Source organism: Xenopus laevis, chromosome 5L (genome assembly GCF_017654675.1).
Source record: "Xenopus laevis strain J_2021 chromosome 5L, Xenopus_laevis_v10.1, whole genome shotgun sequence".
Classification (NCBI taxonomy): Eukaryota; Metazoa; Chordata; class Amphibia; order Anura; family Pipidae; genus Xenopus; species Xenopus laevis.
Genome location: NC_054379.1, coordinates 31,239,417 through 31,383,595, shown reverse-complemented (window position 1 = coordinate 31,383,595; position 144,179 = coordinate 31,239,417). Strand labels below are relative to the sequence as shown.

At 39.7% G+C, this 144,179-nt stretch overlaps 2 protein-coding genes and 1 long non-coding RNA gene across 7 annotated transcripts in view; 1 reads left to right on the top strand and 2 right to left on the bottom strand.

Annotated features, from left to right (window-relative positions):
- The window catches only part of vps54.L (VPS54 GARP complex subunit L homeolog), a 46,942-nt gene extending 5,398 nt beyond the window's left edge, over positions 1-41,544 (bottom strand). The window contains exons 1-17 of one of the 2 annotated variants that reach the window (XM_018262826.2): positions 41,313-41,544; positions 28,176-28,329; positions 26,195-26,436; positions 24,739-24,814; positions 23,204-23,241; positions 21,332-21,463; positions 18,544-18,929; positions 17,758-17,884; positions 16,516-16,623; positions 16,164-16,219; positions 11,862-11,958; positions 9,908-10,254; positions 8,770-8,899; positions 7,801-7,982; positions 6,124-6,236; positions 3,522-3,585; positions 3,330-3,435 (exon numbers count right to left, since the gene is read on the bottom strand). In XM_018262826.2, the coding sequence (XP_018118315.1) occupies positions 3,330-3,435; positions 3,522-3,585; positions 6,124-6,236; positions 7,801-7,982; positions 8,770-8,899; positions 9,908-10,254; positions 11,862-11,958; positions 16,164-16,219; positions 16,516-16,623; positions 17,758-17,884; positions 18,544-18,929; positions 21,332-21,463; positions 23,204-23,241; positions 24,739-24,814; positions 26,195-26,436; positions 28,176-28,320 (2,349 nt within the window). In that variant the 5' untranslated portion in view covers positions 28,321-28,329; positions 41,313-41,544. Of the gene's footprint in view, positions 1-3,329; positions 3,436-3,521; positions 3,586-6,123; positions 6,237-7,800; positions 7,983-8,769; positions 8,900-9,907; positions 10,255-11,861; positions 11,959-16,163; positions 16,220-16,515; positions 16,624-17,757; positions 17,885-18,543; positions 18,930-21,331; positions 21,464-23,203; positions 23,242-24,738; positions 24,815-26,194; positions 26,437-28,175; positions 28,333-41,312 lie in introns of both variants that reach the window. The other variant, XM_018262825.2, reaches the window with a different exon arrangement.
- Positions 41,545-60,379: 18,835 nt separating this feature from the next.
- On the bottom strand, positions 60,380-99,020 carry peli1.L (pellino E3 ubiquitin protein ligase 1 L homeolog). 4 transcript variants are annotated; one of them, XR_005961196.1, is made up of 8 exons: positions 98,704-99,019; positions 71,802-71,945; positions 69,163-69,292; positions 66,138-66,239; positions 63,735-63,932; positions 63,448-63,636; positions 60,623-61,261; positions 60,380-60,576 (listed from the first exon to the last, which is right to left on the bottom strand). XR_005961196.1 is itself a non-coding variant. In XM_018262821.2 (7 exons), the coding sequence occupies exons 2-7, from the start codon at positions 71,870-71,872 to the stop codon at positions 60,695-60,697; spliced, it is 1,257 nt and encodes a 418-aa protein (XP_018118310.1). In that variant the 5' UTR covers positions 71,873-71,945; positions 98,704-99,019; the 3' UTR covers positions 60,380-60,694. The 4 variants fall into 4 exon arrangements, 3 of the variants coding, with proteins under 3 accessions (XP_018118310.1, XP_041418574.1, XP_018118312.1); XM_018262821.2 differs by having other exon boundaries at positions 60,380-61,261; XM_041562640.1 differs by lacking the exon at positions 98,704-99,019 and adding an exon at positions 85,574-85,697 and having other exon boundaries at positions 60,380-61,261.
- Positions 99,021-101,388: 2,368 nt separating this feature from the next.
- LOC121393622 lies at positions 101,389-106,350 on the top strand. Its single transcript, XR_005961195.1, has 2 exons — positions 101,389-103,522; positions 105,715-106,350. It is a non-coding gene; the product is annotated as an uncharacterized LOC121393622 (long non-coding RNA).
- Positions 106,351-144,179: the final 37,829 nt, after the last annotated feature.

Sequence of the window (144,179 nt, the reverse complement as noted above, 5' to 3'; positions counted from 1 at the left end):
CTACTATAGTTTATATAAATAAGCTGCTGTGTAGCAATGGGGGCAGCCATTCAAAGGAGAAAGGGCTCAGGTTACACAGCAGATAGCAGATAAGCGCTGTCTGTCTAATGGTGTTATCCACTATTTAACCTGTGCCATATAGCCGTTTTTCAATTTCCGCCATTGTTCCACAGCAGCCTGTTTATATGAATTAAAGTAGTGTTTCTGAAGCAAACAGATCAGTTTTACCAGTGCAGGGCAACACTACATGATATTTTCATTACTTTAAACCACTTGTATTTTTTGGTGTTACTGTTCCTTTAAATGCTTTATGTTACAAATAGTAGCTAATAAGAGATAAGATTGAAGGTCTGTGTTGTAGTGAGCTCCCTCACAGTTACATTCAAAGTGCCCTTACGTTATGCAAAAAATCTAGTGTGGCATTCAATACCGGCCAGGAACATGAATATTGCTCTCCCCTCTAGATAAAAGAGCTTAAACTCATCTCATATAGTAAATCTCCCTACATACGGGTATTTGCCCTCCGCTTCTGAACCGGGTGGTGTGTGTTAAAAGTAAAGCTCAATTCCTTTGGGCCCTTACTATATGAGATGAGTTAAAGCTCTTTTACCTAGAGGGGAGAGCAATATTCATGTTCCTGGCCGGTATTGAATGCCACACTAGATTTTTTGCATAACGTAAGGCCACTTTGAACGTAACTGTGAGGGAGCTCACTACAACACAGACCTTCAATCTTATCTCTTATTAGATACTATTTGTAACATAAAGCATTTAAATGAACAGCTGCGGCTAAACGAAGTAGGAAATGGCCATAGAGGGCAGCAGAATGTTACTTATTGTTTTTAACCATTTTAACAGTGTAAAGTGTAGGAGAGGTTTAATCTAAATGTTAATGTGCTATGTAATGTTTAGAAGTTATATATATATATATATATATATATATATATATATATATATATATATATATATATATATATATATATATATATATATATATATAAATAAAGCAGACCTATGCAATTTATGTTACGCTATATAAGCTCTACATTATTTGCGGTCTAGCCTTCCCCTTCACTAGAAGACGTTGCTTTTAAAGCCAAATCGATTATTATTGTGCGATTGTAGATCTAATAGTACCACAAGTGACATAAGCATAGCAGGAGAGATCCGGCTCACAGCACAGGATAAATAAAGTAGTTTTTACATTCCCAAATATTGAGAACTATTACCAAATATTAAGGAAAAATTTTAGCTGAATACTCTGAACCATAAAGGGGACATATACTCTACATATGACGTAATGTAAAAATTCTCAGAACGATTTTCGAATTGACGTATATTTTAAGATTAAATGACATTAATAGCTTTTACACTGCTATTATTAGGAATGAACAACCCCCCCTGCTGTTGGCCTGACAAGGGCCAGACAGACCGGCAATAGTAAATCATGCAGGAATTGTGCTCCCTTTCATTTGCATATTTAAATTTAAAAAAAATCTAAGTTGCATACTTAGATGGAAACTGTTGCCTTCAATGGTCCTGTACTTTAATAGTACATGACTTTTATGATTTGGATTCAGTTTGGCTGTACACTAACCAAAATACTTAGGGGGTCATTTATTAGGTCAAATTTTAGAGCTTTTTTAGACCTCCAATGAACTACTTGAATGGTTTCTAATTTAAGAAAAAACTTGAATGTAACAAACCCGAATCAGTGTAGTGGAGGTGAAAAACTCAAATTGATCAAATTTTCAGCAAAAAAAACTTGAATCGCTTGAATTGATTGAGTTTTCGAGCAAAACCCACTGAAAAAACACGAACATCATGAAGGCTACAGACATCTTCAAATGGTATATTTATGGTTTATTTCAACTCGAAAATTTGAGTTTTGACTGAAAAATACCCTCGAAAACTTGAATTTTTAGTGGAAAACTCGACATTTAATAAATCTGCCCCTTTATATTCCTGATGCCAACAGCCCTTTTCAAATAATATATAGTCTAATAGGGAAATCTAAGCATTTATTTATCCATCCAGATATGCAGGAAATCAGGCTAACAGCTGCTACTTTCAGAAATTGGGGCAAATTTACTAAAGTGGCTAACGCTAGTGAAAATTCGCCAGCGTGACGTCATTTTGTTACTTCGCCGATTTACTAATGGGCGCTGGTGTAAATTCATTAGCGAAGTGGACCTACTCTAAGGCTACTTCGCACCCTTATGCCAGGTGAAGTTGCGCTATGGCGAAGGGACGTAACTACGCTAATTCACTAACTTGCGCATTTTACTGAACGTTACCTCCTGCGTCAGACTTGCCTTCGCCACCTCAGACCAGGCGAAGTGCAATAGAGTAGATAGGGATTGCTTCAAAAAAAGTTTACATTTTTTCTAAGACCCAAAAAAACGCTGGCATCTTTTACTTTTTTAATGGTGATAGGATGAAAAAAATCGTACATTTTTTTGGGGGTACCCTCCTTCCCCCATACATTTCCTAACATATGACACCTTAACTATACAGTGGGCACATGTATAGGGCAAAATAACTTTATTTTATGAAGCTTTCCCAGGCTTGTGTAATGTATTTGCTGCAACATATATGTCCATTGTACTTTAACTTGGCGCCGTATGCAAATTAGGCATCGCTAACGTAACTTCGCTTTGCTTGAAAAATTAACGATAGCGCAACTTCACTACCTTTCACCTCCCTGAGAGCAACTTCAGATTTTAGTGAATTAGCGGCACCCTGGCGAAACTTCGCCTTGTGAAGTGGGCGAAGCCAACGCTGGCGCAACTTCGAAGGTAAGTAAATTTGCCCCATTTAGGATACCCTAAAGCTAAAAATGTTACACACAATATCTGTTCCCTCTCACATATCCTGTATTTATATTTTCCATTTCAACTTTTTGCAGGGGGGCACGATTGTTATATAGCTACATGTCCATGGAAGCTCTACTGAGCCTTAAACCTAACAGAGCGTGTGATTTATTTAATCTCCTATAAAAAAATGAAATGGTATGAATGATCTTTGAAATTACCTGCTATATATCAAACTCAGCAAATATTTACTGATATATGTTATTTAAGTCTCTGACCTTCCTGCACATTATGGACCACTGTTTCCCTCTCTCCTCATTGTTCTTGTTCCTTGATTCCTAAAATATTCCTTCTTACCCCATCTAATAGCCAGCAAGAACAGTACATTAAGTGCACTTACAATGGTACTGCAGAACCTTTTGTGTACCTTTATTATGGTAACTTGAGGAATAGCTACTTTTAGTCAAACAGATTTCAAGTCATCGACACAGAACAGCAATAAAACTGACAGGGTACCTTTAAGAGATCAGACAGCCGAGTCAACATGTCTGTAGTTACCGAAGGGATGTCATCCACACAGCTGCAGTACTCGAGAATGATTCTGATCAAAAGTAGCACCGTGCTGCAAGACATACAATGAATGCATTACTGCTTAATGACAATAATGTGATTCACACACATTGTACATCTTATAAACATGCAGCTTACCCAATCACCGCATACTTCTGTCCATCCACTGTAAGAAAGTCTGTGGGCTTCCTTTCTTCTGTACCTGATCAAGAAAAGAATTGGTTAAAAACGATTTGCTGCAAAGGAATGTAACTGAAGATATTTCATATACACTACATGATGCCAAATATAAAGTTTGGTATAGGAGGAATAACTATCTGGGACTGTTCTGGATAGCTTGCAGCTAGGCCCCTGTAATACTACTGTTTAAGGCTATTCCACACGGGGAGATAGCCTTGCGTTTGCGGTCGCGGCGACAAAGCGCCGCGCCAGTCGCCGCGACCGGCGCAGGCGACAGTTTTGTATGGGCGCCTATGTAAAAACGCCTGTGCTAACCACACGAGGCGATGCGCTTTTCAACAGTCGCCTGAAAATGCCTCGCCAGGCTTTTTCAGGCGACTGTTGAAAAGCGCATCGCCTCGTGTGGTTAGCACAGGCGTTTTTACATAGGCGCCCATACAAAACTGTCGCCTGCGCCGGTCGCGGCGACTGGCGCGGCGCTTTGTCGCCGCGACCGCAAACGCAGGGCTATCTCCCCGTGTGGACTAGCCCTAAATGACATTTTTGACAATTAAGTGCTTTCTACTTTATGGCAACAGTCTGGCGATGGCCCATTCCTGTTTCAGCATAATAACACCCCCATTCAAATAACCAGATCCTTACAGAATCCGTTTCTGAGATGTTAATGGCCTGCAAAGAGCCCTTAACCCAGCTGCACACCTAATGCTCTTGTTATTGAATGGAAAGAAGCAAATGCCACCACAAGTATGCTACATATCTAGTGGAAAGAAGAAGAAGAGTAGAAGCTATTACAGCAGCAAAGAGAAGATCAGCTTAAAGGAGAACTCCACAAAAACATAACAAGCTTTTTGAAAAGTAAACATAATTTCAATCAATTAATTAAAAAATATGCAGACTTTTCATGATTTTTAATGGGTTCTGACAGTTCCCTAAGACTAAGCCCCCTGCACTCCTGTTGATCTGTCTGACTACTTTGCTGAGCTGTCTGACTACTGTTACTTTGTATCAGCAGCCAGCTGTCCTCAGCCTGCATCCTCCAAACCCCACAATTCCCTGCTCATATGATTTCAATAAGGAAAGGAACATCACAGTGCAATGCATTGTGGGTTATGTAGTTCCTGCTGTCTGTAAGCTGTGGAGAAGTTCCTACAATTTGTAACATCAGTGTTTAGTCCCTCCTTTCCTGCCAGGATTTCAAATGATGCAGAAAGAGAAGAACTGTTAACCAGCTGGATTGCAGCATAGAAAATGGCATTTATTCATACTTTTTGAAGAAACAGGTAACTGTAATGGGTATATTAGGGGTTTCTGTGTTATATGGGCCTCTTTATCAAATTTTGGTTTGGAAGTCGGAGTTTCCCTTTAATTTTTAATACCATTAATTCGGGAATGAGATGTTGGACAGGCAGGTGTTCAGCTACTTTTGGTCATATGCTGCATTTCATGTCTCTGTGATTTTACACTCTAGAGAGAAGGATCCCACCAGTTTATATAAATATGCTGCCCTAAGTTTGAACTTCTATAATGTTCATAGCTGTTAAACATGACCAAATGTAACTGACAAAGGATGACAATAATAGTAATATTTTCAATGCAATTTTTTTCCAGGTATGATCACATCAATAAGGTAATTTCAATAATGATAAAAAAATAATGAAAAGCATATAGTATTTAGACCACAGGACACAAGTCCACCTTTATGATGTTTTTTTTTAAGATTGTGAAGGGAGTAGAATTCAGTAGGCTTTGTGTATAATAGAACATGACAAGCTCAAGCATGGCTGTATTCAAATTGTCACCACCAATGGAACAAAGTTCTCTGTGTAAAAGCCCTGCAATTAGTTTCTATAGAAGGCAGTAAATTAGTCTTATTTTTAAATAAGGGAAGTTACAGGATAACCCCCCTCAGTCAGCAACATAACTAGTCACTAGACAAGTGAGTGAAAGAATCTCCCCTGCACTGCCGCCTGCTACTATGGTTACAGATAAAACAGAATAAAGGCAAGACAGGTGCAACAAAGCAATGCAGTGCAGAGAGATTCCAATCCGTATATTATGTTAAATACAATGTTTTAAGGGATGTTGCCCTTTGTCAGGTACCTGACGTTGTATATAATAAATAAAGGGGGGGTCATCTGTTTGTTCTACTGCCAATCACATCCTCCTGCTGGATACTTAACTAATGATAGAACAATCAGGACATTAACATCTAGAGCAACAGCACATCTTAATGTTCAGCTCTTGGGTTCAGTAATGGGACTGTATGAAAATCAGCACTTGAGTACTCAGATAATGCAGCTCTATGCAAACTAGAAATCTGTCAGTGAACAGCCTGGCAACATCTTCACCCAAGCTCTAGAAATAATAATTGTATGTGCTTCTCAGTGAAAAAATAATGGATTGTGCAACAGAGCAGAACAACCACATTCTGTATATGGAACGTTTAGACACAAGATCCCTTTTAAGATTTAACTCCTCCTTTATTAAAACAAATAGTAAAACATTTTATTAGTTACGGTTGTGCAGTACAGCTCTGCTCACTTCATGGAAACAAACTTACCTCCAGATTTTCTCTCAGGAAGCAATATTTTACCATCCTTTATAGAGTCTACCAAGTCCTGAAATTCAGCTGGGACATCCGCTTGTTTCCAGCGTTCGTTATCAAGCAAGAGGCTATAAGAAGGGAAAAAGGGGTCTCTTTAGAAAGGATTGTTCTGTAACATGAAGTGGTGAGCACTTAAAAACAATTTAGGGGTAACGTAGCGTTTTATCCTCTGTCATGGAGCTTGTGGAACTAACACAGTTTTCAGAAGTCAGTACAGTCCCAGAAAGGTTCTGTTTTTGGTCATTCCATGAATATATGTTAACATAAAAGTGCACAGTGAGTAAAGGCCAAAATATACAGGGCCATTACATGTGGGGGTTGGACAATTGCACAATAAGCAGTTTGCATTTTTTGTAATTAGTTAACCCTAACCATATTAGTAGACTAAAAATGCAGATATCTCAGAAACAACTTAAAATAGAAAATTTCAAGTTCAGGTTGCTGACACTCTGACCTTCATGGAGACCTGTTGAGCCGAACTGCGAATATCTCTGAAGTGCAGAGGTCGACTCTAAGGGTAATTTACAATACAGATATTACCTTATGGAGACTTGCTTGTGTTATATCTTTGTTATATATAATATGTGTATATTTTATATATACATTGTGATCTGTGTTTGAAGATGTTGAGTCATTTACATATTAGATATTATCAGGACACAACAGAGGCAAACACATCCAGGGAGGCATATTTGTAATTTTCTTTGTAAATATTTGTTACTTGTTTTGTGTGTGTATTATTTCTGTAGATATGTGTCTATAGCTTTTGTAAATAAATTTATAATTTGATTGAACTCTGTCTTTCTTTAAAGAACCCTTATAACCAGGAATACTTATGTACATGTGCATATGAGAATAAACATATTTACATAAATATATCCTTGGTCAACACAGAATCGGCACTTTGCACACTGCTTTCTGCGTTGTGTAAATTGTTGCAGGCCTTTGCACTCTGCTTTGGGATTTGCAACTCACCCCTAGAATAAAATGCTGATTGTGTTAGTTATTGCTGTAGAAGTGAGGAAGGGTGGCACGTAAGTAATTTTTCAATCCAGCATAAAGAGCAGAGTGCAGTTACCGTGGGGTGAAAGTGCTTGATAAGTGAGAGCACTAAATGATGAGCTCTTGCTCCCTTTAGTGCTCTATCACTTGTGCCGGGGTAACGTAGATTATGCCTTCTGATTAATTAGATTGCTTGATTTGGGTTTAGATCCCCTTTTAATAGAGTAGACTCTCACTGAAAGTGCCAGTATAAATATTTTCGCAGCCCAAAAATGCTGTAGAGAGTTACCATCATAATTCTGTTCACTTTCCAGCCACTGAAAAGTACCAGCACCCTACAGCAGGAACAGGTCCGCCGTAAACCCCCCCCCCCTTTTTCAGGGGACCAGAAAAAAATGGAGTAAAATCCAGGAAAATGTTTAATCAGGGAAATGCATTATGCATAATACATTGGTGCCACCACAATAAAAAAAAAAACATCTTAAAAGGAGGGGGATGTAAAATTTAGGTTTTGCTGTATATGAAAAGCTTGCAAAGTGTCTTATCTTGCAGGGTTCTTTCTTTTATGGATATATTTATTTAGCAAATGGGGATAATACACCTCACACTATGTCAGTTGTTGCTCTTTACCTCAGTTTAGTTTTTCTTTCATCATGGAACCGATTCACAAATTTGTTGGCTTGGCTTTGCAGCGCCCCTCTCAGTGACATGCTCCTTCGACCACAGATCTTTTCAGTGTCCAAAACAAATGCTTCAACTGCCCGCGAGAGGGACACAAATTCAGCAGAGTTCAGCTTCTCAAGAAACCCCTCCTGATAAGGAAAACAAAGTGAGTATCTGTATAAAGTGTCATGGAGATATAGGCCAATTATACATGGGATTAATGTCACACATTTTGTCCACCATATTTTTTGGCCTTTTTAACTCTGGCTTGTAAGGGCTACATCACACAGTGCTACTTGTCATGGTTATTTATTTTATTTATAGATTTATGAGATCTATGAAGGGTAGAATTGAAAATTCGAATTCTCAAATTCTTTTCATGGTCTAAACTGTCAAATTTGGCTAGTGAATTATTCAAACTGCATTCAATTTTTTTTTTAAATTTGAATTAGATTTATCAAACTCTGGCCCTTTTTTGAAGATGTTAGTAGCGTTCTTGACATTCGAGTTTTTTCTGAGTTTAAGATATTCAAATCTTTTTAATAAATACCCACCCAATCGAATTTCGAGTAAAATTACTCACATGAATTCAAAATTCGACCCTTGATAAATGTGCCTCCCCATGTCTTAGCTCAGACAATTATCAGTATTGTCTTGTCTATTTTGTGCCCTGACTGCTTTCGGGCTGCTAGGGCTTATTCTACCTAGTAACTAGATAGTAGTAGGGCAGAATGGAATATATGAGATGGTTTGAATAAAAATATAACAACAATAAAACGTAAACATGTGTTTTTTGGCTGTCAAGGTCGGCCCATATAAATAAATATGTTTCACCCACGTTACACGCAGTAAGCCTAGAGCAAGGACATTGCAGCAAAGCAGTGGCAGATAGATATGAAGTACAAACTAATAATAAAACAGAGGCACATTATTTACCTTAGCCCTTGCTAGGAGGAACTTGCTGCAGCGGTCGTGGCAGATGTCAGATGCATCGTACAGTAATTCCTGTATACTGTTGGCAATTTTACCAAGTTCCAGGTCAGTTAACTTCATTTCTTCATTTAGACTATCAATAAAAAGAAAAAGCATTATGATTTGGGATGCAATCTTACTGCACACACATGCCGATCATCCCATATTTCATAGCAGTCATGTACAGCTTTGAAGTCCTGGTGAATTATGTGACCTTTTATGAGAGAGCTCATAGAGTTTATCACTTGTGAATAAGCATGGGCTAAACAGAAGTCTATTTTACAAGACATTCATGGCTTTTCTAATACATACGATATGACTTAACGCTTACATAAAAGCATAAATACTATCCAAGAATAACAGATATCATTTGACATACCCGATTTCTCAGATTGAGAGGATACTATGATAGTTTGCCTCTGATTTGCATGAACCATTTCCACAACATCCTGAGGTTGCCAAATGTGTAACCCCTCTCTCATTGTGCCCCATTATCAAGTGACAGACCATCTTTTGATAATGGATAATCAATAAATCTTTTTTTTTTTTATTTAGCTATAAAAAACAACTTGTAAATAATACATCTCATTGTGCCCCATTATGAAGGGACAGACCATGGAGCAAGATGAGAGGGGGTGGAATGTCTTGCAGGCTGGTGGGGAAACGATTCCTGTGATAATGGATAATCGTTAAAAATTGTTTTAGTTAGCTATAAACATAACTTGCAAATTATGCATCTGACACATTTTTTATCTTCTGAAAGAGATCTGTAACAAATGCATAGTAGAACCTGTTCTAGATTATTTTAAAAGGATGTGATGCAACACCTATAAAAGCCTTAAGGCTCCATCCAAAGCAGTAGTGGGTCTCTTACTTTATATGGATGTTCAGTGCACCAAGTGAAAGGATTAAATCATATAACTATTCACGTGTCTCATTCATTAGTGGTGACGGTGCAACCTTATGATTTTTGGGGCTCATCAAGCAATAAGTGCTCTGAAGTGTAAACAAAAATCATCCAGCATGCTAGAATGATGAGTTTAATATGTTCCATATGATAAAAGCACAAGTAAAATCTTTTACAGAGTCTAGTTTTACTCACATTATCTCTATTCCCCCTGGAGTAACAGAAGGCAGTGTGTGTTCTTTGCTGGAAGAAGAGTCTGTAGTGCATTCAGGATCAGATACTATATCGCTGCCAGAGGGCTCGCTGCTGCTGCTGGGTGATGCATTCCTTTGAAAGTTAGTGTTGGCAGCAGCATTGGGAAGCTCACCTTCGCTGAAAGCATCACTTATAAACAAGCCTTCATGCGTCAAGTACGCCAGATCGTTGTCCACATTGCTTTCCCTCCTGATACTCTGTTGAGCTGCCAATATTTCCATTTCTCTCACTCGCTGATTTTTATCTAAAACCATCAGCACTACATTACGGATGACACTTAGCGTTGCCTGCAGGGAAAGAAATAGCCACTATACTAAATAAAGTGCTTACCAATTGCAACAAAACAAGAAAAAAAGAGCAGAAGACAAGGCAAACTGTTTAAAGGGGAAGTCTAAAATAGAATAATGCTAGAAATGCTGGGCTGGGACTTAAGGTGGGAGCTCCCCTGCTGTTCATAAGTATGATTGTTTCCCTGCCCAGCGGTTAGGGACCAACTGACAATTCCTATACACAGCAGTAAATGAAGGTAGAATTTCACTGCATACAGTCAGGTTTTTTTTTATAAAAACTGTACACATTTTTTAAATCAAAGTATGTGGAGATGGGTTACTTTTTCATTAAAGAAAATAAAAATTGGATTTTATTTTTTTGCCTTTACATGCCCTTTAAGAACATAACATGAAACTGTACAACATTTGTAAGAAGAGTTCAGCTTCCATTTACATTTAAACTTACTGTGATTGCCCTGAGGTTTAGCAACCCTACAACAATAATAATCTGTGCCTTTATTTGTTGTTCAAAGCAGTTCCCAGTTTTGAATTTTGTTAGGCCATCTTTTCAGTGCCAGTGGCACTGCCCATGATCAGCAGCTTATGGTGGTTGGAAATCATCAAAACATCATCAGAAGTGAAGTTGCATCTGCCGTGGAGGCTCATGTGAATTATCAATCAATTTTGATGCACAATGCAACTTATCTTGATTTATATTGTACAAGCTGGCATCTAAAAGCAGCAAAGTGCATGTGCAGTGAATCAACACAACAGAAGATGGGGAGCATCTATAAGTCAGAGTCTTTACTACTAAAGAGATGCGTTGACCTTGAACTGGTACATAAGGCAAAAGTAGCAAGTTTGGCTTTTATTCTTTGTTGAGCTTTAGATAAGAGAAGAGTATCCAGTCTGTATACAAGCGAGTATACAAGGGCAGCTTTATTGATATACTATAATAAAGTATGAGGTTACACTCTGTATATAGAACATGTTAACAATTGAGTGTAATAAGTGTATGAAGGCGGCATGAACCCAGTACTTTAAGATCTGGCAAATCCCGAAATCCTTCATAAAACATTTGGCCAAATCCAAACCCTAATTTGCATATGTAAATTGGTGCCAGAATGGCAGAGAACCGCACAGCACTCGATCCCTACTTTCTTTGGCTTAAACAAAACCCTGCCCCAACCCCAGGCACCCCTCCCCACCTGTTACTGTCAAAAGTGTCCCTAATTTTCTATCTGCTATAAAAATGCAAAGTTGTGCAGCAAGGTTGACAGGCGCCCCTTTGAGCTGCTTCAGATCCCCGCTTCTGTCAGGGATCTCCAGCTAAACTTGCACAGTTAAAGGCAGTTTCCAAATGAACTTAATTGTGCATGTTCCTGCAGAAGAGGGTCTGAAGTGCCACCTGCCAATCCCGCTATGAAACTTTGCATATATAAATATATAGGGATACCTTTGACAGTAACGGGTGGTGTGGGGAGGCAGTCTAACAAATTTGCTGTTATGAACAAATAAAAAGCCTTGTGGACAAAAAAAAAGCCTTTATACATATTAAATAGCTCCTACTTTTTTCCACTTCACTAGTTAACCATTTATATTTACATATACAGTTTTTCACTTACCTTAACTCTTTGAATAAAAATCGTAAACTTAGAAAAAATATTCTCAAGCAAGCCAAACCACTGAGAAAAACTCATCATCCGAATCTGATCAGTAAGCCTGAAAATAGGAAATTAAAAAAGGGTAAATAGTTCCATCTGTTGTTAAAGCTGTGAAAAGTTATAAGCTCTACTTACTCAGCAAGAAGACAAAGGCATGCAATTAGAGCAGACTCCAAACCAGGTGATTAATAGCAAGTTACGGAGACAAAATTTAGACACACATGAGCCATGTGAGATATCTCCGAGTGTCTGCCTTACATCTATTTTGGTATATCTGCTCCCTCAGATGATGGCTCAGGGCAATACACCTGAGCTTACCGTCTACTTTGGTTTGATCCCCTTTAAATGCATCCCCCTTTGTATTATTCTGCTTCAATTATTCTGTATGTTCTTATATAATGGTTTCATGGGTCTCCTAATGTCTCTCTAATGTAACTGACCCCAGTGTGTATACGTTTGTATACTGCAGGTGAGATATATTAGTCTGGTGCTTCCCAAACTGTCCAGATTTATAATCCAATGATAATTTATGTATTTTAAATCTATAATAATAACCCTTGATGCACAAACACTCCAAACTCTTGACAGCAAAGCTGGAACTTTGTGCATCCACCAAAGATTACTCAGGCCAAACGTCATAAAGTTTCCTGAATATTTTTTGTACACATATGGGATCTGTTATCTGGAGACTTGTTATCCCGAAAGCTCAGAATTACAAGAAGGCTGTATCCCATAGATTCCATTTTAATTACCAAAAAAAAAAAATCTCTTATCCCAAAAACCATAGGTCCCCAAGCATTCAGGATAACAGGTCCCATACTTGTACTCTATAGTCGTTGGTTATAAAACTCTGCAATAAAAGAGCAATTACTGCTAAAACTCCAAAGGGAGGGCTCTGCTCAGAACAAAAACACTATAATATTCTCCCACTGAGACATCCTTTGGGGGGGAAAAAAACACTTTGCAAAGGGCTGCTATATTATTTGCATTTTTATTACAAAGACAAGGCAAGCACAAATAATAAACTTTCTCAACAGTCGACACTTGAAAAAGCTTCTTTCATACTTGAAGGCATTAGTTGTGATTAGAAGCAATTTTTTGCTTATGCCGGTTATAAACAGCCCTTTGTGAAAAATACTCTGCGCAAGGGGCCTCTGACATGCTATTTGCATTTTTATTACAGAGGGAAAGAAAATAATATATAATAACACTGACACCTGCAGAAAAACTGCATACATTTCAAGATATTTGGATTTTTTCAAGTAACACTTTAACTAGTTGCACACTAACTAAAAGCAGTCTGCTCAATGTCACTGATCTACTCAAGAGGAATCATGGAACTAAATAATTTTTCTTTCTATATTTAACTGTTCATTTCCTATCCTGTACATTTAGGCATAATAAAGATGTTATAGACACAGAACATTAAGCAGGCGTGTGGGATTTAATTCAGATGGGTCTGAGCATCAGAAGCACTCTAGGTGAGCATCAGTGAAAAACTGCAGTGTTGCAGTTGTTGCTGAATTGCAACTCTGAGAATTCCCTCAGTAAAAGTTTGGGGGGGGGGGGTGTAATTTTGAGAAGGCTTTGACCTTTTGCCAGTCAACAACAGTGTCAAGGGGCAGAGGGGCAAATTCACTAACCTCAGAAAATTCGCCAGCAATGGCTTCGCTCACAGGGCAACACTTCGCCAGGCGTAGATTCGCCAGGACAAAGCTAGTTTAGTTCACTAAAATCCGAAGTTGCGTCCAGGGAGCCGAACGCTGGCGAAGTTGTGCTAGCATTACTGCGCCAAGCAAAGTTGCGCTAGCTTTGCCTAATTTGCATACGGCGGGAAGTTAAAGTTCAATGGACGTATATGTTGCAGCAAATACATTACAATACACAAGCCCGGGAAATCTTAACATGAAATAAAGTTGTTATATTGCCCTACACATGAGCCCAGTGTATAGTTTATGTGCCAAATGTTAGGAAATGTAGGGGGAAGCAGGTTACCCCAAAAAAATATTACGATCTTTTTCAGCCTATCACCCTGAAAATGGAAAAGACGCTAGCGTTTTTTGGATACTAGTTAGGATTCCCACACCTATAACCAAAATTTCATGGAAGGATAGGCTTGGCTTGTCGCATTATACTTATAAGACACATACCCACTGATACAACTTAAAGGACAACACAACCTTACAAATAAGAGCCTCAATCTAAATGCATCATCTTGAATGATTAGTGTGTGGGTGCTGTAATTCTCAAAAAATTCTCTGCTAACAGAAAGCAAGCCCTGGGGCTGGCTGACGTCACTAAAATCTCCATCAAAGAGATCTTGGTCAGAGTGCTTTTCTAAGCACTGTTACAACTTACGGTAAGTTTTTTTCCCCCATTTTAATAATATAAGCAGTCAAACGTGAATATGTAACATGATCGCCCCCTGCTGTTCACCAGACCAACATTCAGATGCTTAAAGGAAAACTATACCGCCCGAACAATGTAGGTCTCTATAAAAATATATTGAATAAAATAGCTCAAGTGAAAACCCCTGCTTCGTGTAAATAACCCATTTTCATAATAACATACTTTTTTTTAGAAGTGTGTGCCATTGGTTAATCCTAAATAGAAAATTGCCATTAAAAATAAATAAATAAGGGCTGCCCCCTTGGATCGTAGGATTCATAGCGCACACAAACAAACCATACATGTTAGGTCACATGAGCCAATTAACAGACAGAGTTGTGTCTTTTGCTTCAACACTTCTTCCTGTTACAGTTAGAGCGGCAGTATTTCTGGTCAGGTGATCTCTGAGGCAGCACACAGACCATCACAAAATGGGGGTTCAAGGCAAGAGATGTAAAAGTGCAATATTTACTTAAAAATATAGACCAGTTTGGTAAGATATTTTAATAAGTCACTTAATGATGATATAAACTATCTGTTGCTTAAATATTCATTTTGGGGGCAAAGTTTTCCTTTAAGTTACTAATTTAGGCAGCATCTCCAGACAGTTTTCTGCTTAGTTCTGTCACAGAACTTTGCAGAGAAGCAAAAGGAGAAGTTTGCTGCGTCAATGAATTAAGCTACTGAATTTCTGTCTAGCCATCTCCCTGACACAAAAGCAGGGTATCCTGTTACACATTTATTACCAATGTTTGACTATGAATATTATTAAAATAAAATAAAACTTTAAAAATACTTAATATAAATTGCAAAAATGCTCAGATTATTCTGCAGGGGTCACACATCCCATTTAAAATGAACATGTTTGTTCTAATTTTGTGGGCTTCTTTTATGTTTGGCAGTCTGTGGGTGGTGCTCCGCTTTGAGACGCAGAAAACATTGCTATCCACCATTCAGAGCCGAGCTAAATGGGCAACTAGGAGACGAGCTTCACCCTACAACTCATCTGGTACTTGGTATAGATCAGAGACCAATGCATCTCTCTGTAATGTTTTGCAAGGAAGAATAAGACAACTGGCTATTGGATAAAAGTGCTATTTTGTGATTTTACTGGCACCATCTACTTGGATTTTTGTCTTCTTCCTTAAGTAGTTGTCAAACATAAAGCCCCACTTGAAGGTACAACGCTTGGCCAAGGCCCGTTATGAAAATTCTGGCACATTAGCCATTCAGTTTCAAGAATATCAAGGACCAAAAATACAAATTTACCTCAAATCTTGCCCTGACTTATATTTTAGCTGGTGTATTTAGGAGACAAAATGGTCATTATCTTATTATAAATAGCCTTCAGACTGATCCCCCTCCCTCCACCACTGCCTGGAGGGAGTACATATATAAGAGGTCAAAAGGGGTCCAAATTACATAAAATATATTATATGGAAAGAGTTTCAGAGGATCTTATCAAAAGCTTAGTTATTTTTCCTGGTAAAATATTGCAGAAGATGAAGAGTTAAGTGGCTGAACAGAAATTTAAGCAATATAAAAATAATGATAACAAAAAATGGAAGTCTCCCATTCAATCCTTTTTGGTTCCCAGGATGACACCAACAAAAGGGCAGATTATAAAGGCTAATAATTTGAAAAAGAAGACTAATTAAACAATTGCTTACAGTTGGTCCAACTATAACAGGCTTAAGGTTAATTTAATTGGAGAAACGAGGACATAGCATTGTACTCATGACATGTGAGGCAGCAATAAATAGAAGTCATGTGAAGATCTTAAACACTTTGTAATCTAGCATGGCTGGAAAAAATAACCACCAAGATTGATTGTTATGTTTGAAGTTTAGACACGAAACCAATGAAATCACTTACTTTGCAACAATTTCTGAGTCTATTTCATCAATCTGTGACACAGTGTTAACCACACACTGAAAACAGAGGATAAAAAAAGAGTATTATTTAGGATCAAAGTCACTCTCTATATAAAGCTCAACAGTGCTGCAAGTCTGACAGACAAACTATTATGTTGCCTCTGTACAGCATACTACAAAATATGAAACATATCATTTCATTGTATTGCCTGTATTTGTGATTATTTTATATTAAACAGTAAAAGCAAAATACACTTATCAAACAGACATACAGAAAAAAAGCTAATCAGACAGCAGTAGACCAATACATGGAGACTGATTTAGATATAAATAAGGGAACATCATTTTGGTACCTGCTTGATGATAGTTTTTGCTGTTGCCATCATTTCTTCTGAGTAGATCTCAAAGAAATCCAGTTTTCGCTGCTTCAACATGCCAAATACCAGGGACACCAGCCGTTCCTGTTGAAAACAGGTACAACAATGAATTATAGGATGAAATGATACCATGACTAATTAGTTTTTATACAAAGGGATTTTATATATTGTTAAACCAAATTAAACATGCAAAATCTGTAGAATTCCGAGTTAAAACTGGCCAGCTTACTTAACTCCCGAAGAATGATAAAGTAAAGGTGGCCATACACGGATAGATCCGCTCGTTTGGCGATGTCGCCAAACGAGCGGATCTCCCTCCGATATGCCCACCTTGAGGTGGGCAATATCGGGCTGATCCGATCGTGGGCCCTAGGGCCCAACGATCGGATCCTAGCGTTCGCCAAACGGGCGGTCGGATCGCGGGACCGCATCAACGAACAGATGCGGCCGCGATCCGACGGGATTTTTAACCCCATCCGATCGAGATCTGGCCGACTTTCGGCCAGATCTCGATCGGGGAAGCCCGTCGGGGGCCCCCATACACGGGCCAATAAGCTGCCGACTTGGTCTGTCGGCAGCTTTTATCGGCCCGTGTATGGCCACCTTTATGCAATAAAAGCTTTGCTTGTCAACTTATAAGTATATTTTTCAAGGTACGAAGAAAAATGGTATATAACAACTCTTAATAGTCATTTATAGTGATGAGCAAATCTGTCCCATTTTGCTTCGCTGAAAATATTTCAAAACTGGCAGAAAATTCCCAAAACTGAGAAACATTTTCGAACCTTTTTTGTTGCACATCATTTTTGTAGCAAACTACATTAGCGTCTATGGGTTTTTTTATGTGGTAGCTCAGTATACTGCTACACACATGCCCTACATTGTTAGAAGACCTCCTATCCACTGTGCTACAACTGCTTTTTCAATAGAAAAAAAGGCTCCCATTTTGCTAGTTTCTTAAAACCATGTCTGGTTGACTGGCAATGTATCTACTACTTCACTATAACTAACAACTAATAAATCTGACCACCAACAGATAATATCTGGGTGCTTTGTATCCCACATGTATGTCCTTATATAGGCAGTATGACGGCTCAGATCCCTTTGGTTGATGTGGATGGAGAGGGGAAGGATAAAATAATGTATGCGTTTGTCGTCTTTTTTTATTTTTTTATTTTGTCGAATGTCGCCGTTTCATTTACAAACATTTGTAGATACCTCTTCAACTACATGGCTGTCCTCTTCCAATAGTCTGTTTAAATCACTGCGAGCATATGATGTAAATTCGGAGATGATCATTTTATCAATCAGTTTTTCCAATTCACAAAGTTGTGAGCTGAGATGTCTAAAAAAAAAAAAAACAATGATTTAGTGAGACTATAGCCTGCAAAAGGAAGGTAACTGTGATGCAGATGAGTTATGATACATTACATATTTAAGTTTGGTTGACCAAAGTCCATCAAGTTCAAACCTTCCAAATGAAACACAACCCTCCATACACTCACAAACTATATAAACCAATAGCTAAACTAACTGTAGATTTTAGTATCACAATAGCCTATGATATTATGCTCAAATTGTGCGCTATAGCAGCCTCTATCCCCTAATTACACCTCCCAGCAAATATGTTTTCTTGTATCCACAATTTACTTAATTCTACTAAAGCACCAAATGAATAAAATGATGTGATGATTCCAATTCTTGCTTTCAGGCCACATGGCTGCATAATTCTGGACTGGCCTGGAATGAGATTGAAAATAGGCCCCATCTTTTCAAGCATACAGAGAACCAAACAGCCCCCCACCAGCCCAATAAATAGTGTCTGTGGCATCTTACAGCAGCCCCTCTGGCATTTGCAAGAATCCTCAGATTGCCAGTCCAGACCTGCATAGCCAGACAGGCATTTTTGCAAACTGAGTAAGTAACTACTGGTGTTTACTATATTTGCTAAAAGAGAACAAGTTGGAAAGATGTTGAAAATCAAACTGCTATTTAGCAACTTACCGAAAACTGTGAATACCCTGTAATTCCTGCTGCAAAACCTCTTGTGTTGTTGCTATTAAGTCCAAAGCTCCTACATACTCAGAGGTTGATAATAGAAGCTGTACAGTAGGCTGAGTTTGATGCACTGTAGCCATTAACTTGAGCTTATTGTATATTTTAATGCAATTGTTCCTGGTCAGTGCTTGCCGCAGGATTCGCAGAGATCCTTCACACATGACTCTGTCTATCTGAGAGATCTTGTCCCGCAGCATTTTCACAGCCTGGGAAGTCTTCCTGAGGTAGTCCTGCAGCTCATGTTGAGAGGTCATAGCATGAAAAAATGCTTCAGAACGCAAGGAGATTTGATGAGCGATGTTCACCTCAACAATATCCAAGTAGTGGCTTAGCTTTAGGAAAAGAAAATAGATATTACTAAAGTGATAATGTACAGTATTAACGTTTTACAAATAAGAAGTCCCCTTCTTTAGTAAAAAAAAAATACACAAAAATGAAAAATATAAAGTAAAACCCATGACGTCTTGTATACTTCTTGTAGTCAGTCAGTTTTTCTTTTAACGTAAACATACTCCAGTTTGCACCAACTGTTGAGTGCAATGTGGCGCATACAGTTATATTGCACTGATGCTCACAAACTTATTGGTGCAAACATTGCTCTAAAAATTAACAGAACTATATTGCACCTGTTATTTGGAACCATTCCTTATCCACTAAATGAAAAACAAAATTCAAAAAGGTGAATAAGGCAGCTTAGTATATATTATTAGATTTAGGGCTAAAGCAAAGTAGGACTTTTTGGGTTTCAAGTTACTGGTAAAGCTTTCCTTTCTGTGCAATAAAAAGCAATTTGCACCATTCCTTGGTGTTATCATAGCGGCTATTTACATCAACAGCCCAAACGTTTAGTATGCCACAGTTCTTAGTGTAATTTCAGAAAATTAGTTTAGTTATAATGAACTCTTCATATTAAATAATGGCACAGGGAGCATATTTAAGCTTGGATGCACCCATGCAGCCTGTCATTTAGTTAAAAAGAATCTGCCTATCCGTACTAATAAGCTGGTATCCGACCCTTTTGGTTTAGGCAGACCCATCCAAGTTCTTGCTTGCCCAAATTTTGCTCTCTACTATCTGGCGGCTCAGCTAGTGTATGTAGCATGGAGCCTTAACCCATCAGCCGAGAACGCGGCCGTCCCTATTTTGGCAGAAGCAGCCGGGTCTATCGATGCACTCGCTAATTCAGTGCTCCAGAGTACTACCCATAGGAGCTGCCCCCCCCCCTCAACTTTAAAGATGTTACCTCCAATATGGGAAACAGCCCTTAGGTATGACAAAACACGCCAAAATAACATCTCCCCCTACACATCTATATGGTGCAATCCCAAATTAACACACTTTCGGACAATACAAAACCCAGTACTCTGGGCAAGATACAGCATAAAATATATTGGTCAGCTGTATGACAATCAGGGGTTTAAATCTTATGCGTACCTAGCAGCAGAATTTAAGCTTCCTAGAAACATGTGGAACAGATACTTTCAAATAAGGCATGCAGCGCGTAGCCAGTTCCCGACCTACCCCAGGATCTCCCCCTTTCTACTCCTTAAAACCTTAAGGTCAACAAATCAGGGGAAATAAGTATCTCGCGTCTACAACATCCTTAATAAACAAAGGGGCAATCCTTATGCACATTGTCATAAGTGGGTGCAGGAGATACCACACCTGGACCTGGATGACTGGGATGACATCACACACTCATATTTGCCATCTGTAATAGGCAGCAATGATATCCTAATACAATATTGTACGATACATAGAACCTATCTTACCCCAGTGAGGCTGCACTCCATGGGCCTTAAAGCAGACAACACATGCTTTAAATGTGGGATGGATCCAGGCACTTATTTACATACCTTGCCTGGAGATGGTTAGATTCTGGGACAAGGTGGTGAACTTTGTAATGCAAACTCTCAAAATACCGTGTATGCGGACACCGGAGGCATGCCTTTTGGGCTTGGTTGAAAATATCACACCCGACAAATACCAACGTGTTCTTTTAAGGTTGCTCTGTTTTTATGCAAGGAAGGCAATTACCTTGGTTTGGAAGCTGCCTAGAGCCCCTCCCTAAAAAGTTGGAAATCATTAGTAAATGAAGCTCTTCCCCTATACAAACTAACCTATTTGAGTAGAAGATGCCCAGACAGGTTTGGAAATATCTGGGGTCCATGGATAGACGAATTTGACACAGCATATGTGCAGGACAATATTAAGTGTGCTATAAGCTATATATAACGAGACTCCTGTGGTATGCATCCCTCAGCCTACCCCCCCCCCCTCTCTCCTACTGCTTTTCTGTTACCCCCTGTTAAATAAAAAGGTTAAAAAACGCTTGACTTATCCCTTGCTGACCTATCTTAGATCGACAATTCTCACGTGATAATTATGTATGGATATGAAAACTCGCTATATATTTGAATTGTTTGTTCTTGCTTATTATGGATGTATCAAGCTGAAAATGAAAACTTTATTTAAAAAAAAAAAAAAGAAAAAGAAAAGAATCTGCCTGGAACTGCAACTATAGAGACAACAATAGGGTATTGGGGGGGGGACCCATATCATCTTCCACACCCTCTCTCCAGCCTGCATGTATGATGTCCGATCCATGAATCCGTACACGAGGGGGGAGCATGGTAATGCAATGCAGAGAGGGCCCTGAAACATTTCTGCAGGGGGCCAGGGAAAGTTACACTACTGATTTTCAGTCTAACTTAGTCTAGCTTATATAGAGTACCTTTTCTTGAAGCAATTTGGAGGATGCTGCATCTCTGCTTCCTTTTCCCCCAGCACTGCTAAAATGAGACCATGGTAAAACAGCATTAAATGTTAAGGAGTCCTCCAAGGCAAAGTCTGGTTTCATAAAAATCTGAAAAAAAGAAAATCAAAGGAAAACTTATTTCTTAAGATGGCCATACCTTAAAATATCTGCTCATTTGTCCAATTGATATCAGGTTGATTTTAAGACATCAGTTGGGGAAGGCCCCATACATGGGTCAACAAGTTGCTGATTTGTCTGCAGCTGTTATCGGCATGTGTATCGCCCCCCTTTATATTACATATTTACACAAATCCATGGCAGATAATCTTTTAAGATCATTTACACAAAGATCTCTAGACAGCTGTTGTGTGGTGGAGTGTTACACTGCTCGTAATTCCACACTCTCAGACAGACCAACTGGGCTTCACTTCAGTGATTCTCCCCAGCATTACTGCTGAACCCTGTTGGAGTAGTTTGTGTCCCTCAGTGTTAAGTCCAGCCTTAGGGTAGGACTTCAGGATGCGAGAGGAGCCGATATGTCGCAATGTGACAAAACGCATGCGTTTTCATCCGACAGTCAGATAAATGTAGTTTTTGCCTGCGATTTCTCCTTCACTTCCATTTCTTTAGAACATCCGACACGTCGCATGCGTTTTGTCGCATTGCGACGTGTCGGCTCCCAGTGTCGGACTGGGATGCCAGGGGCCCACCAGAAAACCTTAGACCTTGGGCCCACTGGAAAATCGTAGACTGTGGGACCACTTTTCAAACTATTATTCCTCCTCTCCTCTCTCAAACTCTTTATTCTCTTAGTCTTGTATTACTTACTTCTACACTATATTCTTCGATTATTAAGCATTTTTTCCCCATAAAGACCATGAAATAGGCTAAATGGTTAGAAGCAAGAGGGCTCACTGACACCTGGGCCCACCGGGAGTTTTCCCGGTATCCTGGTGGTCCAGTCCGACACTGTCGGCTCCTCTCGCGTTGTGAAGTCCTACCCTTCGGCTGATGACCTGTTTAGAATAGGAAACACCTGCACTAGCACATATTTTAAGCTTAATAATGGTCACTAGAGAGCACCAGCTGTAAAGCTCCCTGTCTGTCATTAGCCTATGGTACAGCAATTTTCTAGAAGAGGTTTCAGTGAAGACAAATTACTGTATGCTACAATAAAGGAAACCATCAAACATCAATGGTTATAGATAGTCTCAGATCCCTAGTAGTGGGAAAATAAGTGTGTTAACAGGCTTTGGGTCGGCTATTCCCCAGCATAGGGCACAGATTTCAATGTAGCAACCTGGTTGCCTATCCAAGAGAAAAATAGCATTGCACAGAATAATTCTCCTAGTGTCTGGTTTTCTTGTTTAGATCGCTATGGCATGAGAAGGCCAAAGGCTGAGCACAAAGCCATACTGGTGACTTGCTTGCTATGTTGTGACCATTAAAAAATAAAAACATCACTGCACCAGTGAGTAACCACGATACAGTAAGTTACAAGCAGCACGCTGTACTAAATGGTAAATATGACACAAGACATATGGGTGAGCCCTTAATTCTGTGTCCTAACACTAACATGATTATATCAAGAGAAGCACGCACACACCCCATATAAATATTTTTTATATAAAAATCTATAAAGAAAGAATAAGCAATTGGAAAAAAGTAAACTAAATTTTAACAAAGTCCCTATAATATAATTCAAGACAGATTTAATTCAACAGATTTAATTATAAGAGGACACGTGCAATAGTCTTTTTGGTTTTCTTTTTAATGCCATTTTGCAGTGGAGCAGTCATTTCAATGAAGAAAAATGCATGTTTATGAATAAATTCTTTTGCTATTTACCTTAGGTACTTGTTCCAGATCTGCTCTGGATTTGAGTACTGGAAAAAGAAATGAATAAATACAGTTTCAGACACATTTACTGGTGGCACAAAGTCACAGAATACATTAATGCCTTAATGAGCAGCTGGCACACTGTTGCTATGGTGATTCAGACTTCTTTTTTAACTTTTAGGGCTGAGTAATAGTTTTATAGCAGACTAAAACTGGTTTTCTTCGTTCTTTAATCAGACGAGGTAGCCTTTTATTCTCTCTTCTGACTACCAAGACTCATCATTCATTTCAACAGTGCTGCTGTTAATGCTGGTCATTGGAATGAGTGTGCTTCAATGGGCCCATAATAGAAGGACATCCAAGGCCCACAACAATTTTTAGACAATGCTCAATGTTACGGGTGATGATAATAAGAAATAGCTGATAAGAAATAGTCTTTTGCTGGGCCAACCTGGAGAACCTCTAGTACCTGCAGGCCAGTCCAACCATGGTGTGCTTTATCCATACACCAGTACAAGGACTAAACATTGTTGCCTTAAAGCAGGGATCCCCAACCTTTTTCACCCGTGAGCAACATTCGGATGTAAAAAGAGCTGGGGAGCAACATAAGCATGAAACAAGTTCCTGGGTGGTGCCAAATAAGGGTTATGATTGGCTTTTAATAGTCCCTATGTGGACTGGCAGCCTACAGGAGGCTCTGATTGGCAGACCAACTGGTTTTTATACAACCAAATCTTGTCTCCAAGCCTGGAATTCAAAAATAAGCACCTGCTTTGGGGCCACTGAGAGCAACATCAAGGGGTTGGTGAGCAACATGTTGCTCACGAGCTACTGGTTGGGGATCAATGCCTTAAAGGAACAGTTCAGTGTAGTTGAACTGAGAGGAATTCATTGGTTCCTGGATTTACTGGTCCTTTATAGTAAAGTATGGGTTAGCTTAATGTGTGAACAGAGTGTTCCTATTCGCATTTATACATATGAATGGGATATTCCATTACTGCAGTCTCAGCAGAAACAGTTTACATAGACAACCACACCAACAGTGATGTGACTTTGCGACCCCAAGTTAGGCTCTATGAATTATGCCTCTATCAAGACAAATGATGCTGCAGTATAAGAGCAAGCATGCAAGTTAGTAATAGGGTGTCCACTACCAAACCCCAGCTTCTATAACTGCTATATAATTTCACATAGGAATTGTATAACAATAATAATGCTAAAATGCATAAGGGGTAAAGAGAAGCATTGTAATAATCCGACAGTGGCATTTCTGAATGCCAGACCCCTTTATCTGCCCAATATTCTGCCACTATTGTGTGTTTCTGTGGGTTTATAAACATATGCTGTCTGTAGTGTACATAAGTATATGTTCCACAGCAAAAACAAAAAACTATTTTTACAGTGAACTGAAGGCTTTACAAATTGAAAAGAAAAGTTGAAGCAGATACTAACATTGTCTAAGAATATGTTTTACCCAAATTAACCAGTTTGACATTTGCTTGTGTGTTTGTGTATATAGAATTGTGAGAAGAGATGAGACATACCATGGGAATAGGCTGGTCTGTCAAAGTCTTCCTTTAATGGGCAAACACTCTTCCATTTTTCATGACTTTTTTCTCTCTACAAAAAACAAAATGATACTATGCATAACTGTTGATGTCAAAACAGAAATTAACCATATGATACAAGAAAAGAAGAGTTCAGGAAACAACATAATAATAAGTTAGGAACTAAGTCTAAATGTAGTACACACTGGGGAAGTGTGTTGATAAATCTATTTCTGCCTTGTAAGAACTATTTTCTAACAACTCACAGGCTGGCAGAGTCTTGCAACCATTTCCTAACAACCTGTAGGCTGGCAGAGTCTTGCAACCCCTCCCTTAGCATGTCCATTCTGATGTATGCTGGCACTCTCTCTGCTTTCCATAGTCGGAGGTGCACAGATCCTCTGGAAAGCAGAGGAACTTCAAGTCCCAGAATCTATCAATTCACAATGGAACAAGGTGAGGGAGGGGTTGCAGGACTCTGCGATCCTAAGGGCTGTTGGTGAATGGTACTTAGGAATCAAACACAGATAATCATGGTTTCCTTTCAGACTTTGGAATCATGGATGACTGTAAAAAAATGTGTATTTCTGGAAGTTGAGTGGTTATTCACCTTTTCTACATTAGCCCAACTAAATGAGCTTGTATCAAAAAGGGGGAGTAAATTTTCACTTTAAGCCATTCTTTAATTTCTAAGTAGGGATGCACTGAATCCACTATTTGGGATTTGGCCAAATCCCTGAATCCTTTGTGAAACATTAGCCGAATACTGAACCAAATCTGAATTTGCATATGCAAATAAGGCGCAGAGAAGGAAGGAAAAAGTGGAAAATGTTTTTTTACTTCCTTGTTTGGTGAGGAAAAGTCACGCGATTCCCCCACCCCTAATTTGCATATGCAAATTAGGAATCTAATTTGGTTCGGCCAGGCACAAGGATTTGGCCGAATTCGAATCCTGCTGACAAAGGCCAAATCCCGAACCAAATCCTGGATTCGGTGCGTCCCTATTTCTAAGCAATTACTAAACAAACTGTAGGGCATCATGAGTATCTGAATAAATTGGCCCAGTTGAAATCATGTTTTATTACTATTTTTTATTTATCTAGGAGTTATTAATGGGGTGTTTTCCAAAGCCTCATTCCAATCAATCCCTTCCCCAGTGGATCTCACAGCAGTGTAAATGTGTAAATCACATTCATGCAACATACACTAGGTTCAAACAGAATCAGGAGCAAGTTATCCTTTCTGTATATTTTTGAAGTGTGAAAGGAAACTGAAGTCGTAAAGGACTGGAATTTCCCTAATCTTACGAACTATTCTATGAAAGAGTTTAATAAAAAAAAAAAAACACAATGTAAGGATTGGGGCAGGATTCTTATCTAGAGTAACGCAATCCATAGTACATTCTAAGCTACCGCAATAGATATTACCAAAAGAGGAGGTAAATGCAACTTACAGTGATGGTTTGCTGCGAGTATGATAAAAACTGTTCCTTAGTAATTGCTGGGAGGTAGGGTGATGGTAAGACTTCACTTTCCATAAAGTCTTGCCCCCACGTCTTTGTGAAAAAATCGGACTCCCTTTTTGCGAGGCGGGGGTCATTTAATGCTGCCGGAAGATTTACTTTGGAATGATATATTGTCCATTTGTGCTGATCTGCAACTACAGATGGTTCATCACGCAAACTTTTAGTATCACCTACAGAAGGAAAAAACAAAACTCAGGTTTATGGAACTTACAAGGGATCCTGTCATCGGAACGCATCAGTTAATAGTGCTACTTCAGCAGAATTCTGCACTGAAATCCATTTCTCAAAAGAGCAAACAGATTTTTTTATATTCAATTTTGAAATCTGACATGGGGCTAGACATTTTGTCAATTTCCCAGTCATGTGACTTGTGCCTGCACTCTAGGAGAGAAATGCTTTCTGGCAGGCTGCTGTTTTTCCTTCTCAATGTAACTGAATGTGTCTCAGTGAGACATGGGTTTTTACTATTGAGTGTTGTTCTTAGATCTACCAGGCAGCTGTTATCTTGTGTTAGGGAGCTGCTATCTGGTTACCTTCCCATTGTTCTTTTGTTTGAGTCACATGACTTGGGGCAACTGACAATATGTCTAGCCCCATGTCAGATTTCAAAATTGAATATAAAAAAATCTGTTTGCTCTTTTGAGAAATGGATTTCAATGCAGAATTCTGCTGGAGCAGCACTATTAACTGATTCATTTTGAAATTTTCTACCCATTCATTCTATAAAATTACCTGGGGAGATTGCTGGAGTTTGCCTACCAAAGTTTACTCCTTGCACAAAAATATAAAGTCAAAGCAACTACAATCCCCTTTTATTAGTACCAAATAAGAATTCTATAATAGAACAAGGTGTGAGTTTTTAACCAAGAATAATTTGACATTTAAAGCAATAATCACTGGGGGAAGTGTTGCACCTTATAAAATGGTGTGGTCACCCATGGATACATAATACATTTAAAAGTGGTCAATGTCAATTTGCAATTTGGACAATTTCAGCATGAACACCTATCAGTTCAACTATGGACACCTTGTCCGAGTCCTATACTTGTGGATTAGATATGAATCTATTACTCGCAAGAGCAATGCCTCATGGCAAGTTATTGTTAGCAGGTTTAAAGAAAAACTATAACTTAGCTAAAGAAGTAGGGCAGAAATTGTGTATAGGTATGGGATCTGTTATCCAGAAAACTCAAAATTACAGAAAGTTTGTCGTCCATAGACTCCATTTTTATCTAAATTAATCCAACTGATTTCCTTTTTTCTCTGTAATAATAAAACAGTACCTTGTATAATATATATACATATGAAAAAATATAATTACATGGTACATGGCTTTTATGACATCTGCTTTTGGATTTGCAAAGACCCCTAAGCTTCTGAGCAGTGTGTCGCAGACAAATGGGAAGCATCTTTGACAATTTAGAATGCTGGGATTATTACTACTATAGAAATGCTGAACCTTTAAGCAGGTTCAACAAGTTCAGTATTTAAATGACGGTAGTTCTCCTTTAAACAGTTTAAAAATATTCATACTATTCTCTGTCCTTAATCTCACAATGTTACTGAAACAACGTTATCTAAAGCTGTTTTTCTAGTTAAAATAAATGCATTGGAGAAACACCCTTAAAAGTAATGAAATGGTAACTATAGCCCACATTAAAGTAAGGGTGATTAGTTTGCATAGGCCTGTTAAGCCAGACAGAAACCCCATGTAATTAAAGCTAAATTGCCATCAGCACAATTGAATGAATACCTTGTGCTTTTCTTGGGGAAGGAGAGTTGTATGGAGTCCTGTATGTGTGGAGGAATTGTATTAAGTTGCGCAGTTGCCCTATGCCCTAACACAAAGTCATACATCTTTAATGTCACATTTAAATACCCTTTAACGCACAATACTATCAACACTTACCTGTAGGCTCCTTGGGGCAGACATCAGGCAGTGATCGCACCATTCCCACTTGCTGAGCGGGCTCAAGACCCTTTTTGTAAAAAGCTTTGTTGCTGTTGGAATGAGGCACTAGTGAAGAACTGTGGCTGGAGGCCATTGCATACATTTAATGAAGCTGCTGAAAAAAGAAGGAGATACAGCTGTAATATTGATCATACTTTCTCTAAACATTTACATATATTACAAAACATTTTGGGAGTTGCAATTTTATAAATGCACCAGCAGTCAACCTGAAAGCTTAAAATATCCATGTACTTGCACTATTCACAACTGGGTAAGAAAGTACAGTGTACTAGTGTCATGGGCTTGTATGCCCAGTTACCTTGTTTTTAATATATAAATATATTGCACGTGGGTAATTCAGTGCCATGGGTTACAGGAGGATATAAGGGTTAAGTTATTCAGTGATTTGAATAGTAAGCTTGTTACAGACCTTAGAGGCTCTGGTGCCATTCCATCAGCTGAATCTAAAGGGGCTGATGAAAGCTGCCGACAGACCAAATTATTGGCCATTGTACAGGGCCCACCAACTGGCTTCCCTGACCAATATCTGGCCTAAAATCAGGCAGATGTCGGAGAGGTTTAAAAATCCATTCAGATCAAGGACTGCATTGTTTCCTTGATGTGGCCCTCACCTTGACCGCCTGCATTCCTGCGACAGTGATCCGATTGTCTCATGATTGTATCCAGGGCCACAATTTTAAAAAATTGCTTGCCAGGGTCCCCCATAAGTTTGGCTCTTAATGGGGACCCAGCCATGCTTCACTTACTTGATTGCCAGGCCCCTGCTGTCAGCATTCTGCAAAGTTTAGAAGAGGGGACAGGAGCTCCGGTGCCAGCATTATTTCTGCCCTATTCAGTTCTCTGCACCCTCATTGGTCGATTAAGTTAAGTCCCGGGGGAAGCTGCATAGGGATTGGATAGGCTGGAGGGGAAGTTCCTACTTCGCCCATCCAATCCCTGTACAGCTTTACCGGGACTTAATAAACCAACGAGGGTACATCGGAGCTCCCGTCCTCTATTCTAAACGTTGCAGCAGGCTGACAGCAGGGGGGCCCGGCAAATCAAGTAAGTGACGCAAACACACAAAAACCTGCAGGGCCCAGGACAACTGTCCTACCTGTGCCCCCCTTATGGAGGCCCTGATTGTATCAGCCCCATATAGCCCACTCAAGGTGGGAATATCGGGGCAAGATTCACGTGTTTGGTGAGCTCTCCAGAGAACCTAGTGGTCAGGGATGTGATTTTCTTGTAATTTTATTTATGCAATTATGCACAAGATAGGACAAGGAAGCAATAGCAAAAATACACTCCCCGGGGTACATCTGTGGTGCTATATAAATACATCATTACAAAAACAATACAAATGTGGTTTTATGCAACGGACGTATGTCTTTTTACAAATAGCTTTTTTCAGGAAAGAACCATCAGTCTTAACTATTTGTGATTTTACCTCCTTCTCATAGCTTCTTTCTTGTAATGTACAAGTATGGGATCCATAATCCGGAAGCTTGTTATCCAGAAAGCTCCGAATTATGGAAAGGCATCTCCCATAGACTCCATTTTATCCAAAAAAAAAAGATAGCTTTTTTTCTCTGTGAAAATAAAACTAGGGATGCACTGAATCCAGGATTCGGTTAGGGATCCAACCTTTTTCCAGCAGGGTTCAGATTCGGCCGAAACCTTCTGCCTGGCCGAACCAAATTAGGGGTGGGAAGGGAAATCATGTGACTTTTTGGTCACAAAACAAGGAAGTAGAAAATCTTTTTCCCTTCCCACCCATAATTTGCATATGCTAATTCGGCTTAGGTTTGGTATTGGGCCGAATCTTTTGCAAAGGATTTGGGGGTTCAGCCGAATCCAAAATAGTGGATTCGGTGCATCCCTAAATAAAACAGTAGCTTGTACTTGATCCCAACTAAGATATAATTAATCCTTATTGGAAGCAAAAACCAGCCTATTGGGGTTATTTAATATTTACATGATTTTCTAGTAGACAAAGTATGAAGACCCAAATTACGGAAGATCAGTTATCCGGAAAACCCCAGGTCCCGAGCATTCTGCATAACAGGTCCCATAGCTGTACCTTTTATCCCTTTATCTAAAAAGAATTTTAGGGAAAAGCTATCCCAATAGCAATTTCATGGATGGAGCAGAGAAGTATACTGACATGAGAACTGCAGCAGTCACGTGCCATTCCACCGACTCAGCCATCCACACACTCCCTCAGCAATTGTTCTTCTGAATAGTCTGACTTTTACTACAACAATGGGGTTCTCATAAATATTTTTATTCTGATTTCAGCCTGAAAATACTAAACTGTGCATTTTCAGACAAAATCTGCCCAGTGTGCCCCGGTGACAGGTGGTTGCCATTAAAGTCAAAGCAAATAATGGAAGGGAAACTGGCCTATTTCACTTTGCCAAAACATTTGTGATACCGAAGTTGATAAATGTACTGGAGTCAATAGGAAGACATTGGTGGTTTTTGTGCATTTTTTCCCAGGGCAAAAAAAAAGTAGGGGTGTTTTTGCCACAATGAAATGCAATAATGCCACTGACCTTTTTCTGGTGCAATAAAACGTTTGGCAAAACAAAACGCATGGTAAAACGCTAGATTCTAAATTCAGATCTGCAAAAATAATTGCCGCTGGCGAAAACTGTACCAGTCAACATCAAGTTACACAAAGTGTGACCTTAGCTTTCAGTTGACTGATTGGTTTAATTAGTAATAAGTAGATTTGGTTATGATACAGCTACTTGCTACAAGAAAGGGCAGATTAAATGTCTCTGGATGAGATCAGGCAAGTCTAAAAAGTGTTTACTGAGCAGTACAAGTGGGCAAAAGAATTCCTATATTTGCTGCAAAAAAATCAACGCAATGCATGCAACATTAAAATGGCAGGCTTTTGGAATGTCCAGCTGACCCATTAGATATTCTATAATTTGGCTATAAATGGGCTTGGGAAAATGATACTGGACCAAATCAATTATTACAGAAGCCTATTCATTATATGCATAATAAGGTTTACCAACTGCAATTTCCAACCTTTTCTGTGTGAAAAGATTAAGGAGATTATTTATTAAAATCCAAATCCGAAGGGGTTTTTTTTCAATTGGAAACTCAAATTCTTAAAGGAAAAAAACCTCAAATTTTTCAAGAGTTATTATACCCCAATGCTGCAAAAAGCCCGAATCTAAAAATCCGCCATCTCAGACCCTCTCAAAGTTCTGTGTAAGTCAAAGGGAGAGGCACCCATCGCAATTGGAAGTTGTTATGGTCTGCGATGGGTTTAGCCTGAAAATCAGACTTTTTTAGGGTTCTCGGGAAAAAGCCTGAAAAATTAAAGCGATTTGGGTTTTTATCGAGTTTTTCCACGATCCGATTAAATTGAGTGTTTTTTTATTAATAAATAAGCTAAAATCGGACATGGGAGTTTGGTCATGGTTTTTTAAAATAAAATATGACATAAATTTGGATTTTAGTAAATAACCAACTAAGTTCAACTGTACGACATGCCTTGTAAGATCTTAAAAATAATTCCATTATTACCTTTTTTCCACTATTATAACTATTTTAGATATGGAATTAGGATTACCAGCACAAAGCAATGCATATTCCTCTAATAGAGAGCCGTATGCAGTACGAGGTTAAGGATAAGCAAGTGAATGAGAGGGAAATGAGTCGTGTGATGCAGAAGAAGTGCACGTGGCACAAATAAGACCTGTCACAAGGCACCGTTCTCCATTGTCTTAGCTGAACAAACCTGAACGGAGTCAAATTCTCATATATCATTAAGTTACCAGGGGACTGTGCCAGGCTTTTGAAGTGCAAGAAGCATTACAGGCTGAGCAGGAGATGTTTAATTGATGTTATGATCATGGCCTTTCAATTACAAAAGCCATAATAAACGCTTTTCAATTAATTCTCCAAGCCAAACATTTGATATTAGTAATAGAAAACCTATAGGTGAAGCTATGGGACAAAGGTGGATCAATAATTCTGCTGTTGCTCTGAAAGAGGTGCAAATGACCTAGAAAATAGACACTGCTGGTGGATTAGAAACTTTGAACAACTACTGATGTAAAAATGTGAAATATTTGTGCTTAAAGGACAAAAAGTGAAATTGACTTGGGAGTGCCACTTTGTTAGTTACCCAATGGTAAATATAAATATAATCTCTCGCTTTTTACACTGGGACAGCACCCCTCTTCTGTAAAGAACATAGCAGCCTTGGGTCCTATTCCCCTGAGCATTGCACCATGTCAGTTTTACACTGAGTGTTCGCCACCATTTTCCCTGCTTTCCTAGGCATCTCTCGTGACTGTTTGGGACCATTAGATTGTAAGCTCTTTTGGACAGGGCCTCCTTCACCCTCTGTGTTGGTCACATGCTAATGGGCAACAAAGGACACTATTTTTGGGTAGGATTGTTGTTTCGTCATGGCTACCCGTCTCCTATAAATAAACATGCTGCTGCAGGCAAATAGGATTCCCTGTGGAGAATACCATAGGCAGATTTCAAAGAACATTTAAAATGGGTTGTTCACCTTTAGGGATACTGTCATGGGAAAACATGTTTTTTTCAAAACGCATCAGTTAATAGTGTTGTTCCAGCAGAATTCTGCACTGAATCCATTTTTCAAAAGAGCAAACAGATTTTTTTATATTCGATTTTGAAATCTGACATGGGGCTAGACATATTGTCAGATTCCAGCTGCCCCCAATCATGTGACTCGTGCTCTGATAACTTCAATCACTCTTTACTGCTGTACTGTAAATTGGAGTGATATCACCCCCTCCCTTTCCCCCCTCAGGAGCCAAACAAAAGAACAATGGGAAGGTAACCAGATAACAGCTCCATAACACAAGATAACAGCTCCCTGGAAGATCCCACTGAGACTGATTCAGTTACATTAAGGGTAAGGCCACACTGGGCGTTTTGGGGAGATTTGGTCGCCTGGCGACTTATCGCCTCGTCTTTGCAGCGACCAATCTCCCCAAACGCCTTCCCTCACTCTGTGCCGGCTAAAATGAAAAAAAAACACTGGCGCTAATCACACGTGGCAAAATCGCCCAGTGTGGCCTTACCCTAAGTAGGAGAAATAACAGCCTGCCAGAAAGCAGTTTCATCCTAAAGTGCAGGCACAAGTCACATGACTGGGGGCAGCTGGGAACCTGACAATATGTCTAGCCTCATGTCAGATTTAAAATTGAATATAAAAAAATATGTTTTTTTTTTTTTTTGTTGAGATTTGGATTTCAGTGCAGAAGTCCGCTGGAGTAGCACTATTAACTGATGCATTTTGAAAAAAACATGTTTTCCCATGACAGTATCCCTTTGAGTTAATTGTTTGTATGTTATAGAATGGTCTATTCTAAGTAACTTTACAGGTGGTCTGCATTATTTTTTTTTTTATATAGTTTTTGAATTATTTGCCTTTTTTCTGACTGTTTTCAGCTTTCAAATGGGGGTCGCTGACCCCATCTAAATAACAAATGCTCTGTAAAGCTACAAATGTATTGTTATTGCTACCTTTAATTTCTCATCTTTCTATTCAGGCCTCTCATATTCATATCCCATTCACTTGTTTAAATTACTGAATGGTTGCTAGGATTATTTGGGCCCTAGCAACCAGATTGCTGAAACTGCAAACTGGAGAGCTGCTGAACTAAAAGCTAAATAACTAAAAAAACACAAATAATAAAAAGTGAAAACCAATTGCAAATTGTCTCAGAATAACACTCTCTGTATAAAAAAAGATAAATTAAAAGCAATTAGTTTTCACCTGTCTGCTTGAGGTTTCAAAATGAATAGTGCAGATGTGACTACTTTGCTCTAAATCACAGTCTGGCCACTTTTTGAGATTCTGTCTTATGATTCATTTTAATTAATTTATTTATTTTTCTTCCAAAATCAAAAAGTTACACATTAAAAAAAAAACAAAAACATATTTTAAGGTTTGTATCCTTATATAACTGTGCAAGCTAAAGAGGAAGAACACGTTAGCTATAATTTTATGTTGATCACATGAATGCAAATAACAGAGCTTATGATTCAATATCTAGAGGGAACAGCATGTAAAGACACTTTCTGTGAGTGAATGTATTATTCAGGGCTGAGCTCTCTCGACACTGGGCTAAGAAGCTTGCTATCTCTAAAACAGAATAGCTTTCTATCTCCTGCTTCTTCGTGTGCGGAGCAGGCTAATTTAAGCAACTTTTCAATTAACCTTAATTTTTTTTTAATTATTTGCCATCTTCTCTCTCTTTGCAGCTTTCAAATGGGGGTCACTGACCCCATCTAAAAAACAAATACTCTGTAAGGCTTCACATTTATTACTATTGCTTTGTATTACTCATCTTTTTATGCCGGCCCATTTCTATTCATATTCCAATCTCTCATTCAAATCAATGCATGGTTGCTAGGGTAATTTGGATCCTAGCAACCAGATTGCTGAAATTGTAAACTGGAGGGCTGCTGAATACAAAGCTAAATAACACAACTAAAAAATGAAATTCAATATCAAATTGTCTCTCAATATCACTCTCTACAGCATACTAAAAGTTCATTTAAAGGTGAGGGGCCCCTTTAATGTCAATACCTATAAAACTTCACCTTACCAAGGTATTCAGCGGTCACTAGAAGATGACTGTAAAGGACCAAAAACTGCAACATAATAGCAAATATTTTACAAACAAATTCTATGCTACTTTATTAATAAATTATATTCCAAATATTGGCAACAACGTAGGCTGAGCGTTACAACTGAAAACAGCAGCAAACACACAATCTTTACAGCTCCAGGGCTTGCAAACACAGAACCAACAAAGTCACAGGACAACCAACAGACCCAAGGGTAATCGTGCCATACAGAAATGAAAGATCCCTGCATCTGTAACCACTAAAATTACAACTTTCTTGCATTTATAGATTTACTGCAAATAAAACGAATGGCACGTGGAAGCTGTTTTCAGATCATAGCATTTTATGTTGTTTTGATTCTTGCATCAGAGCATTAGATTAATTTGTCTATTAAGTGCCAATTAAATTAAATGCTTTTTATGATATGAAAACACAACTGTGTTCAGAGAGTTAGCTTTGTACACTTTAACCAGAAAATTTGCCGTTTAGGTAAGCTAGGCCCAGAGTGCTGTCAAATAATGGCATACTTTTAGGTGTTACACCATCATAAATAATATAATCATCTTACTTCCATAATCATGATGCACGGGGTTAATTTAAAAAAAAAAGCTACAACATAGTTACATAAATTCAAAAATTTTTTAGCACAAAATATTTTACATACCTTTATAAATATTCACTAGGTAGACTGATAAAGGCTTTCTTAAAGGACCAGTAACATCAAGTAGAAATAACTTACCAAAACTCCTCATCTGGTGATCCATCGTGCGGCGCTCGATTTCTCCTCCATGCCTTCCTTATAGGAGATAGCCAGGGAGGAGAAATCGAGCGCCGCCCGATGGATCGTCGTGTCGCTTTTTATGAAGAGGAGCGGAAGTGGAGTTTTGGTAAGTTATTACTTAATAAAGACTTAGCAATTTAAAAGTTTAATTTGTCTTTGTGGTTTTTTTTTGTACTATACTATACTTTTTTTTAAAAAAAATTGATGTTACTGGTCCTTTAACCTGGTTAGGACCCCCCCACCCAAGAAAACAAAGTTGCCAACGTCTCAGTTTTAAGAGGATTGTTCACCTGTGATATAACTTTTAGTATAAAGAGATATAACTTAGTATCATATATAATTTGTATAATATAGAGAAGGATAGTCTAAGAAAATTTGCAATTGGTCTTCATTTCTTATTATGTGTGCTTTTTTTTTTTTTAACAATTAGTTTTTTGTTTAGCTGCTCTGCAGTTTGGAATTTGAGCAGCCATCTGTTTGCTAGGGTCCACATTACCCTAGCAACCAAGCAGTGGTGCAAATGAGAGACTGGAATATAAAGAGGGGAGGGCCTAAATGGAATGAGAAGTAATAAAAAGTAACAATAAAATTGTAGCCTCTTGTTCTCTAAGGTCAGTGACCCCCCATTTGACAACTGGAGTCAGAAGAAGAAGAAGGAGGAAAATAATACAAAAAAGCAGGGATGCACCAAATCCAGGATTTGGTTCGGGATTCGGTCGAACAGAATCCTGGATTTGGTGCATCCCTACTTCTTCATCTGACTCCAGCTGTCAAATGGGGGGTCACTGACCTCAGAGGCTACAATTTTATTGTTACTTTTTATTACTTCTCATTCCATTTAAGCCCTCCCCTTCTGCCCGGCCAAACCGAATCCTAATTTGTATATGCAAATTAGGGGCGGGAGGAAAATCGTGTGACTTTTTGTCACGAAACAAGGAAGTAAAAACCGTTTTCCCCTTCCCACCCCTAATTTGCATATGCAAATTAGGATTCAGATTCAGTAATCGGCCGAATCTTTCGCAAGAGATTCGGGGGTTCGGCCAAATCCAAATTAGTGGATTCAGTGCATCCCTACAAAAAAGTATGAAGATCAACTGAAAAGAACAGGTCATTCTATAGCATATTAAAAGGAGTGAACTACCCCTTTTAAAGGGAGAACTTTTCCTTCCAAAAACAAATTACATCTTGCACTGAGCTGCAACAGCAAAACTAAAGAAGGTCAGGCACAGATTCGGGCTTGGCCGCCTCTAGGTCTTGGATCTTCGCTCCCAAAGACCTCGCAAGCACATGCGCCAGAGCACTCGGGAGTACGCGTCCCCAGTGTTCCTTAGGCTGGGGCTGGGCGGCATGCCATCCCTAAAAGCTTGCCGTCCTAGGCCCAGGCCTTTGTGATTTCACCAAAAATCCAGGCCTGAAGAAATCACCTGGATAACTATCTCATTAACTGCTGGGGGTTCACAACTAAGGCAAGTTTCTTTTCTTCCAATTTGCAACATTTAAGGTGGCCACACACAGAGAGATACGCTCGTTTGGTGACGTCGCCAAGGTTGAGGCGGGCGATATTGGACTGATCCGACCATAATGCAGGAGTACAGAGGTCAGATTGCAGGACCGCATCCACAAGCAGATGTAGTCTGCGATTCATTGGGATTTTTAGCCCTGCCCAATCGACATCTGCCCAGATATTGATAGGGGAAGCCCGTTGGAGGGCCCCATACACCGTCTTGCAGCCCCACCGTCTCTGCTGGCAGCTTTTATTGGCCCGTGTATGGCCACCCTAACTATGGGACTGCAAGTAAAAAATGCCTGTGGCCACTTCATGTCATCTAGGTTTATAGAGTTACTAGAGCCAACGCTTTAAGCAAAATTGTGATATTTTGAAAATAAGAAATCCTTTGTGATCTTCTTCTCCACGTTACACAGCACAGTCGCCGGAGGCAAGAGTTCATCAGGAATGGAATTGCTGGCAACTAGAAACATCAACTGGCAACATTTCTTCTTACTTTTATATCATTTCACTTGTAGACAGTTAAACGTCGATACAAGATTTTAGCAATAAAAGTCAAGCATCATTTGTGGGAGTGAAAATGTTTTTGCTGCAGAAGACAAGTTCCCATCAGACCCTCAGCAGGTTTCATGCCATTCTATACAGCAGTGATCCCCAACCAGTAGCTCGTGAGTAACATGTTGCTCTCCAACCCCTCGGATGTTGCTCTCAGTGGCCTCAAAGCAGGTGCTTATTTTTGAATTCCAGGCTTGGAGACAAGTTTTCGTTGTATAAAAACCAGGTACACTGCCAAACAGAGACTCAATGTAGGTTGACAATCCACATAGGGGCTACCAAATGTCCAATCACAGCACTTTTTTGGCACCCCAAGAACATTTTTCATGCTAGTGTTGCTCCCCAACTCCTTTTACTTCTGAATGTTGCTCATGGGTTCAAAAGGTTGGGCATCCCTGCTATACAGCCACTGTTTTGAGTACTGGTGTTTGAGTAAGCAGTTCATCAAATTACAGTAGTTTATTGATTTGGTACACATCACAATCATATTTAGATAGTGTATCAAAACACTTTTTTTCTGTAATAATCACAAACACAAAAAAAAAGACTGTGCATCAGCAAAGAGCTTTACTAGTCAGGAGAAAAAATCCAAGCTGGTCATAAGACAGAATTGCAATGTCATTTTGGGGTTGCATGTAACCTTGTCTCTCCTACTTTGTGGCCGTCAGTCACTTAGCTACTTCTGTAAATCACAAATAAATGTGAATCCAAAACATTAATGTTTATGACTTTAAAGCTTTGCACAACTGAAAGTGAGAATTACTTGACCACTGGTTTTCCCCTCAAAGGGACCAGAGCCAGCAACTTAAGGGTGTGGATAGATTTAAGTACCTGGGCTTCCAGATCCATAGGGACCTCTCAAAATGTGTCTACTTCAACTCCGATCTGGCTGACAGAACACAGTGGAGTATGGAAGTCAGTTCAAGCATTCCCAGTCTCTCATTAGGGTTTACACCTGGGCAGTATTTTAGTGACAGTATTTTAGTTGCTTAATGCCAATGTTATTAATAAGGAAGAAAAAATACAAATATAAGCAGGGCAGTATTTGTACCAGAAAAGATGACAACTCTAGCTGTCACATGTATTTCTATGATACACAGGTTGGCGCCACTAGATTCACTAGAGTGCATATGAGGAATGTTCAAAGAACTAGCCTTCAGTTGCATTTCAACGGCAGCTCCCAGAGCCTCTCAAACACTACTGTGCTGGCTGTCATTGTTCTACATTAGGCGACACTATCACAAGTTCACTACCACACAACAATGTGTGTAACAACAAGCACACAGGGTCTCTTTAGCACAACACACTGCACAACCAACACAGGAGGGAGTAGGCCGCTCTCAACATACAACTTCTATTATAAAATATAAGCTTTCATTAAACAGGGTGTATAAAGCACAAAGTACAGGTAAGGGACCTGTTATCTAGAATGCTGCGGATCTGGCGTTTTTCAGATAAGGGATCGTTCCATAATTTGGATCTCCATAGCTTAAAAATCACTTAAAGTGGACCTGTCACCCAGACACAAAAAGCTGTATAATAAAAGCCCTTTTCAAATTAAACATGAAATCCAATTTCTATTTTTTATTAAAGCACTCATAGCTGTTGTAAGCTCATTTAAACATCTCAGCTGTCAATCAAATATTGTCTGCCCCTCCTCTATGCCCTGGGCATAGAGGCGGGGCAGACAATTACTTTCACTTTCCATTCAGCACTTCCTAGAAATCACTGCTCTCCCCATATTCCCCCATTCTCTTCATCATTTAATTGTGTAGCCAGGGCATGGGGATGGACATCAGGTCCCCCATTCTGGTGCACAAACAAGATTCTGAGATGATACAAGGCTTATCTTAATAACAGTGTCCACAAAATGGCTCCTGCCTGCTTGCTATAATTATGAATTCCTAGACTGAAGGAAACAACATTCAAATAATTTATATAGTGTAATTAAAGTTAATTTTGCTTGACTGGTATGATAAAATAGGATTATGAATCATTTTTTCTGGGTGACGGGTCCCCTTTAAACATGTATGAAACCCAATAGGATTGCTTTGCCTCCAATAAGGATTAATTATATCTTAGCTGGGATCAAGTTCAAGGTATTGTTTTAATATTACAGATAAGGGAATATGTTTTAAAAACGTTGAATTATTTGAATAAATGTAGTCTATGAGAGATGGCCTTCCTGTAACTCGGAATTACGGGTTTCCAGATAGCTGTACTTGATAATGTTTATATATTATCAGGATGCTATAAAGCTTCCCTGACAGAGTTAAGGTGGCCATAGACGCAAAGATCCGCTCGTTTGGCGACAAATGAGCGGATCTTTCCCCGATATGCCATTAACGAGCATAGCTATATCGGGGGTAATCTGAACGTTTGCCCATATGGTCGAACGATCCAATTACGATGCGCAATGGGCTCTGGCGGGATTGGTCGTGTCAAAATCAAAACCTGTCCGATCAACCAAACGGCCATTCTCTGCCGGACGAAAGATGTTGGCACTCTCCCCACACGATCCGAAAATCATACGAATCTTCGATTCGTACGATAGGATCTGTGCGTCTATGGCCAGCTTTAGGGCAGAGACAAACGGTCAGATTCGGAGAGATTAATCGCCCGGGGGACGATTCTCCTCTTCTTCGGGGCGACTTATCTCCCTGAAGTGCCTTCCCAGGCTAGAATGAAAATCACCGGTGGGATGGCACTCGGAGTGCTTTATTTTCTGAAGTCGGCCGAAGATTCCTCGTGAGGCAACTTCAGAAAACGAAGTGCTCTGAGTGCCACCCCGCCGGCGATTTTCATTGTAGCCGGCGGAAGGCAGTTCAGGGAGATAAGTCGCCGGGCGACTAATCTCCCGGAATCTGACCGTGTGTCTCTACTCTTAGGGTCAGGGCACACAGGCAGATTCGGGGAGATTAGTTGCCCGGCAACAAATCTCTTCTTCGGGGAGCGACTAATCTCTCCAAACTGCCTCCCGCCGGCTAGAATGTAAATTGCCGGCGGGATGGCAGAGATTCGTTTGCTGAAGTCGCCCAACGAGGAAACTTCGTTCGACTTCGGAAAACGAAGCGCCCGAGTTGCATCCCGCTGGTGATTTACATTCTAGCCAGCGGGAGACAGTTCGGGGAGATTAGTCGCCAATCTGCCTGTGTGACCCTTATAGTAAGTGAGGATGAAAAGAAAGAGCCAATAGACAGGAATATTATCTCCACATAATTATCATACGTCCCTAGAGAGAGCAGCAACATGGCAGCCCCGAGTCATGTGGGGAAGGAATGTTGAGTGCACAGAGTACAGAGGGATTAGTCCAGGGAACACTGGGATAGATCTAAGCGCAAATAAACACATATAATTACACACACGTAGGCAGCCATAGATATCATGTCACACACCTGCTGTTGTCTAACCAGCTCAGCCCCATACACTACACTGTCTCTTACTAATCCAAATGCGTTTCCATAGCAAACACTCGGGCAGTGTAGGCCTCAGTCAGAGCCGGGGGCTTTCCTACTCACCGAAACCACCCTTCCCCTCCCGCCGCCGCCGGGTTTGCTGTGACTCTAGTCACCTGACGCCCGCACTGACAACTCCCCCTCTCCCTCTGTACCTGAGGTCACTCGTCCAGCGGCAGCAACAACAGCATCTCCCGGGCGGGCAGAGCCCCGAGCACCGGCCACACAAGAGCCCGGCATGCACAGCGGCGAGCACCGGGGGAGGAGACACACTGACACACAGCGGCTGCAGGAAAGTGATCCTGTGTCTCAGCAGCAGCCACGCACTCACTCACTATGAACCTGACCCGGAAAACACGGGCAAACGTCAGTGTATGAAGAGAAAATAGGGCAGGGTTGGCCGTGTGACTAAACTACAACTCCCACACAACGCCAGCAAAAGCGCCAGGGACTCACTGTTGGATATCTATCACTGAGTGCATTATAAATAAATAATAAACAAAACTAAAGGGATGCTGTCATGGGAAAACGTTATTTTTCTTCAAAACACATCAGTTAACAGTGCTGCTCCAGCAGAATTCTGCATTGAAATCAATTTCAATTTTATTTCTATTTAGCTTTGAAATCTGACATGGGGCTAGACATATTGTCAGTTTCCCAGCTGCCCCCAGTCATGTGATTTGTGCTCTGATAAACTTCAGTCACTCTTTATTGCTGTACTGTAAGTTGGAGTGATATCACCCCCCCCCAGCAGCCTAACAACAGAACAATGGGAAGGTAACCAAATAGCAGCTCCCTAAAGTTGGCCATAGACACAAAGATCCGATCGTACGAATCAAGGATTCGTATGATTTTCGGACCGTGCGTGTATTGTCCCGACATTTTTCGTCCCATGGAGATCGGTCATTTGGTCGATCGGCCAGGTTAAAAGATTTCTGTCAGCTGCCAATAATATCTCTACATGTATTGCCGACCGTATGATTTTCAGACGGAGACTGTCATTAGCTTTTGTCAGACATAACTATCGTACGATTACTGTCAGGGGCAGAACATCGGCTGATCTGTTCTTTTACTACTTTATTTGATCTGAATGGTTAGTGGCAGGTCGGGAGATGGGGAAGTCCGATCGTTTGAAGATTCGTATGATTGGGTCTCTGCATCTATGGCCAGCTTAACACAAGATAACAGCTGTCTGGAAGATCTTAAACTGGCGGCTGGCCATAGATGTAAAGATTTTTAAAAGATCCAATTGTTATTGTGAGACCACGATTAGCTCGAAATGATCGTTTAAATGTACGATATGTCCATCAACTAAAAAGACCATTTCAGGCGTTATTGCCAGCAAAACTAAAGAGTAGCTGCCTGCTTGGCCCTGCAAACATAGATTGTTTGCACTGGGAACGATAAAGATTTTTAAACCTGGCCAATCAATTTTCTGACAGATGTCGGCCGAGAAATCGGAAGATGTACAACCGTTAGTATCCCACTAACCACACAATAATTTCGAAGGATTGGTCGGACTGCACTGAAATCGGTCGTTCACCAAAGATGAATCGTCGTGTCTATGGGGACCATAAGAACAGCACTCAATAGTAAAAATCCAGGTCCCACTGCGACACATTCAGTTACATTGAGTAGGAAAAACAACAGCCTGCCATAAAGCAGTTCCACCCTAAAGTGCTGACTCTTTCTGAAAGCACATGACCAGGCAAAATGACCTGAGATAGCGCCTACACACCAATATTACAACTAAAAAAAATATACTTGCTGGTTCAGGAATGAAATTTTATATTGTAGAGTGAATTATTTGCAGTGTAAACAGTGTAATTTAGAAATAAAAACGACAATCATGACAGAATTCCCTTTAACAGGCTTTTTAGATGTTTCTTTTATTTTCTTTATTGTTCAGCTTTGTGTTCCTGTTCCTCTTACAATTCAGCCTTGACTGCTGCCTGGTTGCTATTATAATTCAACTCTAGCAACCAAATAGCGTTCATTGTCTAACTTAAAGATACATAACAAGGCTATAAAATGAAGGCCAATTGCAAATACAATGTTGATCCTATATTAAAATACACAGTACAGGTATGGGACCTGTTATCCAGAATGCTCGGTACTTGGAGTTTTCCGGATAATGAGTCTTTCTATAATTTGGATCTCCATACTACAAGTCTACTTAAATCATGTAAAAATTAAATAAATCCAATGAGCTGGTTTTGCTTCTGATAAGGGTTAATTATATTTTAGTTTGGATCAAATACAATGCACTGTTTTATTATTACAGAGTAAAAGGAAAACATTTTGAAAAAATAGAATTATTTGCCAAAAATGGAGTCTATGGGAAACAGCCTTTCTTGTAATTCTAAGATTTCTGGGAAACGGGTTTACGGATAATGGATCCCATACATGTTCCCCATTGTAAGCATAGGCATAGTGTTTGTTCTCAGTGCACTCATGGACACATAAGACTCGTATGCAGATAAACTGCAGATTAAACCCCCGTATCTACTCAGTCTTACATTTATTAGGGTCGCTTGCCAGTGGGATTTAGTTTTGCCCAATATTAACATTAGTACCATAATTAGAGTTGCCACATTGTAGCACCTTTAAGTTAACTTTAAGGGGCAGATTCCCTAAAGGTGAATCAACTAACGGTAGCGAAAATTCGCCATTTCGGAACATTGCTGATTTCCTAACAGGTGCGGGTGTCACTTCGCTAGCGAAGGAGATAAACGCTAGCGTTGCTTCGCACTCTAACGCCAGGCGAATTCGCTCTGGCGGACGGACGTAACTCCACAAATTTACTAAGATTTTATTGAACGTTACCTCATTCGCCAGACTTGCCTTCGCCAGCTCAGGCAAGGAGAAGAGTAATGAAGTGCATAGGACTTTTTAGTGCAAAATTTTCCCAAAAAACGCTGGCATCTTTTCCTTTTTTCAGAGTGATAGCCTGCAAAGGTCCGTAAAAATTTTTTTGGGTAACCGGGTTCCCCCTCCATTTTTTAACATTTGGAACATAAACTATACAGTGGGCTCATGTGTAGGGCATTATAACAACTCTATTTTATTTATTAAGGTTCCCTGGACTTGTGTAATGTAATGGATTTGCTGCAACATATACAGTACGTCCATTCTAGTGATGTGCGGGTCTAGAATTTCTCGACCCGCACCCGACCCTAACCCGCCCGCTCCCTGCCCGCCCCAACCCGCAGTGACATCACAAAAGGGGCGGAGCAGGCGGAAGTCGGCAGTACTAGGTCGCAGGCGGGGAGAGCAGGAGCGCCGCGCCCTGTGCATTTTATCCAGGGGTCGGCCGAACCCGCCCGACCCGCGGGCCTCGGGTCGGCCCGCACATCACTAGTCCATTCATCTTTATAATTTCCCTGCCGTATGCAAATTAGGCAAGGTTAGCACATCTTCGATTTGATTGCTGAAGTAACGCTAGCGAAAATTCGGCAGCGTTCGCTGCCCTAGACACACCTTCGCACTTCAGTGAATTAGCATAGTCCTAGCGAATTTATGCCGGGCAAAGGGCTGCAATGCCTGCGAAGCTGTTGCTGCCGAATTTTCACCGGTTAGGGAATTTGCCCAACTTTTCAATTGGTATTCATTTTTTATTGTTTTTTTTAATTACTTGCCTTCTTCTTCTTCTGACTCTTTCCAGCTCTCGGATAGGGGTCACTGACCCCATCTAAAAAAAATGCTCTTTAAGGCTACAAATGTATTTTTCTTGCAGCTTTTTACTGTATTAACTTTCTATTCAGGCCTCTGCTATTCATATTCTGGTCTTATATTCAAATGTCTGTGCTGTTTGCAGTAATTATGTGCAGGGGTGATCCTGGCCCCTCCGCCGCCTGAGGCAGCAGCAGTTGCTGCTGCCCCCCCTACCCTAGAAATTCGCTCTTAAAGTACCAGGAGCAATATTTTTGCTGCCCCTGGTACCTAGTGGGGCGCTGCTGCCTGAAGCGACAGCCTCAACTCGCCTCATTGGTGAAGCACCCCTGATTATGTGGTTGCACACTCGATCCAGTCTCATGTGGTATTGACCGCAGCCCAACGCTAGTGAAAGATGGTAGTAAATAGGCTTACCACCCACAGGATTATCAAAATGTGCAGGGAATTTCCCTTGACTTTCACTTTATCCAACTACACAAGCCCTTATGCTTACATGCCTGTGTTGTTTCAATAAAAAAACAATATTTTTCTTAACTTGTATCAGAAGCAAATGAACATTGTATAAATAAGAACAGAAAAAAGTTATTTTATCATCATCTTATGTTTTGCAGAAGTGCAAATCCACAGAATGTTGTACCAAATTGTAATTAACCATTTAAATGTAATAATAATAATCACTATACAAAATCTCCAACCCTTTGCATGACCAGAGGCTGATCCAATTCCTGTGTAATAGTAGGGTTTCCTTCCTTTTTTAAAGTTTCCTTTACAAAGGTGCACAGAGACCATAACACAGACCTTCTGAACAGATGTAACGCATGAAAACCTTTATTTACTATGGCAGCATTATCTAAAGCAAATTCCAAGTGATGGACAGCAGTATTTCATTCTCCCCCAACATTTATCACCTCCACCTTCTCCAGTAGTTAGAGGAAGACTCTTATCTTCTCGCTTTCCTGTACAATCATTATCCAAATGAACCCCTCACAGAATAGAATTAGATATGGAGGAGCTGTCTGAATATAGCAGGTATATGTGCAGTATATTTACTGAACACTCACCTGAACTGGAGCTGGTTAACATGACTTTGTTTCACAGCATATTATACAATGGGGGTTATTGATCTGATGCAACACACCAAACATAGGTTAAAATGGAATCTAATAGCAGATACATTTGATTTATCTCTAACTAGTATAAAGGACAGCAACTCCCCCTTATCCTGAGGGAACTTTTGTTCTGCTGCTCTTGCTGCTCTCTGCCTGCATTTTTTTTTTTGGAGGCTGAGAAAAGAGTATCCGCTCCCTTATGCACCTCAGTAAAACTGCACTGACAAATACAGCTTCCGCTTTAACACGAAGCAGAGCAAGGGGATTGGCCCAAAAATGCCTGCTTTTGTGTTTTCAGCCTGATCCCTGCTTGGTTCCACTTCGTGAAGCCACAAGTGATCGTGACACTAATAAATGACACTAAAATATGAATATACATTGAGGGGCAAATTTACTTATGGTCGAATATCGAGGGTTAATTAATTGAAATCCTTCGACATCGAAGTCGAAGGATTTAGCGCAAATAGTTCGATCGAACGATCGTCGAAAAATCGTTTGATCGAACGATTAAATCCTTCGAATCGTTCGATTCGAAGGATTTTAATCCATCTGTCGAACAATTTTTCTTCGACCAAAAAATACTTAGAAAGCCTATGGGGACCTTCCCCATAGGCTAACATTGACTTCGGTAGGTTTTAGGTGGCGAACTAGGGGGTCGAAGTTTTTATTTAAAGAGACAGTACTTCGACTATCGAATGGACGAATAGTCGAGTGTTTTTTTAGTTTGAATCGTTCGATTCGTAGTCGAAGGTCGAAGTAGCCAATTCGATGGTCGAAGTAACAAAAAAAATTATTCGAAATGCAAAGTTTTTTTTATTCTATTCCTTCACTCGAGCTAAGTAAATGGGCCCCTAAAAGTTACCCATAGGTCATGCTGATTGTTTTTTTTGCAGAGAGGTTTTGTTTTGCTAACCTGACTGTCCCATCTCAGCCTGTCAGTTAAGGTGGCCATACACGGGCCGATAAAAGCTGCCGACAGACCAAGTCGGCAGCTTATTGGCCCGTGTATGGGGGCCCCCGACGGGCTTCCCCGATCGAGATCTGGCCGAAAGTCGGCCAGATCTCGATCGGATGGGGTTAAAAATCCCGTCGGATCGCGGCCGCATCTGTTCGTTGATGCGGTCCCGCGATCCGACCGCCCGTTTGGCGAACGCTAGGATCCGATCGTTGGGCCCTAGGGCCCACGATCGGATCAGCCCGATATTGCCCACCTCAAGGTGGGCATATCGGAGGGAGATCCGCTCGTTTGGCGACATCGCCAAACGAGCGGATCTATCCGTGTATGGCCACCTTTAGAGTTTCCAATGCTAACGGACTCCTGCTGCACAAATATGGCAGCCCCCCTCATACAGGAACATGGGGCATCAGACAGGTAATGTAAAAGCATCATGCAAATACTTTATGGCAAAGGCAATATTATTATAGATGTAAAAAAAAAGAGTTTAATTTCTGGTGTCAGTATCTCTGCAGTTTAATCTAGTTTGTTTTATGGTATAAGTCACTTTGCTTTGATATTGACATTCATTTAGGGTTAGTTCACACGAGGAGATTCGGGGAGATTTTGTCGCCTGGCTATAATGAAAAGTCACCTGCGCTAATGCACACGCGGCAATGCGTTTTCCATAGTCCCTGAATCTCCTCGTGTGAACTAACCCTAAGAGTTTTATTACTTTATAAATGATGAGAGGTGTGTTTCATTTCCTGTGGTTTTGGGGTTATATATAAATATATGATCTGGCATTCTGTGCTGCCCACGTACAGTATATACACAGTCACTGAACACAGGCCTTGAAGTAGGAGCTAGGAAGGTACATGTACCTTGGCTGTATTGAGGTCCTTACAGTGCACCCAACATGGGGAAGTGGATCCACTCAAAGTTTTTACAGGAGTTCGCCTACATCACTCCAGGCTTGCAATATGCGGAGACCTGTACCCCTCACCACACCCCAGCTCCTCCATCGAATTTATCAGTAATTGTCCTGCAGTGGCTGGAGGGGGGCTGATTTTTCTTTTAAAAAAGTATTCAATTATATAGGTACCCAAAGGCCATCCCCCTAAAAGCGTCAGCTCTATGCACAGGCCCTCAGATGCCTATATTTTTATATACGTATAAACAATGTAGTTCTCTATAAAAATATATTTCATGAAACAGCTCATAAATAAAACCCTGCTTCATGTAAATAAACAATTTTCATAATAATATACTTGTTTAGTAGTATGTGCCATTCGGTAATCATAAATAGAAAACTGCCATTTCAAAAAATATGGGTCGCCCCCTGGGATCGTATGATTCACGCAAGGATGGATTTACATATCGGGCGCCCCTGTCCCCTCCCCTTTATTCACCCAAATTCCCAGCAATGGGAATTGGTGCACGGGACGTTTAAAAAACTATTTTATCTTGTGCGCATCCCCAGTGTTTTTCTGAACCAATGTGGGTGTGGTTGGGCAGCATGCAGCCCCCTAAAATCCTGCCGCCCTAGGCCCGGCCTTGGTGGCCTTTCCACAAACCGGGTCTGGATTCACAATGCACACAAACATACCAAACAAACTATACACTTCTTCCTGTTACAGTTAGAGCTGCAGTATTTCTGGTCAGGTGATCTCTGAGGCAGCACACAGACCATCACAAAATGGTGGTTCAAGGCAAGAGATGTAAAAGGACAATATTTACTTATATATCGGTATGACAAGATTCTTTAATATGCCACTTAATTTGATATAAATCTGTTGCTCAAGTATTCTTTTTGGGGGGGGGATAGGTTTCCTTTAAAGGAGAACTAAACCCTAAAAATGACTATGGCTCAAAATGCCATATTTTATATACAGAACTTATTGCACCAGCCTAAAGTTTCAGCTTCTCAATAGCAGCAATGATCCAGGACTTCAAACTTCATCTTGGAAAGTGTCTGTGACACTCACATGCTCAGTGGGCTCTGAGCAGCTGTTGAGAAGCTAAGCTTAGGGGTCGTCACTAATTATCAAGCAGAAAAGGAGGTCGGTCTGTAATATAAGCTGATGCTACAGGGCTGATTATTAAATTCTGATGCTAATTGCATTGGTTTCTGAGCTGCCATGAAGTAATTATCTGTCTTAATTACTAATCAGCCTTATATTGTGACATTTCTATTCTATGTGTACTGTATATTGTCAGTGGGTCCCTAAGCTCAGTAAGTGACAGCAGCACAGAGCATGTGCAGTGAATCAGCAGAAAAGAAGATGGGGAACTAATGGGGCATCTTTGGAGAAACAGATCTTTACTGTTAAAGGTCTGTGGTTGCCTTGGCTGGTACAGAAGCCCGAAACATAATGTACAACATTTCTAGCTACTTCTTTAGTTAAACTTTAGTTCTCCTTTAAGCTGGCCATACATGACTAGACCGAGACAATTTTACAACACAGCATGTATGGCAAGTTGGAAGTGCCTGACCAAGAGTTAATACTGTAGATCCCAATATAAACAGATGATGTTACTCTATAATAAGTAATTCATATAAATAGTTCCATTTATTAGTTTGCTAATGTCAGTCAGTTCATTTGGGGTCAAGTTTAAAAACCCTACACACCTTCCTGTTCCTGTCACACTGCTCAGTGCTGTTATTGCGTGAAACACAATTTGTATAACTTTCTGCTCAATTTACATGTTGTTATGTAAGTCACATATGTTTGCGCTACCCAGTCGCCCCTTCCGGTTACATTTTGACTGGTCCCCCTGTACCATCCTGATAGCAGCCCTCAGTATTATATACCTCTATTTCAGTTTTGAGGATGCCCAGTTCACAGTGCGTGGTTTACAAATATCTTGAGCTCTGCATAGACAGGAATAAGAAACTAGGACTTTACTAAAAAGGTATGACACAGGGGGTTCTTTACTGAGGGAAAGCCAAGATCTTTCAGCAAAGTTGTCTCTCTTGATCAGCCTGCCGTTTAACAAACTGTGTTAAATTTCAATATTATAGCAGATCCCACTATAACAATTCAACACAAAGGGGCGTTTACTAAGAGTCGAATATCGAGGGTTAATAAACCCTCGAATTCGACCCTTAAAGTAAAATCCTACGAATTTGAATATCGAATTAGAAGGATTTACCGCAAATCCTAGGATCGAAGGAAAAATCGTTCAATCAAACGATGAAATCCTTCGAATCGAACGATTCAAAGGATTTTACTCGATCGGTCAAAGGATTTTCCTTCAATCAAAAAAAGTGATGGGGAAGGTCCCCATAGGCTAACATTGTACCTCAGTAGGTTTAAACTGCCGAAGTATGTAGTCAAAGTTTTTTTTTAAAGAGACAGTACTTTGACTATCAAATGGTTGAATAGTCGAACGATTTGTACTTCGAATCGTTCGAATCGAAGTCATAGTCGAAGGTCGTAGTAGCCTATTCAATGGTCAAAGTACCCAAAAATATACTTCGAAATTCGAAGTTTTTTTTCATTCGAATCCTTCACTCGAGCTTAGTAAATGTGCCCCTATATGTATAACAAACTGCAATGCTGATTTCTGGATGATATCGCCAGCTGCTGGTGTAATACCAAACTACAGGCAAGCCATAAGCACCATAACATTTTCCTGCTAAGAAACCATCAACCTGTGGCCCTCCAGCTGTTATTCAATGATAAAAGCCAGGCATATAAAAGGCTCTTGTGGGGGTGGAACGACTGCCTTTAAAATATTGCTCCCACAGCCTTTAGCTTAGATCTAAATCTCCTACGGCTGTTGTTTAATTGGTCAACTACTCTTGTACCCACTGGAGACATAAAGGTGATCTGAACCCCAAAAATGAATCAAAGTTACGCAAGGGTGCTTCTTTAGGCAGTTTGGCAATTAACATATTTTTTTTCTGTATCTGAGATATTTACAGTTTTAGGCTCCAAATATTTTTGGCTCACCGGCTCTCTTTGAAATTCAGAGTCAGCAATCCTTGGGCTAATACAGGAAGTGCATAGAATGCAAAATAGACTGTGAGCAGTTGAGCTAAAAGCCTGGTATTTAGCTTTGTCATTTATTTTAATAGAGCCAGAAAGTTACTCTGAGCTTTTCATTCATTTATAACAAACAAGAGTTTTACAATAATTTATCAAACAAGGGTTACAGCATGACAATGGGATCAGGTGGTCTTGCACACAAAAGCTTACAATCTAAAAGATCAGCAGTCTAAATCTTTTGATATCCCAGAAATCACTACAAATATATTATTCCAAATAACCAAAGTGTTCAGAGGATCACACTGAGTAAATATATATGAATGGCTTTTTTTATTATCCTTTTAATCTAATGGGTTGGGTGCACTGCCCCAGGGCTCCAAATTGCCATGGCTTAATGGTAAATATTTTGAACTGCAGCCAGTAGAGAATTTTTGCTCCACGGCAGTCGGCAGTAATTCATAGCCAACTTCGGAGGAGTTTCAGCTCTGACAGTGGATGCAAATTCAAACAACGTTGCAGTCAAGAACAGGAAACCTGTGCCAGGACATCACCCTTCTCATTACCGGCTTCCAAATAGTTGCTCCTCCTAGTCTAAACATTTGTCCACCACTGCCCTCAAATAAACAGCCTTGGACAAAATCTTGGTGTAAAACCAGGGGCCTTAGCAGTTGGGTGTAGTGATACATGGATTGAAAAAATGTTCACCTGCACCGACCTTAACTCAAGACTGACCAGGCTCAGTGCAATCATCTATATACCCAGATCAGTCCATCTCTTGAAAGGGGACAGGGCAGACACAACCATATATATATATATATATATATATATATATATATATATATATATATATATATATATATATATATATATATATATATATATGCTGATGATCTGATACTAGACTGGACACTGGAGAGTCAGTGAACCAAGGTATTGCTGATGGATAGTAATGAGCGAATTTTCTTCTTTCTCTTCACCGGAAAATTTGCAGTGAAATTTGCAAAACGGTTGAAAATTCACCATTTTGATGCTCGCGTCATTTTAGACACCGGGATTAAAGTCAATGGCCGTCCGAATATTGTTCACGTGTGACGGTTTTGATGGGATCCACTCTACTGACGTGCGCCCAAAATTTTTTGGCGCCGGTGAATTTTCGCACCAATTTCGGCAATTTATTCGCCAGTGGTGAAACGCGGAAATTTGCTGCGTATTCACATCTGCCGCATTCATTTGCCCATCACTACTGATGGAATGTATCAGGTATAGGTATAGTATGATTTAGGTCACATGACTTATTATTAACACAGGGCCTATGATATGATTTTGACATGTGTACAATACTGTGTAACCCAGATAAGGTAATTACTATGGGCACACCCAAGCCTTAATAATGTATGTTTGGTATTGCAGAAGACGGCACTTCTTTCAAAAATGCCACTGACACACAGGTGATCCAAGGGGACTAGCCCCTATTTTATTTTGCCATGTAACATTTTAGGGGCATGCTCCTTTGTCAGGTGATACTCTGTGAGTATCAGTACATAGAAAGAAAGCCCACTGGTCCCTTAGTTCATAAATGCAAATGAAAAATGTCCATATCATGAATGCAAAAGTTTTATCCATATCATGTATCCAATGTCCAATGTAATGAATTGCCCAGAAACCAAACATCCATTTCTAGTTGTAGTTCTTAGTTTTAGGATTGCTTTTTCAACTTTCTGTTTGAATATATGAGATTCACAGGAATTCCCATTATCAATGTATGTATCGGGATAGTATGATCTTTGCATTTATTCTACATTGTGGACTTTGGGGTGTTATTTATCAAAGTCCGAATTCATCTCAATATTTTCTACTACAAACTCTGATCAAATCCGCTTGGGTTGTTTTGCACTTATTTATGATTACATTTTCCCGAATATTTGCTTTGCGGGAGAAAATCAGTTTTTCACGTTTCTTTCTGTTTTTACATCCGATTTTCGCATTTCTTGCCTGAAAAATCAGATTTTTGCCCGAAAACTATAAAAACTTCAGGGTATTGCACGAAACCCAGCGCACATTAAAAAATCATTGGGACTTATCCCATTGACTTATATGCAACCTCGATATGTCTGAGATGTCAGATTTTCAGATTCTGACTTTTCCATCCTCAGGGTTTAATAAATTACGAAAAATTACGACAAATTTTTCATGACTTTTGCATTCGGAGTTTAGATTAGTTTAAATAACCCCCTTGGTTTCTGGACGATTCATTACATTGGACAATGGATAATAATATGGAGAAAACGTTTGCATTTATGAACACTGTCTTGTCTGCATGTATATTAATGAGGGGGAGGGGCTAGTGTGGTGTATTTAGCATGTGTTTTGCTTACTTACTGATAATCACCTGATGAAGGGGCATAACCCCGAAATGTGATTTTAGCATAATAAAAATAAAGTGGCTAGTTTCCCTGGGATCAGCTTTGTGTGCCAATACTGGGTAACTACAATACAGCTGAGAGCAGGGTCTGCTGTCAATCTTACTTACTCTATCCAGTGTCGGACTGGGATGCCAGGGGCCCACCAGAAAACCTTAGACCATAGGCTCACTTTCCAAACTATTATACCTCCTATCCTTACTTTTTCTCCTAGGCTTTTATATCTATTTACTATATTCTTCCATTATTATGCAGTATATTAGTATTTTTCCCATAAAGAAATAGGGAATGACCTTGAAAGAGATGTGGGGAGTTTGCAAAGGCACATTATGCCACTGCGTGTATCTGTAATACAGTAAAAGCCCCATTTTGCGGCTTTAAGGGGACCAGGCAAAAAAAAAAAAAAGTGTAAAAGTCAGAAAAATGTTAAATCAGGGAAATGTATGATGCAGAATATGCAGATGGGACCACAAAAATATTCAAAACAAGGAAAAACTTAAAATCAGGCAATATTAAAGGGGAATTCTGGCTTCCAAACCAAAATTTGATAAAAGAGTCCCACATAACATAGAAACCCCTAATATATCCATCACAGTTACCTGTTTCTATAAAAAGTATGAATAAATGACATTTTCTATGCTGAAATCCATGTTTAACAGTTCTTCTCTTTCTGCACCATTTGAAATCCTGGCAGGGAAGGAGGGACTAAACACTCATGTTACAAATTGTAACAACTTCTCCACAGCTTACAGACAGCGTGCAGGAACTACATAACCCACAATGCATTGCGATGTTCTGTTCCTTATTGAAATCACATGTGCAGGGAATTGTGGTGTTTGGAGGATGCAGTCTAAGGACAGATGGCTGTTGATACAAAGTAACGGCAGTCAGCCAGCTCAGCAAAGTAGTCAGAAAGATGAGCAGGGAGCTAGGCGTAGAAACCATTTAAAATCTTGAAAAGTCTGCATATTTTTTAATTGATGTATATTGCAAAGTTGCTTGAAATTATGTTTACTTTTCAAAAAGCTCAAGTTATGTTTTTGTGGCGTTCCCCTTTACATTGAAGTTTTACTGTATTGTGATTTTTATGAATTTTATTTATACCCACCTTTGTCCACTAGGTGTCACTAAAAGCATGATAAAGATCTACCAAATTCTGCCAGTTCAACCTATTTGCAATGAGCTGAGTGAAAGGGTGTAGAATTTAATATTCTCTAGCAACCAGCCAGTGGTGTGAATGAGAGACTGCAAAAGGACTAGGAGAGGTCTGAATAGACAGAGAAGTAATATTAATCAACAATAACAATACATTTGTAGGCTCATAGAGCAATAGATGGTTCGCTGCTGGGGTCAGGGACATTGGAAAGAGACAGAAGAGGAAGTCAAAAGCGATAGAGAATAAAGACCAACTGAAAAGTTGCTAAGAATTGTAACCACCTTGTAACCACAATTGTAACCACCTTGTACAAGTAGGCAGCCTGTTGGTGAATGGAGAAAAATCATGGCCATCCTGATGGATAGCAGTTGGGGCTTGGTCAGACAACAGTTTGGACTGGGCCACAGCAGAGCATAAAATATTTGCCGCTGGCCTAAGAAGTATCCGGTCTGAAGCTTTCAAGCAAAGACCCTGCTGTGATAATCAGCATCAGCTCCTTGTCACTTCAAAAGAGGGGTCCCCGAAGCAGAATGGTTCTAATAAATTATGTTTCACAATGTAACTTATTGGACACGTTTAAGCTTTGGTACATGAAACGCTACAACTTTAAATGCATTTATTCAAACAGTCGACCTATCAGGATACAGAAGGATCACTATTGTAAGGCGGTCACATATTCTATTGACTTTGCCATTGTTCCGCTGCCATGTTATTGGAGGAAAGCACTGACATAGTCGTGTCACATGCCAAGATAAACATGCACATGAATAAGGTGCCCAGTGTTCTTCAAGCTCCTTGTGCTTTTCACCGTACACACCACTTTCTAGAAAATGGATTTTGCCACCACTTTAAAGAAGAAAACGAAGGGTAAAATCTGCCCCTAATGTTACTTGAGGGAAAAAGGTAATTTTAGAGAGAAAACAATTGCAGAATGAATTCGGACAATAAAAAACTTTTACCAAATGTTTTGCATGTTATAATTTTAGTTATTTATTCCAGGCACCATATGTTATTTGGGAAAAGACCCATATGGGGTCAAACATGGATTCAGATTCATGGACGCCTTAGCTGCACAGGCAAAGCTCAGAAGCAGCCCTGCCCCTATACATATGCACCTGAGCTCATGGTTACCAACATACTACACCTGCAGTAAAGAATGCGATCAGTTAACTCATGCTTTACCATGCAGTGCTAACAAATGACCATTCCACACACTGAACACAATAATGGGGAAGTATATTCACTCCTATTACAGAGTAATAATTGCTCAGATCACTCATTTGGGCACTTTTGCAAATGTACATTTTACTAGCAGTTTTTACCCTGCTAATATCAAGGATGTGATGCCTCTGCCCAGACAGAACAGCAAAACTATAATTTACCGACGTTTCTCTGCTGGGTTCTATTGATTCTGCCCCACTGAGCAATAGATCTGACCAGAGAAGTATCAATATATGCTTCCTGCATTAGTAAACTAAACTTTTTAGCTGTTTTTGTCCAGCTCACATCCATATGGAACAGCATTGGGTGCTCAAAATACTAGCAGTATAAAACTGATAGTATTATTAAAGGGATACTGTCATGGGAAAAAACATTTTTCCAAAAAGAATCAGTTAATAGTGCTGCTCCAGCAGAATTCTGCACTGGAATCCATTTCTCAAAAGAGCGAACAGATTTTTTTTATATTCAATTTTGAAATCTGACATGGGGCTAGACATTTTGTCAATTTCCCAGCTGCCCCTGGTCATGTGACTTGTGCCTGCACTTTAGGAGAGAAATGCTTTCTGGCTGGCTGCTGTTTTTCCTTCTCAGTGTAACTGAATGTGTCTCAGTGAGACATGGGTTTTTACTATTGAGTGCTGTTCTTAGATCTACCAGGCAGCTCTTATCTTGTGTTAGGGAGCTCCTATCTGGTTACCTTCCCATTGTTCTTTTGTTTGGCTGCTGGGGGGGGGATAGAGGGGGGTGATATCACTCCAACTTGCAGTACAGCAGTAAAGAGTGATTGAAGTTTATCAGAGCACAAGTCACATGACTTGGGGCAGCTGGGAAATTGACAATATGTGTAGCCCCATGTCAGATTTCAAAATTGAATATAAAAAAATCTGTTTGCTCTTTTGAGAAATGGATTTCAGTGCAGAATTCTGCTGGAGCAGCACTATTAACTTATGCATTTTTCAAAAAATATTTTTTCCCATGACAGTATCCCTTTAATATTATGAATAAAATTAATGGTAATTGTAAACAGCTGCCAATTTGTATCTACTGTGTCAGTGCACTCAAGGGTCAATCAGGATCAATTTAAAAAAAAAACAAAAAACCTGTACCGGAACAATTGTAAATGCCACGGTGTTAAATACCTTAAAGGGATTCTGTCATTTTTATGGTTCACTTTTTATTTCTAAATTACACTGTTTACATTGCAAATAATTCACTCAACCAATTAAAATATTATTTTTGAACCTACAAATGTATTTTTTTAGCTGTAACATTGGTGTAGAGGCAGCCATTGTGCCCAATTGTGAACTCTGAGAAGGAGCCACCACTTCAGGATGGAACTGCTTTGAGACATCTATTGTTTCTCCTCTTCCCATTGTATTTTACCACGACATGGGTCGTGTTAGCAGTTATCGGACACCTCTGCTGAAGAATTTGTTTGCATTGCTAACATTAGCCCCACCTAGAGGTAGAAAAGTTGAATAGCAACACACAGCTAAAAAGCAGGGGGTTTTCCACAAATTCTTCGAAGTAAATAAATAGTGCCAATACACTTACGATACTTGTTAAACTTGTGTGCTGCAGGCTCTGCGTGTCTCCTGATCACGTGACTCAACAGGATGCATTCAATAGTAGAACAAAAATAATGAAGACGCGATGCCAATGCGGGTGGTGTACTTAAAGTATCTCCAAGGCTTTAATGTGCGGAATATAACCAAACGTTTCAGGAGCCTCGCGCTCCCTTCCTCAGTGGATGAGTGGATTCCTGCAAATTCTTCAGCAGAGGTGTCAGATAACTGTTATATGGTTAGCTGCCCATTATTCTGCTGATAGGTTGCCGGGGAGGGAACAGCAGGGGTGATATCACTCCAACTTGCAGTGTAGCAGTAAAGAGTGACTGATGTTTATCAGAGTACAAGTCACATGACTGGAGGGCTCCTGGGAAACTGACAATATGTCTAGCCCCATGCAAAATTATATATATAAAAAAAATCTATTTGCTCTTTTAAAAAACAGATTTCAGTGCAGAATTCTGATGAAGCAGCACTATTAACTGATGCGCTGTGAAAAAAAAAAGTTGTCCGGCGATAGTATCCCTTTAAATAACAGCACATTCACTCATTACTGCAACCAACTATGATGCAGCAGCACTTTGTACAGACAGGGGACACTTGCCGACATATGGTAAAACTTGATCATGGCTGTTCAATTCGGATTTGCAAAAGAGTTAACACACACACACACACACACACACACACACACACACACACACACACACACACACACACACACACACACACACACACACACACACACACACACACACACACACACACACACACACACACACACACACACACACACACACACTACAGAATATATTCCGGATATCTCTTGCATGTTGATGGTGTCAACCATAAATAAAAGTATACAAACGTGGACCAACAGTGGCATGACTTACATAGGCAAAGAAGTGAGCACAGAATGCAAGAAAAGAAAAATGAATTCATAGACGGCTACAATCACAATCTTTTATGCAGTAAGTATATGCATAGTAGACAAGTCTCTTGAACAGGCTTTTGTTGCGCCCAGCCCTAGCCCAAAAACAAGGTACGAACAAAAGTCCCCGAAACGCCCCACCCTCTCCCTTTTTGCGAGGAAATTTCACAAACAGAATTCTTGTGGGAGTCTGAATAAATAATGCTGTCAATCAAATAAACTACATTCATACATTTGGACTCTAAATAACTGTATTTAACAAAAGGGGTCTGGGAACAGAAAACAATATCAGGGTATTTACATGTCAGCAGCAGCTTTTGAGGGGGGCACAAAAAAAGGCTTAAAACCACTTTCCTATCTAAAGTAACTTTCTGCTAATTAGATCAACCACTAAACACAAATGTACTGACCAGTGGTGGTAAACATGTAGCCTCGTAGCTGTTGCACTACAACTCCCTGCAGCCCAGGGAGGAACATCCTTAATCTATACAAATCTTTACAACGTGCTCCCTATGTGAAAGAGCAAGACCAATTGAACACATCTGAAGGTTTCCTGAGTGTGTGGCAAAACTAGAATACATTTATGCTGGTACAAAACAAAATTTAAAGGAGAAGGAAAGGCTAAAATTAAGTAAGCTTAATCAGAAAGGTCTATATAAATACACCAGTAAACCCTCAAATTAATGCTGCTCGGAGTCCTCTGTCAAAAGAAAAAATTTCTTTCCTATTGTGAACACATGGGCTTCTGTATCAGACTTCCTGTTTTCATCTTAAACCTCCAGAGCTTGGGCATGCTCAGTTTGTTCCTCTTTCTCCCTCACCCCTCCATGCTGTAATCTGAGCCCAGAGCTATGAGTGAACAGGGAGAGACTCAGGCAGGAAGTGATGTCACACAAAGCTAATATGGCAGCTGCTATCCTAAACAACCAGAGAGCTTCTAGCTTGCACTATTGTGGCTAATCTATTGGCAATAAACTGCTTCAGTGGCTTTCCTTCTCCTTTAAAAACAAAAAAATAAAAACACACATATATAAGATGCACGCATTTAAACGTTACTCACCTGTTAACCAAGGGCAGATTGGTATTAAAGCTAATGCTATGTTACCATTTACAGATACATGTTAAAAAAAAAAGCTGCCCTTGGAATATGTATATTAATTAATTTTTTTCGCATTGGATAAAAAGAAAGAAAAATAAGTAATGTCGATCCAGAAGGCCATGCCATGCCATACAAAAGCTTTATACCTCACTTGTTAGACATGTCATGTTTTAATCTCCCTAGAAACGCACACGGGGGGGGGAACAATTTCAGGAAACTATACAATAAAAGGTGTCAAAGTCCGCAAGATAAATAAAACCCTGAAATGTTGCAACATACTTAAAGGCTCCTTTGAAAATTGGTGGTTTGAGAAAAAGAATCCTTAGAGAAATTCTTAATTTGCCTCAATTACCCTAAATTACAAAAAAAAAAAAAATACATATATAGTATTTTATGTGGTGTCCCTGGGCTACTCTAGGCATCCCTAGTACACACATAATCACGGTTTACCACTGCTCTATCAAACCTTGAGGCATGTCCCGTAAGAAGGTCAAATATAAAACTGTCATATATATATTTATATGCTATATTTTACAATGTCAGTCGAACTGTAAACTAATGTAGTTTGATCTGATCGTATACTCCCCAGTTTCGAAAAATCTATTTAACACTCAGGCGGATCATTCAGAAATATTATGAAGGCATTGAAATCAGATCTGCATCATCCCATTTTCAAGGTTTTGCCCTTCTCCTCCCCACGGAAAAAGAAAAAAAGTACAACCCCATCTTTTCCTGAACACAATCTGCTTTTCCTGTGATTTAGGGGCATGTTTACCAACATTGGAGATAAATATCTGGAGCGATATCTGGAGATGTTGCCCATAGCAACCAATCAGCAATTAAATTTAAACAGCCACCTATAAGGCAGAGAAACACGCTGCAATTCGGGGAGATAAGTCTCCCGGTGAAAAAATCTCCTCTTCTTCGGGGTGATCTCCCTGAAGTGCCTCCCCGTCGGGTAGAATGAAAATCGACGGCAGGATGAGCACTCCGTTTTCTGAAGTCATCCGACGTTTCCTCGTGAGGCACCTTGGGCGACTTCGGAAAACGAAGCGCTCCGAGTTCCATCTTGCCAGCAATTTTCATTCTAGCCGGCGGGAAGGCAGGGGAGGTAGTTGCCAGGCGACTAATCTCCCCGAATTGCAGGGTGTCTCTGCCTTAACTTAGAAAACAAAAGCATGGATTTGATTGGTTGCTATGGGCAACATCTCAAGAAATTTCTCCAGATATTTATCTCCAGTGTTGGTAAACATGTCCCTTAGCCTATAAAGCAGTAATTCATTTCTCAGGATACAAACTTGCCAAAGTCTAAAGCTGGCCATAGACGCGGATCTTTGCGTCTATGGCCAGCTTTAGTCGCTTGGAAAAGTGGGCCGGCAAGCAAACCAATCTTTGCTTAGCTCATCAGTTATGTAAAGTCCCTAATTAGTCACTAATCTAGAGGTCCTTGGAAAATGAGTCTGATGTATCCTTGCTCCCCTGCTAGCTGGTGTGCACAGAATGGACATGCTGCATGGAAGGTGTGTGTGCCATGGGGTAGTGGGATCTGGGACCAATAGGAAGTTGTTTTTTCTGAGCACACATGTCCACATGGGCTAAAAGCATGAGTAGGTGGTCCAGCATCCACATAAAATCCAGCTTCACATCCAAGCCACAGTGGGACATAAGGCCCCACAGAACGACACATGGGACATTCTCGGTCCTTCCCGTCTCTTTCCTCTTTATTCCCCCAGTTGTGGTAGCCATGCACGTGACCACAATTCAGATAAACCCAAGGTTGTTTCTCGTCCACTACATCCTTCCTTTTCATGCTAGGAAATGCCAGTGTGTTGAACCCAACAGGACATTGAGGCCTTGCGGCATTTATTTCCTGTCTCAGGGCTTCCAAATGTTTCACAGTCGGAGTGCGGGCCAGACCCTCAGCAGTGCGCCACAGCAAAGTTGCTCCACAAAGGTCTATGAGGGAACCGTCTTGAAGTTGATTGCTTTCGTTTTCAACCTAAAAAATTGAAGTAAAAAGGGTCACTGAAGGGCCATCACAAAAAAAAAAAAACAACAATAAAGTAAATACAGCGAAACTTAGATTTTTAAGTACCCTGATTTTAATTTGTGATCCCAATCCAATTATAATTCATTTCAATGGGTGCATTTCCTTGAAGTATTTTTTTTCCTGGATTTTACAGAAAAATGTTGTCCTGGTGTTCCCAAAAACTGCTTTTTTTCCCTCTATGAATGTTATTTGTAAAATAAAGAGGTTTAAAATCCTAACCAGATGTATATTTTGCTCTGGTTCTGCCTGTAAATGGTCAATTCCAATTAGTCTGCCCCTTATACAGTCCTGCACCAATCACTTATTGCTTTAGGTTGTGTATGTGACTGACTTGCACATGCCCCCCATAGTGTAACATTAACACTGCAATGCTTAACCCTTGTTATTAACACAGTAAATAGTGTATCTCAAAGTAAAACGGACTCCTGTGCTTTGATCTTTTCAGTACTTGAAGTTACTTTAACACATTTCCCCGATTTTACATTTTCCCAGGTTTTACATAATTTTTTCCTGGTCCCCTGAAAAACATAAATGGGGTATCTACTGTATTTATGAAAAGAAAAAAAAAAAAAAAAACAGTTTTAGGCTTTTACAAACTCCACTCAACAGTCGACGATACGGAAATATATTCCCGAATCTGGCACAGTTTGGGGTGCATAGCAGAGTGTCACTGCCCTAAGGAGGGACACCTGGACTGCATATCTCTAACATCAATAAAAAAACTGTAGTACAGGTATGGGATCAGTTATCCGGGAACCCGTTATGCAGAAAGCTCAGAACTACAGGATGGCTGTCTCTCATAGACTCCGTTTTTATCCAAATAATCCAAGTTTTAAAAAATGATTTCCCTTTTCTCTGTAATAGTAAAACAGTAGCTGGTACTTGATCCAAACTAAGATATAATTAATCCTTATAGGAGGCAAAACCAACTTATTGGGTTTATTTAATGTTTACACGATTTTATAGTAGACTTAAAGGCAAACTATTGAGTAAATGAAAGTTTAATATAAGCTCCATCACACTGAAATAATAAACATTATAAATACAATCAATTAAAGGTAACAGTAAAACCAAAAAAAAGTGTTTTAAAGTAATGAATCTATCATGTAGCTTTGTCCTGCACTGGTAAAACTTATGTGTTTGCTTCAGAAACACTACTACTATTACTTTAGAGCACCTTTTTTAATGTTACTGTTCCTTTAAATATTCTGCATCATTTCTGAAATAATCAAGTTTATGTTCACTATTCCTCTCTCAGCATCTGTTTCTCTTAATTCTGTCTTCATGCAGGAGTTGGGTATCAGATAGTCATTGACAGTTAGATCCAATATATCTTTTAGGCTCCCTTTCCTAGCAGATGAATTAGAGCTCATGCAAATAGCTGATTCCAGTACAAACTAACTGCCTTTTGCACAAATTCTGCCTATAGAGAGACATGATTTCTGGTGATTTTAATAATGAGCTCTAATACATCTTCTAGGCAAAAGGAGCCCCCCTATAATAAAAATTGGATCTAACGGTCAATGATTATTGGACACCCAACTGCTGCATGAAGAGAGAATGAAGAGAAACGGATGCTGAGAGGAACAGCGAAAGGTAAACTTGATTATTTTAGAAACTGTACAGAATGTTTAATTGATTGTATATAGAAAGTTTCTTAATTCAGTATGCTGAAGTTTTTATTAAATTTTCATTTTCACAATAGTTCCCCTTTAAGGTATGAAGAAAGAGCATTTTGGATAACAGATTTCATACTTGTAGTACATATAAACTGATCTATCCTGGGATTTCCATCATCTGCAATGAGTCAGTGCTCACCAGTCTGCTTGTCACTCTTTAGCATAGTGGTTAAACAAGCCGGGCCCATGCCATGCAATCTGTGACAGAACAGCCCAGAGACACAAAAGTAAACATGCTGGGATGAATCATCCTTGTGTTCAGATTTTTCACAGGGGAACAGTATGTTCTGATTTTTGACAAGATGAAATGCAGTTGAAAACTGCTATAAATATGCTTTAAGCCTAGAGAAATTGATCAAATTAAATTAAATTATTCTAAGAATTTCACACAGTCATTTTTTTTTTTTAAACCACAAAAGGTCCAAACATCTGTCAGGACACAGATCTGGCACATACCATTTTGCCTCTCTGTTGGGCTGACCGTGTTTCTCGCAAGCTAAACACATTCCCACACACCGATATCTCTCTCCACACCCCTGGCTTGGAATCTTCAGTGAATCCGTTGCGTGGATGCATAACAAGAACGCCATTTGTCGTTAACCCATCCATCTGTCCATCCAACGTCTTCCATTTGGCTGCTTTCTCCTGTTAAGGGGAACAAGGAATAATCAGGCCAAAAATGACAGATTTTCACTGAGCAAGAACAGAACTTAAAAAAAAAACAAAAAACAAACTGCATCTACCCCTAGAAAAATATTTTTGGAGGAATCAAATCCCGCAGCATATATCTTTGCAGTAAATGGAGGGTTCCTTTCACAGATGATCCTGCATGCGAATCTGGAGATGGTGCTTTGAACAGACTGTGTATCAGAGTTGGTCTGGCTTCCCGGAACAGTATCCGTTACCACAAAATCAATAGGGCTCTCTGTTGACCGGCCAATCTAGAGACATAATAATAAGTCACTCAGAAGACTGTGGACATTAATATCCCACGGCAATACAAATTATTTTCTATTTCTTTGAGGAAAGATGAGAATAGTCACTGGAATTAAAATTTTAATCGGTTTCCTCCACCACAAGTTTTTCTTAGTCGCCTGAAGTTTCCACGTGAGGCAATTTCAGAAAACGAAGCAGCACAAGTGCCATACCGTTGGCAATTTTTTTATTATAGACGGCGGGAAGTTAGGGGAAGGCAGTTAGGCGAGATTGTCGCCCCAAAGAAGAGGTGATTTGTGGCCTGGGCGACTAATCTCCCCATGTGCCTTTACCCTAATTCAGAGTAAAATCTTAACCCTGATCTCTTTCAGATAAGGAGCTTCAGATGGACAGAAATATATAAATTTGGCATAAATTAGATTTTTGTGTTAACTGCAGCTGTCCTCTCTTACTGGCAATCACAATATCCCAAAATGTTGGAAGATGCCATCAGTTAAAACCTTGGACAAAAACTTTAAAAACAACCTCATTTTTACTTCTAATTTATAGCACAAATAGTGGAAACTCTCTGTACCTCTTAACTATTTAAATTTTGCAATTATACAAGAATTATTCAGGTGCATAGACTGGACAATATTTTGATGGAAAGAAAAAGCAGTCCCAGTTTTTGGGTATTCTGTATTTAACGAACAGGGCACCCTGGAGATTTCACAGTGGTCAACCCTCTGGGGATGCACCGAATCCAGGATTCGGTTTGTGATTCAGCCAGGATTCGGTTCAGGATTCAGCCAGGATTCGGTTCAGGATTCAGCCAGGATTCTGCCTTTTTCAGCAATCCTTCTGGCCGGCTGAACCGAATCTTAATTTGTATATGCAAATTAGGGAAGGGCAGGCAAATTGCGTGACTTTGTCACAAAACAAGGAAGTAAAATGAATTTTCCCCTTACCACCACTAATTTGCATATGCAAATTAGGATTCAGTCCAGTATTCGCCGGAATCTTTCATGAAGGATTCGGGGGTTCGGCCGAATCAAAAATAGTGGATTCGGTGCATCCCTACAACCCACATTACATTGCACTGCATTACTTTTAATTACTTATTTTGGCTCAAATTGACATTATTGCTGCAGTCTTACAATCTTGTTTTGTGAGGTCTAACAACAATCAGTTATAGCAACTTACATCCCTTACATCTTCAGGAAAGTATTTCTTTGGATTAACTAGGTGTCCCTCAGATATGGGAGTCACTTTACTCCACTCAAGAAAAGCAATAAAATAGTAATATTGTTTTTTAAAATCTAATACAGGTATGGGACCTGTTATCCAGAATACTCGGCAATAACGGATCTTTCTGTAATTTGGATTTAAATACCTTAAATCAGGGGTGCCAAACTTTTTGCAACAAGGGCCAGATTTGGTCAAGTGAAAATGTGTGGGGGCCGACCATTCAGCCCGACATTCTTTGAACTATTAACATTGAATCGAGAAGGTGTTAGTAGTAAGACATATACTGGAACATAGTGATGCCATACTTCTTTAGTTTACTGTACTGGCACGTCAGTACGTCTATTGGCACCTTCAGCCCTAAAGAAGTATGCGAAAACAGTGCGTCTCTTCGTTCCAGTACGTGTCTATTACTAACACCTTCAGCACACAGGCAGCAGTATAGACCAAGTGGCAGATCATTTCACTAATGTGCCCAAATATTACTGCTATGGGATTCCTGATCGCACTGTGCTGGGGGGTCTCATTATTATTAATTTCATGATGGATACTGAGGGCCGGTGTAAATTTGAAAACGGGCCGCAATTAGCCCCCGTGACGCACTTTGGACATGCCTGCCTTAAGTGTTCTAGAAAATCATGTAAACATTAAATAAACCCAATAGTCTGGTTTTGCTTCCGATAAGGATTAATTATATCTTAGTTTTGATCAAGTACAAGCTACTGTTTTATTATTACAGAGAAAAAGGGAATCATTTTTTGTGGGGGTAATTTCTAAAGAGAAATGTGGGCTCTCCACCTCATGTGAAGAATCTGCACCTGCTCATACTTTAGTGGCCATATACAGTAAAAAAACAACTGGGCGATATTTTCGCTTACTTTTAAGGGATACTTTTTTCATATTTATCCCATTTTATTAACTGATTACAACCGCACAGTTTTGGAGATGTGAGCTAAAAGGAATAATCAACATTTTCGAGCTCTTACCTGGAACATATCGGTGTTGCTATCATGATTGTACTCCACCACCACAGTCTGTGCCCGTGACAAAGTGTAGGATATGCTGTGCTGGTCTTTGTTACTTATTGCCTAGAACAAATGAGAATGGCGACAGTATAGGATTTGGTATTAGGTATGCATAATGCAATTAAAATAATGGCAGCACTGGATTCATTTAATGGATTTTAGGTAATTTTAGTGGTGATTATTTTTTTATATGAGCAATGCATGTGAAAAGTTACATAGATGACTTCATATAACTAGGAAAATATCATGATGATGCGCCACATTAGAACTTGTGTTATGTTTAGGCTCTGAAACCATGAATGTTTTTATGTGCAGTTTCCGTGCAGAATGGTTTTATGTATTTTCACAAGGCAACATATTTCATTTTATTTCCTGCCATTTTGTGGCACTGTATTCATATCATGGAAACCAATGCTGAATTAAGAAACACAGATCAGAGTGGCTGCCATTAAGAGGTAGCTCTAAGAAACTTTAAAGGACAAGGAATGCCGCCTATACATGATATGCTCTCTGTAATGGCTGCCCTCCCAAAACAGGGAAGAGAAAAAGAACCTTGTTTGTGACTGTGAATCGCCTTCAATGGTTAGATTTAACCCTCACTTCTATGGATAGTGTATCAATTAGCTTAATTGAAAACCTTTTAATTCATATTTATCATAGCAATTGAGGTAATGAATATAGAAAGTGACCAGTGCTGAGAATTTTGTTAAAAAAAAAATTGATTAAATTAAATTAGTGCTTCTCAATTGGAGATTTGCCCAGCTACTCCTTGAGAATAAGTGAGGAATTAAGAAAATAGATAGTTGGTGGAGTTGCTCCCAAGATTTCTAACTAAAAAATTTTTTCTAGGTCCCTAGGAGCACCACAAAGTGGGAGAAGGCAGAAACTGGAGGGCTGCGGCCTCGTTTGTTAAAACTTTTTCTATCTTGTGAAAGAGGCTATTTAACCCTAAAAAACCGCAAACCCTTCAGTTATTGGAGAGAAAACAGATTCAAGATAAAGTTGTAGAAAAGATACCTGTTTTTTTAAAAAATATTGCAATCTCTATTCACCGAGGTGAAATAATTATTACAAGATTTTAAAAGAATTAAGAGTCGTATCTCGCCCTCCCAAAACAGACATAATCCCCATAATGGGGTTGTCCACCTTTCAGTTAACTTTAAGTATTTTATAGAATGGCCAATTCTAAGCAACTTTTCAATTGCTCTTCATTATTTTATTTTTTTTAATAGTTAATTATTTTAATTTTTTCCTGATACTTTCCAGCTTTCAAATGGGGGTCATTGGCCCCATGTAAAAACAAATGCTCTGTAAAGCTAAACATTTATTATTATTGCTACTTTTTATTACTCATCTTTCTATTTAACTTCTATTCATATTCCAGTCTCTTATTCGAATCAATGCATGGTTGATAGGGTAATTTGGATCCTAAGAAAGCAGATTGCTGAAATAGCAATCTGGAGAGCTGCTGAATAAAAAGCTAAATAACTGGGGAAAAAAACAACAAATAATAAAAACCAATTGCAAATTGTCTTAGAATATAACTCTATACAAAATACCAAAAGCTAATTTAAGGGCAGAGACATATGTTCAGATTTGGGGAGATAAGTCGCCCATTGACAAATCTCCTCTTCTTTGGGACGACTAATCTCCGCGAACTGCCTCCCGCCGGCTAAAATGTATATCTCCGGCGGGATGGCAATCGGTGCTTCTCAAGAAACTTCGGGCGACTTCAGAAAATGAATTGCTCCGAGTGCCATCCCGCTGGCGATTTTAGATTCTAGCCGGCAGAAGGCAGTTAGGAGAGATTAGTCGTCCAGAAGAAGAGGTGATTTATCGATAGGTGACTAAATCTCCCCAAATCGGAGTGTGTGTCTCTGCCCTAAAGGTGAAGAAAAAAGCAACAGCAAGGCCTCCATGCCTGGATGCTTGAGATACTTTTTCAAGCTCTCAGTCAGTGATCACTGATCAGGAAAGTTGGAGTAAAGGCAGCCATTGCCTGGCATGGAGACCACAACCCCTCTGAAAGACTTTAACAAGCAAGGACAAACAGGCCAATAATAGGGGCTGTGAAAGATAAACTTAAAGGGATTCTGTCTTGGGAAAAAACATTTTTTTTCAAAATGTATCAGTTAATAGTACTGCTCCAGCACTGAAATCCATTTTTCAAAAGAGCAAACAGATTTTTTTATATTTAATTTTGAAATCTGACATGAGGCTAGACATATTGTCAGTTTCCCAACTGCCCCCAGTCATGTGACTTGTGCTCTGATAAACTTCAATCGCTCTTTACTGCTGTACTGCAAGTTGGAGTGATATCACCGCCTCCCCCCCCCCAGCAGCCTAACAACAAAACAATGGGAAGGTAACCAGATAGCAGCTCCCTAACACAAGATAACAGCTCCCTGGTAGATCTAAAAACAACACTCATTAGTAAAAGCCAAGTCCCACTGAGACTGATTCAGTTACATTAAGTAGGAGAGTTAACAGCCTGCCAGAAAGTAGTTCCATCCTAAAGTGCAGGCACAAGTCACATGACTGGGGGCAGTTGGGAAACGGACAATAGGTCTAGCCCCATGTCAGATTTCAAAATTGACTATAACAAAATCTGTTTGCTCTTTTGAGAATTGGATTTCAGTGCAGAATTCTGCAGGAGTAGCACTATTAACTGATGCGTTTTGAAAAAAAACACGTTTTCCCATGACAGGATCCCTTTAACAATAGCTTTGTTTTGTCCTTATCAGATACAAAAGTGACAGTTACCAAGATGATGACGTGGTGAAAAGGACTTTCCTACTTGCCACCATAATAATTATACTGTATATAGTAACAGTCACAATGAGTTCACTCACATGCTGGATTTCAGTTAGTCCCGTCATTAAAAAAAAAATCATTACAGGACTATACACAAAACTTCCACTTTGGACTTTAAGTTTCTCATATGTACAATAAAGTAACTTTCATTCAGTTTCAGATGCAGGCTTACCTTTGCTGCCTGCGGCGTGCAGGCAATATGAACAGTGCTTGGCTTCACCCCATTGGCTTTTAGTCTTTTAAGTAATGCAAACCTGCTTTTTCTCCTTCCTCTGTCTCCATTTGGCAGAGATCCATTGTATCTAGAGAATTTTAAAAAGATTTATGAGTTTTTTTTCCACTTCTGGACCCTTCAAGATCTAACAATATCCCACAGAAGATTCCATAGCGGTTCCATAGCTAAATTAGAATTAATAGCACATGCAAACACAATGGACAACATTCCCACCCGGTACCAGAAACTTTTGCAAGAATGTAAAGAACATCGTATACAGATTGATGTGCTGGAAATTACTTTCAGGTCAAAATGGAGTTGCTTTACATTTCAACCGAATATGAAATCCAGTGCATTTTATAAACCACTGAAAAATCAAAAGCAGGGAGGGTAGAAAAAGCAATAGCTATGGACCCTTAAAGGAACAGTAACACCGAAAGATGAAAGTGTATCAAAGTAATTAAAATATAATGCAGTGTTGCCCTGCATTGCTAAAAGCGGTGTGTTTGCTTTACAAACACAAATATAGTTTATATAAAGAAGCTGCTGCAGGGCAGCCATTCATAGCTGAAAAAGGAGTAAAGGCACAGGATACACAACAGATCACAGAGCCTGTAGTATACAATGGGATTCTTCAGAACGTATTTGTTATCTACTGTGTATTCTGTGCTTGAACGGCTGCCCCCATGGCTGCACTCAACTATTGCTTACATACACAAGCTAACACAATTTTTAGCAGTTCAGAACAACAACAATATTGCTTTGCAATAGCGCATTTTTTTGGCGTTACCATTCCTTTAAGCAAATTTTACTTTCCTTAAAGTTTCCTACTTAAAGGGGTGGTTCACCTTTAAGGTAACTTTTATTATGTAATAGAATGGCCAATTCTAAGCAACTTTTCAGTTGGTTTTCATTATTTATTTTTTATAATTTTATAGCTATTTGCCTTTTTCTTCTGACTCTTTGCAGCTTTCAAATGGGCGTCGCCGACTCCCTTATGAATAAATGCCATTTTCTATGCTGAAATCTGGCTGTTTAACAGTTCTTTCTGCATCTTTGAAAACCTGGCAGGGGAGGAGGGACTAAAACACTGATGTTACAAATTGTAACAACTTCTCCACAGCTTACAGGCAACATGCATGAACTACATAACCCACAATGCATTGCACTGTGATTTTCCATTCCTTATTGAAATCACGTGTGGAGGGAATTGTGGGGTTTGGAGGATGCAGGCTAAGGACAGCTGGCTGCTGATACAAAGTAACAGTAGTCAGCCAGCTTAGCAAAGTAGTCAGACAGATCAGCAAAGTAGTCAGAGAGATCAGCAGGGGGCTAGGCTTAGGGTACTGTCAGAAACCATTAAAAATCATGAAAAGTCTGCATATTTTTTAATTGATGTATATTGCAAAGTTGCTTGAAATTATGTTTACCTTTCAAAAAGATTTAGTAATGTTTTTGTAGCGTTCCCCTTTAAGAAAACTAAAACACCCAATGCTTGCATTTTATTTCTTGCTGTTCGCCAGATGTTTTAATACTTTTTTCATTTACTTTCTATTTTTTTTTTTTTTTACAATTTTTCCAAAATTGAAGTTTAATGGTCTTGTCTCGTCTGGCAGCTCAGTGATTCAGGTGTAGATTCTGTTCTAATTGATACATTTCTCAGCAGCATCTGTGGAATATTTGTAACTAGTGATGGGCAAATCCGAGCCATTTTGCTTCGCTGAAAATTCATGAAATGGCAAAAAAATTGGCAAATGCATTGAAGTCAATGGATGACAATTTTTTTTTGACACATGACAATTTTTTTTTTCACTCATTGGAGTCTATGGATGTTATTTTGCGCCAAAACCTGGTAAGAAATTTCGCACATTACTATTAATAACTATTGTATCAATTCAACAGCTGCTTTTTACATGAAACTCAGGGGATTCTGCTCACCAGGGGAAAAAATAAATGTATCAACTTTAAAAAATGTAACACTTTATTATTAGAAAAAGAGTCACAAATAGAAAATGAGCCTATTTCTGGTGAACTATTTGGGAACTGAAAAAAGTGTTGGAAGATGAATAACCCCTTTAAAGGTACAGTAACACCAAAAAAAATTAAAATGTCTTAAAGGATGGACAATATAATGTATTGTTGCCCTTCGGTGGTAAAACTGGTGTGTTTGCTATAGAAACACAACTATAGTTAATATAAACAAGCTGCTGTGTGGCAATGGAGGCAACCATTCAAGCGCAGGATACACAGTAGATAACCGATAAGTTCTGAAGAATCCCATTGTATACTACAGGGCTTAGCGGTTATGTGCTGTGTATCCTATGCCTTTTCTCCTTTTTCAGAATGGCTGCCCCTATGGCTACAGAGCAGCTTGTTTATATAAACTATAGTTGTGTATCTGAAGCAAACACACCAGTTATACCAGTGCAGCAGAACAGTACATTATATTTTCATTACTTTTTTTGGTGTTAATGTTCCTTTAAGTTAGTTAACATTCCATAACAGCATGTTCTCAAAAGAGGCAGACTCTAGATGACTCTGATGTATGGACAAATACTTAAATTGCTGGATTGTGAATGTAGCAGATAATCACTCACCCCAATACAATGAGTTCCCCATACTTCACAGGTGCTTTCGCAGGGTGATTCTCTTGATCAGGGGAAAACATGAGCTTGGCTGTTACTTATACACCAATCAGTGCCTTATCAAGAGTTGCAGTACACTTCTTCTCATTATTTTGTCTGAAAGAAACAAAAATAAGACCCATAAGCATCTTATTTATATATACATATATACATATATACATATACATATACATATATATATATATAATATATATATATATATATATATACATATATATATATACATATATATATATATATACATATATACATATATACATATATACATATATACATATATACACATATACACATATACACATATATACATATATACGACAAAAAAGCTGAAGCACACCAGGATTTTCTTCAAGAAATATAAAAGTATTTATTCCATCAACGTTTCGGCCCTCGAGTGGAGCCTTTATTCCATCAAACGTTGATGGAATAAATACTTTTATATTTCTTGAAGAAAATCCTGGTGTGCTTCAGCTTTTTTGTCGTGGATATGCTATTTCTGGATTGCACCCAGGTCTCTAACTCCTGAAGTGTGTGCCAAAGCCTTCTATACTATATACATATATACATATATACATATACACATATATACATATATACAGTACATATATATAAAACTAGATAGGTGCACTCAGATAGCCATGTTAATGCCTAGGTGCTGGACAAAAATTCATATCTATAAAACAAAAATCAGGACGGCTTGAGTTTGTAAGCTGAAACGTTGAAATAAATCTACCAGCTTTTTTTCACTTATCAAGACCTATGTGTGCGGAAGTTTTTTTTGTTTATTTATATATATATATATATATATATATATATATATATATATATATATATATATATATATATATATATATATATTGATTGAAGTGAAAAAAAAATGCTTTTATTTTGGGCCAATACCTCAGATGATATTCCAAGATAGTTTGTAATTGGTTTTCTTTTTTATTATTTGTGGTTTTTGAGCAATTTAGCAACTTTTCGGCAGCTCTCCAGTTTGCAATTTCAGTAACCCTAGCAACCATGCATTGAATTGAATAAGAGACTGGAATATGAATAAGAGGCCTGAATAGAAAAAAAAAATTCAAATGTAGCAATAAAAAACATTTGTAGCTTTATAGAGCTTTTGATTTTAGATGGGGGTCAGTGACTCCTAATTGGAAATAATCAGAATAATGCAAATAAATTAGGGATGCACCAAATCCAAGATTCGGCCTTTTTCAGCAGGATTCGGATTTGGCCGAATCCTTCTGCACGGCCGAACCTGAATCCTAATTTGCATATGCAAATTAGGGTCAGGGAGGGAAATCACGTGACTTTTTATAACAAAACATGTAAAAAATGTTTTCCCCTTCCCACCCCTAATTTGCATATGCAAATTCTGATTCGGTATCTTTCCAAAAGGATTCGGGGGTTCGGTCGAATCCGAAATAGTGGATTCGGTGCATCCCTAAAATAAATTTTAAAAAAAATGAAAAAAGTTGCTTAGAACTTTATTAACTTAAAGGTGAACCACCCCTTTATGTGCAAAATCGTTTCCATCAGCCTAAATATCACCGTACATTGACTGGCATCTGACTGCAGGCTGAATGGATGGGTAACTATATAGTGAATAAAGTACCCCCTTTTGTAAAATATAAGGATATCATAAGTTAATGAGGAGTTTCATGACCATATAAAAGCACAAGGCCAAGTGTTTTTATACAGGTCATGGAACTCCAAGGTGACTTCTAATATCCTCATATTTTGAGAGGGGGTACTTTATTTATTATGATACACACGTTTTAGTGAGTCATGTGACAGAAATTACATCACTAAGCTCTGATTATAACCAATGACATCACTAAGGACCGTCCGTTTAGAAGGATACAATTTACAGGATATTCATGGCTCGTGTATTATACGACTCTATATACAGGTTTGGGCAAGTGCAGATTGTTCATTCCAGCCCATACAAAAATGCACCAGATCTAAACCTTTCCGCAGAGAGAGAGAAAGGTTGGAAAGAGAACCACTTGTGTAGCTGCAAAGAGGTTAATTAGACAGCAGCAAATTAAACTGGCAAGGAAACTTTGGGATCAGATTTCCTCAGCGCTGTGTGAAGGGAACTTCTGGAACATAGCAACAGTAACTAGGGGCAGCAGGACATAGCAGCTGTATGCTAAAGAGACATGGCTTTAAAAGGGAGAGCTTATTGCAAGGGACTACAGAGTGTACTTACTAAACATCAAGAATATGCAAGCAGACATCAGTTTGCACTTTCATTCAACAGAGCGGAATATGGGGAGAATTGGGTTATTATAGAAAGTCCGACCTAGCACAGCATCCTACACGGTTTCAATGAGCCGATTTTTATAAATGGCAGAGAACTATTTACTCTTTCTAATTCAGCCTATTGGATAAGGACAGTGCTCGTCAGGCAATACAGTTCTGCCATCAGGATATAGAAACAGTAGCTTTCTATTGGTGAGAGGACACATTAAAGGAGAACTACACCCTAAAAATGAATATGATTAAAAATGACATTTTATACACTGCACTTCTAGCAGCAGCCTAAAGTTTCAGCTCCTCAATAGAAATCATCCAAAACTTGTCACGGGGGGTCACCATCTTGGAAAGTGTCTTCGGGTGTCAGTGGGCTCTGAGCAGCTGTTGAGAAGCTAAACTTAGGGGTTGTCACAAATTATCAAGCAGAAAATGAGGATGGCCTGTAATATAAGCTGATGCTACAGGGCTGATTATTAAATTATGATGCAAATTGCACTGGTTTCTGTCCTGCCATGTAGTAATTATCTGTATTAATTACTAATCAGCCTTATATTGTGACATTTCTATTCTATGTGTTCTGTATATTGTGAGTGGGTCCCTAAACTCAGTAAGTGACAGCAGCACAGAGCATGTGCAGTGATTCAGCAGAAAAGAAGATGGGGAGCTACTGGGGCATCTTTGGAGACACAGATCTTTACTGCCATTGGCAACACTCCCTGCTTTCTCCTTCTATAGTACCTTATTTGAAAAAGTGTCTCTGGCATTAACGTTGGCACATTCTTGCAGAGTAGCACAGTGGAGCTCATGGGCGCCATCTTCAGATTCCTTGCATAAGTGAGCGACGACACTGAGCTTTTCGCGCAGTTGGAGTCAGTCTGGTATTCATGCCTACTGTGCATGCGTCAGAAGCTCCAAAGATTGCCGAAGGAAAACAAGAGGATCCGAAGATACTGAAGAGGTCACCCATGAGCTCCACTTTCTGCAAGTAAGGTACTATGGAGTGATGATGTGCGGGCCAGTCAGATACCCGTAGGACGGGTGGGTTAGGACGGGGTTGGTCGACCACGCTGCTTCTCTTGCAGGTGGGTTCAGGTCTCCACGTCCGAGTCCTTAGACTGACAGCTTCCGACCTCCATTTTATAGACTCGTGACTTCTCTGCCGCTTTTGTGACATCACGGGTAGGGTGGGTCTATAAATGGAAGTGGAAAGCTGGTGTGGGTCTTGGTCAAAGTTTTCTCAACCCACACATCACTACTATTGAGGGAGAAAGTAGGGAGGGGGGCCAATGGAAGGAAGGAGGGGTTTTGGTTAAGGTTTTAAGCTATAACACATTCCCATATACATCACGTAGCAATGACTTCAGATATAAAGGTCGTAGAGCACGGGGAAAGGAGCAGTGTGGATTTCATAGCAACACAAAGGAGCAGCACAGTCATGGAAACTGTACTTGGCACGTATGCAAAAATCCAGTGTATGGTTGGACGTGTGCAAGTACCCTAGTAACTCTGTCATCAGTAAGTCAATATGTTTAAACACCTTCCTAAGCAGTGTCACGGGAACTCAGGAAAAAAAAACCTACTGTTATATGCAGCCTAAAGTAGCTCATAAGCTAAGTATACACTGAAATACGTGTTGGTTTAATGAGGTCACCAAAAGGCCCAATTTTAACCTGATTTGGCCACCAATGAGATAGTACAAATCAAGATTCCTGTATAAGAACTAAACCCATTGTACTCTACAGAGGTTAGCCCTATTCCAATTTGTATGGCTGCCCAATGGATACACAGCAGATCTCATATAAATTGCTTAAAAACACTTTCATTTGTTGATGTTATTTTTCCTTTAGGCCTGAGAGAGCTGCATTTTCCTTTAGAAAGCTGGTTTGGAATTCACTGCTCACCATGTTTTAATTTACTACTGGGACACCGTTTGCTACACTGGTAGAGGGAACTATATGAATGAGCTATAATCTCCATATTACACGATAGTGCTATATAACTAGAAAGACAACTATAGGATAAAATCGGTTAAATTAAAGCAAAAGGCAAATTAAAATTGTATTATGCGTATTAAAAGGTAAAGTATTTCCAGGGAAATACCCTGACCATTCTAAAATTGAATCATTTTTAATTTGCGAGAATAGCTCCTTCCAAATCATATATGTTTTTGCCTCGACAATCCCACCATATCCCTCCAGAAAAAAAAGGTTTTAGATTTTATAAATCCTATTTGGCCACAAAAAGCAGAGACCTTCATCCAAAATGGATATAGGCAAGATGGCGCTGCTAGGATGACTGTATCTCTGCATTCTCATTCATGTGTTTCACGAGGAAACTTTGGAAAATGTGCCATTACCCTAAAAGTCAAACCATGTGGCTGAAGGGGCAGAGCTGTGGAGTTGAAAGCAATTTTGGGCATCTGGAGTTGGAGTCGCCAAAAAGGTACAGACTCTCAACTGCTAATTACTTTAAATAAAAGCACTGAAAATAATCAAATCAGATTTAAGAGAATCTGTGAAGGAGGATATGGAAGAAGCAATTCTGTTTCTAAGAACAACACTTTAGTTAATTTTGGATTGTATTTAACAGCTACTCTACAGCTATATGCCAGGTCATATATTAATATATAAGTTGTTTTAGGTTTATGTAGTTTAACTTTTCATATATTAATATATAAGTTGTTTTAGGTTTATGTAGTTTAACTTTGATTTTGGTCAAGAATTAACAAAGGATGTGGTTTATATTTTTGAGCTTTGGTAGTGATAAAATGCCTTGTATGTTTTCAATCAATGGAAATTACATTAGGAAAAGCAACACCAAAAAATGAAAGTGTTATAAAGTAATTCGCATTATAATATACTGTTGGTCTGCACTGGTAAAAACTGTGAGTTTGCTTCAGAAAGACTACTATAGTTTAAATAAACAAGCTGCTGTAGTGTCTCGGGGCAGCCATTCAAGCTGGTAAAAAAGAAAAAGGCACAGGTTACACAGTACACAACAGATAAGCTCTGTCTAATACAATGATGTTTAATCTGTTATCTGCTATGTAACCTGTGCCTTTTCTCCTTTTTTTTTTATTTTTAATGGCTGCCCCCATGGTAGACCTTAAACACACAGTTTTTACCAGTGCAGAGCAACAGTACATTATATTTTAATTACTTTGACACACTTTTGGTTTTACTGTTCCTTTAAAAACAGAAGAGTCGGACATACCATAAACTAAAGAGTCGGAATCTCCAAATATGGGGATCATTCCCCGATATGCCCAGCAATGACAGAGAGATATCTGGTAGGGATGGGTTGAATTTGACCCGTTTCATTTAGCCTATAATTTTGCGCCGGCGAAATGTCGCCAACGCCCATTAAAGTCTATTTTTGCTAAAATTTTGCTGCGGAGAATTTTTTTTGATGCGCGTCTTTTTATTTTGATGCACAACGCCATACAAGTCTATGGGCGTCATTTTTTTTCGTTGAAACAAGGAGAAAAAATTCGCCCATCCCGAATATCGGGTTAATCTGATTGTTTGGTCCTATAACAATGGGTGCAGACAGGTTGCTAGGGTAATTTGGACTCTAGCAACCAGATAGCTAAAACTGCAAAATGGAGAGCTTCTGAATAAAACTAAACTAAATTAATCAAAAGCCACAAATACTAAAAAATGAAAACCAAATGCAAATCATCTCAGAATGAACTAAAATTGATTTTAAACTGTAAACAACCCCAGCAGGATAATTTTACCACCAATATGGATTTAGGCAGCTCAGTTACTATCGAGAACAAGGTAGTGTTTTATTATTTTAGAAAATATTCAGCTTGAAAAAGGAACTAGAATGCTCTGAAAGCTTGCTGAGATGATCTTAATTAGCCAACAAAAGGTATCACCTTTATACCACCTGTTGGTTATTTTCAGAAAAAAAGAAAGGCTACAGCAGTGGAGTGTTCAGTTAGAGGTCCATGTCACCAGCCATATACAACCTTCTTCTTGAGAAGTGAAGGGATCACATAAGGAAGGTCAGTAGGAGTAATAAGGAAGGTTGGGAATAATCATTCTAAAGCAGTGGCAGTGATGAGACAAATTATAAGATGGTAGCCAGTAACACCATCAGAGAACCTAGAGAGAAAAACTTTACTTCACTACACCCAACAGGGAAAACCTGTATCAACTGCCTCATGCAGAAGGACACCAGCAGCAGCCATAACCGACCTAACAGGATTGAAGCTGAGTCACGTAATGCACCCAAACATTACCACAGAACTGAACCTTCCCCTCGGTGACCTAGTTTATTTAACAACTTAAATTCCACTGTGCAAGCAAGGAGCAATACGCATCAAAGCACCAAAACCCCAGGAAAATTCAAAGCCACTTTCTAAGCAACTTTCCAACATGCACTTTTAGGGAGTTTGTAAATGTATTTGCTAGTGAAAGCTGTATTTTTCTGTTCCATGGTATCCTCTGCACTGCAAATTCGGACCCTTAAAGGGGATGTAAAGGCAAAAAAAAATAATCCCATTTTTACTTTCATTAATGAAAAAGAAACCCATCTCCAATATACGTTTATTAAAAAATGTGTACAGTTTTTAAAAGAATCCTGACTGTATGCAGTGAAATTCCACCTTGGTTTTACTTGCTCTGACTGCTGTGGATAGGAAATTTCAGACAATCCCTAACTGTTCTGCAGGGAAACGATCATACTTACGAACACAGAGGGCCCCACCTTACTTCCCAGCTGTGCAGAACTCAAGCAGCTTTGTTTGTTTTCCTGTAGTGCAGTTGACGACTGTGTAGAGATTAATATTGGATTTTATTTTTGCCTTTACAACCCCTTTAGGGTCACGCCACAGGAGCAGATTCGGGGAGATTAGTCGCTCCATCGACAAATCGCCTCTTCTTCGGGGCAACAATCTGCCCGAACTGCCTTCCCCCTGCCCTCCGCCAGCTAAAATAAAAATCGACTGGGGCAATGCACACGCGGCGCTTCGTTTTCCGAAGTCACCCGAAATTGCTTCAGACTTCAGAAAATGAAGCACCGCATGTGAATTGCTGTAGCACCGCGTGTGCTTTTTTGCACGGATGAATCATTCTGCAATAAATCACTTGGGGTTTATTGGCATAGATGCTTGCATTGCATGTGCAGAAAATCGTTGAGTTAAGAAATAGAAGCTGCCACTCTGATGTATAAATGCAAATTTGCACTGTGGCCCTTTAGTTGTTGTTGCTGAACTACAATCACATTCATGCAATTCAGGAACAGCATAGACACTATTTATGGTTTGTCTCAAACAATGATACAAAGCCTCCAGCACAAGGAACTGAAGAAGGCTGCAAGATCTGTAATTATCAGACACCAATCAAAGGGTTCTGAAAGTAATTCATACTCGGCATTTGAACATTAAATGCCACTTTAATATTAAATATCACCATATTTGAAAGATGGAGAGAACAGCTGATACTCCCCTCACTAAACCACGCTCGTCTTCCTCCAGATAACACGGCTCTATCTAACTCACTGATGTGTGTGGGCAGCTTGGAATATTTCACATGTTAATAAGATGGATATTGAAAGCAGCTGGCAAATTGTGTCAAACCAATAAACCCACAAGTAGATAGGGAAAACCAACGTATGTATAAGAAGCCTCCCAGTATACGTGCAAGGTTACGCTTTGGGCTTTGTTGTGTAATACAGGAACATTACAGCACATGAAGAGTTGCATCTTCTACTCTGGGGACAGACTTGCAAGCACGGCTTCACCCGTACTGTTGTCGTTCATCCCCCAGCTTTCTTTACCAAAAAAACCCTTAAGACAACCCATGGCACTGCCCACAGTTGTTTGAGCACAGAAAGCAGCAAGTTCCCCCGTTTTGGAAAGGGGGTCAATTTCAATTTAGATGGTTTAGATTGTTATAGGTTGTCTGACACTAAACGGCAGTTAAATAATGGACATACAGCAGGCAAAACCTCAAAGACCTGGCTCATCAGCTCATTGGATAGACAGCACATCAGTAAGAGGGAGGGGCTTATTTATACGAGGCATTAATTAACTGTATGGCACAATCCCAAACATTCCGCATTAGGAACTGAGCTCAGATACATTTGAGGTTTCAGAATCCCATGATGGCAAATAAAGGGAATGTTTTTATATTTATGATTTTGGTGTTGCTTTTAACTATACAGGTATACACCTTGTGTTTTCCGGGATAATGGATCTTTCCATAATTTGGATCTTCATACCTTATGGATACTAGAAAATCATGTAAACCTTAAATAAAAGGCTGGACTTGCTTTCAACAAGGATTAATTATATCTTAGTTGGGATCAAGTACAAGGTACTGTTTTATTATTACAGAGAAAAGGGAAATCGTTTTTAACAATTTGGATTATATGGATAAAATGGTGTCTATGGGAAAAGGTCTTTCCGTAATTCAGAGCTTTCTGGAGAACGGGTTTCTGGATAAAAGATCCCATACCTATAATTAGCTATAGATTAATACACAGCTTATAACAGTAGTGGTTCCCTGTAAGACATGTAGACAGGCTTGCCCACTCCATAAGTGTGTGTGGGTCCCTGATAGAAAACCGCAATACAGGCACTACTAAATTCCTCTTTTCATAGTCCTTGTTGTAAAGCCACACACACAGCCTTTCCGCTCTACTCCATGTAGTACGACTAAGTGCCAAATTTGCTTTGAGTTTCCCCTCCTTACATTTCCAGGAATAGTGTGTCATCTCTATGTTCTGTGAGAGCACCAGCATAAGCCTGTGGTTAGGTTGTGACCTTGTATATCCACACTACATGTGCGAGTTGTGTAATGTGGCAGCATTATAGCAAATCCTACGCAGCCATTGTGTCTGATACAGACAAACTAAACATGCCAGCGTGTTAGGCTTTAAGCTAATTAGGAATAGGACCATAATCCTTAACACTTTTTCTTAAAGGGAAATGGGAAAAAGGCATCAGTTAATACTGCTGCTAAAGCAGAATTCTGCGCTGAAATCAGTTTCTCAAAACAGCAAACAGATTTTTTTTATATTTAATTTTGAAATCTGACATGGGGCTAGACATATTGTCAGTTTCCCAGCTGCCCCCAGTCATGCGACTTGTGCTCTGATAAACTTCAATCACTCTTTACTGCAAGTTGTAGTGATATCATCCCCCTCCCTTTCCCCCCCCCAACAGCCTAACATCAGAACAACGGGAAGGTAACCAGATAACGGCTCCCTAACACAAGATAACAACTGCCAGGTAGATCTAAGGACAGCGCTCAATAGTAAAATCCAGGTCCCACTGAGACACATTCAGTTACATTAAGTAGGAGAAACAACAGCCTGCCAGAAAGCAGCTCCACCCTAAAGTGCTGACTCTTTCTGAAAGCACATGACCAGGCAAAATGACCCGAGATGGCTGCCTACACACCAATATTGCAACTAAAAAAAAAAAAAAATCCACCTGGTGGGTTAGGAATCAAATGTTATATTGTAGAGTGAATTATTTGCATTAATAATTTAGAAATAACTACTTCATAAAAATCATGACAGAATCCATTTAAAGCAACAAAGCCTCTCAAATACCCAACTCTGCCAGCGATGATAAATTATCTCACCAATCTCACATTTAGGGCTTTTACTCTCACAGGTGTTTCCCCTGCATTCCACTGTGGTCAGATTTTCTATATTCCACCCTTACTTAAGCTGACCGAGATGAAGCAGCATTAATTGGAATACCATTTGTGAATTGAAAGAACGCAACAGACGATTACTAAAGAAATTTCTGTTTTCTGGATAACGGGTTCTCCAGGAATTTCAGTACTACGGCTTCTTGTGTTGTGCTCTGTAAAGGTATCAACAAGGGCACAATACTTGCACTAAAAATTCCTCAGTGATAAAGGTGTCCCATACATCGGCCGATTTAACCTGCCAATTCTGTCCCCTCCAGACCAAGTTGGCAGCTAATCTGACCCTGTATAGGGCCTTCAGTCGGGCCTGTACGTCTGATATCTTACAGCAAATAAGCCCAGATAACGATTGGGCAGGTTTAGAAATCCCACTGGGGCGAGGTATACACTGGCTTATTGATCCGGTTCTCTCCCTGATTGGCCCGGCATTACCATTGTTGTGATCCAATCATCCAATATCACTAACCTTAAAGGAGAACTAAATCCTAAAAATGAATGTGGCTAAACATGTCATATTTCATATACTAAACTTATTGCACCAGCCTAAAAGTTTCAGCTTCTAAATAGCAACAATGATCCAGGACTTCAATCTTGTCACAGGGGGTCACCATCTTGGAAAGTGTCTGTGACACTCACATGCTTAGTGGGCTCTGAGCAGCTGTTGAAAAGCTAAGCTTAGGGGTCGTCGCAAATTATCAAGCAGAAAATGAGGTTGGCCTGTAATATAAGCTGATGCTACAGGGCTGATTATTAAATTTAGATGCTAGTTGCACTGGTTTCTGTGCTGCCATGTAGTAATTATCTGTATTAATTACTAATCAGCCTTATATTATGACATTTATATTCTATGCGTACTGTATATTGTGAGTGGGTCCCTAAGCTCAGTCAGTGACAGCAGCACAGAGCATGTGCAGTGAATCAGCAGAAAAGAAGATGGGGAGCTACTGGGGCATCTTTGGAGACACAGATCTTTACTGCTAAAAGGCTGTGGTTGCCTTGGGCTGGTATAGAAGCCCAAAACATAATGCACAACATTTCTAGCCTAATTTTTTAGTTAAGCTTTAGTTTTCCTTTAAGGGGGGGAATATCAGGAAAAGAACTGCCTGTTTGGTGCCCTTGCCACAGGAGCAGATCTTTACATGCCCATGCAAACAATAAACAAAGGTTATACACAGAAATCAGCGCAAATGCAGGAAAAATAATCTATTCCAAATTTCAAAACTCCTTCTCCTTACAAACTAGCCGTAGGAGTTCTCAGAGTAAAAGTTTTTACCTATAGTCGGACAGATCCGGTGTATATGACTTGTGTTTATTATTTGCATGGAGTCTCTTGAGTTACCAGTTCACGGCATGATACACAAAGTCCATCGATTAGATGCGAGCTCCTGCTCAAAGGTTATTTTCTAGTTTTCTTTGTACTTTTCACTTCCTGTCATCCATCACTACATTTACAAGTACAAAAGCACCGTGAAAAACTGGAACTGCTCAAAGTAAAAACGTGGGAAAACACAGGTAGAGAATCAGCCCCTATGATATGATGGCATCAGCCTTCTGCCTTGAGTTTTTTCTGCAGGCATTAGGCGGAAACTCAAGAGGCAAAACAGAGGTAAAATGTAAACAAACCTTATGTAAAATGTGTACAAATATTATGACTAGTCTGGTTGAAAGTCCAAACTTGACATAAGGAAAAACTTTATCTTCAACTAGCTTATCTTGAGAAATCCAAGCATAATATAACAAGGAAAAGATTTGTTTTTATCTCCAGTTATCTTATCTTGGTGTCTAATTGCTGTAATTCACAGACACAGGTCTCAAACCTGGATGACAAAGCCAATATTACACCAGAGTTAACCCTTTAAATAGGCTAACACTATACCTTAAATACAAAATGAATAAAAGAATAAAAAATAATTGAATCCAAATAAACAAATAATTTCTTGGTGATCTGATATTGTTTTACAGATGTTTAACTACACCAACAGCATTTAAATTAAATGTTGATTGGCCTCGACACGATTTCCCTGATTGAAATTGTACTATAGACAGTACAGGTACGGGATCTGTTACCCAGAATGCTCCGGAGTTGGGGTTTTTCGGATAACGGATCTTTTTGAAATTCAATTCTTCATACCTTAAGTCTACTGAAAATCATGTAAACATTAAATAAACCCAATGGACTGGTTTTGCCTCCAATTAGGATAAATTATATCTTAGTCTGGATCAAGTACAAGGTACTGTTTTATTATAACAGATAAAAAGGACATTTTTGATTATTTGGATAAAATGGAGTCTATGGGAGACGGCCTTTCCATAATTCGGGGTTTTCTGGATAAAGGGTTTCCAGCTAACGGATCCCATACCTGTATTAGTATTAAAGAAAAATAAAGTCCTGATTTGTCCCTATACAGGTATAGGAGCCATTATCTGGAAACCCATTATCCAGAAAGCTCAGAATTATGGAAAGGTCATCTCCCATAGACACCATTATAATCAAATAATCATAACCTTTTTCTCTGTAATAATAAAACAGCACCTTGTACTTGATCCAAACTGACTTTATTAATAATACTTTTTGTAATAATAAAACAGCACCTTGTACTTGATCCAAACTTGCTTTATTGAAAGCAAAACCAGGTTATTGGAGTTATTTAATGTTTACATGATTTTCTAATAGACAAGGTATGAAGATCCAAATTACTGACAGATCCGTTATCCAGAAAACACAAGGTCCCAAGCATTCTGGATGACAGGTCCCATTCCAGTACAGTAATATTGTAAGCCTGTGTCACATTGGAGCAGAAAAAGTAGCCAGTTGCTGATGTACTCATTAAAGCAAAACTATACCCCCCAAAATTAAAATGTAAGCAACAGATATATAGTTTATATCATATTAAGTGACATAATAAAGAATCTTATCAAACTGCTATATATGCTTAAATAAACATTGTCCTTTTACATCTCTTGCCTTGAACCACCATTAACTGATGGTCCTCAGAGATCACCTGACCAAAAATACTACAACTCTAACTGTAACAGGCAGAAGTATGGAAGCAAAAGGCAGAACTCTGTCTGTTAATTGGCTCATATGACCTAACAAGTATAGTTTGTTTGGTATGTTTGTGTGCACCGTATATCATATGATCCCAGGGGGCTTCTCTTATTTTTTAAAATGGCAGTTTTCTATTTAGGATTACCCAATGGCACATACTGCTAAAAAAGTATATTATTATGAAAATGGTTTATTTACATGAAGCAGGGTTTTTCATATGAGCTGTTTTATACAATACCTACATTGTTTGAGGGGTATAGTTTTCCTTTAAGGCTCTGTTAAATATTAAATCACAGAAAGACGGGCCAAAGATCACGCACATATATCTTTTAATATATTTATAAACAGGCACAAATATACATAGAGGATAGCTGCAACTGTTGTAGAGAACAGTAGCATAGGACCCAGCCCCTTAAACCCCCCCCCCAAAAAAATTTGTACTGCCATGTAGGACACAAAGAAATCCTCAATGGGGCATCATAGGTTACATCCCTCCCTTTTCACCAAACAAAACGAATCTACATTGAAAGCAGGTATTAACGTTGAGCTTAACTGCACTGATAACACAAGTCAGCATAAAGACATCTTTAACGATAAACACTAAATCCTAAACAAAGTAATGATTTTCTATAGGCTCTCCTTTCCTTTAGCAGGGAAGCCAATCCTATGTGGCTGAAATTCATACCTTTTTAGAAAGGCACGCAGAGAAAGATCTAAATATGAAATATATTGCCTACCTTCTTCAACAGAAAGGGACATGAAGAATAATCCAGAGGCAAAGTGTCAAGCCTTGTGCAACCCTGCTGGCTGGCATAATGTTCTGACTGATTGCTTTCTTTCTTTACTTATGTGCGTAGTGAGGCACGCTGACTCACATGGGTGGGAAGGTGCTATACTAAACAGGTAAACACTGTGCGGGACCAATAGCATTGCTTGGGATCTGACTCATAGCTCAAGACTTTTCAACACATTCATCTGTGGCTTGAAAAGGAAGAAAAGGAAGTAGAATGATGCCTGGTGTGCAAAGCGCCTGTAACACACGCCACCGACACACATCACATAGGACTCATCAAGCATATTCCAGCAATACGCCACCTCCATGCACACTCACATGCATTCACAGGCTCACACAATGCTCTGCTGTAAGGTTAGTACACCGTGTATATATAGCTGCTATACATTATAGACCAAAAAGTGCAGCAATCTGAAAGCAATCATTTCCGCCATTTTCAGAATAAGCCATGTGGTGTATATTCTGCAGTGTAGGGGTGTACCGTCCTCAACTGTGCAGATAGAGGGTAAAGCTGGCCATACCTGGGCCAATAAAATTGCAGACAGACTTATTGACCACATGTGGGGCCCTCAAATGGCTTCCCTAATCGATATCTGGCGATAGACAGCCAAATGTGGATCGGGCAGGGGTAAAAATCACGTCAAATCACGGACCACGTCTGTTTGTTGATGCGGTCTAACGATCCGACCGCCCATATTGCTTTAATTATGATCCGGTCATTGGGACCACAATCGGATCAGCCCGATATCTCCCACCATGAAGGTGGGCATATTGGGGAGAGATCCGCTTGTTTGGTGCAATCGCCCCTTTATGGGCAGGTACAGTTAATAGACAACGGTGCAACACTAATTATGGTCAGCAGTATGTCAGGCAATCCAAATGAAAAAACTGCCTCACAATATATTCAGCATCTGTTATGATGATCACACTAAAACAAAACTTTATAATAAATTGTATGATAATTCTTTATAATAAATTGAATGGCGTGTGCCAAAACAGCAACATACACTAATAACATGAATTGAAAAGGAGCTACAACCATTCCCAGGGCACAGGAATGCATAGACCCCCAAATAGAAGTATATAAAAGTGTGAAAGGACTTGTGCTGGCCAAGCTCAGAGACACACAGCTCAAAATATGCCTGTCTGATCCAGAAAATGTATTGAAAATTATGTTGTTGTGTGATCGCTGACCTAGTTACACAGCAAATGAAATTAAAAAAAAAAACTAGACAGGGAGCAGCCTCCCAAGGAACAAGAAATAAAAATACTCCTTTTGGAAAACCCCTGGCACTGCTGCGAACACGGTTATATGTTGGACTTAAACAGAGGAGCAATTTAGCCAAAGCCAATCCCATCGGAGACATCCAGGCCAAACAATTACACACTTGTGGAGACTATAACATATCATTCATATTGAGAAGAGTCTGAATCAGCAATGAGTGTCCAATACAATGCAAGCTGTACATCTACAGATACAAACTTACTACTTGCGCACCAAAGAAACAGTCCATTTAAAGGAGCAGTAACATTCAAGTAATAAAAATATAATGCAGTGTTGCCCTGCACTGGTAGAACTGCTGTGTTTGCTTCAGAAACACTACTATTGTTTATATAAATAAGCTGCTGTGTAGCAATGGGGGCAGCCATTCAAAGAAGAAAAGGCTCAGGTTACACAGTAGATAGCAGATAAGCTCTGTAGAACATAATGGTGTTATCGGTTACCCACTATTTAACCTGTGCCATATAGTCTTTTTTTCAATTTCCACCATTGCTACACAGCAGCTTGCTTATATGAACTATAGTAGTGTTTGTGAAGAAAACACATCAGTTTTATCAATGCAGTGCAACAGTACATGATATTCATTACTTTAAAACACTCATTTTTTGGTGTTACAGTTCCTTTAAGGGACCACTACACCCTCTTTAATTGGACATATGGATTCCTCTAATGGAAATATAAGCAATAAATGTATATTTTTTTTCTAGATTTCTTATAGCTGAGAGATAAAAGTTCTAACCCAGCACATAAAATAAATGGTCCTTTAAGATCAATGAAACTCTGGTGATCATTAAAAAAAAAAAAAAAAAAAAAGTAACATCTGGGAAAATGTAAAATTGGGTAAATAAGTACAATCAGGGGGAGGGGAAGGTAAAATAAGGAAACTGTAAAATATGGGGATGTAAAATTGGGATTTGACTTTCTGCCATGATAACTTGGCAATAAACCCCCAGAGATTACAGGTAATTACTATTAAATGGGAATTGTCCCACAAGCAAGAAAAAGTTGTTGTTTTTTTAATATTTTTGTTTTAATTTTTTTGCTATTTCATGAATGGTAGGCTTTTCAAAGGGCAATGAAGCATTTTAGCCAATAAAATGAAAAATGTGGCCAAAGGCCCAAAATCTTCCTATATGCAAATGCAGTAAAGAAAAGAAGGATCCTGTAGTACAGTTCTCCCCCTCTGGTCTATGGGAAGAGTGCAGGGGCTCTCTACTGCCATGGAAATGGCATTTACCAGTAATTCATGTGTTTGTAGAACTGGAGATTCTCACTAACAACTATGGAAAGGTATTTTTGTGACATTTGTCTCACACAGGTAAAGCATATTTCCAGGCAAGCAAAAAATGGCTGCACCTGCACATTAACCTTAAGGGTAAGGGCACAAGCTGCCATTTCGGAAGATTAGTTGCCCAGCTACAAATCGCTTCTTCTTCGTGCATCTAATCACCTCTGAACTGCCTTCCTGCCGGCTAGAATATAAATCACCGGCGGGATGGCACTCGGAGTGCTTAACTTTCTGAAGTCGCCTGAAATTGCCATGCGAGGAAACTTTTGGCAAAAGGCATGACTTAACATGGTACTGCAATATTATATTTTGAAGAACAAAAGCGGATGACTTCGCTCCTCTTGAGACAGCAGCTTATTGGCCCATGTATGGGGAGCTTTTGACAGCCTGCCTGGCCATAGATGTAACAATAACGATTTACTGGTCGCAGGAAAGATCACTCGTTTTCATTACATTTAGAGCTGAATCGTGAGATATAAGTATAATACACAAGAGTTATGAATATCCTGTAAATTATATACTTATAAACGGTGCTTGGTGATGTCACATGACTCACTGAATCTTGTGTATTATAATAGATAGGTAAAGTACCCCTTGTGCTTTTATATGGTCATGGAACTCCTTGGTGACTTATAATATCCTTATATTTTACAAAAGGGGGTACTTTATTCACTATATAAACAACAGCAGTAAACACTGTTTTCAGCAGTAAACACTGGCCGATGTTTGTGTGCATCAAAACTTTTCGACTTGGCCGATCGATGAGCCAACCGTTATCCAAGTGTTTTGCCAATATCGGTCAACTCGTCTTCCGACATACACGCACCTTTTGTTTCATACGATAATATCTATGCATCTATGGCCACCTTTATATCAAATATAAAATTGGCCAGGTTAAGCGATCACATAAGCCTGACTTGGCACAGAGCATATTTGGACAAATCGGCTCATGTTCAGCTTTACTGATCATAAAAAAAAAAACCTTCATTAAAAATAAATTTATTTGTATAAATACAAGTCTTCATATCCATCCTCTGTACCTGCACAAGAGGTTCAGCAATAAAGCACATGGACTAGTCAACGCAGATCTGAAATATTGCCAGATCCACCTGTCCTGGCCTCAGAGCAGAAATTCAACTCTCTAAGCAACATCCATTTAAAATTAAAAGGCGCTGCTTTTCATTTAGTGACTCAGTCTGCAAGTATCACTTGAAATCATTCCCAAGGTTTCATATGACAAACTTTCAGGTCAGCAGCCTAAGGGGAAGGGAGAGGAGCATCAATGGATTAAAGTGGAACTTCACTTTAAAATTTAAAAGGGGACAACAAGGCAACAAGTAAAAAAAGAGCAGGGCAGGTTTTAAAGATGTAGTTCAAAATTCTCAGACATTTGCAATTGTTTTTAAAGATGAAGACAATTGCTATTGAAAGCAGCATTTGCTTAACATTTAAACAATGCTGCGAAGACTAAAGGTGGACATAGACGCACCGATAATATTGTACGAAACAAATTTTCGTATGATATCCGGTGCGTGTATGGTGGGAGACCAGCCGACCAATATCAGCAGAAGACTTGGATATTGGTCGGCTCATCTATCAGCCTGAGCGGAAAATTTTGATCAGGCACTCGAACATCGGCCAGTTAGTGCTGAATCATCAGATACAGGTAGAATTCTATTGTTTCTGTCTGTATATCTGATGATTCAGCTCTACACATGTGTATTACAAAAAACAATCTTACTTGGAAAGATCTTTTCCAGGAAAGATCATAATTGGAACGTCTATGGCTACCTGTAAGCTAGGGCCAGATGATTTTTTAGTAATGCGGACTCTCTGCAAGTGGAGAATCCGCTGCCCTGCTGCTCCCTTGCCTTTGAACTGCGGGGCAGATTTTGGCACGAAATTTCTGTGCCGAAATTCTCCGCATCTGCCTGCACCAGAGCAGAAAATAACACTTTCGGGTGCAGACAGATCAGGCACAAAAGAGCAGTGGGGCAGAGGATTCTCTCTACGCAGGCAGAGATCAACCATCGTCTGGCCCTGGTCTTGGTTCCCCAGAAAAGACCAGTTAATCAGCTGCCTTGTCTTACATTGTATCAACAGTCTGAGCCATCAGGGCAGAGAATAGAAAGGAACAAACACTGCTTTCAATAGCAATACATTAGACAAACAATTTCAAAACCATAGCAAAATGGTAATGTATGTTGGAATGTATTGCAAAGCTGCTTAGAATTAGGTTATCTTTTATAAGCAACTAAAATTATCATTTGGGTTGAATTTCCCTTTAAGGTGTTTTTTTTTTTTATGCGCCAATTGATGTTCTTTTCCTCCTAATAAATGGTTTAAATAAAATCAGCAACAATACAGAGGCCTTTGGCACCTTAGATAAATTGATGATGTCTCATTACAAAGTGATCCTCTAGCACAGTGCTGTCCAACTTCTGTGGTACAGAGGGCCAAAGTTTTACTGGCCTATGTGGTGGAGGGCCAATAATAGAAGTCAGTGTTGGCCACTCCCCCTTTTAAACCACACCCACTGTAAACCACAAGAACTTTTAAGATCATATCCACATTAAAGGTGGTAGCACACCAAAAAATCAAATGTTTGGTGCTCACTGCAGGGAAATCCCTCATCACTCAAATGTGAAAAATTTAAGTCATGTTAAAACATACCCTTAAATCCATATGCCTCATCCTCCCCTGTGGTTAATACAACAACCCCCAAACACATGATTAAACACCTTAGGGGCCCTTATCAACGATTTCCAAATGCTAACAACCCCCCAGAACAAAACCCTAACAGCTTACATTCCACAGGTAGCGTAGGGCAAGCAGAGAATGGCACACAGAAGCAGCCTGGACAAGCAGAGAATGGCACACACAAGCAGCTCTGGGCAAGCAGAGAATGGCACACACAAGCAGCACTGAATAAGCAGAGAAATGAACACACAAGCAGCACTGGGCAAGCAGAGAATGGCACACACAAGCAGCACTGAATAAGCAGAGAATGGCACACACAAGCAGCACTAAATAAGCAGAGAATGGCACACAAAAGCAGCACTGGGCAAGCAGAGAATGGCACACACAAGCAGCACTGAATAAGCAGAGAATGACACACACAAGCAGCACTGAATAAGCAGAGAATGGCACACACAAGCAGCACTGGGCAAGCAGAGAATGGCACACACAGGGAGGGAAGGCAGAGCAGGAGACAGGGAAAGCTATCATTCTAATATGTACTACATACAGTGACACAGTGCTGGTGCCCCATTAGCATTTTGAATAAGGTGTGAACAGGTGAATAATGTGGGCAGTTTCAGTCTGGGTCTCAGGTGTGAAGCATACAGGCCTTTAATATATAAACAATAAGGTGTCAAGTGTGAACATTGCAGGAGGATCACAGGTGTGAACAATACAGGGGATTGGTCTGAATGAGGTTTAAACAATACAGGGGCCAGTTAATCTCTGTAGTGATACATTTTAAAGATTACAAATGGCAAGCAGACAGCATGTGGGGGGCCACAGAAGGGGGTGGCCCGTGGGCCACCAGTTGGACAGCCCTGCTCTAGCAAGTTCTGTATCTAGGTACAGTTATCCCTTGTCTGTTAGGCCACCAACAATAGTAGAAAGGTAGTAAATATCTACACAGTTTCAAGCTCGCTAACTCTAAACCTCTCCATACACTAAATGGACCCTCCTAAACTAACCAGATGGCAGTAAAAGTTTTGCTGTGAAGTTGCAGTGAAATCACACTTATACAATCACACACATTTTCACACCTCCACACAATCATACTCATCCCACAAACACTGTATCGGCCCTCCTCATTCATATTCAGCTGACCACTTTCCAGTATGCTGCCCACTATGGCCACAAGCAAAGGGAAATGGCTAAATAATGAGCAACAGAGCATTAAAGGGTTTGTTCACCTTCCAACACTTTTTCAGTTCAGTTGGTTTCAGATCGTTCCCAAGAAATAAAGACTTTTTCCAATTACTTTCTATTTTCTATGTGTGACTGTTATATTATATTATGTTATATTATATATTTTATATATATTGAAGTGTAAATCGAATTTTTCACTTTCTAAAGCAGCTCTGGGAAAGGGGGGGGGTCGTCGCCGTAAACTATTCTAAACTGATACATTTAATCGATATATTTCTTATCTTTGTCCCTGCTGAGCAGAATCTCTGGGTTTCATTACAGGCAGCTGTTAGAATTGATACAATAGTTACTAATATTCCAGAAATGCTGCTGAGAAATGTATCAACTAAATGTTGCAAAATTGTAAACAGTTCAGAATCTGCACCTGAATTACTGAGTTTCATAGTGGGGTCGCCATCATGTTTAGTTAAGTCTTCTGTTTTCCCCAGTTACCTGAATTACTGAGCTGCCAGACTGAAACACCAGAGACACGAACATTCAACTTTAAACTTACATTTTGGAAAAACTGTAAAAAATAAAAGATGGAAAGTAATTATAAAAAGTCTTTATTTCTGGAGAACAATCTGAAAGCAACTGAACAAAAGTGGTTGGAAGGTGAACAACCCCTTTAAGAGAGCTGGCAAAAGACACCGAGCTTGGGAATGTGCAGTTTCTAGCAAGCACTAACAGAACCTAAGGAAATAGGCCACAAGTTATTATTAACATGTATTTATATAGCGCCAACATATTGCGTAGCACTGAATATCATTAGACAACTGGTTATGGCGTGGGAAAGGAACCACTGGTATTAAGCCAGGCTAAATAACCAAAACAGTGAGGGTAATATGGGACAAGAAAGACTAAAAAGAGAGGATTTAATAGAAGAAAGGAAAGTAGGATTTCAGGGAAAAAAATCCCTATAACTGTTAAACATATCTATGGCAGAAAGAAAGTGTGACTCCACTTGCGAGCAAGAGCGTGTGATGTTGGCGTCATGTAAAGCTACTAAATAAACACACACTCTTGCTTACAAGTGGAGTTACACTTTATTTTACAGGCAGACATGTTGAAGAGTTATAGACACTGGCCTAAAAGCAAGGCGCGACGCTGGCCTAAAAGCAAGGCGCGACGCTGGCCTAAAAGCAAGGCGCGACACTGGCCTAAAAGCAAGGCGCGACACTGGCCTAAAAGCAAGGCGCGACACTGGCCTAAAAGCAAGGCGCGACACTGGCCTAAAAGCAAGGCGCGACACTGGCCTAAAAGCAAGGCGCGACACTGGCCTAAAAGCAAGGCGCGACACTGGCCTAAAAGCAAGGCGCGACACTGGCCTAAAAGCAAGGCGCGACACTGGCCTAAAAGCAAGGCGCGACACTGGCCTAAAAGCAAGGCGCGACACTGGCCTAAAAGCAAGGCGCGACACTGGCCTAAAAGCAAGGCGCGACACTGGCCTAAAAGCAAGGCGCGACACTGGCCTAAAAGCAAGGCGCGACACTGGCCTAAAAGCAAGGCGCGACACTGGCCTAAAAGCAAGGCGCGACACTGGCCTAAAAGCAAGGCGCGACACTGGCCTAAAAGCAAGGCGCGACACTGGCCTAAAAGCAAGGCGCGACACTGGCCTAAAAGCAAGGCGCGACACTGGCCTAAAAGCAAGGCGCGACACTGGCCCTAAAAGCAAGGCGCGACACTGGCCTAAAAGCAAGGCGCGACACTGGCCTAAAAGCAAGGCGCGACACTGGCCTAAAAGCAAGGCGCGACACTGGCCTAAAAGCAAGGCGCGACACTGGCCTAAAAGCAAGGCGCGACACTGGCCTAAAAGCAAGGCGCGACACTGGCCTAAAAGCAAGGCGCGACACTGGCCTAAAAGCAAGGCGCGACACTGGCCTAAAAGCAAGGCACGACACTGGCCTAAAAGCAAGGCACGACACTGGCCTAAAAGCAAGGCACGACACTGGCCTAAAAGCAAGGCACGACACTGGCCTAAAAGCAAGGCGCGACACTGGCCTAAAAGCAAGGCGCGACACTGGCCTAAAAGCAAGGCGCGACGCTGGCCTAAAAGCAAGGCACGACGCTGGCCTAAAAGCAAGGCACGACACTGGCCTAAAAGCAAGGTAAAATACTGCAATGGCATTTCTGAAAACAACCCTTTCAAATCCTGCCAGTCAACTGATTTATGTGTTTTTAAATATAGCAATCCAACAGTCACAGCATTATTATTACGTATTTATAAGGTCCCAATATATTCAGCAGCTACAACAAGCAGAAGCAAGGGCTGAGTAGCACTACAACGGATCGCTATTGAGCTGCTGGTACTAGACAGCACAAATGTTGGAACACTTACAATATGCAGAACAAAGACTGAAACTCAGAACAATAACAGTAAGTGTGCAACAAGTACACAATAATAACAAACAGACGGAGTACATGAGGCCAGGCAAATACGTTCAGAGGATTAACTGTGTGAGAGAACAATAAACGAAGCTCACACAACTGCTTCTATGCCATTACACACAACTGGCCCAGGAAGATTCCAACAGCAGAGAGGAAGCTTACATTTTAACAAGAGGAGTGGGAATGAAGGGAAAAAAAAGACTTGACTGGGAGGAATGCATACAGGAAATTGCTTAAAAGGGAAAAAAAAAGGCATGCAGCAGTATGACAGGACACAAGCACTGCTGCTAAATAAAACAAGGATTGTGGTTCTCTATGGATGGGGCAAGACAAGGGACCTCATGTTTAATTGCAAAGCAAGACATTACGTACGATAAACATACAGCCTTGAGCCTTATCTGTATCTTCAGAATAGGATCAATAGTAATCAGCTTTCGTATAAAACATAATGCCCAACCCAACAGATTAACTCCTGCGTGGCCAAAAAATGGTAGAACTCATAAAGGTCTGTGTTGCGTGGCTGCATGTAATAAAACTTGAAATGGGGTAAAGAGCCACACAAACTTGCTGTAACAATATCAGGGAATATCCAGATAAAGAGATCTGGGAAAGTATATGCATACAAAGCAGGTAAACATAGTTACACAGTTAAATCAGGTTGAAAAAAGACCAAGTGCACCAAGTTCAACCCCTCCAAATGAAACCCAGCATCCATACACACCCCTCTAACCAACGGTATTTTGTAGAAACAGACTGGGGGTACAGAGAACTTCAATCTAAAGACTTCCATCTCTCGAAAATGTATCTAGAGGTGGCCCTACAAACATTTATGTGCAAAAAACCAACAGCCTTTTGCAGTTAGTGGATTATGGAATTTGAAGTAGTTCTTCTATAAGAGCACGGATGCACAACCTGTGTCCCTACATATTATGGTGGCAGTAGTACAAGCCAGGCAAGTTGCGGGCCTCAAGTTGGAAAACTACAACTCCCAGAACAGGCTGTGGCTATTGAGTTATGCTAAAGCTGGCCATAGACATGCAGATTATATCTTAAAGTCGGACAAACAATTGCCAGTGCCAATCTTCCGACATGCAACTAACTATTCAGATGAATGTAAAGTAGTAAAGAGAAGAAATCACACGATTCTCTGGTCGTTTATTGGCAGACAGCAATTGTAAGAAAGTTATGTCCGACAAATAGTAGTGACTGTCTCCCATTCATATCGTCAGATAGGCAATACATGCAGAGATCTTTTCAGTAGCCAATATAAATCTTTTAACCTGTCCGATTAACTGATCGGCAGGAAAAATGTCTGGACGATCCACACAAAAATCGTACAAATCTTTGTTTCATACGATAGTGTCTTTGTCTATGGCCAGCAGAACTGTAGATGAGAAGCACCCAGAGGGCCACAGATTACCATGCCTGTTTAATCACTTTCCATGATACAAAAGCATTTGGAAAATAAATGAGTTTGTTCCCTTATTACCATTTCTCAAATATTCTAAGCAGTCCCAGGCTGTCTGTGTGGATTGGAAGGGTTCATGGGGCAACAGCTGCCAAACACATATAAAGACTCAAGGAGGGTTCACCAAAGGCAGAAAGGAACACAATGCCATCTAATCTGGCATAGCAAATGCTAAACACAACGGCAATCATCGTGCACACTACAGACTATTCACCAAGTGTGCCCTATTCATGAAGTGTAAAATCTAAAGTCACCTTACACAGCTGTCTGGGATCGGATTAGTCAAACTGAATGCTTCAATGAAGAGAATTCAGGCCCAATTTCACTCATGGCCATTAATACTAAAGGGGATGCAAGGCTGCCCAACCAACACTGCAGCTTGCTGGAGATCCTGTGTAACTTGCTAAGACAAACACATGCAATTTTGGTTTTACTGGCAATTTATATCAGAATAGATGAAAATGATGGTACCTGAGTCTTAGTACTTATTCCTGTAACACAGTGGTCCCCAACCTTTTTTTTTACCTTTGAGCCACACTTATATGTAGAAAATGTTGGAGAGCAACATAATCATTTGATTGACTACTGGTAGCCCCTATGTGGACTTGCAGCCTACAGGAGGCTCTGCTGGCAGTAGACATGGTTTTTATGCAATTAAAGATTGTCTTTAAAGGTGCCCATAGACTTAACAATTACTATATTTCGTGGAAAAGATCTTTCCAAGAAAGATTGTTCGTTTCAATACACACGTGTAGAGCTGATATACAGGTTGAAACAATAGAATTCTACCTGTATCTGACGATTCAGCGCTAACAATGGCCGATGTTTGGGTGCCGTCAAAGGCACCCAACCAAAATTTTCCATCCAGCCGATCAACGAGCCTGTCTTCTGCCGATTTCGGTCGGCTCTTTTCCCACCATAAACGCACCGAATATTGTACGAAAAAAATTTTGTACAATATTTTCTGTGCGTTTATGGCCACCTTAAGTCACAAATTTAAAAAGAAAGGTCTGCTTTGAGGCCACTGGGAGCAACATCCAATGGGTCTGAGAGCAACATGTTGCTCACGAGCCACTGGTTGGGGATGAGTGCTGTAACTAGGGTTACCACCCAGACGGTATTTTACAAGCCTTACAAGTAAAACTCCTGCCAAGGCCAGGGCCAGTATTACTAATTTACAGGCAATGTAGTTGCCTGTAAATTTGTAATACATTAAAAAAAAAAGCCCTTGGCCCACCCCTAATTCGTTTAAAACATACCTTTTTTTCAGCCTTCTGGCCATCGCGTGAAGCGAATCCACCCATTTTGCGGCATGGTAAGTGGCTCCGCTCCTTTTTGCGTCACAGAGCGCCCCGTTTGTTCCCGCCCCCCCCCCCCATATCGGCCGGTAAAAACTTTGAGAAAAGCTGGCAACCCTAGCTGTAACATGTGTTAAGCCGTGCCAACCGGTAAGACTAGGATTCTGAGGTCTTTAACAGTGGCAAGATATTACTGGGCCCCACAGCAAATTATATACCAGGCACCCAAAATGTCTAGAGATTGACCAGTTTTACCAATATTTATTGAAATTGTATATGAATAAGGTCTGCTTCCTCTGTAGTAACGCCCCTGCTCTGTAATGGCATCAATTCTTAAATCCAATCCAAAGGACAAAGAGTTGCTGCAAGCAGCACAATCTGATTAACATTTCCCCTGAACAGTCAGCTCTCACATGGAAATTGAAGTCCGTCAGCTTTCCACTCAAAGGAGAGAATATGATTCATATTTAAATGGCATTGGATGCAAGAATCTCTAGAACTAGCGCTTTCAGTCTGATGTTATAAATGTGGCCTTTAAAGGTCCCTGCTGATATACAGTCAGAGATCTTAGGCAGAGGGCTGTTGGGAGCTGTAGTTCAGCAGTCACTGGGAAAGGCAACCTGATTCTAAACAGCTATTGATGAATTGCAGTGCCCAGAGCACTCCAACCCCAGCCTGGGAATTGTATCAGGCCAGCTGGAGGGTGTATGTCTCAGGGCTGGAGGGTGTATGTCTCAGGGCTGGAGGGTGTATGTCTCAGGGCTGGAGGGTGTATGTCTCAGGGCTGGAGGGTGTATGTCTCTGGGCTGGAGGGTGTATGTCTCTGGGCTGGAGGGTGTATGTCTCTGGGCTGGAGGGTGTATGTCTCTGGGCTGGAGGGTGTATGTCTCTGGGCTGGAGGGTGTATGTCTCTGGGCTGGAGGGTGTATGTCTCTGGGCTGGAGGGTGTATGTCTCTGGGCTGGAGGGTGTATGTCTCTGGGCTGGAGGGTGTATGTCTCTGGGCTGGAGGGTGTATGTCTCTGGGCTGGAGGGTGTATGTCTCTGGGCTGGAGGGTGTATGTCTCTGGGCTGGAGGGTGTATGTCTCTGGGCTGGAGGGTGTATGTCTCTGGGCTGGAGGGTGTATGTCTCTGGGCTGGAGGGTGTATGTCTCTGGGCTGGAGGGTGTATGTCTCTGGGCTGGAGGGTGTATGTCTCAGGGCTGGAGGGTGTATGTCTCAGGGCTGGAGGGTGTATGTCTCTGTGCAGCCCCTGGATATTCATGATCACCCCCTCCCTGTATGAGCAGCTGGAGAGCCGCAGCTTGGCCTCCCAGGACTGTCCGTAGGCAGCAGCAGTGTGTAGCACAATAGGACTGTGGTGATCAATGGGTTACACTGAGGCACATCACAACTACACAAGCATATGAGGGTTGTCACGACTTACACAGCGAATGGGCCCCCGCAGCCGGTCTCCCGTATTCCTTACGCCTCCCTGGAAACCCAGCTCGGCGCTGAGGGATGACACCAGGCAGCACCTTGCCTTTCCCCCAGGCAGCGACCGTGTAATTGATAAGAACAAGAGACAGAAACGATGGGTGGCCGCCTCTTCACAGGCTGGAAATATGCCCTCTCGGAGACCACTTCCTTCTTGCTATAGCAAACAATAACTGGCCCGTTCCCGTTGTCTCACTACTAGAAGCAGTGACTGCAGCAGCAACGCTTGTGTGAGGCGCTGGGTGGCGAAGGAATGGCTAGGCCATGACGTAAGCACGCAAGGCCGGAGAGGCACGTCTTTTGTTTGCCGCAAGGCTCTATGGGATATGTAGTCAGGCGATACAGCAGAGGAGGGGAGCTTTGTGGCTTTATGTTGGGGTGGCTCAATAGTTTACACCTGTGAATGTATGGCTGTGTATTGTGGTATATTTTACACCTGAATCTGATATATTTTTATGGGTTTTCCATATAAATAACATTGGCATCAAGCAACATTTTTACCAGACAGGCAGTAAAATTCCAGCCAGATGGCAACCCTATCAGAGGCCCAAATAGGGTTTCCACCGGCTTTCCTATATATTTATCTCTTTTCAATATTAATAACATTGGGATCAGCCATCAATTTTACCGGCCAGGTGGCAACCCTAGGCCCAAATAGTCCTCCAACAGCCCACTAAATAGTGATTGTCTATGGGACCTTACAGCAGCACCTCTGGCATTTGCCAGAACCCACAGATTGCCAGTCCGGGCCTGTAAGGAACTCAGAGAGTTAGGCTATCTGGTCACGGAGTCATGGTTCCCCAAATGTAGATAATACTGCTGTTTGTGCACAAGTTAAACAAGTGATACCCTATATCAGGTCCTTACAGTTGGCTTGGGGGCCCAATGACCTTTGGTCACCCAGAGGTTAAAAGCACAATTAATACAAGACCAATAATCCAACAATAGTGTTCCTTATTAGGCTCAATTCATTTATTGCCCTTTACAATCGATGGCAATAAAGGGCAATAAATGAATTGAACCTAATAAGGAACTCTGTTGCTAGATTATTGGGCTCATATTAATTGTTATTGTTTGAGACATATACCAATCATATGCCATTTTTACAAAAGTAAATATATACAGTGTACTTTGGGTGATAATTGCTTCACCCACTATAATGCTGTAAGGGTCATTTTGATAGTCTAGGTATTTTCCCAATAATCTGACAGCCACCTGCAAACTAGAGATTGCAAGGGTGGCAAAACATGCTTTGTGCCATTACTAGGGTTGCTTCTAATGTAACATAACAAATGTAGCTGGACATAATGGTCACTGTCATGTAAGGGATGGGGCCATAAGGTGATGGGGATAGTGATGTAATGATGGGCATAGTGATGTAACTGCATTTGGTAGTTAGGAGCAAGGTCTAGAGCAGGGGTACCCAACTATTTTTTTCTGTAAGCCTCATTCAACTGTAAAAAAATGTTGGAGAGCAACATAGGCATGCAAAAAGTTAACGGGGATGCCAAATAAGGGCTGTGATTGATAGTCCCTATGTGAACTAGCAGCCTACAGGAGATTCTGTTTGGCAGTACACCTGGTTTTTATGCAACTAAAACTTTCTCTAAAAGTCTCCAAGCCAGAATGAAAACATAAGAGCCTGCTTTGAGGTCACTGGGAGCAACATTCAATGGATTGGTGAGAAAAACGTTGCTTGCGAGTCACTGGTGGGATCACTGGCCTAGAGAAATACCTTGGCTGTTACTACAAACTTGGCCAGTGAATTGCTGCAAACCTATCCATTGCCCTTATAGGAATACATGTAGGGAATACATGCAGTCCTGTGGACTAAATTGGCCTTTAGTACTTCTATACTACCATAGAATGTTATAGAAATTCCAGCAGCATCTAAATTCTGTTTCCCCCAGTTGCCACAACTGAATTTGGTAAAAGTCCCAGACTAGCAGTACTCGAAAACATGCCATAAGTGGGCCAATAAAAACTGCAGACTTGGCCTTTCACACTGAGTTGACAGCTCATTGGCCTGTGTATGAGGGCAGCTTGACCAGTATGTAGCCAAAAATTGGACAGATATCTATTGGGCAGGTTTGAATGTCCTCTTAGGTGAGGACCACAAGGGGAGATTAATCTGGTCCTTGCCTAATGGTCAGGTCCCCTATAGGCCCTGTTTGTTTAAGCATATGGGTGAGCAAGTGCCCGCTTGTTATGCAACCTCACCAAAACAAGCAAATATTTAAGTGTATGACCAGCTTGACATGGGATCTTATCACCCATTCCCATTTATTGTAAGACATTTGTTGTACTATGCCAATTAATGAGAAAGGGAATGGGTGTGCTGAAGAAACAGGTTCTATTTTTATGCAAAAGTAGGACCCTCAAACATCCCTAGAATTATGCCCTGCTACGTGTATACTGCAAAATCTGCAGTGTTAATAAAAGCAGTAAGCATGTACTGAATATGCGTGTTGAATATCAACTATATTAAAGGGTAACTTAAGTTACCTAATTCTACCCTATAGTGTCTTGACTTTCTCATGCTTTTATTACTGTAATAATACAGTATATTATTGTTGATAATAATAATAACAATTTATTACTGCTCTTAAAAGCTCTTAATCCTCCTTGCGTTAAATATGACCAGGGGCATACCAAAGCAAAATCAATTTAAAAAACATTACGGAAATAAGCAAGAGATGCTTCCTCAGCAGAACAAGAACCAAACAGTTAAAAGGATTTCCCCCCAAAGAACAGGTGGCTTTCACTGGTAGACATAAGTTATTATCCATGTAAATCAAAGGTTATTTGGTAGTGAAAGCCAAACCACAGAATTCAGCAGTTTATATCTACCGAAACTACATACACTGAACCAATTGTTTCATAGGTGTTTAAATTTTAATTTAGGCTTAGAAGCAGTCAGTCAATCACTATGTTACACGAAAGAACTTGAAACCACCCCTAGGGCACATAACTTCTTGGCTGGATGTATGTAAGTTTAAGCCATGGTGGTTTTTAGTGAGACAAACTGTGTCAAACATAATTTTATATTAGGACTAGACTTGGTAGATGCATTGCTTCTGATATACAAAGAGTTTATTAAAATGTTTGATATGGTAACAGAGAAGATTACTGATTAAGAATATACTCTGGAAAAAGAGTTTATTATTTGCACTTGAACAGAAAGCTAACTGTAGGACGGAATTCAGAGAGTTGTGATTTAAAAGCTCTTTTTCTGGTTGAACCAGTTGGGCCAGTGTTTAAAGTGGAATTTCTCAGGGCGCTGCTGTTAAATTACTTTTTGTTAATTTATTTGTTGTTGACCTTGATGTTTGCATTGGAAACATTGCCTCTGTGTTTGTAGATAACACTAATATACAGTATATGTATGTGTCGCTAACATAAAATGTGATTTCCTGCAGTCCTGTGTGCTACTGAGAAAAGAGGCACACAGTTACACAGCAGAAAAACTCTTTAGAACACAATAATGTTATCTGTTCTATTTAACCTGTGCCCTATAGCCTTTTTTCAATTTCCACTATTGCTACACAAACAGCTTGTTTATATGAACTATAGTAGTGTTTCTGAAGGGAACAGATCAGTTTTACCAGTGCAGGGCAACAGTACATGATATTTTCATTACTTTAAAACACTTTCATTTTTTGGTGTTACTGTTCCTTTAAGCGACTCCATGTTTGGTTCTTGTGAGGTAGATCATTGGATTACTAGTGTACAAATAATTCCCCTGCATAGAGACTTCAACTCAGGTGTCAGAAATGTATTTGCCATGCCATTGACATCAAAGGATGTGCCATCATTGCACCCGCCCACAACTGGAAGTGACATCATTGCACATGCACACATTATCTGATGTCAATGAATGCTTGCTGCTCATTTGCATGCAGCTTGGTTTTATACACACCATGGGAGCGATTTATACCATTCGTAATTTTTTTGGGTGTCCCAATGGAAATTTATAGCACACAGAATCATGTATTAGACTGATTATTTGTTATAATTTGTTATTTATGAAGTGTAAAAACCATGAAAAACTCTATTACAAAATGCAGCCATAAAAAAGTTGGCGAGGTCATGTAGAAGTCAATGGGAGCTGTCCTTTTCCAGTTGTAAAACCTTTCTTTACTTCTAAAACTTTCTACAAAGATTAGGATTCCAAGGTTTTCGTATTCTTATTCAGATTCGTTCTGTGTTTTTATTTGTTTGTGCTTTTTATATTCAGATCTTTTAACAGGGTTGTTCACTTTTCAACACAGTTCAGTTGCTATCAGATAGTTCCCCAGAAATAATTACTTTTTTCAGTTACCATTCTATTTGTGGCAGTTTTTCTAATATTGAAGTGTCTTTAATCAGCCCTATATTGCCCACCTCAATGGGGGCATATGGAATCTCTAGGTGTATGGCCACTTTAAGGGGCAGTGATACATACAGTGAGGGTAGTAAGATGGTTCTAATATCTACAGTACATATCTCACATGCAAAATCTTGCCAAATACGACATCAGTTATTTGAATTGGCACAAGATTTGAACAACTTTTAAAATTAAGGAATGTGGTTCCTTCACTTCAGATAAAGGCACTTGCAAATATTGTTTCTTTTGAAGTAGGCTTTCTTTGAATTGTTTCCAAACAACAAAGCACCGATGACCTTGACTGATAAGCAGGACATTCAGAAATAACATGCATATGAATAGTCTTTGGACGCAGTCTGAAGGGCAGTAGCATGGAAGTGGCTGCAGAACAGCTGAGTGCTAGGTAAGACGACGGACATACACCTCATTCACAGGAACGTTTTTGCTTTTTTTTTTCAATCCTGGTAGGGATGCACCGAATCCACTATTTTGGATTCGGCCGAACCCCCGAATCCTTCGCAAAAGATTCAGCCGAATACCGAATCGAATCCGCATCCTAATTTGCATATGCAAATTAGGAGTGGGAAGGGAAATTCGGCTCTTCTAGTGCAGAGAGTGCAATTGTGCTCTCTGCACTAGCGACGTGGACCGCCCCTCCCCCCTCCGGTGCGACGTGGACCGTCTCCGACCCCCTCCGGCACTAAAAAGGTGAGTGCCGTGGGGCTGGCAAAAGGAAGGCCGCCTCAGGCGCCAAAATGCCCAGGATCTCCCCTGAGTGTTGTTCCCCAACTCCTTTTACTTCTAAATGTTGCTCACGGTATCAAAAGGTTGGGGATCCCTGATCTAGAATAAGGGATTCATTTAATAATATTCTTCTCTAAATATTTGGTTGATTGTGGGCCTAGGTATTTCTGTCTGAATGGCTGCCCCCATTGCTACACAGCAGCTTATTTATATAAACAATAGTAGTGTTTCTGAAGCAAACACAACAGTTTTACTAGTGCAGGGCAACACTGCATTATATTTTTATTACTTTAAAACAATTAAATTTTTTGATGTTACTAGTCCTTTAAATCAAATAACAAAAGTAAGGACTGTTTAGGCTTGGGCGGGACAATTGCAGATTTCGGCCTGCGGAGAAATGCGTGGAAATCCGTTCCCCCGCTGCTCCTTCTCTCCTGCTCTGCCAGAAGTATTGTTTCCAAACTGGTGTAGGCAGGTGGATTTCGGCGGTGAAACATAACATTTTAAATTTCGCTCCAAAATCTGCCCTGCCTGAAAAGAAGGGGAGCAGCAGGGCAGCGGATTCTCTACACGTATGGTCCTAGCCTTAGTGTGTGATCACAAAAGGTGGAACGGCTCACCACCAGTATTAACATGGGGTCTGAGAGAGCACAGAGGGGAGAGTGTACGAGGGGTAGGCAGAAGACTCCTTAACAGGTACCTAATCAACGCCCCCCAATGTTGCACTCTCAAAGGGAAACTGTAATTTCTGCACTGAAATCCATTTCTCATAAGAGCAAACAGATTTTTTTTATATTCAATTTTGAAATCTGACATGGGGCTAGACATTTTGTCAATTTCCCAGCTGCCCCAGTCATGTGACTTGTGCCTGCACTTAAGGAGAGAAATGCTTTCTGGCAGGCTGCTGTTTTTCCTTCTCAATGTAACTGAATGTGTCTCAGTGGGACATGGGTTTTTACTATTGAGTGCTGTTCTTAGATCTACCAGTCAGCTGTTATCTTGTGTTAGGGAGCTGTTATCTCGTTACCTTCCCATTGTTCTTTTGTTTGGCTGCTGGGGGGGGGGGAAAGGGAGGGGGTGCTATCACTCCAACTTGCAGTACAGCAGTAAAGAGTGATTGAAGTTTATCAGAGCACAAGTCACATGACTTGGGGCAGCTGGGAAATTTACAATATGTCTAGCCCCATGACAGATTTCAAAATTGAATATAAAAAAATCTGTTTGCGCCTTTGAGAAATGGATTTCAGCGCAGAATTCTGCTGGAGCAGCACTATTAACTGATTCATTTTGAAAAATTTTTTTTTCCCCATGACAGTATCCCTTTAAGTAGATGCCTCTTCTGCCTATCCCTAGTTCAGCCCTGCCAACATATACCAGAAACAGAGAAGTGCCTGATTTCTACCAGGCCATTATGTAAAAGTCTACAAGTCTATATGTAACCACCAACATAAGCATCCAAGAATTATTTCACGTACTCCTGAGATTGTTTCTCTCCATGAGGGTCACACACTGACTAAGAAGATTCGTTCCCATGATCTGTTCAGTCTGGTTCAGTAAAGTTTATATATAAATTGTGATAGACTGGTAATTGATAGATAAAAATGATGCAACCTTTTCCATTTCTAGTCTTCTGTGACTATAAATCTCCAGTTTTAGGATTAATTAAAATTTGATTGAAATTAGGCACAACAATTTGCTGTTGTTTTCCCCTTTTTTTATAAACTTTTCCTCCCACTGTTTATTATACCTCTGAAGCTTTGTCTCTCCCCTCTCATTTGTTTAACAGTTGTGTCAGTTTCACTTGTATCCTGTATATTCTATGATAATACTATGGTCTCACTTTCTTTGCAGTTTATGGACTGAGTTTGCACAGGTCGGCGGAAATCCATACAGAGTCCATGCAGAAATATACATTTAATTTCCCAGAGAGACAATCTGCCACATCACTGGCATGAGAAATGCTGCTTAATCCTCAGAAGAATTGTTTTTCTCATTACTGTGCACACAGTCATCTGTAACGCAGCTTCCTGTGTCCTTTCCTGTGTTGGAGTGTGGGAAATCTGTGTTGTATTGTGGATTTCCACCGTTTTACCCGTCACCAGAATCCTTGAACTCTTTCAGTGCTAGCGAACAATCAATGGTTTTCCCTACATTTCCAGGTTTCCTTTTGATTTGTGTCGCTATGCTTGTTTACTCAAACAACACGGACAGTGAAATTAGTTAAATCCAGTGAATCATGGAGAGAATAATAACACAATCTCTCCAAATAGCTGGGAAACATGTTCCATAATTACATATTCATTGATAGATGATTTCCCAGAAACAGGTCCCCCAATTCCTGGTAAGTACAAGATTACACATATTAAATGGGTACTGTCATCCCTAAATGTCCATAGTATATCCAGCAATATAATGGTATAATATTTCATCCACTTATAATTAGATTTGAGTCTTTTCTGTTAGTAAATAAATCAAGTTTTTTATAAAGTGTACTGCCTTTAGCTTTTATTACAATGTAAGCAAGATCCTTGGTCCCTGGTGCAAAATGTGGTGCAGTCCCCCCACCCATTATTGTGCCAAAATCACATATCCTCAATAACCTTCAGTTTCTGTAATCCCACCCCATTATAAACATGAAAACATTTATCTGGGACTGTAAATTCATATTGAGGTGTTTTCTTATAATGTGGTGAAATTCCCATGGGATGTTAGGACCCTGTGCCTGGACTGTGCCAGGCCCAGATCTGTGGATTTTGGTAAATGTCAGAGGGGCTGCTGTAAGATGCCATACCCACTCACTATTTAATGGGCTATTTGGGCCTTTGTGTGGCTTGTTTGGGCTTCTGTGTACCTGAAATGCCAGGGCCAATTTTGAATCTCAGTCCAGACCTGCCTGTGATACATAGTAACATAGTAAGTTAGGTTGAAAAAATACACACGTCCATCAAGTTCAACCTTCTAACTTTTTTTAACCTGCGCAGCTGAACTGCCAGTAACACCTTATTCCCCCCTTAAGATTTTACAGTCTTGCCCCTTCTTTGCTTCTCAGATGGAAATCTTTGTGATACTGTGCTCACTCTCAATTACCTATTTATTTCCTTTTATTTGCTTACAGTGATTGTTACTATTCTAATATAACCAAACAAATATTGCAGCTGCAAAAAATATACAGTTATTATTGGCACATTTGGCCACAATCAGACCTTTCAACCTCCCACCCCCGATTTCTGATGATTTTGGGGATTTTTGGATGATTTTGAGGCGAAAAAACAATATGTGCATGCTCAGAACATTTATTTGACGTCAGCTGAGTGATGTCTGTGGTTTCTGGATAGGTTGTGCTCGTGTGTGATGTCACTTCTACTAATGTCACTTCTGCACAGGAAAACTATTGGCAGTTCCCCCCTGGCAAAAACTTTTTACAAGTTGGTCATAACACTTGGGGGCCCATTTACTTAGCTCGAGTGAAGGAATAGAATAAAAAAAACTTCGAATTTCGAATGGTTTTTTTGGCTACTTCGACCATCAAATGGGCTACTTCGACCTTCGACTTCGACTCGAACGATTCAAACTAAAAATCGTTGGACTATTCGACCATTCGCTAGTCGAAGTACTGTCTCTTTAAAAAAAAACTTCGACCCCCTAGTTCGCCACCTAAAGCCTACCAAAGTCAATGTTAGCCTATGGGGAAGGTCCCCATAGGCTTTGCTATCTTTTTTTGGTCGAAGAAAAATCGTTTGATCGATGGTTTAAAATCCTTCGAATCGAACTATTTTTCGTTCGATCCTTCGATCGAACGAATTGTGGTAAATCCTTCAACTTCGATATTCGAAGTCGAAGGATTTAACTTCGACAGTCGAATATCGAGGGTTAATTAACCCTCGATATTCGACCATAAGTAAATTTGCCCCTTACATTTTTAAAAAAGCTATGTTTTTAAATGGATTCACAAAGGCTGAATTTAAGCACGGCAAGTTTCTTTTGAGTATTCTAATAAAGTTAGAATGATTTTAGTGACGGGGTAGGTGTGACATGGGAGTGCTATACACAACACCATTTCAGAACTTATAATAGGTATCAGTAATGTCATAACAATACAGTTGTTATGCAACTACTAAATGCAACTTATTTGCATTTAATAGTAATTCCAGTGATCAAATAAGAAGTTCATTAGGTTTTTCCTTGACAGGTGAAGTAGTATATAAATAAACAACAGCAACCATAGTAAAACAAACCATTACGCACAATCAATCTCTTATATTGGCATTTGTAAAAGATCATTCGTTCATAGTTAATGTATAGGGTAAAGGTTATAGGGATAAGAGATTGACATTCTATATTTGTTCCCATTTTGATGCCAGTTTCCTCCAGTTTCTCCCCCATTTGCTTGGCATCTGGGAATCTCAGAAAATATTTGTTAGAATCCCTCAGCTGCATCCAAACTCAGGCTGATAATATTCACCTCAGCCACCTCTTCCCATTGTATCACCATGTAGCCTTCTGGCATTAGCATCTTGTTGTGCGTCATTGGAGAGAAGGTTGTAACCTGCCTTCACATCATCAGTCAGGGGTTTTTTGTGAATATGCAAATCCTTGTTGAAAAATGTCTCTACAGACGGTCATCAATCACAGACACAGAGGACCATAACATATTTTCTTTTGTGTGCCTAATTATGATGGTTGAAATTGGGAATCCAGTACCTGGTAAATTCTATAATAAAATAATCTTTCCTTCTGCAACCAGGTGCAGTGAATTATGAATCACATTGCATTTACTAATTTAAAGATACTTCTATAGGAATGGTATAGTTTGTACTGTATAGTGCACTGGCAAATCTTAAAATATACAGGGTCGGACTGCCCCCCACGGTTGGCAGAGCCGCTTCTTTCCTGCACTCTATCCTGAAATCCCCCCATCAAATGAAAAAATTACTTGTTTCCCCGATCGATATTTGGCTGAAAGTCGGGCAGATGTAGATCGGGCAGGGATAAAAATCCCATTGGATTGCGGGCGCATCTGTTCGTTGATGCTGTTGCCCCCAATAAGGATTAATTATATCTTAGTTGGGATCAAGTACAAGGTACTGTTACATGTATGGGACCTGTTATCCAGAATGCTCGGGACCTGGGGTTTCCAGATAATGGATCTTTTTGTATTTTAGATCTTCATACCTTAAATCTACTAGAAAATCATTTAACCATTACATTAACCCAATAGGCTGGGGTTGCCTTCAATAGGGATTAATTATATCTTAGTTTGGATCAAGTACAAGGAACTATTTTATTATTACAGAGAAAAAGGAAATCATTTTAAAAAATGTGGATTATTTGGATAAAATAGAGTCACTATGGTAGATTTATCAAAGAGTGAAGTTAAAGATCACCACAGTCTGCTAGAGTGAAATACCGCCACTCTCCATTCATTTCTATGGGGTTTTAAAAGACGTATTTATCAAATGGTGAACTTTCACTATCACCCTTTGATAAATATGCCTTTAACAATCCCATAAAAATGAATGGAGAGAGGCGGTATTTCACTCTGAGATCTCTAACCACGCTTTGATAAATCTTCCCTTATGGGACATGGCCTTTCCATGATTCGGAGCTTTCTGGATAACAGGTTTCCGGATAATGGATAATTCTAGATCTATATAAGAGCCATGAATATCCTGTAAATTATTTCCTTATAAATGGTGTGATGTCATTAGTTATAACTGGAGCTGAGGGGCACATTTACTAAGCTTGAGTGAAGGATTCGAAGTAAAAAAACTTCGAATTTTCAAGTATTTTTTTGGGTACTTCGACCATCGAATAGGCTACTACGACCTTCGACTACGACTTCGACTACGATTGGAACGATTCAAAGTAAAAATCGTTCGACTATTCGACCATTCGATAGTTGAAGTACTGTCTCTTTAAAAAAAACTTTGACTACATACTTCGGCAGTTTAAACCTACCGAGGTACAAAGTTAGCCTATGGGGACCTTCCCCATCACTTTTCTAAGGTTTTTTTGATCGAAGGAAAATCCTCTGATCGATTAAAATCCTTTGAATCATTTGATTCGAAAGATTTCATTGTTCGATCGAACGATTTTCCTTCGATCATTCGATCGAAAGATTTGATGTAAATCCTTCGAATTCGAATTTCGGTTTATTAACCCTCGATATTCGACCCTTAGTAAATGTGCCCCTTAGTGATATCATTTCTGTCACATGACTCACTGAAACTTGTGTATTTTAATAAATAAAGTACCCCCTGTTGGAAAATATGAGGATATTGGAAGTCATCTTGGAGTTCCATCACCTGCATAAAAACACTCGGCCTTCGGTCTCCTGTTTTTATATGGTCATGGAACTCCTCAGTAACTTTTCTATCAGTACTATCCTTATATTTTACAAGAGGGGTTACTTTATTCACTATATAATTCTGGGTCATTCTTACTAAATCACCTCTATTCCAATATGTCAAATATTGTTTTCTTGATGCCATTGGCTTTCTAGACAGAGACTGAGCACACATTTCAGGTTTTCTGAATAATGGATGTTTCTGATACATTTACAATTTTTTATTTTCGTCCAGGCAAATAGGAGACATAAACCTGTCCAACCGGTCCTAAAGACATTCAGTTGTCTACAGCACATGACTGATTGATGAAAGGCAAGTTTGAACTCATTAGAGGAAGTTAACTAAGGAGTGTCTAATACTGTTGGATAAAAAAATAATCCTTGTATACTTAACCAGGCATCGGGGAGACGATCAGTTACTTGTTATTAGGATCCTGAAAACTTTTTATCAGGGCCTCGGGTACTACACAAGTATACAATATAAATATAAGGTCCCTTATATGTCTTCATATCCCACTGTCACAAAATACAATACATTGGGCCAGATTAAATTCAGAGAGAAAAGGGGTTTTCACGGGCAAATCATGGATGAGATTCAATATGAGATTCAATTCAGGAAACTGTATTTCATGGTTTATCATGTGAAAACTCTATTGAAATCTATAGGAAATCTGAATTTGGAGAAATGTTTTTTTCTCCTTGAGTTGATAAACCATTATATAACTTTTTCTAACTGAATTGAATCTGGCCCATTGTCAGATAACTCATTGTATGTGGGTCTCCCTTTGATTTCAACAAGGGGCTTATCTCTACTGCCTATCCCACAAACCAGACCCAAAATAGTAAAGTAGCTCAAGCATAACTAGCTCCTTCAGATAGGGCTGGGCAAGCTGACCTAGTTGCAAATGAAACCCTGCCCTTGGGAGAATTAAACTTGTAAAGTCTCTATTTTCATATCAATGGCCAACTGGAAAAATATTTATAGAAATATTAATGGCTATGGTCTAAAGTTTTACTTTCGATTGTCAACATATTCCAAGGTGTTTCTGGACAAAGAGATTAGCCATTTGTGAGCTACTTGCATTATTTCACATTATGGACTTTAGGAAACAACCCACAGCAATTTTTCCTTTATAATAACAGCAATCAAAACAACCTGTTTGCCCCACCCTTCAGTAGGAATGCACAGAATCCATCAATTATGGATTTGTCCATATATTAAATCCTCCTAACCCCATTTTGCTGGAATGCAGAACTAAATCCAAACCCTATTTGCATATTTAAACATGTACAAAATCTACTCACAAATGGCACCATATAAATAAAGATGGTTGCTGCTGGCTGTTTGCTGGCTTAAGAGCGCTGTAGGAAAAGAATGTAATGTTGCTTAAACTTAAAGGGGAACTGTCTCGAAAATGAAAATGTAATACAGTAGAACCCCAACTTTACATTTCCCAGGGGTCTGCCTCATAACGGTTGTAAATTCCAGGAGACCATTAAATCCATGAAAGAAAAAATGCAGCTTGCCTGAATGGGACTGCGACAACAGAGTTTTTTTCTCTCCATTGTGCGGTTATACACATTTAAAGGGTTTATGTAGTCATCTAGGAAGTTTTGGACAGCTAAGAGCTGGCTCTAATTTACAGTTGGAATGAATTTGGCAGTTCAGTGGTGTCAGGGTTCCCAAGTCTATAATAAAGCCACCAGATGTTCTGTCTCTTTTGGTCCTCACGTGCTGTAGGAGGTAGGGCCCAGAATTTGAAGGCAATGCCAGTAAAGATATATGTAATAGTTCACTATAGGAGTGAGAGATAGGATCAGTGTAGTTAGCAAGAGCAGCAAGAGGCTCCAACAATAAGACTAGTAACAATTAGTACTCTACTGTGTCAATGCCATTAGGGTTGCCACTTTTCCGGTTTTCACCCGGACAGCCGGGAGAAATCCAATTCTCAAAAGAGCAAATAGATTTTTTTATATTCAATTTTGAAATATGACATAGGGCTAGACATATTTTCAGTTTCCCAGCTGCCCCAGTCATGGGACTTGTGTCTGCACTTTAGGATGGAATTGCTTTCTGGCAGGCTGTTATTTCTCCTACTTAATGTAACTGAATCAGTCTCAGTGGGACTTGGCTTTTTACTATTGAGTGTTGTTCTTAGATCTATCAGGCACCTGTTATCTTGTGTTAGGGAGCTGCTATCTGGTTACCTTCCCATTGTTCTGTTGTTAGGCTGCTGGGGGGGAGGAAGGGGGTGATATCACTCCAACTTGCAGTACAGCAGTAAAGAGTGACTGAAATTTATCAGAGCACAAGTCACATGACTGGGGCAGCTGGGAAACTGACAATATGTCTATCCCCAGGTCAGATTTCAAAATTGAATATAAAAAAATCCTTTTGATCTTTTGAAAAATGGATTTCAGTGCAGAATTCTGATGCGTTTTGAAAAAAACATGTTTTCCCATGACAGTATCCCTTTAAGCATTTGCTGATTTTATATTGTATTATCTGAAACAGCACCCACCAAGAGATTGTATAACATCTGCCCAATAAAGAGTTGTTTTGATTTAAGAACCATTGGCTCTTAAATTATTTGAAAGATCAGCTTTGTTTGAGGGATACTGTGTGGTTAACAATTCCTTTCAACAATACAACGAGAGGCTACCTGTGTAGAACAGTTGTAAGCAACCCATGCCCTACTGGAAGTTGTAGCTTACCCAGCCATGTTCCAGGTAATCCACTTGGGTAACTCAGAGCTTAAAGGAGAACTAAACCCTAAAAATGAGTGTGGCTAAAAATGCCATATTTTATATACTGAACTTACTGCACCAGCCTAAAGTTTCAGCTTGTCAATAGCAGCAATGATCCAGGACTTCAATCTTGTCACATGGGGTCACCATCTTGGAAAGTGTCTGTGACACTCACACGCTCAGTGGGCTCTGAGCAGCTGTTGAGAAGTTAAGCTTAGGGGTTGTCGCAAATTATCAAGCAAAAAATGAGGTTGGCCTGTAATATAAGCTGATGCTACAGGGCTGATGATTAAATTCTGATGCTAATTGCACTGGTTTCTGTGCTGCCATGTAGTAATTTTCTGTATTAATTACTAATCAGCCTTATATCGTGATATTTATATTCAATGTGTACTGTATATTGTGAGTGAGTCCCTAAGCTCAGTAAGTGACAGCAGCAAAGAGCATGTGCAGTGAATCAGCAGAAAAGAAGTTGGGGAGCTACTGGGGCATCTTTGGAGACACAGATCTTTACTAAAGGGCTGTGGTTGCCTTGGGCTGGTACAGAAGCCCAAAACAAATTGAACAACATTTCTAGCTACTTCTTTAGCTAAGCTTTAGTTCTCCTTTAAGGTACCCTACTGCACACTGTTATCAGGTGAAAGCCATAGGCCACATTTAGTGCCTGCCTTGAACAGCACCGGGCTCTAATACTCCCAGTATTCATGGTGCATCTTGTGAACACTCTGAGAATGATGCACAACTAAGAGACCTTCAAGAGAATGACTACGTTTGTATAAATGAGCATATATATATATATAATTAATAGATTATAATAATCGTGTTTATCTTTTGCAGGTAAGCACAGCACAATGTAATTAGCCATGATGTATGATTACTAATTCTATACTAATGTCAAGATCCAGAACCAAGGCTTGAGTCAACCATTAGGTATATTTGTTGTCACTGTGTCTACCAGGTGATCTTGGTATCCATACTACTCCGGATATATAGCAATTAGTTACCTAAAGTGCTGGATACATGCACTCCTGTATGATGCTAAGTAGTGAGGTATGCTATGAATAATCTGTATTATCATGGTAATGTTGTGTTTAGAGACACATGCTGTAATTTTAAGCGGCTCTCTTTCTTTCTCTGTTGACAGTTAATATCCCAGTTAATGACTGAACTGCAACTTGCATGCCACAAACTGCAGGTCACTTTATATTGGTTGTATATTTCTGGTGACACATATGAAGCCACACGGGCTTTATTGATCTGTCTAGGTACTAGGTATACAGGTATATGATTTAATAAAATCATTAAAATTTTTAAAAGTGATTTCATTTTTTTTTTAGACATACAATTACAAAAAGACCCCTTATCCGGACAACTCCAGGTCTCAAGCATTCAGGGTAACATGTCCCATACCTGTACTAATTGACGCAAAAAATATATATATATATTTTATAGGTACTATACACAGTGCTAAATTCACAAATTTTTCAGCGAAACGGCACAGATTCACCCATCACTACACCACTACACACTGTCTGTCTGTCTGTCTGCCTGCACTACCCCCTGCAGTCTGTCTGTATCCACTGAATGGCTCTGTGCCTCAGGCAGCAGTGAGAAGTCAGTTAGCAGAGGCGACTCAAAGCCTATGAGAATATAATGTTACAATATCCACCTTTTTGCCAGGATTATCTCTGTAGATAATTTGTTACTTATGCCTGACATATTGATGTAATGGTGTTTCAATAAAAACAATATCATTATATATATATTTATGTAAAGCCACAGTAGTGTAGCAGACCAGTCCCAACAGACATGGATTCCAGATGTAGAAACATTATATATATAATTATATTCACCTCTGTAATTGCCTTGTGCGAGATTTATTTTCAGCCCCTGCTCTGGAGCTACAAAATCAGGGTTTAGAAGGACAGTTGATTCGGGGCTCCTGTGACACTTGCTAAGTAGTTGCTAAACATTTACTTTCTTCCATTTGTCAATTCCTCTTTACCAACCTCTGCCCCGACTGCTGACTTTAAATATACCTCTGTTTATTCATTCTGGGTTCACAGAACGTAGCAGAGCTATCCCAGGAGTAATATGTCAAGCTGCCCTGACAGCGACTTCATTTGCAGACAAACATTCTTGATTGATTTTAGAGGCATTTAACAGGTTAAATGAAAAGATTGGCAGCCCTAAAATATTTGATTGATTGATAGCTAGAGCTAGATTAGTTAGATACAGAATAAAATAGATAAAAGTTGACCATACCCAGTTAGATAGCTACACAGATGGATAGATGATGGATAGAGATAGATAGATAGATAGATAGATAATAGATAGATAGATAGATAGATAGATAGATAGATAGATAATAGATAGATAGAAAGATGATGGTGATAGATTTAGAGAGAGAGAGAGAGAGAGAGAGAGAGAGAGAGAGAGACAGAGAGATGATGGATAGATTGATAGATAGCCATACAGATAGATGATGATGATGATAATAGATAGATAGATAGATAGATAGATAGATAGATAGCAGGGGAGAGAGAAAGAGAGAGAGAGAGAGAGAGAGAGAGAGATATGATGGTGATAGATAGTGAGATAAAGAGAGAGAGAGAGAGAGAGAGAGAGAGAGAGAGATAGAGGGAGAGAGATAGACGATGGATAGATTGATAGATATCCAGACAGATAGCTGATGGTGATAGATAGTGGTGGAGAGATAGATGATAGATAGATAGATAGATAGATAGATAAATAGATAGCCAGACAGATGATGATGATGATGATGTTGGGGATAAATAGGTAAATTGATAGAGAGAGAGAGTGAGAGAGAGAGAGAGAGAGAGAGAGAGAGAGAGAGAGAGAGAGAGAGAGAGAGATAGATAGATAGATAGATGATGGATAGATTGATAGATATCCAGACAGATAGATGATGATGGTGATAGATAGATAGTGGTGGAGAGATAGAGGATAGATAGATAGATGATGATAGATAGCGAGATAAAGAGAGAGAGAGAGAGAGAAAGAGAGAGAGAGAGAGAGAGAGAGAGATAGATGATGATGAAGATGATGATGATAGATAGTGGTGGAGAGATAGATGATAGATAGAAAGATGATGATGGTGATAGTGAGATAAAGAGAGAGAGACAGAGAGAGAGAGAGACAGAGAGACAGAGAGAGAGAGAGAGAGAGAGAGAGAGAGAGAGAGAGAGAGAGAGAAATAGCCAGACAGATAGATGATGATGGTGTTGGGGATAGATAGATAGTGGGAGAGAGAGATAGAGAGAGAGAGATAGATGATAGATAGATAGATAGATAGATAGATAGATAGATAGATAGATAGATAGATAGATAGATAATAGATAGATAGATAGATGATAGATAGATAGATAGATAGATAGAGAGATAGATTGATAATAGATAGATAGGCTGGTTTTCCCACCAGTAAGGATTAACTATATCTTTGTTTGGATTAAGTCAAATTACTGTTTTAATATTACAGAGAAAAGGGAAATCATTTTTAAAAATTAGAATTATTTCATTAAAATATGAGATAGCCTTCCTGTAATTTCGAAGCTTTCTGGATAATGGGATTCCAGATAACGGATCCCATGTCTGTATTATCATTTTTGTGTTATATTAAATGTAATACACTTAAAACAAATCCCTCAAGAGCACAGAGTGGGTGCCAAGCAACATTTTCCCTCACTGCCTTGAGCTCAGGTACAGAATCCATCATTGTAATTAAAACACTGGAACATGATTACAGCAGCCAAACCGAAACGTCTAATTTACTAAGTAGCGTAGCTGTAAAGGAAATAGCCCACAAAAATACCTTAATGTCAGATTCTTTGTTTTACCCTGTGGGGAAGAGTGCATTTCATTCCTGTATCCCTTGGGCTTTGCTTTGGGATAGTTTTACAACAATACAAGCGCAGCAGGGACCAGGTCTGACAAGTTCAATTGCCGCACAGAAAAGAACATTTGCATTGTCACTGTGGTCACATGGAACACGTACTGCTGGCTGGGATATATGACTCACTCCATTTTGCTGTGCCCATATAAATGTTCACAAGTTCCTGCTCATAAATTGCCTTTTTTTGCACAGCCTCCCCTTACAGTACAGCTCGTGGGCTCTGTTCTTCTAAAGGGAAAAACTGTGCGGGTAGAGGCTTAGCAAAGGTTTAATATGTTTTAAAATGTTCATCTCTGCATAAAAATGTTTTTATAAGAATAGGTCGGCACTTTATAAATATGTTATAAGATGAATAACTGTCTGAACTAGCAGTGAGTGCAAAGCAAGGGACAGACACTGCTTCCTACAGAAATTTACACCTACAAATAACATAGTAACATAGTAAGTTAGGTTGAAAAAAGACACACGTCCATCAAGTTCAAACTTAATTTTTTTTAACCTGCCTAACTGCCAGTTGATCCAGAGGAAGACAAAAAAACCCAATTGAAGCCTCTCCAATTTGCCTCAGAGGGGGAAAAAAATTCCTTCCTGACTCCAAAAATCAGACTAGTCCCTGGATTATGAGATGTCTTCCATAACCCTATATTTAGTGATGGGTGAATTTGTCCCGTTTCACTAAAAAAATTTGGGAATATTTTGTAAAATTCGCAAAATGTCGGAAAATGTGCAAAACGCCGCCGGTGTCCGTTTTTGGATGCCGGCGCACACTCGTCGGCGAAAATGCGCTGGCGTCCAAAAAAACCTGGAGAATTTTCGCGGTAGTTTTGCAAATTTATTTGCCTGTGTCGAAACGCCGGAATTAGCCGCGAATTCGCACATGTGAATAAATTCGCCCATCACTACCTATATTCCCTCACTTGCCAAAAAGCCATCCAACCCCTTCTTAAAGCTATCTAATGTATCTGCCTAAACCACTGATTCAGGGAGACAATTCCACATCTTCACAGCTCTCACTGTGAAAAAAACCCTTCGGAATATTTAGGCAAAACCTCTTTTCTTCTAATCGGAATGGGTGACCTTGTGTCAGCTGGAAAGACCTACTGGTAAATAAAGCATTAGAGAGATTATTATATGATCCCCTTATATATTTATACATAGTTCATATCACCCCTTAAGCGCCTCTTCTCCAGCGTGGACATCCACAATTTGGCCAGTTTTTCCTCATAGCTAAGATTTTCCCTTTACCAGCTTAGTTGCCCTTCTCTGTATCCTCTCTAATACAATAATGTCCTGTTTGAGTGATGGAGACCAAAACTGTACGGCATATTCTAGATGGGGCCTTACCAGTGCTCTATAAGGTGGAAGAGTAATAAAACCATCACATTTGTAATTACTGTAATGTAGAATGGAAAGTTGCTTAGAATTCTTCTTTCTTTCATTAGACAAAGGTTTACAATGTATTTTATTGTGACTGGGCTGGGGAATAGGTGTTAGTATTAAATAAACATAAAAAAGAACATAAAAAATGAAGAAGAAAACCATGCAATTCTGTTATACAGGTATAGGGTTCATTATCCGGAAACCCGGTAGCTCTGAATTACGAGATTGTCATCTGTGATAAAGTCAATTTTAATCAAATGATTTACATTTTCCTTTTTCTCTGTTCAGGTATGGGACCTGTTATCCAGAATGCTCGGGACCTGGGGTTTTCCGGATAACGGATCTTACCTTAAGTCTACTAGAAAACAATGTAAACATTAAATAAACCCAGTATAAACCGTTAAATAAACCCAGTAGGCTGGTTTTGCTTCCAAGAAGGATTAATTACAGTATATCTTAGTTTGGTTCAAGTACAAGGTGCTGTTTTATTATTAAAGAGAAAAAGGAAATTTTTAAAAATTTGGATGATTTATATAAAATTGAGTTTATAAGAGACGACCTTTAAGTAATTCGGAGCTTTCTGAATAACGGTTTTCCGGATAACGGATCCCATACCTGTAATAATGAAACAGTACCTTGTACTTGATCCAAACCAAGATATTGTTTGAGGAAAAACTATGCTTTTTGGTTTATTTCATGTTTAAATTATTTTTAGCAGGTGCTGATCCCTTATCTGGAAAAACCAAGGTCCCCAGCATTCTGGATAAGAGGTCCCATACCCGTACATACAATTTTTTACAGCAGTAAATATATGAAATGGCAGAGTGGTGCAGCAAGGATAAGTTATAGTTCGTTGTTGTATAATTGTCTGCCAATGGACACTTTATTGTCCATTCAATTGACCTAAATAATTGTCATTTGTGATATAATCAATCTATCACCTGGCATAGGAGGGTTTAGGAATAGGATATTATGCTTATGGCTCTTACACTTGAGCATTTTGCCTTGCGTTATACCTGCATTTAGCGCCTGTATCGATAGGGAGCAATAATGAAGAATAGGCTGCGTTTAGTCCTGTGCTCCCCTGCACCAGGAAAATCCAACATAGTAGAACACAGGGCAAAATATGTAAGAGCCTTTTTATAGGCTGCTAGTCGGAGATTGTATAGTCTGTATAGTCTGTCTGTAGTTGAGAGTCATAAATCCTGTCCATGGCCTAAACAGAATATATTTGGTCAGATTAGTAGAGCCTTTTATTAATAAGTGACCAAATGCAGGGTTTAGGTATTGTTAACAATATAAAACGTTGAGCTCATCCACATTGGGGGGATTATTTAATAAATCTCAATTTATCTCATATTTTATTTAGAAAAAAAAACACAACCAAACTTCCATGCTGGATTTGACCTTATTTATTAACAAAATAAGCTGAACTAATCGGATTGTGGAAAAACTCTATAAAATCAAGCTAAACCGTGAATCGCTCTATTTTTCCAGAATTTACTCTGAAGAGCCCGAAATGTTCGGATTTTCTGTCTAAACCCAGCGCAGACTATAAGAACATCCAATTGGGTTAGGGACCTCTGCCATTGACTTATATATGGCCTTGACGGGTCTGAGATGCAGGGTTTTCTAATTCAAGCTTTTTGCAGCATCGGGGTATAATAAATCTTGAAGAATTCAAGTTTTTTTTCCACAACCAGATAAATTCAAGGTTTAGTAAATGACCCCCTTTAAGTGATGTTAATTTTCTTTCCCCTATTGTCAGGGTGTATCCCAACCTGTGACTGAGTTTCATTCAAGCCCTGTTTCCCACCTCCTCTTTGTTTCTGTTTTTGATGTCATTTTAGAAACTATACCTATCCTTAAAGGAGAACTAAACCCTAAACATTAATATGGCTACAAATACCCTATTTTATATATTGAACTTACTTCAACAGCCTTAAGGTTCAGCATCCGTATAGTAGTAATGATACAGGCCTTCAAAGTTGTTACAGTTTGTTATAGGCGTGTCTGTGACACTCACATGCTCAATGTGCTTTGTGCAGCTGTTGAGAAGATAAACTTAGGGGACGTCATAAATCATCAAGCAGAAAATGAGTTTTGTCTGTCATATAAGCTGATGCTACAGGGGCGACTATTACATTCTGATGCTAATTGTGCTGTTTCTGAGCTATGTACCAATAATCTGAATTTGAATTCCTGCAAACCTGTGACCTCACATAAGACATATTAAGAAATAGTTGCTTCATCATCTGCAAATGTTCTGATTCAGGACCTGCTTGTTGATGCTCTCAATGCCAACCTGCACATTACCAGCCTGATTAACCAACAACAGTTTGGACTCTGCATGGACATGAATTTTTTTTTAGATTAAAGGAGAAGTATACATCCCATAAGTGATTTTCTTTGACTCCTAGTGGACAGAGCCTGCTCCTCTATTGCATCACACGTGTTCTCCAATGTAGCTGTATCCTATGGGATGTATAGAAATGTACAGTGGACTTGGTCCAGGAGCATGCACCCTGAAAGCTCAACCCATGGTCCTGGTCAAGTGATCATGTTTTTGGCTCTCAATAAGCAATGGAAGTGGCACTGGCAAAGATGGAGGTCATCAGTACTGCTGCACAGTTCTACAATTATGAGATGCAACAAGAAAACGTCTCATCTGGCACAGCGGAAATTGAAAACCCAAATCTGGAATCTCTGATTCAAATATAGAGGCTGAATGTTTTGATATTAGACATGTGAGACTAATCCCTTAATCTCTTGCTCATGATCTGCTTTTGTGTTTAGAATTCCAGTCACGTCTAACACCACTGTTGTTCTGCTCAGGAAGGAAAGAGAGGCAGGCACGTGGCTAACAGGAAATATCCATCTGCATCCAAGATGAAATAGTTAGTATAGCTTTAAAAAATAATCCATCAGATACATTTTACAGTCAAGTTAGATTTTTGGATCAAGCATGGAAAGCATCTTACACTGGTATAAACCAGGAGAGGTACAGATCTAGGACCTGTTATCCAGACTGCTCATTCTGGATAACACATATTTCTGTAGTTTGGATCTTCGTACCTTAAGTCTACTAGAAAATAAGAATGAATTATATCATAGTTTGGATCAAGTACAAGGTACTGTTTTATTATTACAGAGAAAAAGGAAATCATTTTTAAAAATGTGGATTATTTGGATAAAATAGAGTCTATGGGAGACAGCTTTTTGTAACTTTGAGCTTTTCTGGCTAATGGGATTCTAGATGACATATTCATACATTAAAGGATAAGTAAACCTTAAAAATAAGTGAATGTTAAACTGAGGAGGGGGCTATTCTAAGCACTGTTGCAATTTACATTCATTATTTATTTTGTTTTTATTCCAAGATATTAAGGGATACCTGTACGGTTAATATGAATGAATTGTGTTACAACAGCGCCACCCGCTGGTCATTTTCCCACCAGTCTGACCAGCAAGTAGTCAAGGAAGTTGTCAGGAGAAAGAAAGAGGCTGATGTTCTTCTGCTTAGAAAAGATGTGAGAAAGTCTAATTTTATTCCTAAGCAGAAGAACATCAGCCTCTTTCTTTCTCCTGACAACTTCCTTGACTACTTGCTGGTCAGACTGGTGGGAAACTGACCAGCAGGTGGCGCTGTTGTAACTAAATTCATTCATATTAACAGTACATGTATCCCTTAATATCTTGGAATACATGGAAAATAAATAATGAGTGTAAATTGCAACAGTGCTTAGAATAGCCCCCTCATCAATTTTACATTTGCTTATCTTAAAGATTTACTTATCCTTTAAGGGGCAGATTTATCAAGGGTCGAATTTCGAAGTTAAAAATACTTCGAAATTCGACCATCGAATTGAAATACTTTGACTTCGAATATCGAAGTAGAAGTTTTTTTCATCGAATTGGGGTAACCTGCGGTCGAAGGATTTCAGCGATCAATTGAACGATTTTACTTCGACTTCCAAAAACTTAGAAAAATGCTCTAGATAGAAGGCTAACATAGCAGGTTTAATTTGGCAAAGTATTGGAGTCGAAGTTTTTTTAAAGAGACAGTACTTCAATTATCGAATGGTCGAATATTCGAACGATTTTACTTCGATTCGAAGTCGAAGTATCCTATTGGATGGTCGAAGTATCCAAAAAATTACTTTGAATTTCGAATTTTTTGAATTCCCTCTAATTCACTTCGACTCTTGATTAATCTGCCCCTAACTGTACTTTAGGCATAGACATGGTCAGGATTTATGGAGTCAGGGCAAGTAGATGGGAAATGCATCAGAAATAACAAACTGCAAATATTTGTTTGCAGAAAAAAAAGTACTTTCTATAAAGACAAAATCATATTAGAAGAACTGAAACTGTACATAGAAGTGTTTATTCTACTGAACAACAGTTCATGCAAGAACATGCTGGCTTTAGAGAGTTTTATGAAAACCCATCCAAATATACAAAGCTAGTGTGGCTCAAGAGGATTCCAGCAATAGTTGTAATTCCTGGGCTCCTAGGTGAGGGTTCCCTCCTGGGCAATATACCTTTCTCCAACATAGGTTTACTTGATGCTGTCATATTCATTGACCTGTTTATAGTAGTTCTTTTAAATATCCATTTACATTAATGTATCCCTCCCGTTGACTGGGCAGTGGGGATATATATATATATATATATCTACCATGGAGGCACTCAAGCTCCAATGCTTAGGGTAGCCGCTTTAGTACAAATGAACATATCAATAAAAGTGCATGTTCTCCAAATATTGGTGATATTTTTAACTGCTTAACAACATTTATACTCTCCTATAAATAAACCTCTGATCAGCGATGTCAAAACACCTAGTAAAGAAAACACACACACACAGCTGAAAATTCAAGCCTAGCAAATAAGCTTTTACTTGAATGATTCATATAATCTGTTTCCTAAAGTGATATTTCAGGCAACTGCCTGTCCTTTTTCAATCTAAACAGTGGAATGAGAGTCAAACAAGGCCACTAAACCAGGTTCTATGATGTGAAAAATGAGAAGAAACGTATAAATATCCACAGTGTTTCCCTGCATTCCAACAGATATTATCAGATGATAAAGAATATTATAATATTATATTATTTGTTATCATTTGATGTAGTTGACCAATTTTAGGGGGTTATTTATTAAAACCTGAACTTTTCTCACATTTTGTTATAAAAAAAAAACCCAACCAAACTCTCATGCTTGATTTGACCTTAATAATAAAGTAACTCAAATTAATTGGATTGCGGAAAAACTTGAAAAAATTGTGTGAAAACCCGAATTGTTCGATTTTTCAGGCTTTTTTCCTGAATCGCTTGATTTTTTCGAGTTTTTGGCCAAAAAAATCCCCAAAAAGTCGGATTTTGGGGCTAAACCCAGTGCAAACTACAATAACGTCAAATTGAGATAGGTGCCTCTCCCATTCACTTATACAGAACCTCGACAGGGTCTGGAATCTGGCTTTTAACAGCATCAGGTTATAATAAATCTCGAAAAATTTTAGTTTTTTTACAGTTAAAAATGTCAAGTTTTTGCCCCAAGATGACCAGATAAATTCAAGGTTTAGTAAAATACCCCCTTAGTGTTTATAGTTATGCATGTCTATGGTGATTATCAAGCCAAGATATGGAAATCATTTATTGCTTCATTTTTGCTGCACTCAAAGGTTTGGAAAGGCACTTGGTACTGTATAAAATATTGCCTTTTCTACAGTTTTATATATATAGGGATAGAATCCCTTATCCGGAAACCCGATATTCAAAAAAGCTCCGAATTACTGAATGGCTGTTTCCCATGAACTCCATTTGATCCAAATAATCAAAATTTTAAAAAATGATTTCATTTTTCTCTGTAATAATAAAACAGTAGCTTGTACTTAATCCCAACTAAGATATAATTAATCCTTATTGGAAGCAAAACCAGCCTATTGGGTTTATTTAATGTTTAAATGAATTTCTAGTAGACAAGGTATGAAGACCCAAATTATCCGTTATCCCGAAAAACCCCATGTCCCGAGCATTCTGGATAACAGGTCCCATACCGTATATATATATCTATATATATATATATATATATATATATATATATATATATATATACACACACACATACACACAAATCAAGGCTACTCAATATAAAATCTGGCTTGTATAAAATCAAGTCAGAAATAGTGGTCACTCTGTTTTCAACAATACTGTTGTATTATAAAGTGTATCAGTGTACAGAACAACTGCATTATTTACATTGCTGTATACAGAATATCAGTGGAGCCCCACACTGTCTTTCTATTATAAATGGCCTATTTATAAGGTGCAGAGTAACTGTAACTGTTTACAGGGCTGATCCTATCAAATTTGGGGCCCAATTGGGACCATGTTGGCGGGACCCCTAGACAAAGTGTTGCTGGCTACTGACACACCAAGTATTTAGGAAAATAAGGGCATACAGGCACAAGATAGAAAGGAAAGGGGCAGACAAGGTAAGAGAGTGAGAGGGATGAAATAGGGGCACATAATAGGGGCACACAGGGTAAGAGAGAGAGGGAGGAAATAGGAGAGTGGACTGGGCCAATTAGTTTGGGGCAGGCTGGGCCGATTCAGCTTGGGAGCAGGCTTGGTTGGATTGGGGGCAGGCAGGGCCTATCAAGGTTGGAGGAAAGTTGGGCCTATGAGAGTTGGGGGCAGGCTAGACCTATGGAGTTGGGGGATAGGCTGGCTTATCAGAGTTGGGGGTGGGCTGGACCTATGGATTTGGGGATGGGCTGAACTCTCAAAGTTGGGGGCAGGCCAGGCAGCATCATGTGCTGAGGGAAATATTATCTGTGCTGCCCTGTTGTGCGGGGCCCCCAGAGGCGCGGGCCCTATTGGGCCCAATTGGTCCAATAGGCCTAAGGCCGGCCCTGACTGTTTAGTCATGTACAGGACCATTTTGTGGATGTTTTATGGAAGTAAAAGATCCAAGCAGATCACATAATTCCAACATATTTAAAGGGATACTGTCATGGGAAAAATTTTTTTTTTTCAAAATGAACCAGTTAATAGTGCTGCTCCAGCAGAATTCTGCACTGAAATCCATTTCTCAAAAGAGCAAACAGATTTATTTATATTCAATTTTGAAATCTGACATGGGGCTAGACATATTGCCAATTTCCCAGCTGCCCCAAGTCATGTGACTTGTGCTCTGATAAACTTCAATCACTCTTTACTGCTGTACTGCAAGTTGGAGTGAGATCACCCCCTCCCTTTTCCCCCCCAGCAGCCAAACAAAAGAACAATGGGAAGGTAACCAGATAGCAGCTCCCTAACACAAGATAACAGCTGCCTGGTAGATCTAAGAACAACACTCAATAGTAAAAACCCATGTCCCACTGAGACACATTCAGTTACATTGAGAAGGAAAAACAGCAGCCTGCCAGAAAGCATTTCTCTCCTAAAGTGCAGGCACAAGTCACATGACATGGGGCAGCTGGGAAATTGACAAAATGTCTAGCCCCATGTCAGATTTCAAAATTAAATATAAAAAAAATCTGTTTGCTCTTTTGAGAAATGGATTTCAGTACAGAATTCTGCTGGAGTAGCACTATTAACTGGTTCATTTTGAAAAATTTTTTTTTTCCCATGACAGTATCCCTTTAAGTGATTTTGACCATACCATGCAAGGGGACGCTAGATGAAAAGAACATTTAGCTATCCCTATGTATGTTTGTTGATGAACGGAGGCTTCACAGACAGATTGCAGTTAGTCAGCAGCTGAACACAGTAGTTTAGGAGAAATTCTACATACAATATAGATGTAACTGTGCCAAATGCACATGTTAAGGAATTATTTGGCTGTTGGAAAATACTGGCATTATCATTACAGGTATGGGATCTGTTATCTGGAAACCCTTTATCCAGAAAGTTCATAATTATGAAAAATTGCCGCCACCCATTTACTGCATTTTATCCAAATTTTTAAAAAGGACTTTATACCAGTGCTGGGCGATTCTGTGCCGTTTCACCGAAAAATTTGTGAATTTACTGAAAAATTAGCAAATTTACTGAAAAATTCAGCTCAAAATTCATGAATTAATTCACGAAACAGCGAAAAATACGCAAATTAATTCACGAAACAGTGAAAAATTCGCGGAACACATTGAAGGCAATGGCCATCAAAATAATTTTGACGCGTGGTGATTTTGACACGAGCGTCAATTTTTATTTGCGCAACTATTTAGTCCAAATGCATTTTTTTTCGTTGCAGAGGTTTTTTTCGCCAATGAATTTTCTCTGCAGTTTCACGAATTTATTCGCCACAAAATCGTGCCTGGCGAATTTATTCGCCCATCACTACTTTGTACTTGATCCAAACTAAGACATGATGAATCCTCATTGGAGGCAAAACCAGCCTATTGGGTTTATTTAATGTTTACATGATTTTCTAGTAGACTTAGTCAATGGGAGAACTCCCTATCCTATTTGGAAATTTCTGTGAAACTTCCACCAGGACTTACTTAGGGCTCTTACTGACGAGCAGTTGAAGCTGTGCTCCAATGCGTTCCGTTTTTCTGCGTTCAGCCGCAGGGGAGCGCAGGAATAGACGCATTTAGCTTTTTTCAATGGGGCTGTACTCACACAGGCGCGTGTAGGCGCCGAACGCAGGTTGAGACGCAACATGCTGCATTTTTCCTGCGTTCAGCGCCTACACACGCCTGTGTGAGTACAACCCCACTGAAAAAAGCTAAATGCATCTATTCCTGCGCTCCCCTGCGACTGAACGCAGAAAATGGAACGCAGGGGAGCGCAGCTTCATCCGCTCGTCAGTAAGAGCCCTTACAAAGGTCTGAAGCACGGTGGGAAATCTGGCATTCACATGGCATAAAATATCACACATGATAAATTCTCCATTTATTTTACACCGTTTTTGCGGCAAATTTGTTTTACACCGCATAATAAATAGGCCCCTTACAACCTCAGCAGGTCTAGGATGGCGGATTTTCAGATTTAGACTTTTTGCAGCATCGGACTTTAATAAATCCTGAATAATTCATGTTTTGCACCAAAAAGCCAGACGGGACTTTAGTAAATATCCCCCTTGATGTTCTGAGGCGGCTGGGTCACTTTAAAAGTGATAATTCTGTATTGTAAGGATAATAACAGTGTCATTGTTTCTTAATTACAGTTCAGAGCCATGAAGAACAGTAATGCCCTGTGTTCCACTGAAGGTAATGGATTCAAGTTCAGCTGCAGTATCCAAGGCATCACAGTGTCAGAAGCTTGTTTGTTGCCAGAAAAAGTCAGCATCCTGGAATTCTGCACAGCCATGTCGTTTCAGAGCTGCTCTTTGAACAGTGACCATGATTATTTCCAGGGGTGCAGCTGTAGTCATTTCACCCTCCCCATAGGCATGAATAATTTGACCTTTAACCACAGAACTGAAAAATGTTGTATAAATGGGCCAATTTCCAATTCAACAGTGAGCGTGGGTGCCATGTCCCCTGTGCTGCATTGAACCCCATACAATGGATTTGTAAACATGTTCCATTAGCAAAGAAGGACCCTTCCTGCTGGGTTAAGATCTTCCAGAAAAACCCAAAATCTTGTTATTTTTTTTAAAGCTTATTTGGGCAATTAAAGTGGCTGTCCACATTTCAGTTATCGTTAAGTATGGTGTAGAGAGTGATATTCGGAGACCATATGCAATTGCTTTTCATCTTTTATTGTTTGCGGTTTTTGAATTATTTAGCTTTTAATTCAGCAGCTCTCCAGTTTGCAATTTTGGCAATTTGGTTGCTAGGGTCCAAACTACCCTAGTAACCACACACTGATATGAACAAAAGACTGGAATATGGATAGCAGAATGTCTGCACAGAAAGGTGAGTAATAAAAAGGAGCAAAACAATACATTTGAAGCCTTATTTGTTTTTGACATGTGATCAGTGACCCCCATTTGAAAGCTGGAAAGAGTCAGAAGAGCAAGGCAAACAATTAAAATACATAATGAAGTCCAATTAAAAAGTTGCTTGGAATAGGCCGTTCTATAACTTACTAAACATTGATTTAAAGGTGAACCAACCCTTTAAAGAACATAACTACAATTTACTGAGAGACAGGGGCGTTTGATATTCATTTCATATTTTGCAAGACCAATTACATTCATGCTAACTTAATAATGCTTATTATATATTTGGTAATAACGAGGCAGACTTAGTGGAACCCACTGATACTTTACAGTTGTCTGGTCTTTTTCTTTTTAACGGCTGTTCTTCCAGCAGCTCCCAACCAGACCACAGGGAACACCTGTCTCTGCAGAATTAGAGGAGCAGTAAAACAGGACTTGTGAAAGATCCAAATACTAATTAGTTCTCAGGTACAACCATGGAACTTCAAAACTTGTTATTTACTTTTCAGCGCAAAAACCATAATTATAAAATGGAATTGTTTCGCTCCAGAGAAACTCATTTAAAGGAGTGGTTCACCTAAGTTAACTTTTAGAATCTTATAGAATGGGCAATTCTAAGCAACATTTTAATTGGTCTTCGTTATTTCTTTTTTTTTTTCCAATAATTTCTTAATTATTTGCCTATTTCTTCTGACTCTTTTCAGCTTTTAAATAGGGATCAATGACCCTGGCAGCCAAAAATTATTGCTCTGGGAGGCTTTAATTTTTAATCTTTTAATACAGATCCTCTCCTATTCACAATACCATTTCTCGTTCAAACCACTGACTGGTGACCGGGGTCACTGACCCTTTAAATGCTCTGTAAGGCTGAAAATGTATTGTTATTGCTATTTTTATTGCTCATCTTTGTATTCAGGCCTCTCCTATTCATATTCCAGTCTCTTATCCATATCAGTGCATGGTTGCTAGGGTAATTTGGACCCTAGAAACCAGAAATTGCAAACTGAGCTACTGAATAAAAAGCGAAATAACTCAAAAACCACAACTAATAAAAAATGAAATCCAATTGCAAATTGTCTCAGAATATCAAACTCTACATCAAACTCAAAGTTAATTTAAAGGTGAACAACCTTTTTAAAACATTCAGGGGGTTATTTATTAAAGTCCGAACAGTAAAATCTCAAAAAATGTAGTTTATTTCATTAGAAAATGCAAATTTTTAGAGGAAAAAACTAAACTCAAATATTTATCACAGATTTATTATACGCTGATGCTGAAAAAAGCCTGAATCTGTCAATGGGAGGCACCTATCCCAAATTGAAGTTATCGGAGTGAGTTCAGCCTGAAAATCCAACTTATTCTGGGTTTTCCTGCAAAAACTTGAAAAAGTTGAGTGATTCGGGTGAAAATCCCTAAAAAAATTGAGCAATTTGGGGTTTCCCTTTATTTATTGAGTTTTTCCTCAATCCGATTAATTTGGTTATTTTTTTAATAGATACGGTCAAATCGAGCATTGGAGTTTGGTCGTGGTTTTCTTAAATAAAATATGCGATAAATTTGGTTTTTTAGTAAACAACCCCCCGTTTACAGCAGACGCTGCTTAAAGGAATATCAAGCCTCATTTTCACATAATTTTTTTTTGTGGGTTTGAGAAACAGCGTAAATTTGTTTCTGTCATGGTTTCCAGTGATGTAATGTAGTCATTTAATTGCTCTCCATAAAAAGGGTGTAGATATTGCTGCAAACAACCAGGAGAGAGGCCAGGTAAGGATTCCCATATACACAGTTACTATATTCTTATAAAACCAAGGGTGGAGGCTCTTTGTGTAACTACATCAATCAAGAAGTGAATATGTAACAATATTTAACAACACCCTGTATAGTCAACACTGACGTTCACTGAGGTTTTTAAGAAAAAAAAATGACTGAATGGATTTGTGTTCAATCAGCAACATATAATGAAACTAATTTCAGTATTTCTATTTTGTATTTCTGTGACCTACTTTAAGAAGCTCACTGACATGGACAAGCACCACTGTCTCCACCAGACATCAGAGACAATGGGGTGATTTGTGGTGCCGGCACTGCTGTCAGTGTAGTAACTAGTGCACTGCTATAACAAAGCCGATATTGTGCCTGGGAGAAGTATAGTGGGATTAAGTATAAAGAGTAAAGTGTGGTGGCTATGTCTGTAGCTATCAGAGTATCTGGCCTGCTCCAGCGAGTGGATTTGACTCGAAAAAAGGGTCTTGGCTAGATGAACTATTATCTTTTTTTTCACCCCACAATAAATATGGTATGGTGGTGGCAACACGGGGAGATTTAGTCGTCTGAGATAAATCTTCACTACTATGGGCAACTAATCTCCCCTAAATGCCTTCCCACCGGCAAGAAGGAGAATCACAGACGGGAAGGCATACAAGTCACTTTGGTTTTCTGAAGTCGTCCGAAGTTTCCTTGCAGTGTCGGACTGGGTCACCAGGGGCCCACCCAAAAACCTTTGACCAGTGGCCCACCAAGTAACCTTAGACCAGGGGCCCACTCTCACTACTATTATTCCTCACTCAACTTCTATTCTCCTAGTCTCTTTTCTTTACATACTATAATCTAATATCCCATCTATTAAGCCACTTAGTTCTCATTGAAATAGGGAATGGTTATGAAATAGGCCAAATATCTAGCAGCATGAGGGCCCACTGACACCTGGGCCCACCGGGACTTTTCCTGGTATCCCTGTGGGCCAGTCCGACACTGTTTCCTTGTAAGGCAACAAGTAGCCCACAGTAGTGAAGATTTATCTCCTCGTGTGTCACCGCCTTTACTGTATCTAGGGTAAAATACCTGCCAAGGCCGGGCCGGTATTACAAATTTACCGGCAATGTAGCTGCCGGTAAATTTGTAATACGATTAAAAAGAGCCCTCGGCCTTCCCCAAATTCCCTTGAACTTAGCTCTTCTTTTGGCTTCCGTGGTGCGGCCCCGCCCCCTTTAACGTCGCAGCCCGCCCATTTTGACATCACGGCCCGCCCCTTTGTGTACCCGTCCCCCAACAGCCGGTAAAGAATTTTTAAAAAGGTGGCAACCCTAACTGTATCCCAGCTTAACCGAGTTATGCCACAATCCACCTGAAACATTTTCCAGCTTGGGTCCACAGTTTAGCACAACCCCCCCCCCCCCCCTTAATATGGGTTATCAGAAGTTATGATTAAGTTTTTCTGTTTCCACCACAACTGTTTGTAGTGCTGGTGTCATACAGATATAAGAACAGGGTCAGACTGGGCCAGCGGGACATCGGGAAAAATACCCAACCCAGACCTCTTCCTGCTGAAACTCTTGATGTTGCCCCCTGACCTGCCCACTAAGGCGGCAGCCCTGGCAGGCCTGGACCCCCCCAGTCTGACAGATTTAGTGGCCAGGAAAGGAAAATTTCAGCAAGTATAATAAATATTCCTAGCCATTATATGACAATATAAACACTAAGATGTTCCCAGCACTGAGAAAAATTTTAGGTTAGGAAATTAAAAAATCAGCCTGTGCTGAAGAAACCGGTTTATTTAGAGTTAAATGACCAGCGGACCCCAGTGCTTCCAGCTTGCTGTTTGACAAATTTGGAACCTCTACTGCTGCCGTCGAGGAGGTGACAACTGCCCTGGTCGAATCCTTTTAGGAGCTAGCTTGCATTTCAGTTGATACACCTTCACAATTAAAATAACCAGCCACCTAGAGATTGTTGATAAGGAGGCAGTCAGACCTTTTCTGCTGTAATAACAGTCTATCCTTTCTCCTGAAGGACTCTGTTGCCATCAAGCATTGCCTAACTTCTCTGACTGGATCCACCTTCAAGAAGAAACAATCCTCTGACACCAGCAGGACAAGACAATTTCCGAATCTAAGTCAAAAGTAGACACAACTATCGGCAAAACACCAATCAAATATCCAGCTTCAAATTTATAGTTTATCTGGTAGAAAAGCCACTTTCACCCCAAATCTCTCCCTAACTGACCTTCAAGCTGGGCTTTCAGGTGCGTCTAGGAGAACAAGTAGGCATTTTCCTCAAATCTTGCCCTGAGTAAAGCCCAACAGTTTCAGAATCATTGACTTAGGCAGAACTTTGCCTGCAAGGAGCTTGGGAGAGTGATGACTGGGGATGGAGCACAGAAATTTGCAAATAACTTTTTGTGGTGTTTTCATAGTCCACGCTTCCATCCCCTTCCTTACATTGGCAACAAGGTCTCAGCTGTAGCACACATTATGCATCAATACTTTGAAATACCCTTCTCTCTCTTTGTGTAAAAGAACCCATTCCATTCCATTATAGCCTTTTTGGTGGGATGATATTTATACAACTTTAAGTTTTTTTTTAGGTTACTGCTTCCATCAGAATTTCCATGCATAACATCCGCTTTCTCCCCCAAATACATATTACTTTTTCCTCTGTGCCTCTAATTAAAAGGCCTTTGTTTTTACGGAAGTACTGGAAAGCTCTGAAGTGTTAAACATCTACAGAACCGATGCCAACCTCTGCTGTTGCCAAGAAATGTTCCCTTTCCTGTGTATGTGCTGTAAGCCAGGTAATGGACACAGTAGTGTCTTTGAGCTCTGAAGTGACATTTTCTATCCGGGTATGTGAGAGGGAATTGTTCCTAATCGCTGCTCATTAGCCTGACACCGAATGTTGTGTTTGAGCGTGGCAGACACGTCCTGCTGCAGGCCTCAGTCCTCGGCACTCCGTCACTGACACACACAATACTATTATTAACTGTCTCTTGGCAAAGAGAAATGTTGCTCAGTTATGCAAATGTCTGTGTCGCTGAGATATTAGGAACTGTGGAAGGAACCTTTCCATGTGCCAAGAAGAGCACCCTCAGCCCTGGCTGTGCCACAGTCATGGACCCCCATTCTGTCGCATTTGGGATGATTGAGAAAGGATTTTGTGCACTTATATGTATTATTTTGTCAATGGTGTAATTAGATGTTGCTGGGGTCCCACAGCAAATTAATCTGGGGCCCCCAAAATTTCCAGAGGTTAAACAGTTTTAGCAATACAGGTATGGGACCTGTTTACAGAATACTTGGGATCTTGGATTTGCCGGATAAGGGGTCTTTTCGTAATTTGAATCTCCATACTTTAAAGGGATTAATGATCAAAGGTCAAGTTTGTGAGGTTTTTATACCTCGAATAAACACACAACACAAATGTTTTCTTATTTCTGAAAAAACTCGTATGTAAAAAACTTGAATCAGTGAATTTGAGGTGAAAACCCCGAATGCTCAAATTCATCGAGTTTTAGGCAAAGAAATACGTGAATTGCTTGAATAGATCAAGTTTTCGAGTGAAAACCACCGTAAAAAACTTGAACATCATGAAGGCCACAAACATCTTCAAATGGTTCATCTGCCATTGACTTCTACATGACCTAAACAGGTTTTAGCTCGAGTATTTTTGGATTCGAGCCATTTTCCAGCTTCGGGGTATAACAAATTTTGAAATAATTAAAAAAAAAATAAAAAAAATTTGACAACTCAACCTTTGATAAATAATCCCCTAAATCTACTAACAAAATTATTTAAACATTAAATAAATCCAATAGAAATGTTTTGCCTCCAATAAGGATTAATTATATCTTATTGGATCAAGTACACGGTGGTGATTTATTATTACAGAGAAAAATTAAATCATTTTTAAAAATAAGAATGATTCACTTATAATGGAGTCTATGGGAGATGGTCTTCCTTTAGTTTGGAGCTTTCTGGATAATGGGTTCCGGATAACTATCCCATACCTGTATAAAGTAAAATGGCTGATTAATTCTACACTCCTAGGCCCATTAACAGCCACAGGCACCGGGTCACATGCAGCTGGAAACTGGAGACTTGTGCCAATTTATTGCCCTTTGCACTCCTTTCATTAATAAGTCTTACTGTCCCTTTACAAATCCTCAACACTAGAGAAATATGTCTGCCAAATTACTAAAACAGAAAAACATTACAGACCCATTACTCATTTATATGAAATAGTACAGGTATGGGACCTGTTATCCAGAATGCTGTTTTTCCAGATAATGGGCCTTTCCCTAATTTAGATCTCCATACCTTTAGTCCAAGTACAAGCTACAAAATTTTAATTATTGGATTAAAATGGAGTCTATATATTTGGACCATTTGGGTTAAAGCCAACATTTTATTCACAGCTCCCTTAACTTTTAATAAGGCTAGAGGCATATATTGTCATTAAATACACAATACTCTCCAGAAAGACAAATACGCCTTTTCCACCCATATCATTTCAGTTGCTATTGTTTTGATACTCATCCAATGCTTTGGGCCTCTTAAGAGGGGCAGAACAAAAAGTTTTGGAACCAATATCCAAGGGAAAAAAAGAGCTAAAGAAAATCAAGTGCAGATAAATGAATATAAAAGTGCTATGTGTGCTCTTGTGTGGTGACCTGCTGATCTTTGAGATGACTCCATCCCTGTGTTGCTGTGTTGGGATGTATACATTTATATACAGAGCCTATTTTTATAAAGCAAGTAACTATTTTTAGTGCCGGTTTGGTGGTGTTTCGGAGCAAGCTCTTTGTTTTGCCCTGCTGCCTTGGGAACCGTATCTATGTATACTCAAATGTTTTCACTTGAAGAACTGCAAGCCAAAGGAGGACACACAGCCAACACTTTGTTATGTTAAAGAAAGTTCAAGATCCCCCCCTTTAGCAATGCAGAACTTCTCCCAGCCCCGGCACATTGTAATCTGTTTTTCTTTTTCTCTCTCCCTCTCTAATTGATGACTTTGCAAACAAAAGGAAATTGAGTTTGACGCCGAGCACTTTGGTCTATAATTTGACACTCTTTGTTTGGATCACATTAATGCAAATGCGATACTGCTCAAAATCTAAGTATGCTCATGGAGTGGTTGGGTAATGTAATTATAGATCAGGCAATGCATATTTAAAAAAGGATTATTATGTAATAGAGGAAGACAGGGCTGTTAAAGTTAATTTCATATCTCAGGCTCGTGGCACCCAGCTGTTGCTAAGCATGCTGGTAATTGTAGTTAACAATGGTTGGAAGGCTGTCAGCTCATTAGAAGAATACTAATCATTATAAAAATGTAGTTGGTAGTTGTTTTAAATAAAATCAGGAAAAAAACACTACTGCAGAATCTTCTCTGCTGCTCTTGTGCCGTAATACATGACATGTTTTGGGGTTTCCCCTTTCTGTTCTTAAGAAAGGGGGAAACCCCAAAACAGGTTCCCCCTACTTTATTTCAGCAAGGTCATACAAAGGCTGACTCGAACAGTACTCCAACTGATTAGGCCAAACAACCACCTTTTTATTGCTATGTCTCCTATTCACTTCCTTTTGGTCGACCAAGAAGAATATTCGGTAAGAACTGATAATCCTCGCTCCGCCAGGATCACATCTGTAAAATAGCCCAACTAGCCATATAAGCCCAAATGATCAGGCAGTATGAGCAGAATCAGCCTAACAGCCTGAATAAAGCAAACGTATGGCCAGCTTTTGGGTATTTGATTGACATGCTCTGCTGGAACTGGAACTAGAGATGAGCCGATCAGGATTCAGTTTGAGATGTGGCCAGGATTCTGTCTTTTTAAACAGGATTTGTATTTGGCCCAAATCCAAGTGCATAGCCCAATGAAATCCAAATACTTAAAATCACATGACTTTTCATCACAAACTTGGAAATCGTTGACTGGTGGAATTGGTGAAAGAGGTGACATGTTAAAATAGTGGTTTTATTGGATGACTTTGTTCCTACTGTAGCATGATCAACATTGTCATTCATCATACTGTACCTCCCAATATCCATCCTGGCCATGCCCAGATGATCCACCTGAAAACCCATCTACGTTGGGGTAAGCCATTACACTTTTGAGCTCAACATTCAATGATTGCTTCACGTATAAGAAAACTGGGATGGTTGTATTGCTTTACTGTAATTATAAGACATGTTGGATTAGTGATTATTATATCATTGCTGTCTTGCCTTAAATTCTTGGGTTTGATTCTGACCAAGTATAATATATGTTTTGTGCCTGTGTGGCTTTATTCCAGGTGTAAGATTGAATGCCAAGGTCTGTCTGGGCTTGGCAGGGGTTGCAAAGGGCAACAGGGGGCCACAGGAGACTTAACAACTTACATAGTATAAACTTAATGACTGAAATTCATAACATCTTGGGTCCTTCTCAATTTCTCATTAGCTGTCTGCAGTGCTGAAACTCTTTGTATGTTTTTAATGAAAAGGTAAATATTTCTGCACAAGTCTTCCATTGCGCTCCGAAAAGGGCTTTCCTCCCTCTTTACCAGGCCCCCTTCTGCTTCTTCTATCTAGTTACTGTCTCTGAGTCCTTCTGCAGTCTCCCTTAAAGGAGAAAGAATGGCTGTATTTACTTGGGGGTGCCAAAAGTTAGGCACCCCAAATGATTGTATATACTTGCCTGAAACCCCGGGCTGGTGCTCCTATCAGGAGAAAACTGTACCGGTCCAGGGGTTCTTCCAGCGAGCACCAAGGAACGATCTGCTTCCGGCTACTTTTTCTTCAAATTTCGTTTTTACACTAAATCTCTGTGTTTGCTCAGAATGACTGCTAAATTATAAACCGCATTTATGATGAGTGCATTGTACAAAGTACAATGTTTGTATGTAAAGTGTCCTTTTTTTTTAAACAAAATGCAGCCTTTTCACACCAGAATTCTAGCACCACTGCAGGCAAGCGCTAAGTTGAGCCTGCTGCAATTGCACCCAATACCTCAAAACAAAGGTAATTGTGCATGTGGGTTATTACAAATCAGTTGCAAGTTGTGCCAAACATTTTTAGGCCATGGGAAGAGAAACGTTGGCTCTGCTGCTCTCAGCCTGTGTATTTTTTTCAGGCTGAGAGAAACGGATCCGCTCCTTGCCCTAACTCCATACAACTGAACCTATTCTGCTTATGTGCAATCACACTCAGCGGATAGGAAGTCGGCCTGAAAATGCCTGCTTTTGTGTGTTTGGGCCGATCTCTGCTTTGCTTATTCAAATTCATGGAGATGGGGCCAGGGCTGGATTTCTGGAAAGGCCACAAAGGCCGGGGCCTAGGGCGGCAGAATTTTATGGGGCAGCAAGCTGCCCAACCACGCCCGCATTGGTTCGGAAGTCAGAGAACGGCGGAACCATTGCTCCATCTGCCTTTGGCCTTAGAATGGGGATTACCCCACTTCCTCCACCCAGTGTTAAAACCGCATTAGCACATGATTCTTTTGCTGCCATAAGACTTGCTTAACGCAACTATAAGGAAGTGCAAGGAGTATGTTTGGAAGTACAGGAATTCCTTTAATGAATGGCATCAATGCATTTGTATTGTAAATCGGGCAGTACGTGTTTTCACATAAAATTCTTTGTGCACACCAAAGTTAGTACCCTGGCCTCAGAATTTGTGTCCATGTCGGACTTGCCTAGCAAACAAAAAAAAAAAGAAGCTTATAAGCAGCCTCTACATTTCCTTAAAGTCAGTACAGTGAGACACAATAACACAAACAGCAGAGATCATAACATCCTGTGTTATAGGATTTAATATTATTAAACAGATATTTTGTATTCATTTTGATCTTCCCTTATATTTATTCCTGGTGTCTCGTAGCCGGCACATACAGATAAGGCACTGGGAGCAGTCTCTTTCTTCTCCACGACACTCAGAGCCTAGAGACAAACCCCAGCCCAAATACATAAAGGTCAGCATTTTCACTTTTCCAGGTCCTGAGAAACTGATCTCTTCCACAGGCACCGAATCTTACATTCCGCTTCTTAAGAGGACAGAAGTACAACAGCTGTTTGGCAGTCACTCAGGCATGAACTACGCTACAGATTTCAGCTGTACATAATGTACTAGCACTGGCTTTTTACAGCTCTGCAGCTCAATCTATGGATCAAAAACCATATGTGTGAGTGACAGACTCTTTCCCTGCCAAAATAAACTACTACTAGTACTAAGAAGGTCATCAGATGGAACAGATATAGACTAAAGTCAGTCATATTACCTTAGATGACATGGTGTAGAGGGGACGTGACAAGCAGTGATGTAGCTAACCAGGACACCCCCACAAAAAAAACCTTGAGTTGAAACCGTGTTGACCAGTGGGTTGAACATAGGGTTGCCACCTGGCTGGTATTTTACTGGCCTGGCTGGTAAAAATGCTAGTTGATCCCAATGTTATAAATAGGCAAAAAAGATAAATATATAGGAAGGCCAGTACTTTTTTCCAGAAAAGGTGGTAACCCTAGTTGAACACCAGTTGGGCTGTTTTGAAATTTGGCCAACCATTGCGCATTAGGGTTGTGTGCGGGTCAGACTGGGAAAATATACTCCTCCTCTGCTCCTAAAGATTCCCTTTCTTGGAACCAGAGGTGCACATATAAGAAGCGAAGGAGAGGGATAGATGTGGGGACAGGCTGGGTACAAGTCCTATTATGGTAACATATTGCAGGGTCGGGGGAAGGTTTCCTAACCTGCACATCACTATTACTCATGTGCCTGGCTGATGCGGTGGTGTGCAAGTGTGCCATGGTCCTCAGGGATGAGAAGCAGATGGGAGACATAGCTTAGGTTAGAGTCCATTTTTTGGGACCCGTACCCACAACCTGAACCCGCAATTTGACCCACACGGAACCGCTACCCGCACCCGACCCGCATACTTGCTTCCTATACCCGCAACCCGACATGCGTCACGTGACGTGTGCCGTGCGAGACTCACTGGCGCACCTGCATCCAAGCTTGCCCAGGCCCCAGGGGGCAGATTTGTAAAACCACTCCCGCCTCCCCAGCCTCCCACAGGAACCAGACCCGATCTAGGGGGTCACACGGGGTTGTGACCCGAAAACCAACCAGCATTAAGGTGAGGTCATGATTTTCCACCCAAAATCCTGCCCGATGTCGGGTATTCCGCGGGTACCTGACCCAATGCAGGACTCTATCTTAGAGTGGTCATACACACGCAGATTACAATGTATGGAATGATTATCAGTGGGTGTAAATGGACCCTCCATTCCACCCGACATCCAGTTGTGTAACTAGATATTACTAGGCCCAGAGCAAATTATTTTACTGTCCCCCAAAATGTCTAGAAGTTGAATTGAAGTTTATTGAAACTGTATATTAATTAGAGCCTCGTGGGGTCCCTATATCTCCTGGGCCCTGCTGCAGATGCAGGGTCTGCTTACTTTGCTGACATCTATGTTCTTCGGATATTGCTTGATTTTGGGATCAGGCAAGTCTGGAAATTTGCATCTGTCAATCTGGCCATTTTATGGTGCATCAGCAGATGAGAAAGGGAAGAGATACCCCACTTTTTGCTCAAGTAATTAAAATAGGGCTAAATGGCACAGGTTGATAAGGGGATGACAGATAAGCTCTGTAGAACATCATTATCTTCTACAGAGTTTATCTGCTAGTCAACCCTTTCTCCTTTGAATGGCTCGCAGGGTTTACCCCGCACATCAGTAACACAGAAGCTTATTTTTATAAACTACCATAGTGTTTCTGAAGCAAAAACACCAGTTTTACCAGTGCAGGGCGGCAACAGTACATTATATTTTAATTACTTTAAAACACTTTCAATTTTTGATGTTACTGATCTTTTAAATAGCCCTTTAATTAGACCATTTCCTACAGTTGCATTGAGGGCATGGGCCAGGGAAAACAGACAGAAGAAACAGTCATCCACATAACATGCACCAACCACACTGCCTCCTGTGGATCAACCTGGAGTTGCAGTGGGCAGTTTACACCAGTTCCTGGTTCCAGACCAGTGAGATCCTGACAGAAAGTTGGCCATGCCATGTGTGGGCAGATGGTCGGAAAGCGCATCAGATTGACCTGTTTTGAACTGCCAGTCATTACGGAGACTATTCATGTGAGAAAACCTTCTTTGTAAGGTTGATGGCAGATGGGGCACTTTGTGATGATAGAAGGATTTTCCTGTGATTATGAGGGTTTGCTGCATGGATAGTGTTTTACAAGCATCGATTTCAATTCATGTTGATGGAAAGGTATTTTTGGGGAACAGGTGCTTTCCTGCAGGTGACAAAAAGCCTTGTCTGTCATTATACTTATAAGTGGGAAGACAAGTCTGTACTTTATGACATAGTGCAGGGACCAAACTCTAGGAGAAAACCTTTATGAGTGACCCAAAGTTCTGATTTCCATAGTCATAGGCATAAGAGGCAGTAGAATGATGCCATGTGCAGGGCAATCCTTATACTGATAATAAAACATAAGCAGATTTTACTGCTAATGCTAAACCTGGGAATTTGCATCTTTCCATATTTCTGATTGGTCACTTCCCCATTGAAACATATTCCAATGCCCACGTGACCCCACTCCTGCTGGCTTCTTTCATGGAATTAGAAAGATCCAGTAAAAATTGAGTTAACCATTTCTAAGATTGTACTGGACAGTTTAAAAGGAACGATGTTTTGCAGATTTCGGGAGGTCTGCGCAGCAGATATGAGCAGAGATAAAAGCAATGTTCTGCAGACAAGCCTAAATTTAACATTTATGTCACCCTGGGTCAGTCTGTTGTGCTATTCACATTTACAGTGCCAAAGGCCCCAGACAAAGCCTCCGGTTTGCATAGAGTAACAAAGATAAAAGACACACACATCTCAGTCTCCATTAATAACAATTTAAATCCTAGGCCTGTAGCCTTTCCACAACTCTGGCCCTACAAATAATGAGCTAAATCATACATATAATTCCAAGGGTATAACTACAGAGGAAGCAGACCCTCCTCTGTAGTTATACATCCTGGCAGGATGTATAGGGGCCCCATGAGGCCCTAATTCATATACAATTTCATTAAATATTGGTAAAACAGGTCAACCACTAGACATTTTGAGGGCCTGATAATTTTCTGTGGGACCCAGTAATATATAGTTATGCCTCTGTATAATTCTATATTTTTAGCTCCGGCAGGAAACTATCTGCTTGCCCTTGAAAGAAAACATGGGCAGGGGCAGCACATGAAAAGCAGACTGGGGGAAACAGTCCAATAAGAGAACCAGCAGAGAAAGAGAGAACTATCAGGGGAGGCAAGGCTGATTATTCAATCACTGTTATTATATATTAGCATTGTCTCAAAATTAAATTATTGTCCCTGTTTTTAGTGTCAGTATCACTTTAAGCAAGAATAGATGCTTTTAAAGGCATTTTACTATGGATCACATTCATCCCAGTGCAAAGGTATATTCACGCCCATGGGGAGTGCAATTTCATCCAGGTGAAAAAGTGCCATGTGTGCCATGACCCATTAACAATAGTGACCCGGGACCCATATACACTAGCTGCTGGCTGTTTTTTTTCAATGGTTAATGGACCTGGTCAGTTGTGGCCAATACTATATGATCCTTTATTTATTTATCTCCACACTATATACTTAGAGAGAACTGGAATATCCAGTGGTCTGACCTTTGAGCATCTTTCTTTCATACCCCTAGCTCCAGCATTTTATCACTGCCAAGGAAGATGGACATACCCACATTTTTAAGGAAAAAGCCTTCGAATGGTTTCAAGTCAGCTTGGTTGATTGTTACACTAATATGTGTGTTAAAGGCTTTTCCTTATGTCAGAAGGTTTTAAATGACAGGAAATGAGTTTAAACGACAGGAAGTTATAGTGACAGAATTGGCACATATATATTTAGGAGACTGCTAAAAGTTTTCTAGAGTTCTGGAACCTAATTCAATATAATTCTCTTTGTATATTCACCCAGTAGAAATGCATCTACCTTTTGTCAGGCCTTAGTAATCTATTTGATTTATGCAGTTTAAGGGGCAGATTTATCAAGGGTCAAAGTAAAAATTCAAAGTAAAAAAAAATTCGAATTTCGAGCTATTTTTGTATACTTTGACTATAGAATAGGCCAAAATTCGATTAGAATTTGAAAAAAATTTGACTATTCGAATATTGAAGTTTCTTATGTACTGTCTCTTTAAAACTTCAACTGCGACCAAGGGCCATCTAAAACCTGCAGAATTGCTGTTTTAGCCTATGGGGACCTCCTAGAACCTATTTTTTTTTAAAAAAAAACTTTGAATCGAAGTAGATCAAACTTCGTTTTGAATGATTTGAATACAGCCTATTAAGCCACAGAAAGAATCATCATTTTTTTAAATAAATTTTGGCTGGTCTTTTTTTTTTCGAATTTCGAAGTTATGGGAGTTCAAAAAACTCCCATTACTTCGAAATTCGACCCATGATAAATCTGCCCCTAAATATTACTAACGGTGTCCCTATTTACAAGAATAGTTTCCCTTACTCTGCTAGTTAGATACACCATCAGGCCTGGATTTATGGCAGGGCCACACTGGCCTGGGACTAGGGAAGTTAGATTTTAAGGGGCAGAATGCTGGCGGGCTGCATTTGTGACATCACAAGCAGGGGACAAGATGGGAAATCTCGTGATACTTCTAGTGGAGGAGTTTACTAAAGCTTTTGGGCATTCTGGGTAGAATACTCAGGGAAGTGCTACAATCAGCATGCTCGTGAATTCATTTGCATGTTATAGTCACCGTATGGACTCCCTCAGTGAAAGAACCCATTTGACAAAGTAAGGGATTTTTTAAAAATTGCTGTTTCTTTTTCCCAAAAAACGATATATGTAGTTTGATTAAACATGTTTGGATTGTACTGGTCAGTTTGTTAATATGTTTTTGATTTTGGCTGTGATAGGTGCTTTTTAAAGACATATGTCCTTTCTGAGACCCAGCAAGCCGGTTAGGTTATTTTCTTTTTCTATACCAGTTTAAAACATGTATGTTCTTTTTGCTTTTTGTTTTTTTATGTACTTGTGGAATGGTTATGTAAAGGTACAGAAACTACCCTCAAGCTGCATCACTGTCTGGATGGGAACACTGGGGACAAATCCATAACATCTCATACAAAACTAAACCGATGACTAAATTAATATCTTTCGATGTAAGGCGGCTAAACACCCCCCGAAAGAGATATCTCATTCTCCGAGAAGCCAAAAAACTGAAGGCTTAAACAGTCTTTCTACAAGAGATGCACAGCAAAAAAAAAACTTACTGCCATTAAAGGGGATGTAAAGGCAAAAACATAAAATCCAATTTTTACTTTCTTTAATGAAAAAGAAATGTATCTCCAATATACTTCAATTAAATAATGTCTACCGTTTTTCTAAGAATCCTGACTGTATGCAGTGAAATTCCCCTTTCGTTTTACTTGCTCTGACAGCTGCAGACAGGAAATTTCAGATGGTCCCTAACTGCTCTGCAGGGAAACTGATCATACTTTCAAATGGCAGGGGAAAGCCCCCCCACCTTACTTCCCAGAACTCGAGCAGCTTTGTTTGTTTCCCTGTAGAGCAGCCGGCGACTGTGTAGAGATTTGTATCTGCAGCCCCAGTGCAGTCTGCATATTCTGTTTATTAATTAGTCTTGCTGTATAGGCTTCTAGCAGATATTATTTGACTTGTGTTGTTTTGATAATTTATGACGATCCCTAAGCTTCACCTCCCAACAGAAGCTCAGACCACACTTAGCATGTGCGCAGTCTTGGTCTTGCAAAAGATGTTTAAAAGTTACAAGATGACAGCTCCCTGAGGCCAACTTTGAAAACATAAATCAGTTGTTTTATTCTGGTTATTCTGGTGCAGTAAGTTCATGTTTATATTTAGTATACAATATACAGCATTTCTAGCATTATTCTATTTTAGACTTTAGTTCCCCTTTAACTCCTACTTTTACCCATCGGTGTACTATGCCACAGGCCCCTCCAGAAAAGTGAGGTTCACAAGAGTCATTTTCATTAATTTCCATTACCAGGGACTGAGCAGGCAGATAACTACTGGTCAGGGGTATTCTGGATGGGGTTAAGATAGTAATGTTTTGTGATCCAATTCTTAGTGGATGATGACCAGATCAGCTTCGTAAAATCTAGTGATAATACCAGAAGAGTGGTCGACCTAATAGACCATATCAATGCCACTATTCAACCCGCCCTGATCTGAGGCTTAGACGCAAA

What these genes read in the sequence shown, in the direction of transcription:
- peli1.L (XM_018262821.2), bottom strand. Translation starts at nt 71,872, where the DNA reads ATGTTTTCCCCTGATCAAGAGAATCACCCTGCGAAAGCACCTGTGAAG. An exon ending in CCAAAAATATTTTTCTAGGG is followed by an intron (nt 63,637 to 63,734) that starts GTAGATGCAGTT and finishes TCCCCTTAACAG; the next exon opens with GAGAAAGCAGCCAAATGGAA. An exon ending in CCCAACAGAGAGGCAAAATG is followed by an intron (nt 61,262 to 63,447) that starts GTATGTGCCAGA and finishes TCAATTTTTTAG; the next exon opens with GTTGAAAACGAAAGCAATCA.